Here is a 133,364-nt window from a genome sequence, read left to right as displayed (position 1 = left end):
GATCTTTGGCAGTGGCCAACTGATCATGATATTCCTAGGAATTTCATAGGTGGGCAGTCTACTTTAATACTTTTGGATCTATATGGTAAGAAATACTTTAGGTCGGGTAGCCAAAAGTCTGAATCAAGCCTCAGCTTCTCACTCCATTTGTAGACCTAAGACAACTCACTTGCTCAGATATTGTGACAATAGCCACACCCACAAAATGCCTGAAATTCATGCAGAATGTCCCTGCTCGGGCCCAACTATGGCCCATGTCCTGAGCAGTGATGGATTCAGGGTCACTCCGTGTGAATTGGGATGGCAACTAAAAGACCACACAAATAGAGAAATACCTTTTTCAGGGGACAGGGCCGGCTCTGAGACCCCTGAGACCACGCTGGGGGGCAAGAGGAGCAAGGGAGGCAAGAGGCAAGAGAGCAAGTGCACCCGAATCTTTGTTTTTATTAGGGGAAAGACATTCTGTAGAAAATTCCACCCAAATAAGGCAAGGGGCTGTGTTACAACAAACAAGGGGGTGCAGCCCAGTCCCAATGTGTGACACCTCATCCCAGAGCTGCACTTCCTTGCCGAGGGAAGGTAAGGCCCTTGCTTCACGTTGCCTGCAATGCCAGCTCCACACCCCATTACTCAAGGATAAGGGGGCATGCTTAGCTCCTGTTCAGGGTGGACAATCAGAGCCCCTTGAACAGAGAAGTCTCTTGAGGTAGAACCCTGTATCATGCCACCAATATACACTGTAAGTCTTTTTAAGTCTTTTCCAAGGCAACTATTTATCAGAAATACTGCATGTGAGAGAAACAAATTACAAGGTTACTAGACATTGACTCTGAGTTGAAAGTAATATTTTGGGGACCCAAAATATCACAGTGGCCCCTAGCCAGAGTGGAGGTTCATGGCAGATGGGTGATAGACTCTTGCCTAGTTCTGATTCACAATGGGCCCTGTGGTCCGTGGACCCACTATGTACTTATCCCCTCAGTTCTTGAATATATATTTGGGATATACATACAGAACAGCTGTGTGTGAATCCCCACTTAGCCTCCTGACTGCAAGGTGAAGATCATTAGGATAGGAATAGTTAAAGAATAACTTCTACCTTCTTTAAGATAGTAAACCAGAAATAATACTACATTCTTGGGAGAACTGCAGAGATGGACATTATCATAAAATACTTGGCGGGAGGAAGGGTGATGATGCTGTCACATCCCCACGTAACTCATTGTTTGGCCTATGCACAAGTCAGGAGAATCTAGAGAATGTGGATTATTACAAACTTAATCAAATAATGACTACAATTTTATCTGTCCCAGATGTACAGCTTTTCCTAATAAAATAAATACAGCCCCTGGTGCTTCTTACACAGTCATTTACCTAGCTAGTACCTTTTTTCCCCATACCTACTGCTACTGTTTGGGCATAATTTGAGTGTCCCAAAAAAGTTCTTATGTAGAGTTTTGGTACCTAGAGTGGTACTGTTGGAAGATGGTGGACTTTGGTAGGTGGGGCCTTTTGTGGGGTCCTTAAGTTACTAGGGAATGGCCCTGAAGGGGACTGTGGTACCCTCTCTCTCTGTTCCTGTTCCAGACGAGACTGTTCATTCTGATATGTGCACTTGCCACTGCCAATTGCCTGTGTTCCTCATCAGAACTGCATTGATATGGTGCCATGCCTTTCAGCCTCCAAAACTGTGAGCTAAATAGCGCTTTTCTCTTTATAAAGTTAGTTGCCACCACAGCAACATAAAGTTTACTAATACACCTACATATCCGGACTAGCAGTATCAGTTTGCTTTTACCTCTCAGGGTGTATAATACATGTTCATACTCTTAGAGTCAATTCTGAGCTCTGCCCTATTAGAATCCACTAAGATCTCAATCATCTTAAAATTTGACAAAACATCATAGCCTTCCACTGCATTGATAATATTACAATTATCAGATCTGATGAATAGGAACTAGCAGTTTCTTTAGATTCCTAATTATGATGCATAAAATTTTCATGACTGCACATGGACATGAGCAGTGGTTGTCAAATTCATTTGTCCAATGTACCCATTTCTATAACAAATAGATCTTAATACCCTTTACGCACACACAGAGAGAGTTTTCAAAATCATGATGTTCTAGCAGAAAAAAATAAAAGGGAAGTAATTTATAATGAAAGAGTATTCATTTCAACAAGAAAATGCCTGGGCAGGCCTATACTCAAGACAAATAAACAGTGAGCCTATATATAGAATCATCATGAGTGTGATACGCTACAACAAAGACCAATACAGATGTACTATACCAAAGTTGTAGGTACTAGAAAGAGTGTTGTTATTGGGGATGTCATTTTAAAAATGCTGCCAAAGTCCTAGCTACTCTCATTTCACATACCGATTGCATTTCTGGAAAATCCTTAAATATTAAACTGAGCAAACAGGACTTTATGTTTTGTTTGCAGTTCAATTGTATGCTCAAATAATTATACACAGGTTTATCACCTAAAGGATGTCTGGGATATAGGATAACTCTTCTTTCTCACATCCTACTTATTGAGAATATTAGAATTTCTGACCCCTGACCACCAAATGTCTATGGTGTGCCCCCATCATTGTACTGAACTACTCCCCTTCATGAGGACCAGAAAATGGACATCCTGTGTGTGATGCCCCATCCATTTTTGGAATGGCCATGCTGTATTTTGAATAATTTTCCTAAAATTCATGTGTTAGGAATGTAATCCTCAATGCAACAGTATTGGGAGGAGGTATTAGATATGGAATTGAAAAAACTTCAAGATAGTGGGCCTGGGGAAAGGGAGTGAAAAAGAAAGCCATATATTGGTAGCTTTCATCTCTTTCAAGATAAATCCTTTCAAGATGCTGGCCACCAACCCCAACCCAAAAACCCAAATTCCTGAGTGCCCAAACTAACTTGCTCTCGATATCACCTCTCAGTATAACCTATATAAGCCCAAACTCCTCCTTGGCCAAGGGCTCGTTTTCCACCAGGAAAGTAGGTCCATAGGTAGTGTAATCCTGTTCCTGAATAAAAGGCTGAGATGATCTGTGAAGTTTGTGTCCAGCCCAGTCTTTTTGTGCTAACGGGTGGGACCTTTAATAGTGATTAGGTCATGAGGGCTCTTCTCCATGCATGGATCAATGTCATTATTGTGGAAGTGGGTTCATTATAGCAAGAGTGGGCTTATTTTATAAGTGAATTTGACTCTCTTTCTCTCTATTCCTCCCTTGGCCCCTCCCCCTGCTCTTTTTTCTTTCTGTCTTCCACCATGGAATAATGCAGAAGGTCCTTGCTAGATGCTTGCCTCATTCTGAACTTTCCAGCCTCCAGAACTGTAATGAATTTCTGTTTATTAAAAATTACCATATGGTATTCTGTTACAGCAGCACAAAACAAACTAAGACCAGCCAGAAAACTGGAATCATTCTTGCAGAATTAGTTACTAAGACACAACAAAATGGGGATCCCACCAATTCTTACAAATTGCTCCCAGAAGGAGGAGTGCTCTGTGGTCTCATTTCTGCTGCCCTTACGTTTTTGCTAAAACACATCACTTGATGTGTGACACTTTCATTATTTACTGCTCTGAGGCTCGGAGAGCAAAGCGGCCAGGCTGGTCTCTGCTCACTCATTCATTAGTTTTAATTAAACCCTCTAATTTTATTTATGCTGCCACAAACTGATTAACAATTTGCCAGCATAGAGCAGGAAGTCTCAAAAAGTACCTCAAGGAATCTGTGGGTCTCAAAACACAGACCTTATAGAAAATGTGGTGGGTTGTGGGGAAGGGTTTCTGCCAGGTTGGAAAATTTGTGACAGCCGATGGGTTTGAGATCTGGGGTTCCTCAGGGGCTCGGGCATTAGGAGACTGTCTCTCTGTGCAATGCTTATGTTCATGCGGCTGTGGGAGAGGGAACATGCCTGGGCATGGTATCCTGTGTCCCTGGAGGGATAGGTTGTGTGAGCAGAGATCCTGTTCTCTGATCATGGGAGAAATGGACTTTGATCCAAGTAGTTAGTTACAAGAGTTTGGTGAATACTAAAAGGGAGTTGTGAACAGACAAAAAAAAAAAAGACTCCAGTCAGCCTGAAAGTGGTATTGGGAAAGTTTTCTAAAAAGGCTGGAATTTGAGTTAACCTATAAACACCAGATTTACACTCTGAAAGAAAGAACATGAGCAAAGAATCTGACATTTATTCCTCCACTCTTCAAGGGCCAGGCACATTGCTTGTTCCAAATACTTGGGAGATAAAAATGAATGAGTGAATGTTAACCCGGTGGATTTTAATCCAGCAATGTGCAAATGTGATTCCTTCTCCCAATAACCACTCTATCCATTTTACTTTTTCAGATTCCTTTTCTGTTCCTTAAAGTGGGAAGAAAAAAAACCTCAGTCTCTTCTATATCATATCCAGATCATATTTGATAACTTTGGTCAGTATTCTGACATGAGAGTAAAACCTCTGCATCCTTTCAGGCAAATATTCAGCTTACTTGGCTGTTAAGTTCCCCTGTCCAGGGCTGGGAATGTAGCTCAGCTGCAGAGCACTTGCCAAGCATGTAGGAGGCCCTGAGTTCAATCCCCAGGGGTGGGGATCCCTTGCCTAGGTCTTCAGAAGCAGTGACCTGCTGGTAGAGACATGTGGCCTAACTTCCTTCCCAGATCCTCCTTCTTCTTTATTCTTCTCTGTTCCCTGCCCTGGGTGCCTGAGCTCCAAGTGTGGCCAATACAGGGGAGATGTGAGGAAGGTCTTATTTAGGGACTACTGGCTCTTGATATAAAGGGTGTCCATTTACCAGCATTTTTTTTTTTTTTTTTTTGGTACCAGGGATTGAACCCAGGGACGCTCAACACTGAGCCACATCCCCGACCCTTTCTCAAATTTATTTTGAGACAGGATCTTGCTAAGTTGCTTAGAGTCTCACTAAGTTGCTGAGGCTGGCTTTGAACTCATGATCCTCCTGCCTCAGCCTCCCAAGATGCCAGCTCATTCTTGCATCTCCTTTCAATGCTATCTATCTGTGCACTCTTCAAGGTCCCTGGTGGTTTCCTTTGTGTGATAGCAGGTCTTCTCTGGCACTCTGAGCCCTCATAAGGCAGCCATCTGGTTGTTTTCCATCCACATCTTTGTGCTGAGTGCTATGGCAGCATTCTGGGTCATCTTCCATGTCAGTTAGCTTTTGCTGTACAACAAGTCATTCTAAAACAGTGATAAATACAATTGAAATTCCTTAGTTCTAACAATTCTGTGGGTCAGCTAAGAATTTATCTGGCCTTCGTCATTGTTACTGATCTCTGAGGTTAGCTAAAGGCTTGATTAGGGGTGGATAATCTAGGTTGGTCTCACACATCTTGAGTTGACCTGACATCACTGGGATGATGGAGACGACCTGAACTCATTCACATGGCAGTTGTCATCAGAGTCCCTAGAGAAAACTTTAAAAATTTTGCATGAAGTACAATAGATCTAATTTTTTTTCTTTTGTTGCTCATGCTTTTGGTCTTATATCTAAGAATCCACTACCGAATCCAAGGTTATTAAGATTTACCCTAAGTTTTCTTGCAAGAGTTTTATGATTTTAGGATGTACATTTAGGTCTTCAATCCATTTTAAATTGTTTTATATGTGGTGTAAGGTAGGGTTTCAACTTCATTCTGTTGCATGTGGTATTCACCTATCCCAGAACAGTTTGTTGAAGAGATTATTCTTTTCCTACCTTGGCACCCTTGTTGACTATCAATTGAGCATAGATATATGAATTTTTTTTCTTGACTATTCTATCCCAAAAATCTATATGAACATCCATATGCCAGAATAATCTTTTAAAAATGCAAATCCGATCATATCACTTATTTCTTTAAAAACTCCAGTGGGTTTTTTTTAAGAATAAAATCTAAATTTCATGCATAGCTTACAAAACTCTAGATATCTGACCCCTTCTTATCTTGGTTTCAGTCACAGAGCCCGATTTCTAGTCTTTTTTTTTTTTTTTTTTTCAGGATTTGAAGGTTTTTTGTTTTTTTTTGTTTTTTTTGTTTTTTTTGGAATGGAACCATTGTACACTGTACAAACCATATCTACTGATGGAATAAATAAGTGAAAAGTTATACTGCTGTATAACACAACATCAACAACAAAAAGAAAATCATTTAAGAGGCAGAAAAATCAGGTAATGGTAAAAAAAAGGACTTCATATCTCTAACTAGGTCCTTGACCATAATGAACTTCCAATCATGACATGATGATGGGAAGTCACCACTCCATCCACATGAATCCATCATCAGCCTTCCAGGTTATGGGTGTAAGTGTCAGTACTTTGTGGAATGTATAACCACAGCTTCCCCACCTTCAAGTTTTGAGGGGGAAGGCGGGTGTGGGGGGAGAAGATTAAGTTTGTCCTTGGAGCCTTTTAGGCCATGGGACCTGAAACCCACCAAAAGCTTTCGCTTAGGATCCTCCACCCCTGCCTCAGACGCTGAAAGGTTTGGAGGGGATGAGGGCCAGGGGTGCAGGGCGGGTGGGGAGTAGTGCCTCATAGTAGCAGACTGCATGGAGGAGGGAAGCACATTCTATTTCTGCAGTCTAACCACTCAGCATGGAACGCTGTCCAGGGCAGCCAGCATGGAGTGCAGGGCTGCTGGTGCTGCTGGTGTATGGCCTCCGCGGGGCCCAGCTGGTCCCAACCGCTGGCCCATTCCTACCTTCAGGCACTTCAGAGAAAACTAATGACAGCCTCAGTACTATGGGTGTCTTCATCCTTCACCACCAGGCCAGTTCCCCTCGCCTGTCCAGAGAAGCCAAGAGCAGAGGAGGCCCGGGCTGCCTTCCTGTCTCCATGGATGTGTGTGTTGGAGTCTCCTTCAGCTGTCTGGGTTGTAACCTCTCATTTTCCAAAAGAGAAATAAATTCCAGATTCATCTTTCATAAAAATAGAGTTTTGCTGAAAAGAAAAACAATTCCCTAAATCTACAGGATCTGAAGGTAAAGCAGCCTTGAGATACCCTGAGACATGGTGCCTCTGGTCACTTCCATGCCAAGGCAGAGCACAGTTACCAGCAGAACTGACTGCTTGAGGGGCAAAACTGATAAGTACAAGGATTTTTTTTTTTTTTATAAAGACAGAACCTTTCAGCATTGCTAACTTCAAAATTAAGATTTTCAAAGTTCTTTTTTTTCTTCCCTTACTTCAGGAGACATTTTACATGAGGCATTTGAAATTCAGGAACATTCTGATTCTTCTTGAAGTGCAGAAAATAGATAGGCTCCCTTAAAAAAAAAATAGGAGCTTCATTTTTAGAAACTCTTTGAAAATGGAAGCTGGCAGACACTTCCCATGGTGGTCGGGAGAAAGATCCGCATGTCAAAGTTGTACCTGAATATGCACCAATTAGCCAAAATAAAAACAAAAATTCCCAACAAAACCCAAAGCCTCCCTCTCACCCCCTAGTAATACACAGCTCAAAGGGAGTTAGAACTCCAAGGCAATAAAGAAAGCTTAGGAAAAGACTTAAGTTCTGAGAATCTGTATATTAATTAAGAGCAAACCAGGCATCAAAAGTCAATAGGTAGGCAGTGTGTCCAAGGGGGCATCTCCACTTAGAAAGGACTATCCCAATGCAGGCTGGGCACGGGGTAGGGGAAATTCAGTGGCTCATTTGTGGAGGATGGGCAAACCTTTCCAATTCGTTGGTGCCTTGTTTCTGGCCTTTAAGGCCCAACCATCAAGGCCTGATCCCTGGAGGAGACAACAGCTTGTCCTCGGAATGAGATTCAATCCAAGTGTTGGCTCTGAGAGTCAGAACATTATGCAGAAATGGGTGGGTTTCTTCTGCTTGCAATCTTGCCTCTGGGGGTTGAGAGAGGTGGGAGGGGGGAGAGTGGTGTCAGAGGGCAGCAGGTTTCTGTGGATTTGAAATCCAAGCAATATCCTAAGAGAAAGTTCAGCACCAGCTGTTCCTGCTGCCTGCTCTCACGTCCAGGCCCTGCTATCATCTTAAGGAGAAAAATGTTCAGTCAGCCAGAGAAGTCACTTCGACTTTGGAGATCCAGGAGAAAGCAGTGATGGAGGTGGTCCTGATAGTGGGGGCAAGAGGGTGGAAGTGCCAGAAAAAATCTAAGAACTTTATATGTCCAACTGGGCTGCTGGGAGCTTGGAAACACCCGGCCCTGGCCGGGAGGAGGGTGGGGCATGGGCTGGACACTAGGAGGCCAGCCCTTGGAGACTGGGCCCTGACACCTGTGACTCCAGGGGTTCTGGAGGCTGGTGCTAACCCCATCCAGGGCTCAGGGTGTGCCCAAGTCCCCCCCTTTCGACACTGGGCCAGCTAAGGAGGGTCAAACTTCCCGCAGCTCCACCCTGCCTGCTCCACAGCCATTCTGGGCAGGGAAGAGAGAGGTGAGGGAGGTGGTGGCTGCTGCCTCAGGGGACTGAGAGGGCACTTTGTAAAGGGAGATGCAAAACAACTAAGAAACTCCCAGAGGTCACCTCAAGGCCATGAGGCACTAAAAAAAGAAAAAAAGAAAATAGAAAAAAAAAAAGAAAGAAAAATGAAAAAGAAAAAACAAAGCAGAAGGAATTTGTAGAAGAGTGAAAAGCCCCCCAACCCCACCCCCCGACAAAAAGTGAATTCCTGATGGGTATCACTCTCAAATAGCTTATATGGTTAAATGGAGAAGTGGGTAAGACAGCAGAACACAAATGTAATCTTGGCTTGGGACACAGTCTGGACACTTCTGAGCGGTCAACACGCCTCCCAGGAGAGCCTCATCAAGATTCTGGTGTTTTGCTTCACAGCACATTCTTCAATGTCTGAGAAGTTTCCCCGATCTGGGTTTTCTGGGATCTGCACTTGGTAAACTCGAAATGTTAGCTGTTCCATTTGTGCCCAAGAGGAATCACTGTGGCTGACTTTTTCTAGAATAAGCCTGCTGATGTGCCTGCCACGGAACAAGGACCAGAGGATTTCTGTGGAGTTCTCTTCGGAGTTCTGTAGAGAGGGCTCCAGCTCCATCTTTTTAGAGGGTGCAATCTAAATCACAGGAAGTTGACACTCCTTCTAAACAAATCCTGAGAGATCTTGGACATCTCTGCAGCCAGCCCCGACTCTGCAGATGGCTGTGTTCTTCTTTCTCTGAACTGTTCATTGACTTCCATAGCAGATTGTGAATACCATCTTCAGCTTCTTCGGGTGCTCCCTCCCATCAGCCTGCGCTTCATCCACTTTGTCGTCCATGCCCTTGCTGGGTATGGCTGAGTTGGGCACTGGAGCAGGGCTGGAGCTGCTGCTGTTCTGTTTGATGGAGGAGGCGTCTGCTGTGGAGCTCTGGTTGCTGTTAACGTCGCGCATGTCCATCATCCCAGGGAAGGAGTTGTTCTCCAGAGTGCTGACCACGGAGCCACACTTGTGATCTTTGCCTTTTTTCTTATTCTTGTTTTTGTCGTCAACATTGGCTCCATCATAGGGACCCACTTGTAGACTCCATAACCCTCTTGATATCATCTTTGGCCTGGCTCCTGGTCTGGGCTCCTGACTTGGAGGAGCTCGCCCGCTGGGTCCTGCTGGAGCTCCGTGCCCACACACACTCTCACCCACCTATGCACACACAAAGCCTGATGCTGCCGCTGCACGCCCCCGGGCCTAGTGCCCAATTTCTAGTCTTTGTACATGCTAAGTTGTGCTTGCTTTATTCCATTTGCATGAGTGTACCTTGTGAGGAATCCTTCTCTGCCTGAGGCTCTGATAACTATCTTTTTTCCTGTAATTTAGATTGCAACTGAAATGTCTCCTATTCAGATACCACTTCATTCTCACTGCAACGGTCTGAATGTGTCCAAAGGTTGTGTGTTGGAAACTTAATCCCAATGCCATGGTATTAAGAGGTGGAACCTTTAGGACACGATTAGATCACAGGACTTTGCCCTCATGAATGTATGAATGTTGTTATCATGAGATGGAGTTTGTTGAAAAAGCAAGTTCAGCTCTCTTGCTCTCTGTGCCCTCTCGCCCTTCCACTTTCTGTCATGGATGATGATGCGTCATAAAGGCCTTCACCAAATGCAGCCCTCTCAATCTTAGCCTTTTCAATCCTGTAAGAAATAAATCTGTATTTTTAAAATAAATTATCCAGTCTCAGGAATTCTGTTACCGCCACACAAAACTAATACATCCACTAAAAGATAGTCCAGTTACTCTGTTAACCTATTTCAAGTTCCTTAATAGTACTTATCACTTTATAATTTTATTTGCCTAATGCATTTTTTCCTCTCTGTGCTAGAATGCAGGTCCTAAGAGTGCGGGAATCATGTCTGCTTCATTCACCTCTGTGTTCCCCACATTCAACAGAGCACCTGCTTCATTGTAGTCACTTAATAAAATGAATTTGTTGAAATGGAAAATGCCCACACCTACTGCTTGGTGCTCTCATTCCACTGCTGCCTGCTTGTTAAATAGCATCCTCTGAGGGTAGGCTGGTCAGAGGGAGCTGCACGAATTGACAATTACAAAACAAACATGATTTATTTTACTTCTCCAAATTAGATATAACATGCCCATACCCTCAGACTATTTTTTTAACTATTGCTACAGTCTTTTATGTGTAAACTCAGTTTAAATCAGTTCCCATTGATGTACTCAGAATCATCGAAGTTTCATTTTCAAAATCTCCTTAATACCTAATTCATTAGTCACAATAATGGTTACTGATAGTAAAATTATATTGAGATAGCAGAGTATGCTAAAGTCAGGGAACACTGAGACTAACTTTCTACCTTCCAGAGTTTGAATAGAACTCTGCTTGTTTGTATCTGTTCTCTTATTTTTGGATCAGCTTTGGAAATTAAGGTGTTTAGTGGAGATTATTTAAAAGACCCTAAAAGATTGGGGGGAAAAATCAATCCCCCAAATTAATCAGGGAGTAGTGTGAGAAAAAAATCAGGGAAAACAAAAACTTGAACAATATTATGTGCTGTGATTTGGATGCGGCTCATACCCACCAAAACTCATGTTGAGGTTAAATTTCTCAATGTTGCTATATCAAAAGGTGTGGAGGTAGTTAGATCATAAGTGTACCACCCTCAGAATTGCATCCCACAGGAGAGTCTTGTGGTCTTGAGGGATGGGAGCCACATATCCTCACTGGAGGCCATCAGGTGTGGTCACTGAATGTTGAAATTTTACCTTCTAAACTGTGAGCTAAATAAACCTCTTTTCTTTATAAGTTATTCTACATCGGTATTTGTTGTCATAACACAAAACAGACTAAGAATATGAAACAATAAGATGAGGAGCAAGAAAGGAATGTAACACCAATGATAGAAGAGTGACATAGAACTAAGGGGACTGTTCATCACCCCATCCAACCTCAACCAAATGCACACACGCGTATAGCTATATTTTTCTTCTTTTAAAAATATTTTTTTTAGTTGTAGATGGACACAATATCTTTATTTATTCATTTACTTTTATTTAGTGCTGAGGATCAAACCCAGTGCCTAATACTTGTGAAACAAGTGCTCTACCTCTGAGCTACAATACTAGCCCACATTTTTCGATGTAATCATATGGTTTTTATATGCTTTTAAAATTATTTGCTCATTTTTTAAAATTTATTTTATTTGCTCATTTATTGAACATTGGTTTTTCTTATGGTTGCCAACATAATTCTAAATGGGATACTTTTCCTCTCTTTTTAATTATTTTTACAGTTTTTATTGCACTTCTAATATATTCTACTATTTTTTACTACCTTTTTGTCATATATATGGGGGAGATAAAGCAAATTAGTGCATTTTCATTACCCTGAAGATTTAAAAAGTGAAAGTCAACTTAGCCCTTTTACTCTATAGGGGATGGAAGGAGTCTCTTACACAGGACACTAGACATAAAGGCACAAGAATAATTTTGGATAATTTAAATGAGTTAAAACTTTAAAGCACTCAAGAAAATGCACAGCCCAGAGTAAAGTCTTTTTTTAACATTTATTTTTTAGTTGTAGTTGGACACAATACCTTTATTTATTTATTTTTATGTGGCACTGAGGATTGAACCCAGAGCCTCCCTCGTGCTAGGGGAGTGCTCTACCGCTGAGCCCCAGCCCCAGCGCCCCCAGAGTAAAGTCTTTAAGTGATAAATAAAATATATTAAAGTCCAAAGCAATAAATGTAATAATGGAGATGATTTATGGGTATGGGGGAGATGTAAGGGCCTAATTCTGTTTAAAGGGTCAGGAAAAGCTTCAGAAAAGAGAAACTTTGGGCTGACTCTGGAATGGTGGGAGAATTCCAAGCAGAGGGATATGCATGCAAACTCCAGAAACAGGAGAGTAACAAGTGGGAGTGAACATTACAACTGGTCCAAAGTGATGGTTTGTAGAGCCTGTCCATTTCTATGATGTGAATATACTCATAATAGCCAATTTCAAGCTACCAATGTGAGGTTACAAAAGGCAAAGTGCTACTATGAATGGAATTGTGTGCCCCAAATTTCATATGTATTTGTAGACAGGGCTGTTAGAAAGTAATATGGATCATCAGTAGTTGGGATCATCAGGGTAGGATCCTAATCCAACAGGGCAGACACTTTTTAAGAAGAGGAAGAGACCCAAGAGCTTTTTTTCCCTCTCTGCCATGAAAGGGCACATTAGAAGGTAGCTACTTGCAAGCCAGGAAGAAAGCTTTCACCAGGAACCAAATTTGCCTACACATTTGGCTTCTCAGACTCTGGAAATGTGAGAAATAAATGTCTGTTGATTAAGCCAGCCAATCTATGAAGTTTTGTTATGGCATCCTGAGCTAAAACAATTAAGAAGACATATGCAGGGAGCATTAGGTTTGGTAACACCAGGAGCTGACTGCAGCATATCCTGAAAGACACAGTAGTGAGTAGTTCCCTAAATTTTGAGCTTAGAAACCCTGGAAGTGAGGGAAAGAAATGATGCCGAAAAATAGATGGCTCAGAGAAAAAAGGGGCTTGAATGAAATGTTAAATAACTTGAGTTTTATCCTTCAGGGATTGGATTTGAGGTAGAGAAGGGATATACCTGCGGAGAGCTGGCAACTGCATGCAAATAAAAGAGATGCAACAAGACTTGGGGTAGAAGGCTGGTTGCAGTAGCTAAGGCAACCAGAGAAGATGGAAAAGATGGGATAGGTGTGTAAGCTACAGAGGAGGCATAACTGTTGCAACTTGGGGGACTGATTGGATATAGGTAAGAAAAAATAGATGATTAGTTGACATACAGGTTTCTAAGTGTATAAGTGCATATCACAAACTTGACACTAAAAATCCCACCACTTCTTGTATCTTTTTAAAAAATTATTTATTTATTCTAATTTGTTATACACGACAGCAGAATGCATTACAATTCACAGTACACATATAGAGCACCATTTTTCATTTCTCTGGTTGTACACAAAGTAGAATCACACCATTTGTGTCTTCATACATGTACTTAGGGTAATGATGTCCATCTCATTCTACCATCTTTCCTATCCCCATGCCCCCTCCCTTCCCCTTCCACTTCTTTGCCCTATTCAAAGTTCCTCCATTCCTCCCATGCTCCCCCCTCACCCCCATTATGGATCAACATCCATATATGAGAGAAAACATTCAGCCTTTAGTTTTTGGGATTGGTTTATTTCACTTGGCATGATATTCTCCAACTCCATCCATTTACCTGTAAATGCCATGATTTTATTACCTATCTATCTATTTATTTATTTATTTTAATTAGGTATATATGACAACAGAATGCATTTTGGTTCATTGTTGACAACTGTGATTTTATTCTCTTTTAATGCTGAGTAATATTCCATTGTGTATTTATACCACAATTTCCTTATCCATTCATCTATTGAAGGGCATCTAGGTTGGTTTCACAATTAAGCTACTGTGAATTGTGCTGCTATAAATACTGATGTGGCTGTGTCACTGTAGTATGCTGTTTTTAAGTCCTTTGGGTATAAACCAAGGAGTGGTATAGTTGTGTCATATGGTGGTCCCATTCCAAGTTCTCCAAGGAATCTCCATACTGCTTTTCAGACTGGTTGCACCAATTTGCAGTCCCACAACAATGTATGAGTGTGCCTTTTCCCCCACATCCTTGCCAACACTTATTGTTGTTTGTATTCTTAATAGCTGCCATTATGACTGGAGTAAGATGAAATCTTAAGAGTGCCTTTAATTTGTATTTCTCTAATTGCTAGAGATATTGAACATTTTTTTTCATATATTTATTGATCAAGTGTATATCATCTTCTGAGAAGTGTCTGTTCATATCTTTGGCCCATTTATTGATAAGGTTTTTTTTTTTGGTGTTAAGTCTTTTGAGTTCTTTACATATCCTAGAGATTAGTGCTCTCTCTGATGTGCATGTGGTAAAAATTTTCTCCCATTCTGTAGGCTGTCTCTTCAACTCACTGATTGTTTCTTTTGCTGAGAAGAAGCTTTTCAGTTTGAATCCATCCCATTTATTGATTCTTGATTTTATTCTTCCACTTATAGGAATCCTGTTAAGGAAGGCAGGGCCTAATCCGATATGATGAGATTTGGGCCTACTTTTTTTTCTGTTAGGCACAGGGTCTCTGAACTAATTCCTAGGTCCTTGATCCACTTTTGAGTTGAGTTTTGTGCATGGTGAGAGATAGGAGCTTAATTTCATTTTGCTATATTTAGATTTCCAGTTTTCCTTTTGGAGAGACTATCTTTTCTCTGATATATGTTTTTGGTGCCTTTGTCTAGTATTGAGATAACTGTATTTATGTGGGTTTGTCCCTATGTCCTCTGTTATGTACCACTGATCTACAAGTCTATTTTGGTGCCAATACTATGCTGTTTTTGTTATTATTGCTCTGTAGTATAGTTTAAGGTCTGGTTTAGTGATGCCTCCTGCTTCATTCTTCTTGCTAAGAATTGCTTTGGCTATTCTGAGTCTCTTATTTTTCCAGATGAATTTCATGATTGCTTTTTCTGCTTCTATGAGGAATGTCATTGGGATTTAGATTGAATTGCATTGAATCTGTATAGTGCTTTTGGTAGTATGGTCATTTTGACAATATTAATTCTTCCTATTCAAGAACAAGGGAAATCTTTCCATCTTCTAAGGTCTTCTTTAATTTCTTTTTTTGTGTTTTGTGGTTTTCATCATAGAGGTCTTTCACCTCTTTTGTTGATTCCAAAGTATTTTTCGAGGCTGTTGTAAATGGGGTAGTTTTCCTAGTTTCTCTTTCAAGGATTTGAAAGACTAATGTATAGAAATGCCTTTAATTTATGGATATTGATTTTTATATCCTGCTACTTTGCTGAATTCATTTATTAGTTCTAGAAGTTTTATGGTGGAATTTTTTGGATCCTCTAGGGATAGAATCATGTCGTTGGCAAATAGTGATAGTTGAAACTCTGGCTAGAGTTTCAAGAACTATGTTAAATAGGAGTGGTGAAAGAAGGCATCCTTGTCTTGTTATAGTTTTTAAAGGATTGCTTTCAATTTTTCTCCATTTAGAATGATGTTGGCCTTGGGCTTAGCATAAATAGCTTTTACAATGTTGAGGTATGCTCCTATTATATCTTATCTATATTGTTTCAGAGTTGGTGGGGCTGAAGGCAGAATTTCCATATTCATATATCCTATTGGTAGTCTTCAGCTTGAGCTATTTGCAGTTTGGTCTTAAGTACTTATCTCTTTCATGATGACTGTAGTCAGGAGAAAATATGTTCTCCAATGTTGTGGTTTTTGACCGATTTAGCAAAAGAGAGAATTTAGCATCTGGAAGCTGCTGTCAACTGAAAGAATTCTTTGAATATTTCTCTCTTTAAAAGTTTCTGGTGTCTTATTAAAGAGTTGTGGACAAACTGCACATTTTTGGACACTTTTTTATCTGGCTTATCCCATTTTGGTCCTTGGCACACTGTTTCCTTCCCACCTTTAACCATGGGCATCTGGTTCTGAGTCCTGAGCTCTTTTCAGCCATCTCATGGATTCCCAAGGGCGCTGCAGTTCCCTCAACCATCTAGCCAGTTCTTTGCAAGGAAATAAGACACCTGCCTATACAACCAGTTAGCAAAGTCTAAAAATGGAATAAATGATGATACACATAGGTAAGTGCTGCTAACTTCCAAACCATATAAGAATTCCCTACCTGAGGCTCAAAATGAAAATCAGACATGTCTCATGAAATTCTGGGCTCAGCCTCCATGGCTCCACTGGCATGTTACTGGGGGGAGTGCTGAAGCTGGAATAAACTGTGGTGTGTGTGTGTGTGTGTGTGTGTGTGTGTGTGTGTATGAGAGAGAGAGAGAGAGAGAGAGAGAGAGAGAGAGAGAGAGAGAATATGCACATGCCTAGGGCAGAAACTAGGTTGAAGAATGCAATGAGATGGTGTCTGCATGTGCAGTGCTCTCCTTGGGGACAAGATATCCTTATGTATGCTGCTGGAAGTGGATGTGGGGCTACTGTGAGGCTCAGGTGATACTGACAGAGTCTGGGGTCTATTCCCCATCAGCCTGGAGACAGGTTCAATTAAGACCTCAAAGAGTGCCAACAGGGAGTGGTTTTGACAGAGCTTTTGTGGCACCCACACAATGATGCTTCCACTCAGTGGTGGGCATTGGAGGCCAACATCGTTCTCAAGATGTCAGAACAAACAGCAGATAGCAGCAAAGGAGGCCTGATCAGGAATGATCAAGAGACTGGGAGGGTATGAATAAAGAGTTGTCCTTAATATTCAGGTGAGCACAGAAATAATCAAATCTGACTTATCACAGCTCATTGGACCTTATTACTATTATCAGAGGAGGGAGGGCAGGAGAAACTTGGCTTAGACAAAGTATGTTGATCTTTTAATTAACTAAATACTAATTCATTTAAAAAGCTTTATTGAATTAATAGTGAATATTATTCTGCTTCTTCTAAAGTAAGAGGATACAAAAGGATAACTACAACTATGTGAGGAATGATGCATAGTTCCTGTTTACAACTCCAGCTTCACTTTTCATTTTTCTCCACCCTACTCTGTGCCCTGGAGGCTGATCTCTAAAGTCAGGCATCAGCAGGCTCCTTGGCCCTCCAGCTTTCAGTTGGCTTTGACAATGGGAGACAACAGCATTGGAAATAATAGAGGAAATTGAGGTCATTCTGTATTTATTTCAAGAGGTCTTCTCCATTCTGCTATTCACTTCTGTCTGGGTCCTCCCACTTTTCCTCCAGGCCTATTTGCTAGGGCTGCTCTAATAAAATATTAAAGCCTGGCTGGTTTAAACAAGAGAAATTTACTTTCTCCTAATTCTGCAGGCTGCAAGTCTGAGATTAATATGTTGGCAGAGTTGTTTTTTTTTTTTTTTCCCTGAGACCACTAACCTTGGCTTGTCGATGACTATCTTCTCTTTGTATTCTTACAGGCTCTTTCATTAATGCATGCCTCTGCGTTTAAATTTCTTATAATGGCAGCAGTCACAATAGATTAGGACCTACCGTAATGACCTCATTTAACTTAATCTCTTTAATAACCCTATATCCCCAAACAGTCACATTCTAAGGTACTGGGGGTTAGGATTTTAACATGAATTTAGGGAGACACAATTTAGTCCCTAACAGATGGGCAGAGCTCCTGGTTCTTACTAGCCCCAGGGTTATTTACTGTGCCATAGAGTTTTCCTAAACCATGCCCACATTTTTATAAAAGTTATTAATGGTCAACTGCCCCATTTGTGGATACCATTTGTTTCTTCTGATTGATGCATAGGTCTCTAAAAATACTCCGTGTTAAATGGGTAATCTCATTCTCAAAATTGTTGGGAACTGCTGGGTAAGAACTCTGCTTTCACTTTCAAGCACTAAAATTAATATCTACCAACTATACCCATTTTGGGGTGGCTGTGCTGCGGATTGACTCTGAGGCCTCTTGCATGGTAATCACTGCCTCTACCGCTGAGCAATGTACACAGCCCAGCTCAACAATTTACTTAAGAGACCACTAGAATTTTCCTTTTTAAAATACATTCAGTTTCATGTGGGATGACCAGAGTGGATATCTATCACTAACAGAAGTAATATGATGGTATTACAGAGCATTAATAAGTCTCCTTCCCAACTCATTTTTCCATTGTCTGGTTTTTGGCTCAAAATGAGAAAGATACACTCTCTTAATCAGGCTTCAAAGATCCGTTTGATAAACACTTCTGCTCCTAGCGGACTTTTGCTGCGATGCCCTCTTCCAGTGCTGAGCTGAAAAGTTCCAGTTTGGAATTCCCACCATTTCTTTCCTTGGGGGGAGCTCAGCTTCCTTCTTTTGTTCTGAACTAGCCTATGAGTGCATATCCTCTTTCTTTCATTTTGTGGCCTGGAGATTACCCTACATCCCCATCCTCTTTATATTTTGACAGAAGATCTGGCTAAATTTCTCAGGCTGGCCTGGAACTTGCGTCCTCCAGCATTCCATGGTCAACTTTCTCCTCGAATGCTCAAAGCTAAAATTATTATCTGGCTCAAAATCTTCCCTACCACTAAGATCTAAGGACAGATATATAATGATTGACCAAAAGTAATAAGACATTTATGCAGGTTCAGTGTGGGTTGCCTGCACTGCTGATTGCCTTAGGGCATAGGGAAGAACAGCGATAAGACCTTTCCCAATTCTTCAGGAGGTCAGAGGTGCCAGAAGATATGAGAGGTAACAATTCCATTGGTTAAGGCGACTTTACCAGTGAGGCACTCAATTGGAGCTGGCTTGATTCCTCCAGCTTACTTTCTCTTTAGGGTTCATGGTTAAGTAGCAATATTTACATTTAAATGGACAATTGCATATCCCTCTCTCCCTTAGAAACATCTTTTAATTCTTATAACTGCTTTACTAATGAGTTAAAAAAAAAAAAAAACAGGGGTGATACACTGTTCTCTAGCCACCCAATTAGCCAGAGGCCCAGGTGATAGTAACACCACCCTGCCCCAGGTAGTAAGACCAGACAGTCGGCTTCCTTCAGACCACGTGGCCCAAACGGTGCTTCCAAAGCAGGTTGGCAGGCCAGCGCGTGCGCCGTCACCCACGCCGCGATGTTGGGGGCGGGGTTTACGGCGGGCAGAGGACGCATGCGTTACAGCCGATTGGATTGTGTTCCGTGGTGGCACCGGCTTCTCGCTTTACGTGTGTTGCAGTTACGTGGCCCTCGGGTGAGTGGCGACCAGGTTTACTATCGATTGGCGGGTGATTGGTGCCGGCTCGGGCTTTTCCAGCGGCCACGTCTTGCGCCTTTGGCTTCTGGCCGTGGCGATGGAGCCTAAAGGTACGGGCGGCCGCGAACCGGTCCTCTGCCCGGGCGCGCGCTTTCTGGTAGGCTATCCTGCGACCGGAAGTGACGCAGCGGCGCGCGCTCCTCTGGGGTTGCCCGGGTCTGGGGCGTGGAGCTGGTAGCTGGCGTCCTGTTTGCGGGTCTTGGCTCCCGGCGGGGCGGGCTAGCGACCACGCATCTACTTCACCGAATTCTTTTGAGGTCCCGCTCCCTGTTTGTTCTCTATTAAAATACTAGAGTTGTTTGAGAGAGGTTAGTGTGGTCTGGAGTTTTCTGCGTTGCTATACTCAAGTTGGAGTAGGGGGAAGTAGGATTGAGCAGTCCGCTTGTATATGCTATAACCTGGTTTTCTTCACAGCGACCATCTTCACAGCTGTCACCCTGTTCCAAGCTGTGAAGTCGTCATTTTCCCTTCTGAACATCTCCCAGTATCTTCTCATTGCACTTTCTCCAATCTATTATCCCTGCAGTAGCCTAACTGGTTTTTAAATCGGGTCACAGTGTCATCACTGCTTACAACTCTTCGAAGCCATTCCATTGCACTTGGAGTAAACTCCAAGCTCAGCTTTCCCAGACCTTGTGTGACCTGACTCTTCTTGCCCGCCTCTTCACAGAGTTGTGCGTATGTACAAACAACCCTCCACACCAGGATTCTGCTCACCCCTGGCCACAGAATCCCCCAGTGCTGAAAGGAGAGGACACTGAAGGTAATGTTTTCCCAGATAATTAAGGCTTGTAGTGTGTTACGAAATATTCTGTAGAATTTACAAGGTGAATGGAGTTCTGATAATTTCTGTTTAACTCAAAATTGGAGATAAAAAATCCTCAATGTTGCCGTGGCGTACCCCTGTTATCCCAGAAGCTCTAAAGGTTTAGGATCGCGAGTTGAAAGCCAGCCTCAGCACAGGTGGCGAGGTGCTAAAGCAACCCACTGAGACCCTGTCTCTAAATAAAAAATATAAAAATAGGGATGGGGATGTGGCCCAGTGGTTGAGTGCCCCTGAGTTCAATTCCTGGTACCAAAAAAAAAAAAAAAAAAAAAAAAAATTATTGTTTTAGTCTTCTTTCATTTTCCCAAATTCACTAGCTCTTCCCGGCGTTAGCAGCTACACATGTTGTCTCTTTGCAAGATGTTCACTCTACTTTTGGTCTGAGTAAATCCTGTTCATCCTTCAGATACTGACTTTATCAGATAGGCCTCATTGACCTTACTCCTACCTCCACAATGTCAGTTAGGTTTCTCTTATTTTTTTTCCTAAAGAGCTTTGTATTCTATTCTTACGGTAGTTACCATGATTGCATTTGTATATCCCTGTCTCTATATAGACATACTTTTTAAGATGTCTGATCTTTTCCAAGAGACTAAACTCTGTAGGGAAAGGAATTAGTTTGCCTAGCACATTTTTTGGTGTAATTGACTCTCAATTATTTGTTGAACTAATGATTTATTTCACTTCTGAAACTCTTCTTTAGCTTTCTTTTTTTTTGCGGGGGAGGGTTAATCCAGGGGTGCTTTACCACTAAGGTACCTCCCCAGTCCTTTTTATTTCTTTATTTTGAAACGGGGTTTTGCTAATTTGTTGAGGCTGACCTCAATCGATCCTCCTGTTGAAGCTTCCTGAGTCTCTGATATTAGTTGTGTGCCACCAGGCCTGGCTTTTCTTTAACTTTCTGATGAAAGCCTTCTGGTTTCCTACCATGACCAGATGCTAGGTGCATTCTCCACCTCTGTATCCCATTTCCAATCCAATCCCTTTCTGGCTTTTTTTTTTTTTTTTTTTTTTTTTTAAATAAACCTTCCAAGTATGATTCCTAACCTCTTGTTTCACCTGCTTTTCTCAACATCAACTTCAGGAACCTTTTGTTCTACCGCTTCTACTCTGAAAATCCCCAATAGTGAAAATTTCCCCAAGGAACTACTCATTGCTAGAGAAGGAAATTATACAGTGTTAGGAAGTATTGGCAGTCCTTGGTTTTGGGGAGCCAACAGCAGGTACCCTTAGTATTCATTCTGCATTAGCCCTCTTGTGTTTTTAAATAGACATTTGTTCCAGAATTCTATTCTTCTCCATCCCCCATCCCAACTTTGTCCCCTGACCCAGGAAGTGCCCAGATGTCCTATCTGATGGGATATTTTTTCTGTGGTCCACTTCAGCTTCTTTCTGTATCTGTAGATAGGCACATCAGGAGTTATTCTTTTGCCAGAATCAGAGAAATAGGCATCCTTCTTTCTGTTCGTTTACACCCTGGACCTTCTGCTGCTGCACAGCTTTCTGGTTAGGTCATCTCTGTATTTCTTTCAGTCATTACATTTTCTCATTTTTCTTGCCTTCATTTTTCTTTCCCCACGTGCCAATAGATCTCTTATTACTTTATCATTCCATCTACTTCCCTCCCATAGCCAACCTCCTTAATTAAAGGAATAGTCCACTCCCTTATAGGGTGCCTCATCTTCTGCTGACTTCATAAACCACTACAGTCTGGATTTTGTCTCCATTGCTCCATTGAATCTTCTTTTACTAGATAACCCAGTGACCCAGTCATGTCCAAATTCACCAGACCTTTTCTTGATTTCCTTATGTGAATATGCCCTGTCGTTTTCTACTTTTAACCATTCCTCTTACCCTTTTTAAAATTATTTGTTGTTTCCCCAAAATTTCTTTCTTTTAAATCTTGTCTTTGCACTACAATACTATTAATATTTTTGGTTGAATTGACTTTTTTTTTTTTTAACTTAAAAAATAAATCTGGCCTGGGAAGTAGCTCAGGCGTATGGCACTCGCCTAACATGCTTGAGACCCTGGGTTCAATCCCAAGGATTGGGAAACAAACAAAAAGCCCCCCACTCCCCCAAAAAACACACCTCTTGCATGCAGATAAGAAAATGAAAACAGAAGTGTTTTTTATTTAGAGGCTCTTAGAAAAGCTCTGAACAAGAATCCTGCCCCTTCTATTGCAAAGGGAGACCAAGCTGAGCCTTTCTCTAAAAGATAAACAGAAGGCCTCAGAAGGGAGGAAGTTTCTCCCTCTGATGCTGGGAATTGAACCCAGGGGCGCTGAACCACTGAGCTACATTTCCATCCCTTTTCACTTTTCATTTTGAGGCAGAGTCTTGATAAATTGCTGAGGCTGGCTTTGAACTTGTGATCCTCCTGCCTCAGCCTTCCAAGTTGCTGGGATTATAAGTGTGCACCATTGTACCCTGCAACTTTAATCTTTTCAGTGTTAGCCTCTTTTTACCCTCTAAAATGATGACATCTGGCACCCCCCCCCTTTTCCCTTCTGCTTCCTTTCTGATAGTCTTATTTTTTTGTGTGACTGGATTTACTGGTAACTCAGTTACCCAAACCAAACTTTGTACTTTAGATTTATCTGAACCTTACTTCTTTTCAGCAGATATTGAACACCTCCTCTAGGTATTAAACCATGGGCCAGGGGTTCAGGTCTTAGCTCATCCATGATGTTTCTTGAGCCCCAAACACAAAGCATTTTTCCCTCTTGTCAGTTCATGTGGCCAGTAGTTGACCTGCCTTATTGTGTTGTTACCCCACATACTGAATCTCCAGCACAAAGTGAGCCACTTTGGGGCAGATTATCCTAAATTCATGGCAACTTTGTATCTTAGTGCTTGGTCTCTGGGATTGTTTTATTCAATGAGGAATGAGTGGGTGGGTGGGAGGAATTTGTGATCATTTCATAGAAATAAAGTTTCAGAAAACCTTAATTTATTCATGGTTAAAATCAAGTCTGTCTCTTGATTATTATGTTACTTTTTAATATATTTATATGTTACACAAGTAATTAAGTGAATATATTCTCTTTCAGGCAGTTCCTAAGTATATGAATAAAATGTAGATGCTTCCTTTTTTTTTTTTCTGTTCCCTTCACTTCCTCCTCCAACTACTGTATGTTTGGTATGCATCTTTTCAGATCTTTGTGTGCATTCCATACACATAGATGCCCACATGTGTCACGCATGCCTACATGTGTCAAGAACCATAAATGTGTTCATGGTTTTATATCAACACCACAGAAAATATATAAAGGTTACCTTAAACTATTAAAACATGCTTAGTAAGCATCCTTGTACTGATGTATAAGTAGAAATCGTCTCTGACTTAGAACTTAACATTTTTGTAACTTTATAATGGTGTGAAAGTAACTTGCATTCAATTTGAATTTTGCTCATTTCCTGGGCTAGTGATATGCATTATGATCCTTCTCATGATGCTAGGCAGCAGCAGTGAGCTACAGCTCCTAGTCAGCCACATCATGAGAAAGAATAACTAAGGCATTTGGGTGTTCTATATTTCTCTGGAATTAATACCTTGACCTAGAGTTGGCTGGGCAAAGGTCATGTGCAATAAAATTTTGGTAGATATTGCTAATTTGTCCCCCAAAAGGGATGTATTAATTTATATTCCCACCATGAGTGGGTGAAGGTGGGTCCTGCTTCTTGTCTATATTGAATATTACCATGCCTACCAAACTGATGAGTGAGATATTATATTGTATAATGAAATGGAGATATTTTTGATAATATTTTTGTTAATTTCTCTGAGATTCTCATTTGTTCAAAGTTCTAGATAGATGTTTAGCCTCAAAATTTTTAGTGTCAGATTCATACAGAAATTCTCTCCTTATGTCACTGACTCATAAATTATAGTTGATTGTGCTACTCTAATGTAAATCATTTGTATCTTAGCACAGTGAAAATGCTAACAGGAAAGACAGCAGCCAGACTACTTCAGCTGTTGGGAATGTTCATAGTGTCACTCAGGATTGTGTTGCTGGCATTCTCAGCTGGCTGCCCAGATGTCCTTGTTGATGCTACTGCATTTTTTTCTTTTGTTTAATTTTTCTTATTTATTATCAGAAGATTTATAATTTGTGTCCTTTTTAGAAATTATTACTTGGAAATTTCAATTTATGTAATTGGAAGGTTATTACTTGATACTTTAAGAAATCAGTGTATTAATTATACAATGTTGAAGAAACTATGTAATGATCAAATCTCTATGATCAAAATATTTCTATCCTTTTAGATAGTCTGTACAAGATGCCAAATGAAGAAATCTCTCACTCAAGTCAAACTCAGGAGCAAGACTGTTTACAGAGACAACATATTAGTACTAATGAAGAATCATCAACTGAGCAAAAAAATGATGGGGATGCAGAGAAGAAGGAGCACCTGCCTTCTCCTTCCTCCGACTTTGGGCCCTCTACTTCTACTGAGGGCTGTACATCAGCAGCTGCAAGGAGAGGTCCAGCCCTGCTGCACATTGACAGGCATCAGATCCCGGCTGTGGAGCCCAGTGCTCAGGCCCTGGAACTGCAAGGCCTGGGCGTGGATGTTTATGACCAGGCTGTGTTGGAGCAGGGTGTGCTTCAGCAGGTGGATAGTGCAATCCTTGAGGCTAACCGCGTAGCACAGCTCGTTGATGCTGAGAAGGAGTATCGTTCAGTCCTGGATGACCTCATGTGAGTGTGGCCCATGTCTTTTTTGAGAGTTTATTTTTAAACATGGCAGAAAAATCTAGGTAATACTTATAATATTCCAGAAATGTAAGAGATGTATAGAACCTGTTTTTTGGGAGATAGCATCAGTAAGGGCAACTCTCCACTTTGACTTTGGTCCTTGCCCCTTCCCTTAGGAGCAGTGATGCACACAGCCATGTTGCACACAGTGGTTTGGGGCTCAGCTCAGCCCAGCCCACAAAGGCCTATCTTGTGCATAGTGTCCTGAAGAGGTGCTATTTAGGACTCATTGCCATGTGCTGTGTGGTCTTAGGAGAACTATGTCTGAATTTGGGCAGTTTCCTATTTGAAATACCGGAAATATACTGCCCCTTTATCACAACGCTGTAGTTTCTTTTCAGCTTGCTGTCCTCAGATTGAGTGTTCAGTCCCTTGGCAGTTTTTTTTCAGATTTGCATTTCTAGAAATAATAACTCCCTTGCCTTTCCTTTCTTCTGTCCTACTTTTGACTTTCTGTAAGGAAAGATGAAACATGGAGACCTCATTTTCACTGACATGGGCTCTGTTGAGCATAGTGTATTGGTGGAGAAGAGAGGGACTGGGCCAGGCTGTGGGGTGAGGACAGGATTGGGAAGTTGTGGAGAGTTAAGCTTACTCATCATTGTCATAGGGCTGAGTTTAGGACAGGTCAGGCAAGCAAGAAAGAGAAACTGAGCACTAGACTGGCTAGTGCTCAGGCAGTGCGAGGCAGTATTGAGGTAGCTGGGGAGGGAGTGTGTGGAATCTGTGGCTGTCTGGTTGGGGAGTCTATAGTAGTGGTGCTGTTGGTACTTTAAGCATGTATCATCTGCTAACAGAAAATTTGTAATTTGTGCCCTTTTTTAGAAATTATTACTTGGAAATTTCAATTTATGTAATTGGAAGGTTATTACTTGATACTTTAAGAAATCAGTGTGTTAATTATTATAGTGTTTCTGGTGTGTTCTCTTGGCCTCTTTTTTGTTTTAATTTAAATTACCTTTTTTGGGGGGGCCTTTTGAATAGTGGGTGCTCTTGCATAGTTGTTAGTGACCTTGAGTGTTGAGGACCTCAGTTCCTTATAATGACATACCTTTTACATTTGATCTTGAAAATGTGTCCACTTCCTCTGGAGGTTAGAGATAGGAAAATGCTGTGGATTCTCAAGGCAGAGGACACTATGGCTGGAGATGTGGTACTTTAGATGGCCAATAACTTGTATTGTTTATCCTGAAATCCACAAAGGATACAAACAGCAAGTTGTACAAGTGTCCAGAAGATTGAATTTGTGTTTTGAAAATTGGAAGCTATAATTCTATTATTCCTGTTTTAGGAATAATTTTGTTTTTCTTTTCTTTCACATAATGAAAGAAAAATATTGTCACAGATTTACAGTTTATATAAGAAAATGTTTAGGAAATCCTTTCAAGGATTTCCAGATTTTGGGAGGCTTCCATAATGGGCTTTAAAAACCTGTGTATGCATTTCTTCATAAAAAAGGGCAATGTATTACATGTTGTCCTAACAGCGTCTTGAATAAAGTAGACAGTTAAAAAATGGTTGTAGAAGGAATGAATCAGTTTAAAAATGGAAATGAGCTGATTTAAATCAGAAAAACAAAAGAAAACCACTAGTAGTTAAACGACTAGTAGTATGTTAAACTTCTAGTCTATTTGTGACCAATAAGAATGTGCATTCTGTTTTAGTTTCTTTTTAGTTCATAAGAAGTAGAAGAGACATGTTTCTAGCATTTGTCTTATTATTATATGATATAAATGTTACCATAGTGGAAAATAGATAATTTATCTTATTTTTCAGGTCATGTACAACATCTCTAAGGCAAATCAATAAAATTATTGAACAGCTTAGCCCTCAAGCTGCCACCAACAGAGACATCAACAGGAAACTAGATTCTGTAAAACGACAGAAGTATAATAAGGTGATTCCAAATAATGCATAAAGTATTAACACTTTTGAAAAAGTCACCATGTGAGCCCACTTAATAATTTAAAACATATTCTGGGAAGTATTTATAAGATGTAAAGCAAATGTTTTTCCTTGTAGAGAAATTTTGAGTCACTTTTATATGTTTAAATTGTTTCCCTTATACATCCTTAGTTATACAATATTTTTAAAAACCCATACACATAGACACACATATTTATATACTATACATGCCTGTATGCATCCTTGAGTACATAGTTGAGAGTAGTTCCTATTTGACTTTGCATGCTTCCCCACTCTGTTCATTTACATAGTCTTTCTAGTGTGACCATTTCCTTTTGCTCTAGTCTGGTGTATTGGTCTCTCACTTAAATCTCCTTGTTTCCTGTGGGCTTTGTTTTTCTGTTTAGCTCTTGGTAACACTGATTGTCTTCACCCCTGCACAGTGCTTCTGCTGCTTATTCTGAGAGGCTGGTCCTTCGTCCTTACCTTAAGTATTACATTCACTACCCAGATGCATAAGGTCAGAGAACTTAAGAGTTGGGAAGATCTATTATGTAGGATGTTGTTTTTATGGGGTTTGGAACTTTTTTTTTTTTGTTAGGAATTATGTATACCTTTATGAAAATAATTGCAGTAAATAGGAATGACTAGTTTTGTTCATTTCAATTCTGCCTTGACTTATAGTCTTGTGCTTACAGTTGATCATTTGCAGCAGGTGGGGGTCCTTGTATTTTTAAGTTCTACTTGTGGGGGCATATAGTGTCATTTCATGTGGTCCTCCTTTTAATTTCCACCCATCAATTGATTATCTTTACCACCTGTCTCTCTCACTTTTGGAATTGCAGCCCACAAGTCAGAGCTAGTATTTGATTTATACAGAGAGGATCCCCCCAAATCATAAAGGGGGCATCTGGCCTCTTGTGGGAACATGTGAATTGATGTGCAGAGACCTTTGAACTTCTTGGGCTTCTGGGAGACTAGGATTTCAAGGATGGAGAACAAACTTTAGGCCACTTCAGAACCTCGTCTAACTTAATTATATTTTCCTGTCTTTCTTTTTTCTTTTTTTTTTTAATATTTATTTTTGAGTTTTTGGTGGACACAACATCTTTGTATGTGGTGCTGAGGATCGAACCCGAGCCGCACGCATGCCAGGCGAGCTCGCTACCGCTTGAGCCACATCCCCAGCCCAATTTTCCTGTCTTTCTTTATCAGCATCTTGATGTTTAGAGATAAACTATTCAGAAAGAAAGTGTTTTAAGTGGGATTTTGTTGAGAGAAAGACTAAGAAAAAATTATAAGTCATTGTAGTGTAGTGTTTATGTTCAGGTTTCCTACTTGCTCCATACTCTTATTTAGAGTTGAAGCGTTCTTTTTTTCCCAGTGGCGCTAGGGATTGAATGAGGTTCTCATGCATGCTAGACAAGTGCTCTACCACTGGTGAAACTGAAACATTCTTTTTCTTGTAAAAATGATCCAAGTACTCTAGGCCCAGTTAATTGGGAAGCTGTAGGAAGGCCACAGTATGAATTTTGATGATATCAAGAAAGATAAGAAGAGGAATCTAGGGCAGTCAGGGTAAAGAAGCATGGCAAAATGTATTTGCCTTTCAGTTTTATGATTGGATAGAACACTATAAAGGATGTCATAAATCCGGTAGGTTATCTAAGAAGAGTGATTTTTAAAAATATTGAACACTGTTTTTTTATTTCTCATCCCTATGTCCTTTTGCCCTCCATTGGCTGCTCAGGTCAGAAGCACAGAAAAAGTTTAATGATGTATTCCAGTATGGGGAAGTGGGTAGGCAGGGAGGGCAATTACACTCTTCCTCAGTTGGTACATGCGATTTAAGTGTCCAATTTAAGTGCCCAAGAATGGGGAAAGCTCTATGCCACACAGTGAGGAACACCTGTGGGGCAGGCATGTCTGTACAACAGGATTGCTTCAAGATTAACTTGCTGCAAGAAAGTGAGAGTTGTTCAAATAAGGCTGTGTGTAGTAATAGTAATGTAAAGTTTATTTTACTCTTCATTAAAGTTTTTAAATTTCATAGTGCTATTTTATTTAACAATAAACCACCGCATTATCCTGTTCTGTATTTGGTATTTATCTTTCAAGGAACAACAGCTAAAGAAGATCACTGCAAAACAGAAACGTCTGCAGGCCATCCTTGGAGGATTAGAGGTAAGAGTGGAACTGGATCATGCCAGCCTGGAGGAAGAGGATGAAGGTGAGGACACTGGGAACAGTTTCTTTGTGTTCTTGAATTAATGCCTCTTTATATATGCCTGGGCTTTGAGAAAAATGCCTTTCTTTGTCTTAGTGTTAGACTGGATCTAGGAATATTTTACTCTCTACACTTGCAAAACCAAACCTTTTCAGTCAGATCAGGTTTTTAGAGAATTTAAAGAAAAAAAAAATTTGTATATATGTGGGTGTATATGTACACACACACACACACACACACACACACACACTTTTTTTTTTTTTTTAAAGGCAGGGGTGCCTTACCACTGAGCTACATCTCCAGGCCTTTTTTCTAATTTTTTGGCCAGGGTCTTACTAAGTTGCTGAGGGTCTTGCTAACCCTTGAAGCTGGCTTTGAACTTGGGATTCTCCTGCCTCAGCCTCCCAAGTCATGGGGACTACAGGCCCACACCACTGTGCCCAGCTTGAAAGTAAATTTTTAACTCAATTCTCTAGAGGCTGCTGATGGACGTTTCATGTTACATTTAATAAATTGGAAATTCTAAACATGGTTATATAATTAATTTGATAATGACACTAATATCTTGATTGAATTACATTTTGAAAGCCCAGCATCATCAATCAGCATCTGTAGAATTGCTCTCACGTTTCTTTAAGGATCATATTTGGCAGGCTTTCCAAGCATCTATTCTGTTATATAAGAAAAGACATTCAGGTTTTATCATAGCCATAATTTCATTAAATTACTGCTTTGGATTATTGTCTTTTGGAAAGCCTTTTTGGAAAATGCATAAGCTCTGGAACTAAATATCTTTGCAGTTGTGTGTGTGTGTGTGTGTGTGTGTGTGTGTGTGTGTGTAGAAATTGTTAGTTGCTGCTCATTTTACTGCCTGAAATTTAAATTAAGCTTTCTTAGTATAAGCGCTTCAAGCAAATATTTCCTACTAGCTCTAGTATTCGCTAAGACAAGAGTATTGTTCTGAGATGTGACTTTTTAAAGTTCAGTCTCACACTATGCATTATCTTAGGACCAGTGCTTTCTGCAGCTGTGGTACCATACTTCTCATTGGTAAAGGATATTTGTTCTTGTCTAGCTGTCTAAAATCTGCTTTTACTTCCTATTGCTACTTTGGTAAAACTTTGCCCTGGGTTAAATGATACCTCCTCAGACCTTGCCTCCCTCAGTCTTTTGACAGCGTTTGATACTTCTGTGCCATCTGGGATCCTTATCTTTTTCCTGGTTTTCCTTTCTGCCCTGTGCCTAAGTCTGTTGCGTTGTTTTGGTCAGCTTTTCTGGTATTATCACAAATGCTGATTCCTCAGAATTTTTTTGTTGAGCCCCTTTCTCATTCGATTTCCTCTCCCCAAATATCATCTAGTCACATGGCTTTGCAGCCACTTACTATCTTACAGATATGTTGCCGTCAGTTTTTGAGTTCCTGATTCCTATGATAGCCCTCCATCTGGACACCAGCCATCACCTGGGACTCTGATCTCTTTTACCATCCTATCTCCTCCACTCTATCTGCTGAGGCAGTAGAGCAGAGGGCCTGAGAGCACAGTTTTGGCTCTGCATTGCCAGGTGGAACTTGGCTGTGTTCTTTACCTAAGTCTCTCTGAACCTGCACAGTATGTGTAGGTGTAGCAGCCCTCCCTCATACTTCCCTGAGGCTTCCTTTCCCCAGCTCTCCACATAGTGATCCATTTCATAAGGTGATTGTGAGAATTACCTGATAGTAATTTCTTAGAAGTGGATGAGAACAGATTATAAACAAAAGGAAACTTTGACTTTGCCACTGTGATCTGGAGGGTGACAAGAGTGTATACCCACACCTTTCCTATTTATTTCTCTGGACAATATAGGAACTGAAGAAAGGGAATACAAAGTGTAAGGATGACAAAAAAGAAATAAAACCATCATTAATCATAGAATTTTTGATTGTTTATGTAGAAAATTCAGAAATTGATGTGCTTAGCGATATCATTGAATATAGGATCAACATAAAAAACTTGTCATTTTTATATGCCAAGAAAAACAAAATATAAAATTTAATAAAGATGCCAGTTACATTGAAAATCAAATACTTAGAAAGAAGTTTAGCAAAAAAAAATGTGTTTTTTCTCAAAGGCCAAATGCTCTCTCTGATATGCAGATGTTAACTCACATTAAATGGGTGGGGTAGGGAAAAATAAAAGTATATTGGATTAGACAAAGGGGAATGAAGGGAAGTGAGGGAGAATGGGAATAGGAAAGATAGTAAAATGAATTGAACATTACTTTTCTATGTTCATATATGAATACATTACCATTGTAATTCCACATTATGTACAACCAGAAAAATGAGAAGTTGTACTCCATGTATGTATAATGTGTCAAAATACGTTCTACTGTCGTGTATAACTAAAAAGAGCAAATTAAAAAACAAAAAGAAAATAATGAGGTTTTCTGCAGTGTTTCCTACATACAAAACTAAAAAAGGCCACTGAAAAATCAAAGACAAGTAAATGGAGATACACTGTGGTTGTGAATTGAAAATACAATGTTGTAGAGATGTCATTTATCCTAACCAGCTATAGTTCCAGCGCAGTCCCAATATACATCTCAGGTTTTTGTTTTGTTTTAAGGCAAAGGACATGAGGGAGGAAATCTAAAGTTGAGGTTAGAAGTCATTAACAATCCAGTTCTAAAATTTGTATAAAGGTGTGTTGGGCCAAGAATAGCCAAAGCAATCCTGAAGAACAAATATCAAGAACTGTCATATAGCTGATGTAATTAAGACAGTATAGTATTGACACAAGGATATACAGACAGACCCCTGGTATAGAAAAGAGGGCCCAATAAATAGGCCCGTGCACATAGTATCACTTGATTTATGGCAAAGCTGGCAGGCAATGCTGTTGAGAAGAATGGTCTTTTTAATCAGTGGTGCTGGGTTAATCCACATAAAAATAAAAGAAATCTTGACCTGTTTCACTGTGCACAAAGATAAATTCTGAGCAGATGATATATCTGAATGTTGATGGTAAGACAAAGCATTTAGAATATCATATAGGGCAAACATTTTCATGATTGTGGTGTAAGCAAAGACTTAAACAGGACACAGAAATGCTCTTTGTAAGGGAAAAGATTTATTAAATGGACAGTATAAAAACTAAGAACTGGGCTGGGGTTGTAACTCAATGGTTGAGCACTTTCCTTGAATGTGTGAGGAACTGGGTTTGATCCTCAGCACCACATAAAATAAATAGATGGTATTGTGTCCATCTACAGCTAAAAAAATATTTTAAAAAAACCCTAAGAACTTCTGTTTGTCAAAAGATAGAATTTAGAGAGTGCAAATGTAAGCTACAGAGTGAGATAAGATATTTGTAGAATATGAATGAATCATAGGACTTGAATCTAGAATATATAAAGAACTAGAAATCTTTATTTTGTGAAATGTAGATGGATTAAGAGAAAAATGGGTAGAAGACTGAAACATTTTATACACAAAAGAGGCTGTCCAAAGGATCAGTAAATCTATGAAAGGTGCCTTGTTTCATTAGTCATCAGGAAAATTCCAAGTTATAGCCACAATGTGGTATCACTACATACCTATTAAAATAGCCAAAAAGGAATGGCAAGAATATAGACCAGTTGGAACTTTCAAACTTTGCAAATCTGTTTGGCAGTGTCTACTAAATCTGAATATACTCAATTATATATGTTTATTGTTAAAGGATGTGTATGAGAATATTCATAGCAACATTATACTTAGCAGCCCAAATCTAGAAACCACCCAAGTACATTAACAGTGGAATGGAAAAATTATAGAATACCAGCAATAGTAGGAGCTAACAAATGGCAGCTTCATTCAACAAGTTAGTGTGGCTTTCACAAGTGCAATTCTGACTAAAGGCAGGCACATAGAGGAGCACAAACTTTCCATTGATATGAGGTACACAGCCAGGCATCACTCATCCATAGAGTCAGGCCTGTCATTATCCCTGGGTCGGCTGGAGGTGGCACCAGCTGCACCTAGGGGGATGCTAGAAATTTCTGTTATTTAATCTGAATGCTGGTGCATAAATATTTTTTCTGAATATTCATTGAGTTTATAATTTGTGTACATTCTTGTATATTTTATTTCAGGAGAGCAAATTTAAGGAAAAACTGGCTTGTATAAGAATTATAGATTTTAGAATATGGATTCCTTCCTGTTAAATCTTAAGTTTTTTGGTTTTCAGATTATGTGGTAAAGTAATTTTTTTGTTGGAGATTAATTTCAACTAGTGAGAGGGATTTCTACATGACTTTATACTTATAGGGGAAGATTCTGCATGTTGAGGGGAAAGTTCTCTGTATTGTTAGGATGGTAACCATTATTCACATATAACTGTAGGACTCAGTTAATTTAATTTTTAAATAGCTACAGTTGACTGGTAAATACTTACTGAGCAGTACAGAGATAACACTTTGAATTTTTCCTGTTTAGATACATGGTGATGCCTGAGATGTCTGTTTTAATTTTACTGTCTTGAATTTAGGTCCATCTGAATGTAAATACTAGCAAAAATATGGAAACTTGGATATTATTTTTTTCTTGTGGGCTACTCTTCTGTTGATAATTTTTATAGTTCTAGGCCTGTCTTTAGTTATACAAAGTATATTTATAATGTGATATTTAAAACTTTAAATTCAAGTGTATTTTTTTAACTGAAAAAAATTTATACATGTTTTTAGGGTGCTATGTGATATTTCAATAAATGTGTATATTGTATAAGGTATAATTCAGGTTGAACATATCTGTGTCTTCAAACAGTTATCATTTTTCTATGGTGAAAACGTTCAAGCTACCTTTTCTTGCTTTTTGAAATATACAGCATGCTATTGTTATGAAGAGTTACCTGCTGTGCACACCAGAACTTCCTAACTATAACTCAGTACCTTGAGTAAGACCATTCTTCCTTCCCCCTGCTCTCCCCAGCCATTGCCACCATTCTGATCTCCACTTTTATGAGCACAGCATTTTTAGATTCTGAATATGAATGCAGTCATATAGTACTTATTTTTCTGTGAGAAGCCTATTTCACTTAGCACGATGATCTTCATTTCCATTCATGCTGTCCCAAATGAGAGAACTTCATTTTTTTTAATGGCTGAATAGTATTCCATGTTGTATATGTACCACATTTATATGGTATGATATTTTGAAGAAAAGTTACTGAGAAGTCATCTTTTTGAACAGGACTATATTAAGTGCTATAATATTTATACTTTATTACATTCATGTTTTTATGTGAATTATTGGTAGGTGCCTACTTGAACAAGTGAATATTTCCAATGTACTCTTGGGAAGTTTTATGCTAGTCACATTATTGTTGCTCTTTCAGAGCCGGGGCCGTCCTGTCTTGGCAGTATGCTCATGCCTGCCCAGGAGACTGCCTGGGAAGAGCTCATTCGCACGGGTCAGATGACACCATTTGGTACCCAGATCCCTCAGAAACAAGAGAAAAAGCCTAGAAAAATAATGCTCAATGAGGCATCAGGCTTCGAAAAGTATTTGGCAGATCAAGCAAAACTGTCTTTTGAAAGGAAGAAGCAAGCTGCTAATAAAAGAGCAGCCAGAAAAGCCCCAGCCTTGGTCATGTCTAAGGCTGGCCCAGGACCACATGAAAACAAAACAAATCAGAAAAGCAAAGTTCTCTCAAAAACAGACAAGTGCTTGAAAAAGCACATCAGGAAGCTCCAGAAGAGGGCACTGCAGTTCCAGGGGAAGGTGGGGTTGCCAAGAGGGAAGAAGCCCCTTGAGTCAGAGGCCAGGCCAAAGTCAGAGGGAGATTCTGAGAGTGGGGAGTCTTGGTCCTGTCTCACAGAGCAGGAAGAGGAAGCAGAGGCTGGCCTGTGTGGAGATGCCACTGACTATGAACTGAGGCCTGTGCTCAAGGGCAGGAAACGCCAGAAGAAAGCCTCAGTGCAGGAGGTTGATGACGATTTTTTCCCAAGTTCTGGGGAAGAAGCTGAAGCCAACGGAGGAGGAAAAGAAAGTCGAAAAGTAGTGAGATGCCAAGATGATGGAGATGAAGATTATTATAAACAGCGATTAAGGTGGGTCTGCAGGGATTGTGAGTACATTGTACTGCTTGCTTGATGTTAGGCAGCAGCTTTATTAATGACACGTAAACATTCTAGGTCCAGCTTACTTTTCTAGACTCCCATGTACAAAAGGTTGGGCTTCCTGCAGCTCTAACCTGCAAGAAATAGGAGCCAAGGTCTCAGTGGACCTCAGACCCCAAATCCTTGTAATTCCAGGTCTTGAGCCACACTTGGAGGCAAGTCTAAGGTGAAGAGCTTAAGAGAAAGTCTAGGGAAAGTGCATAGAGAATACTGATGTGAGAGTTGTGTGGCTTCTACTCAGAGTGGTCACACTGTAGTAAGTGTAACAAAAGGAAAAGATTGTGTTGTGTATACTGTTTTTTTTAATTATTTATTTTGAAGCAGAATAGTAATTTTAGAAGTCTTTTAAGCTTACTTTCTTAAATCCCTCCTTCCTTGTCTTGAGAAAATAGTCATCTAAAGAATTATAAACCTCTGTTGTGTCAGAAATGTACTTTGTGTGTACAATGTACCTTCCTTTTCACTGTGATTTTTTTATGCCAGAGACTGACTTTGTCTTTTGCCTCTGTGACTTTATTGGTATATGATACAGGTGAGAGGAAAAGGAAGTGAACAGGTGTAACATGAAGTCAAAATTGCCATCACCACATGGTTTTTTTCGAGCCTGGCAATCTGTATACCGCAGGCCTCTCTGCAATATCTCACCGAGTGCTCTAGATCTCTGAGGAAGTCAGAGGGAAAAATGAATGGCAGTACTTCTTGATTATTTAATATTGGGGGGCTTTTTCCTGCTTCTCAAGAGTTTTTCCTAAATTCTCAACATGGGAAGATCTGGTTTATTGTATTTCTCATACAATAAATAGCCTTTTTATTTATTTTTATTATTCATTTTGAAGCAGAATAGTAATTTTAGAAGTCTTAAGCTTTCTTAAATTCCTCCTTCCTTGTCTTGAGAAAATAGTCATCTACAGAATTATAGACCAGTTTCTTAAATCCCTTTAAATGATGCTAACCTACTATTTTTCTTCTGTTTGGAACCACTAATAGCAGGGACTGGAGGTACACGTCTATAACTCCAGCTCCTTGAGAGGCTGAGGTAGGAAGATCGCAAGTTCAAGGGAACGGAAACTTAGTGATACCCTGTCAAAAAATAAAAATGGCTGGGGATGTAGCTCGGCAGTAGAGTGCCCCTGTGTTTAATCTTTGGTATTGCCAAAACAATAACAATAACAAAAAATTCTTGTGACCCAAATGGACACTGCTTTTCAGAGTGGATGCAGCACAGTGATTTTAGTAATATGAAGCCCTGTGACTTAAATCCAGTTTTTGAGAGCTGTTATTCAGGTTCCAATAGTACCTCACATAATACTCATAACTGAGGAATGATTTTTGTCATTTCTCACTGCAACTTTAGTGTGCATACTTAATATCTGTAACATTGTTTGAGGAATATTGCTCAATACTCTTGAACAGTGAGCAATGTCAGTCTTCTTAATTACTGTAGAAAATTAATAAAAGTGTTAATCTCAACATATTGATTATAAGTGGAGCAATATATATTCTCATTAAACTGGGTCAATATTAAATATATTTTAAGTATATCAGTATTTTGATCAAGAGCAATTTATTTTGATTGAATTTTAAATGTGGGTGCAGTTTAATTTCATGGCAGTAAGTTTTTCTTAATAATGTTAAGATTGTAAAACAATTTATTATTTCCAGAGCCATATCATAAGCCAAATTTTTTTTTGCTAAAGTTACAGTAAAATCTCAAATGAATTTCAGAAATATCAATAACTGTAATTGCCACCAAAATACGATAGCTCTTAAAATTTTATAGCTAGTTATTAAGGCTGTTAAGCTGCAGATATCCACATTGAAAGGTTTGTATTACATCTCCTTTGGTGCTCTTTGGATTGGGGGAAGTTAAAAGAAAATAAAATGCTCAGGATTGAAAAGCATATTAAGAACATTTGAGAACTGCCAGTCACTCTATATTTTGTTGCTTGTTGCTAATGTTTGTAGATAGATTGAAATAATAATGATATTTCTTTGAGTGAAGAAGAAAAAGGATTATGTATTTTAGCAATGATTTAATGATGGATAATCCCCCCAAAAGTCACATAGTTTAAAATTTGGAAACTGAATTTTTCTTAGTGGTTAGGATTTAGGAATATGAACTCAGGCTGAGAACCTTGTACAGAACTTCACAGATTCACATTGGTTGTAGCCTGCTAATTGTAATACACTTTCAAACTCTTGGAAGTGAGAGTGGGTGCCTCCTAGACATCTCATCCCCTTTGTCCTCTCAGCTTGAGAGTCCATAGGCCTTTCATTAGCTATAATGAATAGTTTGTCTTGACTAGGCATCTTTGTTTTGCCTGATGTTCAGCAGGCATTTCCTGTTGGGCCTTTTGAATAGCATGATCTTTTCTGGAACTAGGCAATAGGAGTAATGATCCTGCTTCCTCTGAACTGGCCTAGGACCTCAGCTCAGTCTTGGCAGTTCTAACCATTTTTCAACTACCTGTGCATTTTCTCCTCCCACATGTTTTTCTTTCCTTCTGTGTATCCAAGTGCATATGAAGGTTGACTCCTCAGGGGTCTTCCCCCTGGTGTGTGTTTCTCTGCTAACATTCAATGGTGGGGGGTGGTGAGTCATTGCTTAGAAGTAAATATTTTGTTGATTCTTATTCACGTCAGTGTTCTGAGGTTCTATCATTTTCTGTTAGGATATGGCACTTAAAACACACCACTGTTTTAGAAATCTCAACACCAAACCCTTTGGTGCAGGGCATTAAATTCCATTGGTACCTGTGCCCAGACTTGCTGCCTCAGTTTTGACTTATTTCCCAGTCGAGATGTGAAGTCAGTTCCCATTGCTTCATCTCTGCTTATACTATGTGAATGCACGTCTTCATTCTAGGACTGACTTTTAGGGTTCCTGGCAAAGAATCTTCAGGCTGTTAGTGACATGAACACAGATAGGACCTAATGAGATGTGAAGGGCATAAATGAATTTAGACTGAGGTGTCAGATGGGGGGAGACTTTGTGAAGGAGGTACATTCCAGTGCAGAACCCTGTCAGAATATTGACAGAGACCTCATGATACAGGTTAAAAACTTTGCATTTTTCCCAAAACTTTAGGTGTATCACTGAGAAGAAAAGGACTTGCTTTGCTCTGAGATCCTTAGAGATCTCATTTGGATTACCTTAAGAGATTAGAATGGTGGCATGATCTGCAGAGAGGCCCAGCTTCTGAACTGTCCACATCAGGACGGATTCACATGTACTTCATTCGGCCTACTGTCTTCTATCTCAGGGGAATGGACATCTGTTCAGTGGGAGGTTGAGGCCCTGATTGGGTTCACTGGGAGAGTGCCACAGTTCCTTAATGATCTCTATCCTGGGTCAATGGGTGAAGAAACCAGCAGCATTCATACCAGCTATTTGCTACCTTTAAGATAGTCAAACAAATGCCACTGATTATTCTGGCATTTTTCCCAGCAGTAGTCAGAACTGCTATGGGTACAGACCAGGCCCACTTTCAAAGACTATTCTGTCTCCTCACTGAACCAGACCTAGCACTTATCACTTGAGTTTAACCTTAACCAAGCTCACTCTTCTGTTTTCACCTGCCAGTTGTTATTTAAGTTGCTGAGTTAACTGCAGGTACTTCCTTAGCAAGAAACCATGCTTCCTGGCCCACAAACCGATTTTGTGGCCCCTGGGAGCCCCAATGCTGGAGGTGCAGACTCAGAAGGTCTAGTGTGGGGCCACTGGGCAGGTCTTTGAAACAGCTTGCCCATGTCATTCTGGTGCACTGCGTTGGGAACTACTGGATGTATATAAATTGATTTTATATACTGTTTTCCTTTCTGAAGCTGTAGTTGTTAGCCAACTTGGTTTATATCAGTTTTTCTAAAATCTTCCCTTTTGTGCTCTGCACAGTTGTATTTACATAGACAAAGGCCTGGAAGGGGACTCAGGGTTAGTTCATTCAGCTAAATTAGCTGCACTAAGCTCAGCTAAAAGCAACAGATGTTCTGGTTGTTATGGGTTGTGCACATAAGAATCACCTGAGCATGTCTTCAACAGGCAGGAGCTTGACTCAGCTGCTGAGTCAGGGGCAGCAGGTCTGGGTGTGGAGGAACTGGGTGCGCACTTGTGCTTTGACTGAGCTTCACTGATTCTGATGTGAGGTCTGTGGCATTCTTCATTATCATAGGCTTTGGTTTAGAAAGAAATGTGCTCCCATTTAGGGGACCTTTGAAGTGGTTGGAAAGAATCGTAAGGATTTTGGGGGTTTGAGATGTAATGCTTTTATTTTCCCTCTCATCCCAAAGTCACCATAGTATTGCTTCTGTGATAAATCTCCAAACCAGCCCCACCGCCAGTCAGTAAAACACAAGAGTTCAGAAACAGACTGTTCTCTAGGTGCCTGAGTCTCTTCAAATTATCTGGTACATTGAGCTAAGCTGCTGAGATCACAGCCTGAAACTTATTGGAGTTGGTACCTTTTCATGGTTTTAGGGCTTTCTACTCTTTCCCCACCTTTCTGCACTTGTAATGATGTCTTCTGTTTTAATTTATTTTTTAATATTTATTTTTTAGTTTTTTAGGTGGACAAAATATCTTTATTTATTTTTATGTGGTGCTGAGAATCGAACCCAGTGTCTCACGCATGCTAGGTGAGCGCACTACCACTTGAGCCACATCCCCAGCCCTGTCTCGTGTTTTTAAATTGTGAAAATATAACAATATTAAGCTGGGCTGTGGTGGTGCATGCCTATAATCCTAGCTACTGGGGAGGCTGAGCAGGAGGATGGCAAGTTCAAGGCCAGCCTGGGCAACTTAGTCATACCCTATCTCAGAATTAAAAATAAAAAGGGCTGGGGGAAGAGGAAAAACCCCTTAGCTGTAGAGCACCCCTTGGTTCAATCCCCAGTACCATAGAAAATATGAACAACAACAAAAAACAATTATTAAGATGAGAAAACTACCTGTATCTGTGTTTTTTGTTTTTATTTTCTACATTATTCCAGCTTTTGATTCTAGACATATATATCTTTACGTTGCTGTAATTATAGTGGGCTATACAAACACTGTATCATAGTCCTTGTAAGTTAATCATTTTGCATATGGTCTCACTGTTAATAAAAGACAGAGCTGAGGTTTGAAGTGTCAATGCCATGTAAATGTATTTCCTTCCATTTTGAGATTGGGTGGAAGGTGCAATATCCAGGTGTGACCACATGGTGGTGCCAAGAACCAGCACACAGCTGTTCCCATCTCCATGGCCTAGAAACCAAACCTGAAAGCTGGGATATGGGAGTTGGGTTGGAGGAGGGTATGAAGAGATGGCTAGGGAGTCTAGAAGACCTGAAAAGTATGGTGTAGATCGTGTTGGGATTTGCCTCATGATCTGGTGTAAACTGAATCTGTATGATACCTGTTGCTAGAAAGTGTTTTCAGTAAATTTTGATCCTAAAGGTTTTTCTTTTTTTGTTGACTCATTGAATATTGAGTTAAAAAGGACTGATGGGGACTCCATTCATTGTGTAAATCTTATAGAATGTCTTCTAACTGACTAGTAGGCTTAGTCATCTCGGAAAATAATGTTCCTTGTTGTCTTCATTCTTAAGCAGTGTTGCTTCTATGGCCAGGGTAGGTTGGATCCTGGTTTGTAGGGTTTGCTTGTACACATGCACAGTTTTGAGAAGGGGCAGGCCGTCATCATTTTTAGAGACTGAGAGGATTGAGCAGTCACTAGACAGGGGTCCAAGGAGGTACCTCCAAGGTCATTGCGACCTGAACTAGACCCTGGTAGGTTCTTGACTCAATATGGCTGAAAAAAATTCTAAGATGCATCAAAAACGAGGCACAAGTATAGATTATTAAAGGATAGCAAAGGTATACACCCCCAAAGGCAGGGTGCAGATGCCTCTCACCTCTCAGAGAGGAGCAGACCATTAAGACACCATGGTTGAACTGTCTGGCTACATATAGGATTTTCTGGGAAAGAAAGTACAGGTCCCCAGGCAAGCTTTTGTGAAAATGAAATTCCATGTTAATCATTTGATATTTGGGCTTCAGAATATTTCTTGTTTAAACAGTCTACTCATAAATCAGTTGTGGGCATGTTGTAAAAATCTTTGAATCTGGTGATGTTGAAATTAATTATGTTTGTCCTAGTTGATCTGTTATAAGCAAACACTATGGTTTTTTTCTTCTAACTAAAGAGACAGGCAGGACTGGTCATGCTCAAAGATTTGGTTCTCCATCTAGTAAGGGTCTTTTTGTCTTACCTTAAGAGCCCACCTATCTGAAAGCCAACCAGAATAAATATTTAAAAATGTCTTAAGGATTTGCCTGAGCAAGAGTGACATCAGGTATGGGTGTGTGGGGGAGAGCGTATAAGAACACAGAGTTAAGTGTTTGGATGTTTACCACTTGGTGATGTTTCACATCATGTGTGGGCTATTCGGTTTAGTCCTCACAGGCCCTAGGAGATAGGAACCTGATCCCTGAGGGTGATGTCATTTAGCCAAGGTAAGATTAGTGGAGGATACTTGGGAAGGAGCGTGAAGGTGGAAGTGATCCAGCATCTGGTCTGCTGCAGTGGACTCAGATGAGCATTGCTGCAGGGACTGGTTTCTCTCCTAACTTGGTGGGACCAGCTCTCAACTGTCCAGAGACCTTGCTGAAGGCCATGTTTGCAGAACCTCTGCTCCATCTCCATTTTGTTGTCTCTATGTAGCCTCTTTCTCTTCCTTTTGCCAAGAGCCCATTTTTACTGGGAGTGTTCCCTGTCTGCCTTTTGGTTGGATCCTTGATTGCACTGGGTAAGCATTCAGCAATTTTATGCCCCACCTAAGCAAAAACCAAATTGATTTGCTTGTATGTTTTGTTTTAAAGCCCAAATTACTTGATCTCTGAAAAATCTGAGTTTAGTGAAAGTTTAATCTAGATTTGATCCAGAAGCCTAAATACAGTGACTTAAAGATTGTTTTTTATCTATTTCCAGGAGTTTGTTTCTTTTTAAAAAATAAGCCAGTGTTCTTTTTTATTTTCTTCTTCTAGGAATCTGTATTTTAAAGAGAAAAGAAAAAGTTACTCCCTTAAGGATGTTTTCTTAGAGAGCACTTCGACTTCTTTTAAATGACAAAGCTGAGACACAAATGAAGACTAATTCTGCTTCCTGCTCTGTGCACACCTTTCATTCTCAGCTCCGGGCATAATTGTCTGCATCAGTCTTAATTTACTCTGTGAGATCTGGACTCCTAACTGAGGGTATTTCATCTGCTCGGATGTGCCAATTAAGTCCACCCAGATAGACCATAAAAAGGCAGATAAGAAAAGTAAAACACTGAGTATCTCAATTTAGCAAATTAGACTAATCTGTAAGGAATTCTTAGCTGTCTGAAGTAGAAAACCTATTGCACTACAAAAATGCAAACTATATTAAATACCCAGCTTGGTGCCTGAATATATTTTTAAAAATCAAATTGTACTCATTGTGCTGCTGTTGTAGAATTTCTTTCATGGAGATTACAATAAGTGGAGAATGATTCTGAGGTTGGAATTTCACTCCATATTAAGAATAGTTTAACTCTGTGGTGTGTAGTTTTTTCTTTCCCATCAGTATAGATTTAAACTGCTCTAGGCTCAGTGACCTTTGTAACAAAAACAATATAAAGGCAGAGCAGTAAGGACAATTTTGAATTTTAAGCACCTCAGTGTGTGCTTAAATTTTATTGAAGTTTTGGAGGAGGCATGTTCATTTACTAATAAGTGATCCAAGGCTGCTCATATTTGACAATCCCCATCAATAGGTGTACCTTGTCCCTTTTTTATAGGTTGGTATAGGCAGTGTAGATGTCGATTTGTCTGGTATTAATGCGTCTCATGTGATGGTTCAGTCGAGATTGTCTGTGATCAAAAGAACTGCTATGCTGCCATTGCTTTTACTTGAAAAAGTTTGCTGGTGTCCAGTGAAGAGTGAATTTTGACTTAAACTTGCTCAGTGCTGAGGCAGGAAGGGATCATGTTATTGTACAAAGATGAAGGCAGTGTTTTTGCCCCTAGTGCTCATTTTTTAAAGATAAAATTTGAATCAGAGTTTTAAAATTTGGTTTGCCCTTGTATAATTGTTTTCCTTATGTAAGAAAAGGGAAGTTTTATGGAGTGGTTTTTTTTTTTTGTTTGTTTGTTTTGGTACTGGGGATTGAACCTGGGGCACTTAACCACTGAGCCATATCCCCAGTTCTTTTGTATTTTGAGACAGGGGCTCATGAAATTGCTTAGGGTGCTAGCTTTGAATTTGCCATACACCTGCTTCAGCTTCCTGAGTAGCTCCAGTTATAGGTGTTCACCACCACACCAGCTTCTGTGGAGTTTTTTGAGACTATATTATGTCATAGAGAGGACAGATTCTAGGGTCTGATTATCTGGGCTGGAGGCTTCATCACTGTCTTATTGGTAATCTTTGGCAGTTACCTTCATGTTTCCTAGTCTGCCTTTCTTTAGCTGTAAAATAAAAAAGAATAACAATAGTAATAATAGAGTATCTGCCCCACTGGATTGTAAGGACTAAATGAATTAATAAATGTGAAAAACTTAAATCAGTGCTTATCATATGGTGAAATCACTGTCAGCCATTATCACCTATATTTGTTTTTTGACTCTGAATTTACAAATATATACACGTGTACAATCTCAGAACAAAATTTGTCCAGAACTAGCCAACTTTACTTGAGGTGACAGTATATTCGTATGGGTTGGAACTCACGGGCTGTGGGATCATAAAATGGCAACGGTGATAATACCAAGGGTGGTAGAACTACAAAGATAATGCTCACTAACTCTTTTTTTTTTTTTTTTTTTAAGAGAGAGGTGGGAGAGAGAGAGAGAGAGAATTTTTTTTTTTTTGATATTTATTTTTCAGTTCTTGGCAGACACAACATCTTTGTATGTGGTGCTGAGGATCGAACCCGGGCCGCACGCACGCCAGCTGAGCACGCCACCACTTGAGCCACATCCCCAGCCCCGCTCACTAACTCTTAACTATTCGTATTTTCACATGCCACTAGCGGAAACAGGTCAAAGATTCCACAAGCCAGTAAGATGCTTGAAAAGAGTTTGTGTGAGCCACAAAGAAGTGCTCATAAACGTTGAGGTATATGAAAAGGAGATCTCTTTTCCAAGTAAAAGACAGTTTACAATTGGTACTATCTAGTGTGTATAACCAAATTATTAGCTGTTACACAGTTAATTTTATTGGTGTTATGCTTTTTGTACCTTTCACACATTTTTGTTAATGTGATTAAGGCTTACTTTTACAAATAGAGTATCAATAGTTGTCTTATTTCTCCTTTGAACACACTAGGGGGCACTAGACTTCTTTCCAGGGGACACTGAAACTTAACTGTCTCTTTACTTTTGAGGGCAGCATAAGTAAAGATGGCACTGTGGGTCCTCACAGTTATGTTCTATGGCAGATGTGCCAGAGCCTTCCCTTGGGAGTTTTCTTGTTTCTTCTCCTGGGACTCAATTTCCAGACTTCTTGTAATTCTAGATGTATAGGATGGCATGACCACAATGTTCTGTTCACTTTGACTGGCCTGTGTGGGGTTGGGTAGCTTAGGGGCTGAACTTAAATCCTGCCTGCCCAAAGTTACAGTAGGTGTTTTGACATTGGTTACTTTTAATTCACATTAATGAGCAATTAATTAAAATTTTTTGATTTCACTTTTTTTGTGAATGTTATGTAATCTGCCAAATATTTCAAGATAGCTTCTGATATTTGTGTAGCTTCCCAAATGTATTGTACATATACCATCTCACTTAGTCCTTAGAAGACCCTGTATTTGGCTCATTTTGTGATCAAGAAGACAAATGCAGCAGTGGTGAGTAACATTTTCTAAAGTTTGGATCTCCCTTTCTCAGGTGAAGCCCTGTAATACAGCTGTCTGCCTACATCTTGTTTTCATTTTTTTGTAGTTAGCACAAATCTGTGTTTATTATTGGGTTCTGCTCTAGTGGCCACCATTGGAATCTGATGGGGGCCTTAGGAGGTAGAACATCCTGTGGAAATGATACACTCGCTTTGTTTTCTTTGTGTCTGTGACTGATAACAAGTCTTTAGTAAAGACAGATGAATATGGGAACAACAAAAGCATTATTTCCTTCTTAGGAATGTACACACAATTTAGGACTAGTTAAATCCTTTTCCTATCGTAAGAAGAATTCTTTGGTAAGCAGTTGAATCTTTTGACCAGCCTTTTTTACTTGTCCTGAGGAAGCTTGGACCAAACTTGGAGTTTTTGATTTCTTCCCATTGGCTTGGGTACAGAAACCAGTCAGTCTTGTTACAAAGTGGACCCACTGGTGGACCCAAAAAGTGGAGCTCAGGTTTGAAAATATGTTAAACAATTTTCATTTCACTTATTTTATTTTTAATTATTTTAAAAAATGAGTTTTCCCTCTTTTTTAAATATTTATTTTTTAGATGTAGATGGACACAACACAATGCCTTTATTTTTATGTGGTGCTGAGGATCGAATCCGGGTCCCACCCATGCTAGGCGAGTGTTCTACTGCTGAGCCACAATCGCAGCCCAAGAGTTTTCCCTCTTTTCCTTTTTCTTTCTATCTGTTTCTTTTTCTTGTTTGTTTGTTTTTGGTTACAAGATTCTAAATTAAGAATTTCTTTCTCTTTGCAGTCACTCTCTTCCAGGGGTCATTCTTTATCATAGATTGTAACCATGTTTATTCAGTAGATAGAGTTAGGTGTAGGACATCAGAAGTCACACATATAGAAGAAGCAGAAGATGAGCAGGAGGTAGTCTCTAAATAAGATGAAACAGGAAGTTTCTAGAACCATTTCTGATGACTGACTTTGACAGTTTTCAAGCCATGCCCCTCTGTCTGCTTGTCTTTTATCTGTAGCTCAATTCTGAACTTAATAATTTGGCATTTATTGAGTGTTTGCCATGAGGAGAGCATTGTGCTAGTCTCTCAGAATTTAAAAATGCCAAAGTCAGTCTCTGTCTTAAGACTAATGGGAGACCAGATGCGGATTTCACAATATGCTAATACTTGGTGGGAGTTATAAAGGGGACTTGGAAGAGAGGATGTTAATTCTGCCTGGTCAGGGAACATTTACTTGGATCAGAGGTGCTGCTCTGGGTAGGGATTTGAAGGTTCAAAAGATGGGTGGATATGCATGTTGATTATGGTACTAGATATGCGGGTGGACAGAGTTGAGGAAGCCACATACAATACATGGCATAATGGTGGCTAGCCATGTTTTTCTACTTATGTGAACATTCTTGAATGCTGGAAATTCTAAAATAAATTAACTTTAGATGGTGGCAACTTGCTCTTGGGTATATTCTTAGGGTTCCATTGATGAGAGACCCATCATTTTACACTGGTTCTGATGCAGTTGAACTAGTTTTAGGCTGAGGTGCATCTACAGGTCATTGTTGCAGGATTAGCCCTAGACCCTGCAACCTGGACCAGGGTCTCATTCCTGCACAAATGTGGACAAGCCAGGGAGTGTTTTCTGGGCCTGCATCTGATTGGAATTGTAAGTTTATGTTTATTACTGGCTTCTTTTCTAAGTGGCTGCCAGTGGAGTTGATAGCGGGTTGAACGTGGCAGCCATGCGAGGAGTTAGAAACCTTGCCAGGGAACACCAGGCCCACTTCGTTTTATGTGGCTGCAGCTGTGACTATTACATGTGCGGATTTTTTTAAATGAGAGGATAGAGAACTTGAAAAAGTTATTTCTTTTCTAAAAAGGTAAGTATTGGATAATTTACTGCCCCCTTCTGCTTTCTCTCAGTTAGCTGGTGTATTTATTGAAGTAACAGAATTTAGACATTTTGGAGCCATTCCTAATGGTCTGGATTCCAGCTCACTTAGGCATAGATCTTGACTTTGACCTGCCCCTAGCCATTTCAAGTTACTCTGTGTCTGCATCTGCCTTTGTTACAGCATATAGTAACCTACCATACTTCATGACAGCAAATTGTTTACAAATTTATGGAAATTTTTAAAAATTTATTTTTGGAGCTGGGGATTGAACCCAGGTTCTTGTGCATGTAGAGCTAAGCATGTACTCAACCACTGAGCCACATCGTCAGCCCATGGCAAGATTTTTTAAGTACCATAGTCTTCTGAAGGGCAAATATCTACGTATATATAGTGATCACATTCATAATAATTTACTGAACATCCCATTTGATGTTATCCTAGTTTTAATTCAAATATGCATGTTCTATTAAACATTTGTGGTGCATTGCGTTGTCGTGTGCATATTTTGTTGCATTGTCTATTGCCTGTTTCTTTCTCTATGTGAATGTGGTAATAGTGCCAGCTGCAGGGTTATAGTGAGGATTTTAGCAAGTTTAAGTAAGTGAACGTAGTACCATTTTAATTGATTAAGCTCTTCTTATATTTTAGGCTTTGAGTCTTTGCATGTGACACCTAGTTTAACCCTCCCCAAACTCAGTGAAGTAGGTAGTGGTGGTCTCCCCATCACAGGATGGAGGAAGCGTAGGTGCTAACAAGATTGGTCGACTTGGTGAGGGTTAACGAGCTAATAGCAGCAGAATTTGATTCTAGCCAATGTGCACCCAGACTTTTGTGGGCCTGTGCTTTTGCATGTCTAGCCTATAATGCATATTCATAGCACTGCTTCCTCTTATGGTCAGATAGCTTGCTGAGCTCAAGGCTTCAGGACAACCTGGTTAATAAGCTGAAGAGGGCATCTTTAAGATACTTGATAGCACCGAGGGTGGGGAAAACTTCTCTATGTCTGTATTCAGGTGATATGAGCTCCACCTCTCCCTGGTATACCACATTCTGTATAGCCCTCTTTTTGGCCAGCATCTTGCTGCATCACTTCTGTGGGCATGCCTTAGATGGTCAGCTCTAAGCCACACGAGGAAGCAAGGAAGCGTTGCTGTAGCTAACAGAATCTTTTGCCTGAGCTACATATGCCTGAGATTCTATCAACCTGGTATTTTGTCTGTAACGTGTATGTGATTCTGCTGGGACAATTTGTCTTCACAATACTACAGGTACTTATAGGTCATAATGATTTTTCCCCACCACCTTTACTCATCCTTTGGCCAAACTTAATAAATGTTCAGTGCTTTTTGTCTTTGTGAAGCGGAAGGCACCGGGTTGCAATCACTTCTGTGGTGGCTTATGTGGTTTCCTAGGTACTGAGTTCTGTGGTGACATGATGCCTATATATTTTAGGAGGGTGAGAGAGAGGAAGGAGTAGAAGGTGAAACCTTGTCAGTGCAGAATGATGTGGTGGGAAATTTAACAGCCACAAAGATTTACTGGTTAAGTCCAAGGAAATAGCTGTCATCTGTCAGTGAAGTTTAATACATGATACTCTGGTGTGGAAATTTGAATGCTGTTATTGTGTCAAACTTCTCTAAATCCAGTATCTTCTGTGTTTTCATTTCTCTTCCTGTAAAGTCATCTTTGAGAAATTGCAAAATGAAGTCTTTTTAAGTGGCTTTGATAGTTTTTGCGATTTTTTCAATTTCACATCATCCACAAATTTTCTAAATACAAGTATTTTTTGTTATGCAGATATTTGGTACTGAATTGATAGTAAGGTTGGGTACTGAGGAATTATCTCATTATCTGAAACTGTTTGATTGCTAAATTTCAGAGAATGAGTAGCAAGAATTTTGATATGTGCACCAGGAAAAAAATACGTGTGTCTTTTTAGTTTCTAAGTTCTGATATTAAGGGTTTCATAGCCTCGGCATTATTGGCATGTGAGACCAGATAACTTTTAATTGGCAAAGGTGAGGAGCCTGAGAGTTGTAGGATGTTTATCTGGACACCACCTGCAGGATGTCCCCCTAGTCATCTCACACTTACAATAACCAAGTGTATCAGATTATCTCTGAGGGTAAAAGGGCAGATTTGCCCCCTTGAAAACCATTGTACTTAACTAATTTATAAATAACATGAAACTCAAAAGAATTGCAAAGACTGTCATAACCACTTAGAGATACTTCAGTTTGTCAATTGCATGGAAATAATTTTTTTTTTTTTTTTTGTACTGGGGATTGAACCCAGGAGCACTTAACCATTGAGCCACATCTTTAACCCTTTTTATATTTTACTAGAGACAGGCTCTCACTGAGTTGCTTAGGGCCTTGCTAATTTGCTGAGGCTGGCTTTCGACTCAAGATCATCCTTCCTCAACCTCCTGAGCTGCTGGGATTACAGGCAGGCGCCACCGTGCCTGGCCAGAAATAATTTTTAAGGAAAAAAAATACTAATAAAAGAAAGGGAGAGATTACCTTTAAAAGTTAAGTACATTAAGTTTTTTATATAAAAAGAACATCATTTATTAAACCTTATGATTGTATGATAACTATTTCCCTAGACTTGGTCATATCCTGCCTCTTCCATTTGCTGTTCTCAAAATTAACAATAGTGCTTCATTGATCTTATTTCTAAGTTCTCTTACTACCCTGTAGTGCAGTTTCAGATAACCAACTAGTGCTTTCTTATTGATGACAAGTAAATTTCAGCTAGCCCTCCTTTGTGTTATTTTAAAGAGTTGAAATTTTCAACCAGGGAAGAATTTATCAAAGGATGGATGTGCTTTGAGGTCTACCAGCAGCTCTCTGGATGGGAATGCCAATCTCTCTGGCAGTTGGCCTCCATGCTGGGTTTATAATGTGTCCTGGAAAACATTCCCTACCTCTCACTGGGCAGTATATAATCCTTTCAGTTCTCTCTTCCTTCCCTCAGACAGTCTCTATTTTTATTGCATAGTCAGTGGCAGATAAATGCCTTCTTTGTATGTTACTGTTCTCATCCCTTTCTGTGAGATTTTTTAGTTTGAAGGCATGTATTTGTATTGCTTTATTCCATTCCAACCATTTTCCAACATTCCAACAGAATGTCAGTTGCATGTATGCTGAAAAAATTAATTTATTTTAATGTGAATAGAATCTGAGGCTATTTACTGTGGGTTTTTTTTTAAAACAATGTTAGAGTCCATTTTAGTTATATGAATGCAAATAATTTGTAATTTAGATTTTATTCAATGAACACATTTTTTTTTCTGAGTGGTATAATTATCAGTCCGTTTTGTTGATGCTTCCACAAACTTCAGTTAAGTGAATTATTAGAGTATCTGATAAAGCAGTTATGACTAAAAAGTTGCTGTATGTCCAAGATACTGTGTTGTTTTATGCTAATGACTATCATTTTTAGTACAGAAATAGTAATTATAAATAAATAAAATGTTGTTATACTGTATTGCTGTTTTGGAGATAATTTGTTATACTGAAATTTTTCTGAATTTTTTCTAGATCTAAGTTTACATATTTTTAGAAATTTTCCCTTAGTGTATGCCAGAGAGGAGTGAGTAGTTTTGATAATGAAATGAGACCTTACAGGAATATTTCTAGGGCAGCTATAATACTTCAAATAAGAATCAAATTGAGAAGGCAGAAAAAGAGAATTATTTTCCATCTTTGACTATCAATAAAATAAGAGTAATGATGGCAGCAGAAACCGGAAATACTGTTCTAATTTGCCGTTTTTTTTTCCAGCGTGTGATCTAGAACTACCTATTTTTATATAACCAAAGTAATGGAAATGTAATTTTTATTTTCATAATAGGAGGTGGAATAAACTAAGACTGCAAGACAAAGAGAAACGTCTGAAACTTGAAGACGATTCTGAGGAAAGTGATGCCGAATTTGATGAAGGTTTCAAAGTGCCAGGCTTTCTGTTCAAAAAGCTCTTTAAGTATGTGCCATGTGTTTTGTCCTTTAAGTTTGTCATTGAGCCATTGGGTACAAATTAATATTTTAGGAATTACACATTAGTTACCTGTAGGCCCTTAAGGTACTTGGCAGCAATTTATTGCAAATACAAACACTGTCAAATGAAATTTTAGCCACATGCTGTTCATTAAAATTAGATGATAATAAATTGACTAAAGTGTGCGTTGGGTATGTTTGTAAACTGATGAATCTATATAGACCTATCTCAGCAGACTAAAAGCAACATATTTAAAAACCTCTCCATTGAATTATTTTTTTGTTTTTAGTAATTTTAAGGAACCAAACCGCTAATTCTTACTTCAGACTAATTTTAAAAAGAGTTGTATACTAAAATCAATATCAAGAGTTGTATGTTAAAAATCAAACCCCTGGAAGGGTCCCCCCCCCCTTTAACTTCTGTGTAGAAATAAAAAAATGTTCACATGATTTTCTGAGTGTCCTATATCATACCTAAGGGTATAATACGTTTGAGTTGACCAAATGTGCTTCTAAATATTTTATGTAGATGTCATTCTAATGTCAGAAGAGAAGACTTAGGCAACACCTCAAGGATTAAGTTGCTATTTGAGGCTGACTTGTTTCTTATGTAAAAGGGCTGAGTGTTAGGGATGAACAACTGCTGCCTGATAAGATGTACGCTTTGAGTCTATAGGCTGGGCATCTCCCATGATAAATGTAAATAGTAAGGAACATTTTCCATCTCCTCACTCCTAGGATTTACTTAACAAGATGCTTAGGAAGGCTTCTTAGGTGCATATAGGAAATTAAACCATTAAATAGCTTCTTTCTCTCTTTTTCCTATCAATTCATAGTTGGTAGCAGGATGCAAATTTCTTTCTGTGAGATGATTAAGTTTGATGTCCTTTATAGATTCAGGCATCAGCCATGCCCTAAACTTGTGGAAAATGTCTGCTTAAAAATAGCATGCTCTTTGGGCTGGGGTTGTGGTTCAGTGGTAGAGCGCTTACCTAAGCATGTGTGAAGCCCTGGGTTTAATCATCAGCACTACATAAAAATAAACAAACAAATAAGTAAAGGAGTTGTATCCAACTACAACTAAAATATATATATATATATATATATATATATATATATATATATATATATATGTATGTATATAAAATATAGCATGTTCTTTATATTTCCTTTCAAAGAGTCCATGTATATACACATATACATACACACACACACACACAAACCCTCCATATATACATGGGATATGTGTATTGGGCTGGGGATCGAATTCAGGGCTTCAGGCATACCAGGTGAGTCCTCTACCTCTGAGCTACATCCTCAATCCTTTATTATGGTTTTAATTTCTCTATGCAGGGTTGGGGGAGAGGTAAAGAGTAGTTATTTCATCTCACTACACTTAGAGCAAAGAGGAGTCCTTAGAATAGGCGAATTGATGCACTTGGGTGACCATAACTGAATAGAGAAGAATTGCAGGTAAAATTTGAATCTCTAGTAATTTCTGCAGAGAAGTAATTTCATAGCCTGGAGAGGTGGCTGCTTTGTTTATTGCTTCTCCCAAATGAAAACCAACCATGGGAAAGTAAATAAAGGCAACATTTAACGGCCACTCTTTCATTTTCTCTAAACTGATTGCTTATTAAGGAATAATATGAGTGTTGTACTAGCAAAAGGAATACCCACATTATAGATTCGATTGATTTAACAAAAACAGGATGCTTCTGCATGTGTAGTAAGTGATTTGGCAAATAACCTGAGGAGTCGAGTTTGAATATGCATTTTTATATAAATGTCAGGTTTTCTAGCAAAGAAATTTTACAATTAATAGAATCAAACTTATGCTTACTAAGAATGTTTGTACTTACTAAGAGTCAATATTTTGACTATTAACCCTATTGTATTAAATATTGAATGCATGATGTTTGTGTTTTTAATTAGTTTTAAACATACATTCTTAGAAAGTATTTTATTGTTCATCAAAACCAGAATTTTAAATATTTTATAAGTGTTTTAAAACTTCTGTTCCTGTTCTTCTACTGTATAAAAAGATTAATAGGAGTCTCCATTTTTCTTTTAAGATTAAGTTTTACCAGGCCAATTTAATTTTAAACTATAGATATGTTTTTACTGTGCTCTGTGGAATTGAATTAACAGGGTCTATAGTTGTACACCAGGGAGTCAGAAGGTAGAGTTATCCACTTAAGTGCTGTTTTCTTCAAGATAATGTCTAACTTCTAAATTTCTGTTTTGAAAGTTTGCCCAGCAAATGCATTCATCTGTATAATTTAGCAGTCACATGACAGACTTCTATCTTTTGACCTTACTTTTAGCCAAACTAAAATGGCTTGAGTTAATATGGCAGTGCTAATATACACCAATTTTTGTGGTTATTTTGTGATGTTTGGTACCATGGAGATGGCAGAGTACAATATTTTGTTAATACTTTTAAATAGTTTATAAGAATCTTTACCTTTTTAAAGAAAAATTTTCATGCTTTTCAAAGGCTTTGAAACTGGATTCTGTAATCTGTTTTCATCTCAACTGTGTAATTGTTTTATAGTATTTTACACTATTTATTATTTGAAAAGTAGAGCAATAAAACTAGTCAGTACCTTTGCTGGAACCAGAGCCCAGGCCTCCTCACTCCTCACCCAGCATACACCCCTGCTGACCATAGTGCATGTGTGAGTGAATTTCCTTCAACTTCAAGGATCTACCTGTGCTGTGGGTGTAAAGAACGAGCTACTCTGTACCATCTTTGTGCAATAGCCTATTGGAGATTTCCATGTGGAAATGTGACTTACAGATTTTTCCTGAAGTCATTTCTTTAGTGCTACCCATCTTCTTGTAAACACACAATCATGCTGTTTGAGAGCTCTTGGAAATGAGGTTGGGGATGTGATAACAACCAGCACATTGCCTTTCGAGGGTCATGTGGAATCCAGTGTTCTAGCTCCCTCCCAGACTACTTCTGGGATACCATACTGATTACCATTCCTTATCAAAATTTCCCAGTTGCTGTTCTCCAGATTCTTCCCACTTTTATTAGGCCCCAGATAAAGAGAGGTGTTGGCCCTGTGTTGGGTGGAGGTAGTATAGGTAGTATGCCAGAGGGGAGATTCTGATTCCTGCCCTGAGGAGCTGCTCCCATAGTAGCTTAGTTAAGAGGAGGTCAGTTGGCTAAAATTCAGTGATTCTGGAAACTGGTTGAGTGTGACAAGTTACTTAACCACTCTGAGCCTTTGTTTCCTAATTAAAAATGTACTGATAACTGCCTCTATGCAGTTTATTTGTGATTCTGTGTCCAAACCACCAGGCCTAGTGCCTCCCCGGCAATAGACTAATTATTCTTTGTTTACATCCAACATATTTATGGAACATGTTCTTTCTGAATTAAATGATCTTATACACATACTAGACCATTATGTTTTGATTTTTAACCCTCTTCTCCAAAGTGCATATCCAGGGTGTATTTTATAATTAGAAAACTAAAGTAGTAGAGTTCTCAAAAGTTTTCGTTACATTGTAGGTAATGGTAACAGCTAGAGGAACACTTTTAGATTGATCTGCAGAATATGGGGGAAAGTTAATTACTGGAAAGAGGTTAAATAAAATCAGCTCAATAAGAACTGAGGTCTAAGTGAGATTTTAGGTACACATACCAGATACCAAATAGTAAATATTGGGACAGTAAAACAACAAGAGTAATGCCATCTTCTTCTAAGGTGGGTAGCTCATTAGACTTGGTATTGTCTTTGGAAAAAAGTAGTTTTTATTTTAGATTTTTAAACATGTCATAAAATCTTCATATTATTGAGTGATGTTAAGTCTTTCATAAAAATGGTTTTGCATTATTCCTTTAAAAAAAAAAACTTCAGTTTTGGATTTATAGACTGTTCTATTAGTGGAGATAAGAAAATACCAACTCCTATATTTTGTGTGTTTTTTTTTTTTGAGAGGGATAGTGATATATTATTTCTCTTTGACCTGTTTTTCTTATTTAAAATTTTAATAGCTCTAATCTTTTTGTCCTTATGATAAAATCCCTGAATCAATTTCTATTTTAAAATATTAAAAAGAACTTTTGTATTATTGAGTCTTTAAACTTTCTTTTTTGTATCTGCTAGTGGTACAGCAGAGTCATCTGTTATGTACTAATTTTGAGAGCAGCCCTAGTATTCAGACTTGTTTATTGCCTTAAAATTTAATTTTTCCTAAAAAAAGATAATGTGATTATCAAGTTACTTGACAATTGTATAAGTTATAAATTGTGGTGTTATCTGTTTTGCTTTCTTAATGCTATTCAGATTGAAAAAACAAACATATTGCCTCATACAAAAAAGTATGAAACTTTTAGACTAAAAATATTTGGAATTTTTTTTCCTAGAGAGTGAATAAAAGATAATAAGTTTATGCTTGTTTACTAAGCTACTCCTAATGTTGAAAAAGAAATGAAATAGTCCCTAATTACCCTATCTATCAGTTTAATTAGAAATGTGTTAATGTTCTGTAAAGAAAAATTTGTGATTTTATGCCTAGGTGATCAAAAATGTATGACCTTATAAATATAATACTCATGTAAAACACACATCCAGCCTCTTTCTCTGACTGGTACTAGAACCTAGCCAAATGATTAATTCATGAGTACTTTCTGTTATGATCCGTATTATCTACCATTTGCCGTTTTCTCTTTTCTTGTTGGTGTTTTTTGTTGTAGGTACCAGCAGACAGGTGTTAGGTGGCTGTGGGAATTGCACTGCCAGCAGGCAGGAGGAATTCTGGGAGATGAAATGGGATTGGGCAAGACCATCCAGATAATTGCCTTCTTGGCAGGTCTGAGCTACAGCAAGATCAGGACTCGTGGTTCAAATTACAGGCAAGTGCTCCTCTGCAGACTGTCAGTCTGTGGAGCTCAATTAATATTTCATCAGATGTATTGCTGTGGAGGAGGGTCTTGTGAATTATTGATGACATTTCAATTACAATATTCCTTTAATTCTTTTAGTGGGGGACATCAAAGGAAAAATTTTACGAGACAATGGAGCTGTAGGGCAGGAGAAATTAAACATGTAACACTTTTAATGAATTCCAGGCATTGATGCTTCATTTTGCAGATGAGCCCCACTAGATATTTTGGGTCAATACAATGTCTAAGGTTAGCTCCTGCAAATGGATTGTTTACAAACTCAATTATGTTAATATCAATAGTTTACACAATATGGAATTTTAAATTAGGCATAATACCTTTAGTTCCATTTATTAAATTTTACATTAAAATATTTGTTCTGGCAGAAGACCAGGTGAGCATTACAGTAAGCACAAAGTCTATTCATGGGGAAAGTTGGAGCTTTGAAGAAGCCATTCTCCCTAATTTCCTTTATAGTCAGTGCTTGTGATAGCATTTATAGAAAGCACTCTTTTTCTTTTTGAATGAAGTTACTTGTCTACTCACTGTGCTCCCCTTGTGGCTCCCCTCCCAGTCTTTACGATTTCATATACATTCTAAGGCCAAGGCCAAAAAGACTGTGTAGATTTTAATTTTTATTGTCCTTAAAAATGTGAATGAACTTTAGTATTCTAAAATAATGTATTTTATTGTTCAGTATGGTAGGACTGAAATACCTGATCTTGAAGTAAAGGACTTGAGTACATTTCCATATTTAAGTTGTAAATTGGCTTTATGGAAGTCTGTATTAGTAAAAATATTTCAGGTAAGTTATATAGGATGTTTCATCTTGAACCCAGATAATCCAAGAGCTCCTGTGTTTTGGTAGACTTATCTAATGAGTGAGAGATGGTTGTGACCTAGGAATCTCAGGTACTCCCAACATATGATTTGGAAATGCCTTTAAAACAGTGTCTGTGTGCCTGAAATCAGCAATTGCAGAAAGTTACTGTCCTTCACTTCAGTGTGTCAGCAGAGAAATGTTTAATAGAGAGTCAAATACTGACTGTGAGCTATTGAGTAAAAACTGTTATTTTTAGTCTTCAGAGTTTGGCATTTTGCTTTTATTTCTTGTTCTTTCATTCAGTTAGCAGATCAGTATTTCTTTTGAGGAATGTTTGAAGTTTAAAAAAAAATTGGAAGTTCCCATTGTATTTATATGGATGCAAGAGGAGGGAAAACATTTAGAAAGTTTTAAATGCTAAATATTTTGTCAATGTCATTATAAGGAAGTTGTATTGAAGCAGAGGATTTTCTCAAATGTTAGAATTCTGTTATGTTTTGTCTGGAAATATGTAAAAACATTTCAACCCAAGGGAAAAATCAAAGTTGAATATGGGCATATAGGGTTTTCTTATTTATGACTGTGATTAGTTTAGCATTTAAAAAATGATTTTGTTTAAATAAGCCCCCCACATTTTTTTTGGTGGTGCTGGGAATTGAACCCAGGGCCTTGTTCATGTGAGGCAAGCATTCTACCAACTGAGCTATGTCCCCGGCCCACAAATAAGTTCTTTGATTGTCCTCTCTGTTGGTTTTTTTGTTTTGTTTCTGTTGTTTAGGTAACTAGAATGTCCCAAGTTGCCCCAGATGGTTTGTAGGATTGTCTTTCCTTAAATGATTTTTGGGATTTTCTAATTTCCCACCTCTTTCCTTCCCTTCCCTTCCTTTCCTGTTATGAAATTTGTATGGAGTCTAATACTCTGGGCCTAGGAATCCTAAAGTTATCCCTGCAGTGTAGTTTTAATCTAAAAATTAAAACATGTTCTCTTGAGTGGTGACAATCCTACTAGGAGTGGAAGTCAGGACTAATAATGAGCATCATCTGTAATCAATTAACTATCAATGCCCATAACCTCTTCTTCATAATGAAATAGTGCAGCATATTGGACTAGTGCCCAGATCATCTTTATTAAAATAGTATTGGTGGAAGTAGCTTCTGAGAATGTTGTAATATATCAGCCAAACAACTAGGGTCTTTACATATAGAGGTGTACTGAGGAGCTTGGTTCCCCTCCACTTCACATGCCCAGGCAAATTGGTTAACATTTTTAAAACATTTCCTCTCCTGAAACTAGGTGAACTTAAGAGTCCTCCTCTTTGCTTGTGTCCTAAAGAAAAATCATCAGCCCTTTAGGTCAAATGAAGTTATGCATGAGCTGGCATTGCTTCATTGGCTATGTACGTTTTTTTCCTGAATTCTTGCAGCAGAAGATGTTGGGGGCCAAATTTGAGATGGTCTTAGTGTTGCAATTTTAAGGTTCATGAACACTGGAACATGAAAAGTTGTGTGATACCAAGAAACTTCATAGTAAAAGAAATTTGGTTTGTTGTTGGGTGTTTTAAAAATGTGTATTGTATGCCTGTTTGTTTTTAGAAGAGGGAGAAACATATTACATGTGGTTAATAAAAATCTAAACCAGTTGTTTTATTTCTGGTTTATAATGGATATACTGCATTCTTTTCACCTTGCCATTTTTATTATAATGATGGGCCCCTGAATGTTATGATGGAGAGGAAATAAAATTATTTACCTTTCAAACTTAAGTTAGTACTTTAATGTCTTGGTTATCATTTAGTTAATTTCTAATTAAGAATGAACACCCAAAAAAGTTATTAAACTTTTTATTGTACTTTGTAATTCCTGGCTATGACTAGCAGGTTTCCAACCTTATGATTTAAATATTTGACCATGAAGCTGTTGACGTACCAAATTCATTAGGTAATCAATGATGATTAAAGATAAAAGGAACTGGAGTCTGTTTGGTAATTGATGCTAATCACTCTAGTACATTTAGCCATTTCTTAGGCTCATCTCATTGATATTGAGGTTGGAAAGGGTGGTTCAGTTGTTGTGATTGTTAATGGGTTTTATTGCCCATTCTGTGGTCCAGGAACAATCTGCCTCAGCTCTGAGATTTCAACTCAGTGTGAAAATCTCCCTATTTTAATGAGGGAGGTGGGGAGAATGGCAGAAATTAAAGGGTATAATAATGTCAGATAGATGTAAAGCCGAAGAAAATAGTTGCCTTAAATGAAAAAGTGTGAGTCATCAGTGTAGCAGTTTACAGAAGGTGTGTTATAAAGAGAAGAAAAAAAAATGGTTTACAACCTAAAAAGCCATATGTATGAATTCATGCTTATTTGAATGTGAGCTTGTTTTTAAATATTTTAAACAGTCTTTGATTGGTTGTTCCCTAATCCCTGCTAAGTGCATATTGATGATAATTCTCTTTTATGACCCTTGGAGGATATAAAGAAGCTTGTGCTTTTAATCCTTTTAAAAAGGAATGCCGTTTTGGAAGGGGCCAGGGCAGAGTCCCATTCTCCCCAGGGAGCTTGAAGGGCATCTGTCAGGGCCCTGCCATTGGTGAAGATCTCAGCTTGGATAGTCTGAGGACATTCTCTAGGAAGTGTTGAGTCTATTGTGACCTCTGGCTTCTTCTGCTCTGACTCTGAGAGCCAGGGGCAGTAACCATGCATAGCAGGAGGTGGGAGTATTCATAAGCAGACAGAGGCATTTTGTCATGTTGGAGTATAGGGTAAGCCTCCTTAAAGTTAGGGCTTGGCCCCAAATCTCATTTTTCTGTTAGAACCACCAGTTTTCATTTGCGTAGAAGATGATATTGAATATTTTAAGCACCGTGTGGTTTACTCTATTTATAAAAAAAAAAATTTCCATTCAGGAGTCAAAAAATCAATCATGATCCCCCAACTTGGAAGTAATCTCTGAATACTTTGACCATATTTTCTTCCAGTATTTAAAAAGTGTTTTCATGTAATAATGCCAATTTGAGATCATTTGAAGAAGAGGTTATCCATAGTCTCAAGAAGCTCAGGAGGGGTAACACTATTATGAAAGGATCACAGTGGGGTCCTAACTAGCATAGGTGCTCTAAGGAAGGGTCCTCAACATGTCTGGAGAGAACGAGACAGGGAAGTCTCTATGGAGGAAACTGAGGTCTTGAGATGAGTAGAAGGTAGCTGGGAGGAAGTGGAGGATAAAAAGCAAGTGAGAGTTGAAAGGTCAGCAGAATGCACTTTGTAGGAACTGAGGACAGTTCAGGCTGGCAAGGTGCTGGCCATGTGGGCAGGTATTAGGGTGATGACAGTGAGAGAGGTGAGGCTGTAAGGGTGAGCAGAGATGAGATTCTCATGGTCTTACAGGCTAGACCAAGGTGTGTACTCTGTCCCACAAGCAGTGGCAGCTATTGGAGGCTTTGAACTGGGGGTATGAGACATTCAGATTTTGCTCTGAGAAAGGATCATGTTGGAAGGTGCCATAACTCAGATGAAAGATGATGGTGGCTAGAACTGTGACAATATATAGAACTATGACAGTATGGAGTGAGGGACATGAGAACTTGGAGAGAAATTTAGAAGGTGGAAATATTGGGAGTTTGGTTGCTTCTGCTGGAGTACAAAAAGGCTGATTAAGGGATAAGGCCTGGTCTTCAGAATAGGCCCTGGAGAATGGTGGATGTTCTCGGTCCACTGGACAGGGAAACTGGGGTGAAGGGGGCTTTTGATGTATGCTGCAGTGGGGACATCCGCATCAGCAGTTAGATATCTAGTGCAGGATAGTTTAGAATTAAGGAAAGAAATCTGGCTGGAGACCCATTCTTGGCATCCTGGGTGCACAGATAGAATTGAAGCTGTGGGGATTAGGGATATCTCAGAGGAAATTTGTGTACTGTGGAGTAATTCAAGTGCATTTTGCTTCACACAAGCAGAAAGAAGGAGGGGAGGGATAGGGCAGTTTAAGATGTGACTGTTTCAGATGAGAGGGAGTCAGGCCAGGTGGCATCCAGGGCCTGGGGCCTTGATCAGCCTCTTGGAGCTTGAGCTGAGTGTGACCCTGGTGTGCATGAAATTGATGTGGTTGGTTTTAATTTGTACTTCAAGCATTAACTAGTACTTGGCCACCTGCTATTGGGCTGTACATGTAGCAGGATAAACTGAGAGAGAAAAGTCCCCCCCAAGCTGGAGTTTATGTAAGTCCTTCCTCCCTAAATTGGACAGTCATACTAGGCCAGTTCTGTGGACCTGTGAGAGTTGCTGGGATGTGCTGTGCATTGAATGGCTTTAGAGGAACAGAATTCCAACTTCATAGAGAACATGTCTGTGGAAGGTGTGTGTGTGTATGTGGGGGGATTGGCATTTACCCAAATATGTAGTTCTGCTAGGAAGGAGAGAGAAGAGGAGGAAATTGACACAGTGGCCACCACCAGTCTCCTGGCTACCTGTATGTCAAAAAATTGGGGTGATTCCATAAATGATTTTGTTTTATAAGAATTTATTATGAACATTTTCCAGGTTATTAAACATTCTTCAAAAACTATTTTAATTGTTATATGATATTCTGTCTTAACAAACTCTTATAGTTTACTGTTTGACCCTGTTCTAAGCACACTACACATGTTAACTGATTTAATCTTCTTAGTAACCAATGATCAGTACTGTCATTGGTCCCATCTGAAGATAAGTGAGGTTCAGAGAGGTTAATTAATGTGCCCAAGATGACAACTTAGTGCAAGTAGAGCTGAGGTTCAGACCCAGGCAGCGTTCCTAACTACTAACCTGTGCTGTGCAAAAGACATGAGATAGTTCATTCAACACTTTCTTTTTGAACTTTTAGGTTGCCTCTGCTTTTTCTGTAGTATAAATAACACTAAAGTGTGTGTTCTGGTACTAAATGTTTGTATTGGGATTGCTGGGCCCCTGGGTGACTGCTCATAAGGCTCTTGCTTGTCGTGTGCTGCTCAGCTGCTTTCCACACAGTGGTATCAGTGTACAGTCTACCATATAGCCTTTCCTGGGGAGAACAGTCACTGGCTGCTTCTCCAGGTGTTGCCATATGGAGAAGCAGGCAGCATGGTGGACTGAGAGCAGGCCATAGCAAGTAATAGACTCACTTCAAAGCAGTTCTCCGTTTCCTGGTGGTGATGTTGCTCTGGGCACACCAGCCTTCAAGCCACTAGTTCTGTCCTGCTTGTCCCAGGATGGTGAAGATATATTGAAATTCTGTGGGCTAAAAATTTTGGTAGATGTAAAGCTCCAAATTTAAGATGCTATTGTGTTCACTTATATAATTTCACTAATGTGGAATAGAAAGGAAGAGAAAAGTATTTTTGTTATATAATATTATTCAGCTTTCCTTTACTATAGATGTTAACTTTTAATATTATTTGGTGTTTTCTCTTAATTCCTGCATCCACTGATGATTGTTGGACTCAGATTTTACTTACTGAGTTATAACCTCACTGAGTTTTTAATATCAAGAAACTTCCACAGCTTGCATTTTCTTTTTTGTACTGTTAAGGGTTTTTGTCTTCAGCAGTTGATCACTCTATGTGCAGGCTTTCATGGTTGTGTTTTCTTCTTGGACATTTGGGTGCAGGTTCGAGGGGTTGGGTCCCACTATACTTGTCTGTCCAACCACAGTGATGCATCAGTGGGTCAAAGAATTCCACACATGGTGGCCTCCATTCAGAGTGGCAGTTCTACATGAAACTGGCTCCTACTCCCACAAAAAGGTAATGCTATAATACTTCAGTACTTTTTTGTTTTGTTTTAAAGCCCTCCATTACATATTTGGTTTTTCTTTGAACCATGTATTTCTCAAATATATATTCCTGTATCTTTCAAGCATTTAAAATTATTTTATAATTACTGACAATGCAAAACTCGGTGATTATGAATATGTACTTATTGTTCTAACGTCTGTAGTGGTGCCGGGATATGTACATTGTCCAGCAAAACACAAATCAGCACAAACTAGTACCATAAGCCTGATAGTATGTGCAGGATCATAACAGGTGGCTTAAATGATGGCTCACTGGAGAGACTTTGGGCATTATCAGCTTTAAACAGTTTTAGGAAAGTGAATACAGGTTGAACATTCCTAATCCAATATCTGAGATGCTTCAAAATGTGGAGCTTTTGAGCACCAATATAACACCAAAACTGGAAAATTCACACCTGACTTCATGTGACAGGATGCAGTCAAAATGTAGGTGGACTAAAAATATTGTATAAAATTACATCAGAGTATATGTATAAGGTGTATATGAAACAAATTAATTTTGTCTTTAGACTTGGGTCTCAACCCCCAAATATCTCATGTATACGCAGACATTCTCAAATCTGAAAAATTTCTAAATCTGAAATAAGCATTTTGGATAAGGGATATTTGACCTTAATTGGTAAATCCATTTCTTAATGTGTTTTTTTATAATATACTTTTTTTAGTTGTAGTTGGACACAATATCTTTATTTTGTTTATTAATTTTTTGTGGTGCTGAGGATTGAACCCAGAGCCTCACATGTGCCAGGTGAGCTCTCTACCACTGAACCACAACCCCAGCTCCTGTTAATGTGCTTTTAAAACATGTTTTTGATGAATAAAAGCAGCTTGACAATTTGCGATTTTTAAAGTATTCTTTTTTAGTTTGTTACTTTTTGTTTCCTGAATCCTGTATCATCATGTATTAAGAGTTGTATTTCCTCCCTTATTTGTAGTTCTGTTACTAGCTGCATTATCAAAAAGGAGGTTTATCTCTGCTCCTATGGCTAGCATTATAGAAACATTGTGCTATGCTTTTTTCCCCTTCCTTCTCACTATCTAAACTGTGAACTCAATAGATAACACTGTGTCTCATTTTGCATTCCAGTTGCCCTATAAGCATTTGCTGAATAAATAATAATCAGTTTCACTGTTGGTTTTGCCAATTACGTTACTGATAAGAAGTGGGAGGTTTTTGTTTTTTTTTAATGAATTATGCCTTTCCTGAATCTTCTGAACTCTTCTGAAGTGAGCTCTCCTTCATCCTAGGAAAGCAGTGCCAGCTGTAAGGGCCATGGACGTTTGGCTCACTGACTGACGAACTCCACTGGCTCCCTAATTTTTCCCATTTCCCTTTAAATTCTTATATGTTCACAATCATATATGAGCAGAACTTTTGATAGAAATTAATCAAGAATATCTGATTTGGTAACTGAATAAGGTGAGGTAGAATCTTGTTTATACTAGCTGTTACTGTTAAATCAACAGATTTTGACCATAATTTAAAAGATAATGGAAAACAGAGTTAAGATAATTAATGACGGTGAGTAAATGCTGTGTTTTAAAAGAAAGTGAAAATACTAAGTTTAAGTTGTTTGCTAGCCAGACTTTCACTTGTTACAACTATCCTGTTATCACCCATTCAAAACTTTTATGATTCTTGTTTTCATTTCCATTATCTGTTGACATCCTTAATGTTTTGTGCTATAAAATTCTGTAGCAGGATTCATTAGTAAATCTTTGTCTTATAAAGGCAAATTTTTCATATGTTTCTTCTTTATCCTTTTATTTTCTTTTGGGTTAGCAAAGTACATGTACTTCAAACTTTCACCTGGATTGTGCTTACCTACAGTCCCTCTATAATTATAACCTGAAAAACTACCTTCCTGTAAATCACCTACATTGACTCATTAATGGAAAGAGAATTGACATTGAACTTGCTGTTTTGACAGCAAGTTGACATTGAACTTTGCTGGGAAAACTTGATTCCTTAACTCTGATAGAGGGCAAAATCTTAAAGCCTAGATATTTTACTTTGGGTTAGAATAGTTCCACCTTCTGAGGTGGATTTACACCCGAGACAAGTGCATGGTGGTTTCTCTTTTTGTCAGTGCTTTCCAGTTTACAAGGACTTGAGCTTGAAATTTTTTACTTTTGAGGAAATGCAGTATTACAGTTACTGTATCTTTTTACTCTTAATTTTCTACTGTTCCTTTCCTATTATAAAGTACCTAAGATTTCTGAAGATTAAGCTGCTATGCAAAGATTGAAAAGATATACCTTTTATCTTTCAGACTGTATTCTTGACTTAAAAACACAGTTTGTTATTGATTATTAATGTCAATATCAGTGTATTATTTGTGGTAGTGTCACATTGAGAATGTGTTAATTGTTCCTTTGCATAGGCCTGGGTAGGGTCATTTCCAAGATTGTGACTTTGCTTTCTGAATTCCAAGTACTAAACTGATAGTTGATCCTTCTGCTCCTTCCTTTCCTATCTGTGTGTACATATCTTGGTCACTACTTCATGCACACCTGGTAGCTTACAAACATGTGTTAGACTACAATAAAGTCTGTGTCTCTCTTTCACATTTCAAATATTCTGTCAATGCTGGTCTGTCCCCTAAGCCAGCATTTAATGCCTGACTTCCTTTCCTTCCTTATCAGCTGAGATTTCTTTTTCTCATGGTTGAGGGTTCTATACCCACTGGCTCTCCTGTCTGAATTCAGTAGTGACACTTTGGCATAGGGACATGCGATACTGTACTAAAAAGGGGAAAGGAAAGAATTTCTCTTTAGAAATATTTGAAACAGTAATAATGACAGTTGTTTTCCTTATAATTCAAAAGGAGTATCATTATTTTCCTAATACCTATTTGTAGCTGGTATAACATAAAAATATGAAGATTTTTTCTTTTGGAAAACAGATGATTGAACAATTTCTAAATAGTGAACATCTGTCATTCTTCTTCCCTAAATTTTTTTTTAGCTTCTCATTACTCTTACCACTTAATCCTATATTATCTTTGTTAAAAGTCTCTTTGATTGGCAGCATGATTTAGCATTGTCAAGTGCAAAAAAAAAAAAAAAGAATTGTCAAGTGCACACCCAATAACTATATAAAAACATGCATCTATCAGTTTGAACCAAATGGTCATGTCTGATAAGGAAGATTTCAGACTTCTGAGATTCCTTTGATGGTCACTTGAAATCTCATTGAATAGGAGTCTAGGATTTTCCCATCATGATTTGTGATCTCTTTTTTTTCTAGCACAGAAAAAATTTGTGTGAGTTGATTAATATTTATTTGTTGAACAAGTATAAATGCCACATTCCAGGTGTTTTGATATTGTTAGGGCTCTAAAAATGAATATATATGATAACTACCCTTGAAAATCCAATTGTTTTCTTGGGGAAAGAAAAGAGGATATATGAAAAGATAATGAAAGAAGGCAGTCTTGTGAGACTTAGCACATAACTCCCAGTGGGTGGTGGCATCATTAGCACTATGTTGTAAAGCATATTTAATGATTAAGAATTTTTTTAGATTTGTTGGAATATGGATAATGAGAAATTGTTTATATCCTGAAATGATTATCTCTTTATCTTTCCTACCTTTTTCTACTGTGTAGGATCCAGTAATTCTGTGGACTGTTTTAGATTATTCAGAGAGTTTTGCCTTGTTTTGATCAGTTTGTGCTATTTACAGTCATAGGAGTGGGAAAAACAACAATGGCATAGTTTTAATTGCATAGGTTTGGTAGTTACCGAACCTGGGTTTGAATCTTGGATCTGCCATTTTATGCCATTGTGACCTCAGGCAAGTCACTTAGCTTCTCTGAGCCTAGTTTGATGTCCTATAAAATGAGAATTTTTTTTTATAGATTAGTGAGGATTTCTTGGATTAACATGTATGCATTAAAAAGCTCAGTGTGGTCCTTGATATATAAAGTTACTTAAGTATTTGTTGTTCTTGTCAGAAAGCACAGCCCAGGCCTCTTCATTTCATCGGTTGAGGAAAAATTCTGAAAGATGCATTGCTGATTGATATGATAGGTATTCTAGATAAAAAGTTCATTAACTGCTTTATCAGAAAGGTTTATGGTCATTCAGCTTCTAGATCTGTTTTTCTCACATCCAGATACATTTGATCCCAAATAGAGTGTTGAATTTTTGGGAGGGAAGTTCAAAATTGGGAAGTGATTAAAAAGCAAACCTCACAAAAACTTTGCCATCTGATGAAACTGCCATCGTGGATTTTTTAAAAACTCCCCTTTCCTGAGATACTAGAGCAAAAAAAATAATAATAAATTGGCTTTTTAAAAAGCTGAAGGCGGGGGTCAGGAAAAAAATCTTAAGTAAAAATGAAAAGGGAACCACCAGGTCTCTCAAGCATCCTAAATATTTCAGACCCATTCCATGTACACAATTATAACACAAAGTGATATAATTCCTATTAACTTCAGAGTCAGTATATACACCTGATATAAGAAATGATAGATGCTAGGCTTGTTCCATAAGTTTTATTGTAAAATTATGTTGCTGGGGTCCTTTTTTCTTCATTGTCAGCACAAATCCTTGTTTATTAAAGATTTAGCTTGAAGGAAATTTTAATTAATTACAGGTGCAGTAAATCCTGCCTGGGAAGCTGCCGTGCTGTGTTTACCGTGAATGGCCTTCATGTGCCTGTGCTTCACTCGCTCTCCCCGCTGCCTGACAGTGTGATTTATGGCTGTTGTTTTCTACCAGTCCACTGTTTGCCCTCTAGGAGGGATTGGTCTCCTGAGCCTCCATAATAACAGCAGCATTTCCACAGACATCTTTTAATGACAACAGCACTGCATTCAGTAAGTCAGGCTAATTGCAGATGTACCCTATTAATTGCAAAAACTAGGAGAGGTTACATATTTTACAAGCTTTTAATTTGAAACCGCCCGAGATGATTTGTCTTAAGTGTTTGGATAGAGACGTCCATAATATTCAACAATTCACCATTATTGAAACTCCAGTCGAGGCAGTTATAGAATTCTGAGATTGAATCAGGTGAAAACAAATAGTGTGAGCTGTAAGTGGCTAAGTGGAGATTATTTTTGCAATGGAGACATTTTGCACAACTTATTCTTTTTTTATAAAAGCATCTTCTTAATTCTTGTTAATTGTGCATCTCTTTGATTTCAGCATTACAGAATATTCCAAATAAACTTTGATTCTTAAATAAGCAAAAGAAACTACTCATTGCTTCATTAGTGTACATTTGAAGCTTGGCATCCCATTTATTTAACTAGGGTAAAGCTCCCAGCTACACAGAGTGGTGTCCAGAACTCACTCTGGGATTGTATTTCTTTAATGTTAATGGGATGGCCATGGCTGGTCTGTGCATCCAACAAGAGTTCCAGGAGCCATGAGCAAGTAGACCCATATTTTCAGGTTTGGCTATACACAGTGGACATTTTACAAATATGAGTGGTAATTTAACTTCCATTTTCTTTCAAGCCCCAGATAGCCGAAGTTGTTTCCTCTCACTATCTGAGTGCACATGGCTTGTTTCTAGAGTGGACTTGGGCATAGTCCCATGGCTCAGTTTGCTATTGCCTTACCCCACTTGCTGGCATGGCTTCTGGCAGCCCCTGCTTTCCTGGAGGGGAAGATAGTGATAGACTCAGAGGGGAGCTTCCTGCCTACAATCTCAGTAAAAAAATTAGATGTGGAAGAACTATAGAAATCAGCTAGCTGGCTTCTCAAAGTTATGGAACTGGCCAGTTGAGGTACTAGATGTGCAGCCTGTTTCTCTGGTCAACATTTTTCTACACTGGGCATCGACAGCCAAGGCAGTGTCTGTGTAGTCCAGTGAGTGGGATGAAGGTGAGTCCTGGGCAAGCTTGTACATGTTTGCAAGGCTGTTCACCTAAGACATTTACTGCTTCATTTTCCTAAGATAAAAATCAGAAAATGGTTAAAACAGGTGTGGCCTTCATTATAGTACTATACAGAGGTTGAAGTTTGTGAATGGGATGATGGAAAAGAGTGGTTATAATAATACAGTTCTTACTTGTCGAACCTTTTTAAAGGTCCCAGGTATTGTTTTGAATCTCCAAAGCAATTTATTAACTCTTTAAATGTGGAGTGTGTTATGACACATGAGAAGATAATTCTTCTCTGTTTTATTTCTTCAAAATTTGTTGTGCTCTTTGCACTCTTTTATGCTCTGTTGAATTAAAAAGCATTTTAATCCTAGTTCTTGAAGATGATATTAGTAAAATTACCATTTTTTAAAATATTTTGAATTCTATATAGTTTGTATGAAATGGTTTTAATTGCTTGATGATATTAGACTTTCGAGTATTTAGCTATTCTGATATTCCTTATGATAAGCCTTGTTAGGTTAATGTATTGTTGGGCTTTAAAGTAATAAATTTTTGATTTGGAGGTATGGACACATCTGTCAGTTTTGGAGATTGAGTTTTGCTAGCCTTGTAATAAGGATTTGAAATGCATTCTTTTTCTGTATTTGGGAACAGTTCTATAGCTAGTTCTATTCCTGTGTCACTTATAGAAAAACATACATCTTTTTCAAGTTCTTCAGTATTATTCTGCTCAGTTGGTCTAATTTTTCTTGAGTCCATTTTCATTAGGGTAATTTTTTTTGTAACTATTGTCTTATGTCAAAATGTTCAGATTTTTTTGGCATGTGGTATTGGTTAACACTTTTGTATTCTCTACATTGGTTAACTGTTTCTTTAACATTTCTAAAGCTGTACAATGAGAATGAGTCTGTTCTTTTGGCTGAGTTTTCAGAAATTGGTTTGGTCTTTTCAAAGAGTTTTTTTTTTTTTTCTCCTCATCAGTTCTGCCAGGTTTTTTTTCCTATAAGATTCTTTTTTTTCCTTTTTTTATTCTGTCTTTTCTCTTTTTAGTTTATTGGGTTGATTATACATATTGATCTCGGCTTTTAAAATTTTTTTATTTTTTCAGATTTTAACCTTTCTGAGTAGCATATTTGTAAAGAATGGGTATATTTTATTCCTTTTTTTTTTTTTTGGAGGCAAAGAGTAGGAACTATGGAATGAAATTGACCAAATTATGCTATGTGCATGTATGAATATATCACAATGAATCAACTCACTTTTATGTATAATTATAGGGCGCCAGTTAAAAGTAAATAAATAAATAGATGGAAGACCAGTAGAGGAAGGGGGAGGGATGAGTGAAGAGAAAGGGGAAATGTTGAAGGGGAGACCAGGTATTCTTTGTGCATGCTAAGGCTCTGTTGATAGCTATGAAGGGAGCTTCTTGGTGGCACTGAAAGCCTTTGTATACCAATTTTTAAAACTGTATCCTTTAAACATCCTTTTCTCAGAAGCTGTAGTCAGGCCTCAGGACAGGTTGTGGTTCTCAGGGCTTTGCTTTTGTGTTTGTTGCTGTGTTTTTGACAGGTAAAGGTGAATGCTGCTTCTTAGTATTTTACTCCCTTTAAAATTTAAAACATCCCTCTTGTTTCTGTTCACTTGTTTATCTCATGTTCATTTTGCTAAAACTACCCTTTTTTGTTTGCAGTTCTTAGTGTATCTTTGATTAATTCTGTTTCAGCTTTCATTGTGGGCCTGGTTTGGGTCTCCTTTAAACTCAAGGCTAGAGTTTTGCCTTACTCCAGGGAAAGTCTTGCTGTTAATAATCAGCCATCATGGTGACCTCTAATGTATCTTTAATCTGCAACTTACTATCTGTTTATTACATTTTCTGGTTTTTTTTTTGCTATTTTTAATACTTTTCCCCCTATAGTAGTCTAATAGTTTTATATCCTTTATCTTTTCTAGTGTTTATATAGAGTCAGCAACCATTAGTCAGTAATAGGCTTAAATTTTTGACAAGTGTAGTTTAACATATTTTTCTCTCACAGTTAAGACTTAGTACAGTATCTATTCTGTGTTTCATTTTGCCTGTGGATAGGGTGTGGTTTATAATCCACTTTTATTTTACACCAATTTTACTCCAAGTTATATTAAGCTAAGCAGGAATTATAGTATAATTTAAAATATATTTTATATTTTAGATAATTTATTAACAGTTTCATTTATATTTAAAAGTGTTTAATATTTAGACTATTATGTTCTAATAATTTATTTTAAGATACACAAGTATGTATATTACATTTCCCCATTTTAAATTTTAAAAAAATTATTGGTGCATTATTAGTATACATATTAGTGGAATTCTCTATTATGTAGTCATGCGTTTATTTTCCCTTTTAAAGTTTTTCTTTGTAGTATAGTAAGAGGTAGTACAGCCTAATACTTAATAGTTCCAGCTTTGGGATGGACAACCTTCTGCTTTGGAATTCTGACTTTACCACTCCCAACTTTGTGACGTGGTATATTGGTTACTAAACCCAAGCCACAGTTTCTGCATATATAAAGTGGGGTTAGTGGTGGTTGCTCTGTCCTCACTCAGCGGATTGCTAGGAGCATGCTGTCTGTCGAGAACATACAGGGTAGAGAGTGTTGCTTTAGCTCTTCCCAGAGGGCAGCATCTGCCTGTTTGTGCACACCTCTCTGCTTCTGAATTCAGCACACTGTGTATCTAGCCAGCCTCTGGTTGGCCTATATTCTGAATCTTTGCCTATCTGAAGCTGGAATTTAAAAATTTTTTTCATCAAGCATAGCTGCTTATTGGATTGATGCAGAATTCCAGGATCTCCACTTCTCCCCTCCCCTGAGAACTACATAAAGATTTTTTTCTTTGCTTTTTGACATATTTAGGGTTATAGAAAGAAATGCCCAGTGCAGGAGGTCTTTCTTCTCTGAAAGGAATCTTCTCTTTCTCTGTTTTGTTTTGGTCAGAAGCCATGGCATTCTCTTTCTTTTATTTCTCTTTTTAGAATTCCGACATCCAGAAGGATATGCCTTTTCAGTGTTTCTACCTGACATTCTGGGATTTTTTTTTTCTTTAGACTTACATCTCTCCTCAGTGTATTAAGTTTTTTCCTGTTTATATCCTTTTCACTCTAGTCTCCTGGAATTCATGTTATATATTGTTAGAAGTTCTAAATTTGACTTCCTTATCCCCATGAAGTTTCTTTCATTTTCTTTCTTTATTTTAAAACAATTAATCATTTTCCATTCATCTTGTTATTTTGAGTTTAACAAGGGTGGAGACAAAGAATAATGAAAATTGAGGGCTTAACATATTATAACTTACTCTTTCTTTTTGAGAGCTCCCCATTCCCTACCACCAATAGCTTTATTAGTCACTGTTTACTACCTTACAGATTAAACAAATATAAAATACACTTTTACTGCTGAAAAGGTATTATTTAGGATATGTGTATTATGTTTATACATTTTTATAAAGTGTCCTAAATTGTGTCTTGATTGAAAGGGTGTCACTTTAAGTCATGTTCACTGTATTTTACTTCCTTTTTAAAATGGGCCTTCCTATTTTATTATGATTTTAGGAGAAACTAATTCGAGATATTGCTCATTGTCATGGAATTTTGATAACTTCTTACTCCTACATTCGTCTGATGCAAGATGATATTAGCAAGCATGACTGGCACTATGTGATCTTGGATGAAGGACACAAAATTCGAAATCCAAATGCTGCTGTCACACTTGCTTGCAAGCAGGTATGACCTCTCATAACAAGGAGTTTATAGGTTGGCAATAGTATTTAATTTAGAATAGGCTTTCTGCTTTTAATAACACATTAATTAATTCCTTATGCTTAAGAAATTAAAAATATACATTTTACCTAAATGTAGAAAATTCTATATGCTCACCCTTAATTGTTTTTTAAAACTCTGATTGTTCACATTACTTAGTGTCTCTTATAAGGATCAGTTGTTAGAATGTAACCAAATCTTACTCTAACCTGTATTATTCAGTTTGATATAAGAAAAAAATTTCCCCATTTTTCATCTATATGTAATTAAAGAATTATAATTGCATAAAATGTTTTGAGGAGGACGAAAATGATATAAGAATTAAAATGAGTAAAATGTGTTAAATAATGGTATTACACAGGAGTTTTTTGAGGCAGTGATATCCATCATCTGTTAAAAGGCGAATTTATTAAGAAGGTGCTTTATTTCCCAAACTAGTTTCGCACACCTCATCGGATCATCTTGTCTGGCTCACCGATGCAGAATAACCTCCGGGAGCTCTGGTCCCTCTTTGACTTTGTCTTCCCGGGGAAGTTAGGCACATTGCCTGTGTTTATGGAGCAGTTCTCTGTCCCCATCACCATGGGGGGATATTCCAATGCTTCTCCAGTACAGGTAATGTAGTAGACAGGTGACAACTTTGGCATTTTAGTATTAAAATGTTGTTACTAATATTGTATTTTGTATTTTGTAGCCAAGTCATTCAGAATGTAAGGGAAATGGCCAGGCTTATAAATTGGTATCTGATAAAAATCAGATAATTATTTCTGCTTGATATACTTTTCCAGATAAACTTTTTTAAAAATCGTGTAAAATATTTACTTAGAGGAACTACCTAAAATTAAACTTTTCTTTGCAGAACAGAAATGAATATTTTGGGTTGGTTGTTCCTGGGTTTTTTTCTGTCAGATAAATTAAAAAATGATACTATGTGTGATCACAAGAACAGTGAGAAATCATGAAGTGAGAGCAGATCAGTTCAGCATATAATTTAGTGCAAATTGGGTAGTACATCTTATGAAGTAGTGAAAAGCTTTAGAAAGGGGACACCAGGACAGATCGGATTGGATTGTTAGGGGAAATGATATGTCCCTTAACTCAGTTCTGGGTAATAGGCCATGGAGAATGAGTGCCTTCTCGATGAGGCAGCAGGTAGAGTATAGCCACACTTCTTGGCTAGAACAATGAAGAGACTTGCTTGGTTGGACTGGAGATGCTTGTTTGGTGGAAGGTAGTAGGAAGTTGTGGATGCTGGAACTGGGGCCCAGAAAAGGAGGCAGTGGTGCTCAGGGACAACAGGAAGGTGTCTGAGCAGGCTGCTGGAAGATGGTGGTTCTCAGGGATTGCTCAGGCTGCAGTAAGGTCATGAGGAGAGAGGCTGGAACTGAGGGACCTTTGGGGACTTTCGGTAGTAAGGACAGTGAGGACATGAACTTGACTGGTAGTCTGAGAAAGACAATGAGGAATAAAGAGACCCAGGTGGTGCATTTAGGCACTTCAAGCAAAATGTAGAGACTAATAGAATAAAGGAAATGGTGGTGATAGGGACGGGGATTTTCACAGGCAGGAACCTTAGGAGCTAAAGCTAACCTGACGAAAATTTGTGTCCTTTGGGGGCAGGCTCCAGCCTTAAAGAGAGGCAGGGTTTCCGCACAGCCCTTCTCAGGTGGAGGGTACAACTGTGGGGGCATGCCTGGGCCAGGAATAAAGTCTTCCATCAAAAGAGTTGCTCACATGTTTTGAAATATTTAACTAGAAAAAGAATTTTAGACCATTTTAATACCTTTATATCAGTACCTTTATCTTTAATACCTTTACACTTTAAGATCGAATGGTTTTTTACTTAACTTTTGCAAGGGCTCTCTTCTTCCTCTCAACCCCTGCTATCCTTCAGTTAAACCATTTTTTTTCCCTTTTAACTTGCCATTTTAAATCATTTCAAATTGAATGAAATTTGGCAAGAATTGTAAAAACAAACTCGCATGTTCCCTTCATCCAGATTTACTGATTATTGGCTTTTTCTAACATTTTACTGCATTTACTTATCATCTTTCCATCCCCTCAAATAAATATCCACAGATTAATGCTATTTTTTTTTCTGAAACTTCTGAGTAAGTTGCAGTATAATGCCACTTTCTTTCAATCCTTCAGTGTGTTTCCTAAAAACAAGGGCAGTTGCTTACATAATTATAGGAGGCAATTTAGCATTGATACAGTTCTGTTACCTAATCTATTGTCATTCATATTCTGCCAATTGTTCTCAAAGCTTCCATGTCTCTTTAGTCTCTCTCTGTTAATCTGGAAAAGTTTCTCTAATCTTTCTTTTGCCTTTCATGACCTGGACAGTTTTTAAAACTATAGACCTGTTATTTTTCTTTTTTTTTTTTTTTTATTTTTTATTTTTTTATTTTTTTAATATTTATTTTTTAGTTCTCGGCAGACACAACATCTTTGTTGGTATGTGGTGCTGAGGATCGAACCCGGGCCGCACGCATGCCAGGCGAGCGCGCTACCGCTGAGCCACATCTCCAGCCCCAGCACCTTGCTTTTTCTGAGACTGGCTTTGAACTCTTGATCCTCCTGCCTCAGCCTCCCAAGCCGCTGGGATTACAGTTGTGCTCTACTGTGCCTGGCCCTAACTATCTTTTGATCATAAAATCTTTTAGTTTTGATAGATCTCTTTTTTTTTTTTTTTTTTATTGGTCGTTCATAACATTACATAGTTCTTAATACATCATATTACACGGTTTGATTCAAGTGGATTATGAACTCCCGCTTTTACCCCGTATACAAATTGCTGTATCACATCAGTTACCCTTCCATTGATTGACATATTGCCTTTCTAGTGTCTGATGTATTCTGCTGTCTGTCCTATTGTCTACTATCCCCCCTCCCCTCCCCTCCCCTCCCCTCCCCTTTTCTCTCTCTACCCCTTCTACTGTAAATCATGTCTTCCATTTGTATTCTCTTGACTTACCCCTCCTTACCTCTTATATGACATTTTGTATAACCCTGAGGATCGCCTTCCATTTCCATGCAATTTCCCTTCTCACTCCCTTTCCCTCCCACCTCTCATCCCTGTTTACTGTAAATATTCTTCTCAAGCTCTTCGTCCCTACCCTGTCCTTGTTTACACCCCTTATATCAAAGGAGTCATTTGGTATTTGTTTTTTAAAGATTGACTAGCTTCACTTAGCATAATCTGCTCTAATGCCATCCATTTCCCTCCAAATTCTATAATTTTGTCATTTTTTAATGCAGAGTAATACTCCATAGTGTATAAATGCCACATTTTTTTTATCCATTCATCTATTGAAGGGCATCTAGGCTGGTTCCACAGTCTTGCTATCGTGAATTGAGCTGCTATGAACATCGATGTAGCAGTGTCCCTGTAGCATGCTCTTGTTAGGGCTTTAGGGAATAGACCGAGAAGGGGAATAGCTGGGTCAAATGGTGGTTCCATTCCCAGCTTTCCGAGAAATCTCCATACTGCTTTCCAAATTGGCTGCACCAATTTGCAGTCCCACCAGCAATGAACAAGAGTGCCCTTTTCCCCGCATCCTCTCCAGCACTTATTGTTGTTTGACTTCCTAATGGCTGCCAGTCTTACTGGAGTGAGATGGTATCTTAGGGTAGTTTTGATTTGCATTTCTCTGACTGCTAGCGATGGTGAGCATTTTTTCATGTACTTGTTGATTGATTGTATGTCCTCCTCTGAGAAGTGTCTGTTCAGGTCCTTGGCCCATTTATTGATTGGGTTATTTGTTATCTTATTGTCTAATTTTTTGAGTTCTTTGTATATTCTGGTTATTAGGGCTCTATCTGAAGTGTGTGGAGTAAAGATTTGTTCCCAGGATGTAGGCTCCCTATTTATCTCTCTTATTGTTTCTTTTGCTGAGAAAAAACTTTTTAGTTTGAGTAAGTCCCATTTGTTGATTCTATTTGTTAACTCTAGCGCTATGGGTGTCCTATTGAGGAATTTGGAGCCCGATCCCACAGCGTGTAGATCATAACCAACTTTTTCTTCTATCAGATGCCGTGTCTCTGATTTAATATCAAGCTCCTTGATCCATTTTGAGTTAACTTTTGTGCACGGCGAGAGATAGGGATTCAGATTCATTTTGGTGCAAATGGATTTCCAGTTTTCCCAGCACCATTTGTTGAAGATGCTATCCTTCCTCCATTGCATGCTTTTAGCCCCTTTATCAAATATAAGATAGTTGTAGTTTTGTGGATTGGTTACTGTGTCCTCTATTCTGTACCATTGGTCCACCCGCCTGTTTTGGTACCAGTACCATGCTGTTTTAGTTACTATTGCTCTGTAGTATAGTTTGAAGTCTGGTATCGCTATACCGCCTGATTCACACTTCCTGCTTAGTATTGTTTTTGCTATTCTGGGTCTTTTATTATTCCATATGAATTTCATGATTCTTTTATCTATTTCTACAAGATATGCTGTTGGGATTTTGATTGGCATTGCATTGAACTTATAGAGAACTTTTGGTAATATCGCCATTTTGATGATGTTAGTTCTGCCTATCCATGAGCAGGGTATGTTTTTCCATCTTCTAAGGTCTTCTTCTATGTCTTTCTTTAGGGTTCTGTAATTTTCCTTGTATAAATCTTTCACCTCTTTTGTTAGGTTGATTCCCAAGTATTTTATTTTTTGGGGGGATATTGTGAATGGAGTAGTTGTCCTCATTTCCGTTTCAGTGGATTTGTCGCTCATATACAGGAATGCCTTTGATTTATGCGTGTTGATCTTATATCCTGCCACTTTGCTGAATTCATTTATTAGCTCTAATAGCTTCTTTGTAGACCCTTTTGGGTCTGCTAGGTATAGAATCATATCATCTGCAAATAGTGATAATTTAAGTTCTTCTTTTCCTATTTTTATGCCTTTAATTTCTTTTGACTGTCTAATTGCTCTGGCCAGTGTTTCGAGGACTATGTTGAACAGAAGTGGTGAGAGAGGGCATCCCCGTCTTGTACCAGATCTTAGAGGGAATGCCTTCAATTTTTCTCCATTCAGAATGATGCTGGCCTGTGGCTTATCATAGATTGCTTTTACAATGTTGAGGTATGATCCTGTTATCCCTAATTTTTCTAGCGTTTTGAACATAAAGGGATGCTGTACTTTGTCGAATGCTTTTTCTGCATCTATTGAGATGATCATATGGTTCTTATTTTTAAGTCTATTGATGTGGTGAATAACATTTATTGATTTCCGTATATTAAACCAGCCTTGCATCCCAGGGATGAATCCTACTTGATCATGATGTATAATTTTTTTGATATGTATTTGAATCCGATTCGCCAGAATTTTATTGAGGATTTTTGCGTCAAGGTTCATTAGAGATATTGGTCTGTAGTTTTCCTTCTTTGATGTGTCTTTGTCTGGTTTCGGAATCAGGGTGATGTTGGCCTCGTAGAATGAATTTGGAAGTTCTCCCTCTTTTTCTATTTCCTGAAATAGCTTGAAAAGTATTGGTGTTAGTTCCTCTTTAAAGGTTTTGTAAAACTCTGCTGTATACCCATCCGGTCCTGGGCTTTTCTTAGTTGGTAGTCTTTTGATGGTTTCTTCTATTTCCTCTATTGTTATTGGTCTGTTTAGGTTGTCTATATCCTCCTGGCTCAATCTGGGCAGATCATAGGACTCAAGGAATTTATCTATGCCTTCACTATCTTCTATTTTATTGGAGTATAAGGATTCAAAGTAATTTCTGATTATCTTCTGTATTTCTGAAGTGTCTGTTGTGATATTGTCTTTTTCATCCCGTATGCTAGTAATTTGGGTTCTCTCTCTTCTTCTCTTCGTTAGCATGGCTAAGGGTCTGTCAATTTTATTTATTTTTTCAAAGAACCAGCTTTTAGTTTTGTCAATTTTTTCAATTGTTTCTTTTGTTTCAGTTTCATTAATTTCAGCTCTGATTTTAATTATTTCTTGCCTTCTACTTCTTTTGCTGTTGTTTTGCTCTTCTTTTTCTAGGATTTTGAGATGAAGTATGAGATCATTTATTTGTTGGTTTTTTCTTTTTTTGAGGAATGAACTCCAAGCAATGAATTTTCCTCTTAGAACTGCTTTCAATGTGTCCCATAGATTCCGATATGTTGTGTCTGTGTTTTCATTTAACTCTAGGAATTTTTTAATTTCCTCCTTGATGTCTTCTAAAACCCATTGATCACTCAGCAACCTATTGTTCATTCTCCAGGTGATGCTTGCTTTTTCCTTTCTTCTTTTATCATTGATTTTCAGTTTCATTCCATTATGATCAGATAAGATGCATGGTATTATCTCTACCCCTTTGTATTGTCTAAGAGTTGCCCTGTGACATAGTATATGGTCTATTTTTGAGAAGGTTCCATGTGCTGCTGAGAAAAAAGTGTAGCTACTTGATGTTGGGTGGTATAGTCTATATATGTCAATTAAGTCTAGGTTGTTAATTGTGTTATTGAGTTCTATAGTTTCCTTATTTAACTTTTGTTTGGAAGATCTGTCCAGTGGTGAGAGAGGTGTGTTGAAGTCTCCCATGATTATTGTATGTTGGTCTATTAGACTCTTGAACTTGAGAAGAGTTTGCTTGATGAATACAGCTGCACCATTATTTGGGGCATATATATTTATGATTGTTATGTCTTGTTGGTGTATGGTTCCCTTGAGCAGTATGAAGTGTCCTTCTATATCCCTTTTGATTAGCTTTGGCTTGAAATCTATTTTATTAGATATGAGTATGGACACTCCTGCTTGTTTCCGCAGTCCATATGAGTGATATGATTTTTCCCAACCTTTCACCTTCAGTCTATGTATATCTTTTCCTATCAAATGCGTCTCCTGTAGACAGCATATTGTTGGGTCTTGTTTTTTGATCCATTCTACTAGCCTGTGTCTCTTAATTGGTGAGTTTAAGCCATTAACATTTAGGGTTATTATTGAGATATGGTTTGTTCTTCTATCCATATTTGTTTATTGATGTTACTAAACCTGATTTGTTATCCTCTTTGACTACTTTCCCCCCTTTACTGTCCTACCTCCCATTGTTGGTTTTCAATGTTGTTTTCCATTTCCTCTTCCTGTAATGTTTTGCCAAGGATTTTTTGAAGAGATGGTTTTCTAGCTGCGAATTCTTTTAACTTTTGTTTATTGTGGAAGGTTTTAATTTCATCTTCTAACCTGAAGCTTAATTTCGCCGGATACACGATTCTTGGTTGGAGCCCATTGTCTTTCAGTGTTTGAAATATGTTATTCCAGGATCTTCTAGCTTTCAGAGTCTGTGTTGAGAGATCAGCTGTTATCCTGATTGGTTTACCCCTAAATGTAATCTGCTTTCTTTCTCTTGCAGCTTTTAAAATTCTCTCCTTATTCTGTATGTTGGACATCTTCATTATAATGTGTCTAGGTGTGGATCTCTTATGATTTTGCACATTCGGCGTCCTGTAGGCTTCTAGGATTTGGGATTCTGTCTCAATCTTCAATTCTGGGAAGTTTTCTCGTATTATTTCACTGAATAGACTGTTTATTCCTTTGGAATGGAGCTCTGTGCCTTCCTGTATCCCAATGACTCTTAAATTTGGTCTTTTGATATTGTCCCATAATTCTTGGATGTTCTGCTCATGGTTTCTTAGCAGACTTGCTGAGCTGTCTATGTTCTTTTCCAGTTGAAATACTTTGTCTTCATTGTCTGATGTTCTCTCTTCTAAGTGATCTACTCTGCTGGTAGTATTCTCAATTGAGTTTTTAAGTTGGTTTATTGTTTCCTGCATTTCTAGAATTTCAATTTGTTTGTTTTTTATTACCTCTATCTCCCTGTGAAATTGATCTTTTACTTCCTGGATTTGTTTGTCAATGTGATCTTTCATTGTCTGATTTTGCTGTCTCATGTCTTCCTTGAGACTCCAGATCATCTGAAGCATATATATCCTGAACTCTTTATCTGATATTCCATCTGTTGCAGCTATTACCTCTTCTAAAGTTGAGTTGACCTGCATTGCTTGTGGTCCTTTCTTTCCTTGTCTTTTCATACTGCTCGCGTTTCTTTCTGCTTGGTGCAACTGTTGTGTTTTGAAATTTACCCCCTATTTATTTATGTTGCTCTTGTATACTTGAAAAGTCTCCCTTGCAGGTGCGGGCGGCGGCTGTGCCCCTACTCCAATTGGGGTGACGTGTCTACCACGCTGGCGGCTCTCTGGGCCTGTTCCGGGAGTGGAAGGCGGCTCTGCTCTGTCCCTATTCCAATTGGGGTGTCGTGACTACAATGCTGGCAGATCGCTGGGCCTGTTCCGGGCGTGGGCGGTGGGCTTGGCTGGCGGGATTCCACCTAATGGCAGTCCCTAACCTCCCTGCTTGCTAATTAATGGCTTCTCTGAGGCGCCACGCCTTCTGTAGCTGCGGGGCAGGCCGCGCGAATCAGTTGGCCTGGATCTCCGGGGTCCTGCTGCTGGCTGTTTTGATGTTGCAAGCTGTTGGAGAGTGGTGGTGTATTCTTCAGCTTTCCCGGATGGTGGCCACTGACTGCCTGGATGGAGTGTCCGCTGTTTTGATGTTGCACTCTGAAGGAGAGTGGCGGTGTATCCTTCAGCTTTCCCGGATGGTGGCCGCTGACTGCCTCGGTGGAGTGTCCGCTGTGGGGGATGGGACTGTACCGCTTCCTTCCCCTTCTGAGATCCCGTGCTCGGCCCAAGGGTCCGTGTGGGCTTGGCTGGTGGGATTCCACCTAATGGCCTTCCCTAACCTCCCTGCTTGCCAATTAATGGCTTCACTGAGGCGCCACGCCTTCTGTAGCCGCAGGGCAGGCCACTCGAATCAGTTGGCCTGGATCTCCAGGGCCCTGCTGCAGGCTGCTGGGATCCCTGGCACTCTATCACTTTGATTTTTTCTGCTTGCCCCTCCCCCAGCGCTGGCTAGCCAGGTTTCCTTTTGGCTGCTACTGGGAGGAGGGGTTGGAGGTCAGGTGTCTCTGGTTTCCCCCTAGCCTGTATGGAGGCTCAGCTTGATACTCCCTCTCCCGGCAAGCCTAGGAGAGATTTTATGCGAATTCCCGCTGTCTGGGGGGTGAGCTGAATGACACCGACCTGTTTTGATGTCGCACTCTGAAGGAGAGTGGCGGTGTATCCTTCAGCTTTCCCGGATGGTGGCCGCTGACTGCCTCGGCGGAGTGTCCGCTGTGGGGGATGGGACTGTACCGCTTCCTTCCCCTTCTGAGAACCCGTGCTCAGCCCAAGGGTCCGTGTGGGCTTGGCTGGTGGGATTCCACCTAATGGCCTTCCCTAACCTCCCTGCTTGCCAATTAATGGCTTCACTGAGGCGCCACGCCTTCTGTAGCCGCAGGGCAGGCCACGCGAATCAGTTGGCCTGGATCTCCGGGCCCTGCTGCAGGCTGCTCGACCTGTTATTTTTCTAGACTGTACCTAAGTTTGGGTTTCTCTTATGTTCCTTCATATTTGGATCAGATTATACATTTTTGGCAGAAATATTGCAGGAGTGATCTCTCTTTCTCAGTGCATTCTACTTGGCGGCACCAGCTGTTCGTTTGTCCCATCATTGGTGACTGCTTGATAAAGTTTTGGCTTGATTTCTAAACTCTGAAGTTATACTTTTGCTTTGGAATTAGTCTTCTGTGGAGAGACATTTTGAGAACATGTAAATACAATCTTTCTTCCTTGAAGTCTTTGATTTAGGAGTTTGTGTAGTAGTTATCCTCCCCCACCCCTCATCATCTGCAAGGGTTGTGTTCTGAGGCATCTGGTGGATACCTGAAATCAAGAGTATCCAACTCTATGTCCTGTCTTTTGTGATATTCCATTTAATATTTTTGGACTACAGTTAACCTCTGGTTCTGAAACCATGCAAAGTAAAAGTGCAGATAAAAGAGGACTCCTTTTCCCTTTCTAGTGTTTTTAATTTGCTTCTTTTTGTGTTAGAATGGGGTTGCCATGTGCTATTGAGTCCTAAGAATAAAGATTGTTCGTTGGTAATTATTGTGTCAGGCTGTGGCTAACATGACGAGAGGGCTCTGGAAGCCAGAAGCTTCTATGAATAGTATTTCTAGTCCAGTGTGGGGCATACAAAAGGAAAATGGTAAATGAAAATCCCAGAACCGAATAATGAGGACTGTGACCAGGGGAGATACCCATTATCAGAGACTGTAGTGCTCAAGAAAGTCCTCCTGAAGAAGGAATGAGGAAGCCAGAACTAATAGGGCTGAGGAAGGTAAGGGCAGAACACCAGTAGCCAACAGGGTGGACTGCTCCCTTGGTAGGTGCACTCAGCTTTGGTATGGAACTTCAGAACTGCAAAGAACCTCAGGAGATATTTTCCTCATTTTATAGTCCAGGTAACTGAGACTCCTTGTTTTGGTGACTTGTCTAAGAGGCAGAGCTGGGGGATTATAATCACCTCTCCATCTTGTCAGGAAGAAGATTGGTATGTGCAGTGAGGTATCCATTTTCCATAGCACTGGGGGCCTGGGAAAGTTAGAGAAATACAGTTAGATCACCCCCTTATTATTATTATTTTTTTAATAACAGGCAGCCATGGGAGCCAGGTGGGAATTAAATATAAGATCACTGCCTGGGAGTTGGCGTGCAGGAAAGAGCAAAGCTGAGGGACTGGCCCCTCCCAGCCAGCTCTGTTTTAGTTTACTAGTATCTACAACCAGCAGGAGAGAGATGTGGGCAAAGGGAGGATGAGGGAAATCTCCTCAGTGTATTGAAACACTTGCTTCCTCCGTGAGACCATAATGTATTGTTAAATTCTGAAATTTAATCATCTCTGCATCACAAATCATGTACTTTATGATTATCTTAAACGTAATTTTGATCAGCATCCAATGATACACTTGAGGTGCTGGAGATTATTATAAAACTAAAAGTTGTTGATTAGTTGAATTCTTTGTTAGTTTCTGTTATCCCAGGTAACACCTTTTTTTGGGGGTGGGGGTGCACACCCATTCACATGCTTACACACTGTACATGTATGGACATGGGCTTGAGTGAGATGTTCTTATGCTTTTTAAAAATGTTTTCTTTTTTTACAATGTTAATATTTTTAACTTGAACTTTTCTTTGTGTATTATGGTCAAGCTCCTCACTATCAATGATTTTATAGCTAATTTTTTTTGCATTAAAACTTTGGACTTTTTTCTTGTTCTGTGAAATAGTAATTTACTTAGTTCTTAAGCCTGTTTTTTTAATTATTAATAATCTATTGAAGTCTTTGTTTGCTTTTAAGTAAATTGCAGAGGGAGGGGTTTCCTGGGCTGTGGGTCTTTGTTTTTCTATGTACAGTTAATACCCCTCTTGTGTGACTGTGTCCATTACGGAGCCATATGTTCCATTTTAGGCTAGAGTGACCTTTCATTTCTGGGATCATAGGGCTCCTCTTGAACTTAGTCTCCTAAGTCTCTAGTGGGCAGTAATCTCTGTTTATTAGCTGGTGGCTTCCATTGCTGCAGCTTCCCCCACACTTAGCTTTTGATCTTCAGTCTTACAGAGTAGCATTTCCTTTGTAGCTTTTGGAGAATACAAGATTATAAACAGTCTTGTTTGAAAGCGGTTTTTCCCTGGAGAGTGGTTAAGAATCACACAAATCTCTACTTTAAGGTCTAACTATATAATAATAACTAAAGCAAGTATTGAAGAGGAATAAGGCACAAAATTATTGAGTTTTCTTTTGTTGTACATTTTAGTTAATGAGATCAGTTTTGCACCTGGTGATATTATGAAAGCCACCATCACCTAAAGTATACAGAACTTTTATAAATTTTTTCAAGCCATTTTCTGACCATTTCCAACCACTTTTGTACAACCATAGTCATTCTTTTTGTTTTTCAGCAGTGGAATCTGTTGAGAGGTAAGAACAAATGCATTCCTTAGATGTAGTAATTTCTCCTTTTTCTTTTATTACAGGTTAAAACTGCTTATAAGTGTGCGTGTGTCTTACGAGACACCATAAACCCATACCTTCTGCGGAGAATGAAGTCAGATGTCAAGATGAGCCTTTCTTTGCCAGATAAAAATGAACAGGTCTGTAAATATAGAATTTAACCAAATAGTCCTCAAGCACAGGTGTGCCTGCCCCTTCACTCTGATTTTCCTGTGTATAACAGATTAGGGGGGCTGGGGATGTGGCTCCAGCGGTAGCACGCTTGCCTAGCATGCGTGCGGCCAGGGTTCGATCCTCAGCACCACATACAAACAAAGATGTTGTGTCTGCCGAAAACTAAAAAATAGATATTAAAATTCTCTCTCTCTCTCTCAAAAATAATAATAAATAAATAAATAAATAAGGTTCAGAATGAAACAAAGATTTCCTCAGGAGATTGGTACATGTGGATGTGTGGGTAAAGAGGGATTGCTGAATAGACCTGACATTTCCTTAAAAAAAAAAAAAAACAGATTAGGCCAACAGGTGGGTCCTGGTGCTGTAAGGCAGGCTGGTCCTTATTTGCATGTGACAGGTGTACCTCTGTGGCATCTGCCCTCAGTTAGACTCTTCCTCTGACCCATGGACTTTGTTTTCTCTCTCTTAACACATGGATTTCTTTTAACTACTTTTCTTAAAAGCTTCATTTTCCTTAGGCCCCCAGTTCATTCATACTATACATTGTATTAGATGCCAACCATGTTTTCAGCATGATTCAAGTCTCTGGACACATTAGGTAGCAGGGCAAGTTATCATGGTTCTCACATTTATTCTTAATGTAGAGAGACTCACAAATAAGTATAGAAGATGGCAGGTGGTTGAGTATGGAGAAAATTGAATCTGGGCAAGGAGATGGGGAGCGCTAGGGGCAAGGGTTTAGGCTTTTTATGAGATAGTCTGAGAAGATCTCTGATGCAGTGGCATTTGAGCAGAGACCTACAGAAGGTATGCGAGTGAGTTGTATGGGAGTTGCAGAAAGACTATTCCTAGGGGTAGACTGGAGCAGTGCATTGGTACTCTTGAGGACTAGTAGGGAAGCCAGTGTGACCAAAGGAGCAAGGATAAGAACCACAGGGAGGAAGCCAAACTACTGGCTAGAGGCCAGATGTCAAGGGCCTGCTGGTCATGGGGAAGACTATAGATTTTACTTTTTGCAAGGTGGAAAGTCATAGGATTATACTGAGCGAAGGATTGATGTCATTTGACTTGGTGTCAAAAGAATTATTCTTCTAAATTCCATCCTGGTATTCTGTAATCTTAAAAGATGATTGTACCTCTGCTTGGCACCTGTAAATGCGTTATAGATGTTGGATGTTTAAACTGAATAGGACTTTTGAATTCTGTCATCAAGGCTACTTTTCCTTTCATCCTTGCCTCTTCTCTTCCCACCACACTTATCTCTACTTTGAGCCTTTTATCTTCACATTCTCTAAACATTCTCCCCTTGTAGCCAAGTCCCCAAACCAAAGTTGTCTGAACTGGTTAATTCCAAGTCAGCCACTGCTGTAACATTTTATTTGTCCTTTTTCATTCTTCTGTTTCACACCCATGACTTTGGTCATAAACTGGTGCAGTTGATGTCTGACAAGCTTCCCACCCAACAAGACTTCCTGCTCCATGCAGTATTTCCCATTGTTGCTGGATTAATTTTGCCCAAGGTTATTCCTATCAGCATACCTTTACTGTTCCTTCCCCATCACCTGTTTAAGATCACCAAATTGATTTATTCACACCATTTATTTTCACTATGGAATCTCAACTGTGTTTACTATGCTATAGCCAAACGAATCACTTTCTGCTTTTTCAACATGTGTCTCTCTTCTTTGCTTTTAAGTCCCCTCCACCTGAAGATTCTGACACACCCACTCTACCCTCCAGAAAACACACGCAGAGAAGTTTCTTTATTAAGATCCTCCGAAGGGGCTAGAGTTGTGGCTCAGTGGTAGAGCACTTGCCTAGCATGTGTGAGGCACTGAGTTTGATCCTCAGCACTACATAAAAATAAATAAATAAAATAAAGGTATTGTGTCCATCTACAACTAAAAGTATTTAAAAAAAAAAAAAAAAACAAGTGTATGATTGCACGAATGGTGTGACTCCACATCAGGTACAACCAAGAAATGAAAAGTAGCGCTCCATTTGTATAAAAAATAATTAATTAAACAACAACAACAAAAAAGATCCTCTTAGTCTCTCTACTAGACTGGAAACTCCTAGAAATCTGACTCTGTGTAACCATCTAAAAATCCCTTGTAAAAAATATTACAGTGATTCCTAGGTGCTAAGCACCTGGCAAACTAATTGGTTTAGTTTTCTTTGTGTTTTAGAGGAAGGGCTTTTTTTTCTGTTGTCCTTGAAATTAAGACTGAAATACAAATGTAAGAAATTGAGAATTGTAAACTCTGAGGTTAATATTTTAGAAAGACTACTCATGCCACAAATGAAAGTTTTTTGAGGGAAAGAAAATAGAAGCAGAAGGATAAGTTAATGAGATCTTCCAAAATCTTTGGAGAGAAAATGTGGCTTGGACGGGTAGAAAGTTGGGGTTGACAGAAAGTACTTGAAGGGCCCAGTGATGTCCAGATTTCCCTCTTAGGATGCTGGGATATATCAATAGATAGAGGCTTATAGAGGCTTCAGAAGGACATGACTGACAGGTTTAATTTATGATGCATGTGAAGTGCCTGTGCAAACACTCCCTTGCCCAAGAGGCTGTTGCAAATGAGTCTAGAGGTTTGAGGAGGATCTTAGGATGTAACTAACACCTATGAGCTAGGAACGTGTTAAACAGGGATTGGTTTGCCCGTGGAGTAGGTGGAGAATGAGAAAAGACAAGCAGCCCAGAGGAGCACTAACACCTAAGAAAAGGGTAAAAGAAAAGAAGCTGGCTAGGAAGATAGGGAAGCCCAGGCAGACAGGTAAGAGGTGGGTTAGGAGGACTGGAGGCCAGGGTTGCAGAGCAACAGGGTGAATGGACTGAACTGGAAAGAACCTGATGATTTTGGCAACTCTGAAGTCATTAGTGACAGACACATAGGAACAAAATCAGTGGCATCAGTCAGGGTGCCCATCAGACTTGCTATCTGCAGAAACACCTAGGTGAAACAGTGGAATGGAAGTAAGGATTTTCCCCTATTATTTCAGGAAGTTTCCTCCCTTTTTTAGAGTGTCTAATGGTCATGGTTTTCAGATATGGTGCAAAGGTTGAGGAGTTAACATTGATCCTGTATTGGATTCTGTTCCTCTGGAATAAGGGAAACTAAGGTGAGGTAGATGCAGAAGTAGAAACATTTTAGGGAGTGGAAACTAGGGAATTCTGCCTGATTTTGGTGGCTTCAGGTTTGATTTTTATCATTTTGTTTTTATATGGTTGCTTTTAAATAGAAGTTGAGACAATGGTGGCTGAAGTGGAGTAGCTTGGGGAAATGAGTGTTGGCACAACAGTTCTCATGCTGCACTGGGCTTTAGGAAGGTACTGGGCAGGGTGTGTGTGGAGGCGTTCTCTGAAACAAGAAATGGCAAGCTGCCACAGGATGGGAGACGGTGCTAGATATTGACCATAAAAAGTCGAGAAGGCAGGTGGGAGAGTGGATCTGCCTCTGGGAAATTCATATGGCAAGTGCAGTAGGTTGAAAAGGGCCCGTACTGGTGACACAGGGTAGCTGTCTGGCCACACAGGGGTATATGACTGGCCACAGAAGAAAGTCAAGCCATGAGGTGATGGTGATGAACTTAGAGAAAGAGAAAGGTTGAGAGATAGGAAGTCCATGAACCCAATGGCATGGAGTAATTGACCTCAGAGATGAGTCTAATTAACTTATGAACTTCAGGAAAAGAGGAATTCTAGGTGAGGTGAAGGTCCCTGTCAGGTCTGCTGAGCAGAGTGCACATAAGGGGCATGGAAGGTGGAGTAGTCTGGGCACGTTGAGGCCAGGAATGGTCTGTACTTGGATCCTGAACTTGGCCTGTGAACAGGAAGCTAGTCTTTAGGGACTGTTGGGGTAATAGGGCAGGGACCAGGAGATAGGTAGATACAAAAATGGAGAAATGGTCTTTGTTCAACAATGAGAGGTATCATCATTTTTTGTTGTTTTAGTAAGTAGCATTGTTAAAATTGCACATGTTGTATTCTTTTGATTAGAGAACCAAATGCTTATGTTGTAATATTTTAATTACTTTATTCTAATAATTTTTTTTAAATTATACTTTCTTTGTTTTTTCCCCCTGTAGGTCTTATTTTGCCGTCTTACAGATGAGCAGCAGAAAGTCTACCAGAATTTCATTGATTCCAAAGAAGTTTACAGGATTCTAAATGGAGAGATGCAGGTCAGCCTTAGAACAGAAGCTGTATAACTTGTGTATGAGAAGAGATGGGGGAGGAAAGGAAACTGGTGTCTAGAATGTGCCAGGATTTCTATATCATGTCATCTCAGTTGATTTGTTGGTGAGCTGTGGGGAAGTATGAAGTCAGAGCTCTAGCATGAAGATAGTAAAGTGCAAAGGAGGGAGGTCAATAGTGGGAGATTGGTAGCCATGAGCTATGGAGCTGGAACCCAACTGTGGGTGTGACCACGAGGTCGATAGTTCCTGTGGCTCTCAAGGGTCTCACCTAGCAGGTGGATGAGTGTCAGGTACATTGCTGGGTTGTCCTGGGAATGATGGCAGAAATTATATATAATGAGAGGATTATGAGGATTCGTAATTTTCATCAGTTTCTTAAGGGAGCCCTGAACCCTAATAAACATGAATCACTACCAGGTTAGAAAAAAATATAATTCTGGTTTAAATGTCTCTGGTTCTAATTCTCATCATCCCCAGTGTGTGAAAAGAATTTATGGGCTGGGATTGTGGCTCAGCGGTAGAGCGCTTGCCTAGCATGCACGGGGCCCTGGGTTCGATCCTTAGCACCACATAATAATAAAAAAATAAAGATGTTGTGTCCACCGAAAACCAAAAAATAAACATTAAAAAATTTTCTCTCTCTCTCTCTCTCTCAAAAAAATAATAATAATAATAATAATTTATGTCACTCTATTCCTTCCAAAACTCCAAAAACTCCTTCTGTGGTTGTCCAGAATTCAGAAGTAGATAATGTCTTCTTAGAAAAAAATCAAAATAACAACAATGGAAAAACATTATATAACTAAATGAATGTGCTAGAATTTAGCTCTCTGGAACATGTTCCCATGGTGGACTGTCCCTGGGAACTTTAAAAATAAGAATGTGCTGCTGAGATTGTATGCTGGAAGCTAGTATCTAAATGCTATTTAGATGGCATGTGCTTCTGCTTGGTTAGGAATTTTCTGTGACCCTTTGAAAACATTTTGGTGAGAATTTTGACTGAATTTCAAGCCTTGAAGAAGTGAAAGAACACATTAAATTTGTGTATGTTCCATTTCATCTCTACTGCAGTACTGTTGTATTTGAATCCAACCCTGTGGTCTAGTGGAAGAATAGCTAAGTATTGGCATCTGCAATGATGAGGTTTTCAGGGACTGGGGCTCCCATGCAGAATATAGGGAAACAGCCCCAGAGTGCTAGTGTGAGTGGACACATTGAGGAAAAATCATTTTTACACATTTTTTTCTACAATAACATTGTAACTATAGATAGCACTAAGTGCTCATAGTGGTTATATGTATGTTAAATAAGTAGGTACAAAATATAATCATCATTTAGTCTAAAGCTGTAGGGCTTTAGACTAAACTGTATCCCTTCTTTGTGTATACCCTGTGAATTTTGTCTTATTGATTTGATATATAAGATTCCTAAGGCTGAGGATGCTCACTCTGCTTGCTGTCATCCTGAGCAAGAGCCATTTCTGCGAGGTACTTTCAAAACAAGCCTTAGGAATCCAGGTTTAGGAATACAAACCTTTCTGTATCCTTTAATCCATGCTGAGCTTTGAAGTCATGGTCCTTGTCCTGTCCCATTGGACTAGTGATGTGTGTGGATCGAGATGAATGCAGGCAGTGTGGCTGCCTGTGTTCATAGTATCTGAGTGCTTGTGCTTCCAGATTCAGTAGTTTCTTTCATTCTTTTAACTACATCTGTTTCTTACTTCACCAGTCACTGGTATGTATAAAGGCTTCTAAATCATTCACATTTCTTCAGCTCTTAAATCTCCCCTTCACTTCTTCATGTGCCTCCAAGATCAAAATGATAGATAGAGAATGCAAGCCACACCTGTAAGTTTCAATTACATTACAAAGGTAAATAGATAAATAGAAAATTAATGTTGATTGTGTATTTTATTTAACCTAATATATCTAAAATATCATTTTAATGTATAATCAAAGTTTCAGAATGATTAATGAGATATGTTAATCTTCTTTTTTTGTATTAAGTTTCTGAAATTGGGCATGTATTTTGCATTTGCAGCACATCTCAATTCAGACTAGCCACACTTAATGTGCTTCATAGCCTCATGTGGCTAGTGGCTACTCTGTCAGACAGTGCAGGTCAAGAGGAAGAAAAATGAGTTAGAGATGGCTCTTTGGGAGTTTTCACAGTATTTCTGATTTGTTCAGATCTTTTATTATTTGCTTGTGTAACTGTTTGGGGGTTTAAATTGTCATCCCTTTGATTATTCACTTAATTTATTAGCTCTTTTTTTTCTTTTTGGTACTGGGGATTAAACCCAGGAGTTCTTAACCACTAAGCCAATTCCCAGCTCTTTTTATTTTTTATCTTGAGATAGGGTCTCCCTAAGTTGTGTAGGGCCTTGCAAAGTTGCTGAGGCTGGCCTTGAGTTTGTAATCATACTATCTCAGTTTCCCACACTGTTGGGATTACAGGTGTGTGCCATCACACCCAGCTGATATCTCTTTTTCTACTTGAGCTCTCATGCTAATGAATTTTATTTGAGTCACACTCTGTAATCTGTGAGAAGGCCTGTTCTTGTTGTTTTGTTAATGTCCTCAGGCAGGGGCTGAGGCAGGGGTTAGGGAATACTTACCCCAGCCTCTTATACTTTTCTGTTGTATGAACCTTTCTTCATATCCTTCTCATTTGTGCATTTGTCATGCAGATTCATTTTCTTTTTTTAGTTATAGGTGGACACACTATCTTTATTTTATTTGTATGTGGTGCTGAGGATCGAATCCAGTGCCTCATGCATGCTAGGCAAGTGCTCTACCTTTGATCCACAACTCCAGCCCCAGATTCATTTTCTGATGTAGTAATAATATACAGGTAAATGAAACTTCAGCCTCTGACTCACTCACACATTCAATTGCAGAATTTCATTGAGTTGCTTAGGAATGTAATATTTAAATATATCTGATAGTTAACATGACTGATTTCTCTAAATTTAGATTGCTATGATATTTCAGATTTTTATTTTTAAGGAGTCAGTTTTTATATAAAGATTACAATGCAGTTAAACACATACCATTTTTTACTAGTAAAGAAAGTAAATTATCAGCAGTTATGAATATGACCCCTGTAGATATGTTCAGTCCAATAGAATTGTTTTGTTTCCAGAGAATTGCCCTATCAGGGAAAGAAGATGAGCAAAAGTTAATGTCTTCCAGCTCCTAATAATGCTATTAGGGAAGAAAATAAGAAGCTAGTAAAGAATGATTTTTGAATAGCCTCCTTCCCTTCCTTCTTTCCTGAATATTATTTGTACATGGGTAATGTGAGTGCACGTGTGTTCTTTTGTATCACAGATTTTCTCTGGACTTATAGCCCTAAGAAAAATCTGCAACCACCCTGATCTCTTTTCTGGAGGTCCCAAAAATCTCAGAGGTCTTCCAGATGATGAACTAGAAGAAAATCAGTTTGGATACTGGAAACGTTCTGGGAAAATGATTGTTGTTGAGTCTTTGTTGAAAATATGGCAAAAGCAGGGTCAGCGAGTGTTGCTGTTTTCTCAGTCAAGACAGGTGAGTGAAAGAAAGAAGTTCTATCTGTTCTTCATATAAGAAAGAAGTCTGTTCTTCATGCCTTAAAAATAGGATATAATTGCCATGCACAGTTGCACATGCCTATAATCCCAGTGACTTAGGAGGCCGAGATAGTAAGATCATAAGTTTGAGGCCAACCTCAGCAACTTAGGGTCTCACTTATTTGCTGAGGGTTGTGCTATCTCAAAATGAAAAGGGCTGTGGATATAATTCAGTGGTTAAGCAACCCTGGATTTATTCCCCAATACAAAAAAAAGGGGGGGGTGTATAATAAACTAAAATGCTTCTAAAGCAAGTCTGCCACTGTTGTTAAAATGGCAACCTGCAGATCTCTTTAGGAGTTTGAATCTTTCTCTAGAAAAGGCATCTAGAATTGTTTTGTTGTTGTTGTTGCTGCTGCTGCTGCTTTTTGTACTAGGGATTGAACCCATTGGTGCTTAACCACTGAGTCACATCCCCAGTCCTTATTTATTTAGAGACAGGGTCTTCCTAAGTTGCTTAGGGCCTTGCTAAGTTTCTGAGGCTGGCTTTGAACTCATGATCCTCCTACCTCAGCCTCCTGAACCACTGGGATTACAGGTGTGCACCACTGTACCTGACTAGAGTTGGTTTACAAAAAAAAAAAAAAAAAAAAAAGATGTGATTCTGGTATTAAGGTGAGTTTGGGCCTGAGGTAGGGCTACTTAAAAAGTTTTAAGAACTATTCCCAAGGAAATAGGCCCATTGGGGAAGATATGGCTATTTATACAGGTAGAGAAAGACTCACCAGGATGTATACCTTATTTGCATGCTCTTTTCCTCCCATCAAACAGATGTTACACATACTAGAAGTGTTCCTGAGAAGCCAGAAGTATTCCTATCTCAAGATGGATGGAAGCACTACCATAGCATCAAGACAACCATTGATTACAAAATACAATGAGGTAACAAGGAGTCAGACTGTGCTGCTATATGTAGAGGGACAAGAGTGAATACATCCACAGCCACCTGAGCAGTGTTTATGTTTCCTAGGGCTGGGTAGCTGCTGAAGGGAGATGTTGTGCTTCTGTACACTTCAGGATCTTTGGGAAGTGGGATATGCATATACTTAAAAAATGTCCTTCTTGAAAACCCAGTTTTTTTTTTTTTTTTAAGATGGACACAATGTCTTTATTTATTTATTTATTTATTGTATGTGGTGTTGAGGATCAAACCCAGTACCTCACAAGTGCGAGGCAAGCACTCTACTTCTGAGCTATAATGCCAGCCCCGAAAACCCAGTTTTTAAATGTTACTAATATAATTAGTTGAGTAGGAATTATGAGGTGAGCCTGGTTCACCAAAGGTCTCTGGGACATCACCATTCCTCATACTGGGAACAGCCTAGTAATCCACATATAGAATATGTGTGGGCAGAAACAAAAAGCTGTAGCTAGTCTCAGATGTGTCTGCTAAGTGCCATGTGTCTTTCTTGTAGGACACGTCCATCTTCGTGTTTCTTTTGACCACGAGGGTTGGTGGCATAGGAGTCAATCTGACTGGGGCCAACAGAGTCATCATCTACGATCCTGACTGGAACCCAAGCACTGATACACAGGTCTGTCTTTTACTTTAAAACCAAAATGTGTTAGTAGAAATGGAGTTTCTCGGTTAGCACTGTGATCATTCTTTGATGTTCTAATTGATTCACAGTCCAAATTTTGGTAGTTTCCTGTTCTTTTACATGAATGAACACATCCTTTAGGGTTCCATAGGCAGAAGAGTTTTCAGCAGTTTACCACAGCATCCATTTCTAGATATGGAGTAAAAAGAGCACAAGCAAAGTTAGGATATTTTTCAGATCTAGATGTCTTGGTTCAGTTTTTGTCAACTGACTGTTCATGTCCTTTAAAAGGCCTTAGGTGTCTGTGGCCTCATTAGCCAAAATTTTATCTCAGAGAGTGAAAGCACTGACCAGCTATCTTTGTTTCTAATCAGCACTTGCAGGGGAAGGGTCCTCATTAAGATCTCTCTCTCTGCTGCAGGCCCGAGAGCGAGCATGGAGGATAGGACAGAAGAAGCAGGTGACTGTGTATAGGCTTTTGATGGCGGGCACAATTGAAGAGAAGATTTACCATCGGTTGGTATAGATGGCTGCCCAAGTTTTGACTGCACCCAGAGTTTTGAGCAGGGAGTATTTTTTAAGTGTTGATTTAAAAATAAAATAATTGTTATAACTTAAAGGATATAGTTTTTCTTCTATTGTGATTTTTTCTTTGACATAAGCATAGATGGCTTAATGGTGAGTTTTCAAAAATGTCTTCAAATTTGATCATCATTGTACCTTATTTTACTTCAAAGACCACTTATGTGTAAACTTGATAATGTTATCTGAGAGAACTATTTCTACCTGCTATAGTATTCCACTTTTGGATGTGGGGGCTTGTGGGATTAAACTCAGGGGCACTTGACCACTGAGCCACATCCCCAGCCCTATTTTGTATTTTTATTTAGAGACAGGGTCTCACTGAATTGCTTAATGCCTTGCTTTTTCTGAGGCCGGTTTTGAACTTCCAATCCTCCTGTCTCAGCCTTTCAAGACGCTGGAATTAAAGGCGTGTGCCACCGTGCCCTGCAATATTCCACTTTCTTTTAGGAAAATTGTGAAAAGTGGCAGAGTTGAAGTTAACATTGGCGTTTTCACATGCCTTTCAGGTGTGATCAGCATAGTCTTGGGCTCAGATGGCTCTTGGAAAGAGGTTGATGGGACATCTGTTCCTTCCTCTATCTTTCTTTAGAATGCAGGGGTTTTCAGCAGTGATAAATTCAGCAGTAGAGTCCAGACTTTGCCACCCACTGGAGGGTTCATTCTTATATGCTATACCCCAGTTGCTAAGGGGAAGCTACTACTCTCCACTGTGCCCTGGATCATTCCTAGAATGTTCCATGTCCTTAAGTCCTATTGTGGAGGATTGGAGATGAGTTGGATTTTGTGAGAAGAGAGGTTTAACTTGGGGGAACAGTGCTGCTATCTCGAGATGACTGTAAGAGGGACAATGGTATGGGGCTTTGGCACAGAGTGTGGATCAGCAAGTGGGAACTGACAGGGCAGGTCAGAGTCAGGACTTTGCAAAATCCAGGTCAGTTTCCTGAACCCATCATAGGAAGGTCAGAGCAGGGCAGGAGATGGGACCTTTGGTCCATGAATCAGGGAGACTCTTGCAGCTTTGAGAAGCTTTTAGCTGCATGAATGTGTATGAAAAATATTTTTTGAAATGTTTTGAGGTTGTAAAAGCTCATTTTAATAAGGTATTCTTTCAAATCTAAATTCTATGAAACATGGAAGATCAACTGATATATACATCCAGAACTATAATCTTATAAGACCGAAAGTTTTGGGGATATTTAGGCATTTATACAGATGCAGTTATATCTCATGTTGTTTTATAACTGAAGATTTGAAGTGTATCTAACATTATTTCATACTAGCATAATTTTTATCTTTATAGACAAATCTTCAAGCAGTTTTTGACAAACAGAATCCTAAAAGATCCAAAACAAAGGAGGTTCTTCAAATCGAATGATCTTTATGAGCTGTTTACTCTGACTAGTCCTGATGCATCACAGAGCACTGAAACTAGTGCTATTTTTGCAGGTATTACATAAAGTCATTTAATTCAGAATTATCAATTTTATATGAATAATGTAATGTAACATTAGTATTGTTTTCCCTCTTTAAAGGAACTGGTTCAGATGTTCAGACACCCAAATGCCATTTAAAAAAAAAGATTCCATCAGTCTTTGGAACAGATAGTGGAATTCCAAAATGCAGAAAATTTCCTGTTTCTGATACATCTATAAACGATGCCTTCTTGACTGAAGAGAAATCTAAGGCAACAGAAACTGAAGGAAATACAGAAACTTCTACTGAAAGTAATCCTTTAAAAAGTAACCCTCATAGAAATGGGAACGTAACTAGCAGTGATCGGCTTGGAGAAGAGACAAAAGTAGTGTCTGGATGGGAGGAGCCAATAGTGATTAGTGGAAATAGGGACTGTTCAGATTCTGCAAGCATTGGTGGAAAATCCCAGCCATCCGGTGAAGAAAGCACTGATGAAAAGCAAAGTCCTTCTTATAAAGGAGAAAGCTCCCAGGTTCAGTCAGAACGTCTTAGGAAGAATGAACAAATTGAAAGTCATTTTTATAAGCACAAGTCAAAAACAAAACATCATAATGTGTCAGAAGAAGAGGTCTCAGAAAAACATCTTTGGCAGCAGCCAAAGGCCAAAAACTCTAAGCATTGTAAAGATGCCAAGTTTGAAGGAATTCGAGTCCCACACCTGGTGAAGAAAAGGCAGTACCACAAACGAGACACTGAGCCTGCGAGTGAGGCCCAGGAACGGAGCAGTGATGATTATGTTTTGGAAAAGCTTTTCAGAAAATCAGGTAATACTTTAGATGCATTTACCAACTGGTGCTAGGAACGAGAACAAGGAGCCATTTCTAGTGTGGCATCCTTTAACTGATGATACAGAGGGGGGTCATAACCAGAGATGTTTTCCTTCTAAAATTTAGATTTCAATTGTATTGACATTCTGAAAATTTTATTTACCCCCTTTTCTGAAGAACTGGAGAAGTTTGAAACTTTGGGAAACAAATAACCACTCACAGGCAAGATGTAATGCTTTAAATAGACATGTTCTGTCTGAACTTTAATAGGCAATTTCCCAGCCAACTACATAGGGTCCTTTCCATACTCGTGATTCTTCTTTCAGACTGAGCTTCTCAGCAGCTTGACTTCCTTTATCAATCCTAGAATACATAATAGCATTAGGATTCCAAACCTTTACCCCCACAAAAGACAACCATGCTAACTAGAGTTCAATTTTTTTTTATATTTCTTTTTGTCTTTGGTCTGGAGTTTTGACAATATGGTCAAAAGTTTCTTGGTTCCTCTTTTTCCTCTCCTTTCTCTCTGTTGTCACAGTTGATAACACAGGTTAGTTTATTTCTGCTTTTATCCATTTTAGGGTCCCCCATCCTTGTTTATTTTACTTTTTGAATGTATAATACATTAATATAAAGTTATAAAGGTCAAAACTATACAAATAGATATATTCAAAGAATTGTTACCTTCACCTCCATTCCATCACTTCCTCCTCAGTTACATGTGTTTATACCCTTTCTTTCCTGTGTTTCTTTGTGTCAAAATATGTAGCACATATTAGTCTGATACAAAGGGTACATACTATAATATCTTAACCTTTTAAAAACTGTCATACATCCTGACAGTCACTCTGTATTTATTAATAGAAAGCTTCCTACTTTTTTATTGCTGTTATGTGGACATACTATAGTTTATTCACATTTGAGCATTTAGATTATTAATACCTTTTTTTAAATCTCAACTTTGCAGTAATCTTGTGTTCATGTTATGGTTTGCATCTGGAAATGTCCCCCCAGAAGTTTTCATCTTAGGCAACACAGCAGTGTTCAGAGGCAAAAAGATTGGATTATGTAGGTTGTAATCTCATCAATGAATAAATCCATTGATAACTGTACTATTGGGTGGTATTAATAGGCAGATAGAGCATGGCTGGAGGAAGTAGGTCATGGGGTATGTGTCCTTGGACTGTGTCTCTCTGTGGATCTTTACTCTTCTTTTTGCTGCCACAAGCTAAGCAGCTTTCCTCTGCCATGATATTTTTGCCTTGAAGCCAGCTGTGACCTCTGAAACCATGAACCAAAGTAAACTTTTCCTAAGTTATTCTTGTCATATATTTTGGTCACAGTGACAAAAAGCTGGCTAGCATAACCTATATACTTTAGTACTGTGTTAGAGATAAAAGTTTCAGAGAAAATTCCTGAAAGTGAGATTGCTGCATCAAAAGGTAATTATATATATATATATGTGTGTGTATATGTTTTTTTTGATCTTTGGAGATAATGTCCTTTTCCCCTTCATAAGGTTTATATCAAATTGAATCGTCACCAGTAATGTATAAGTGACTGTCCCAGACCCTTGCTAAGAGAGTTTGTTCTATGTTTAACTTTGGCTATCTAAAATTTGAAGAATGATACCTTGTTTTATTTCACTGAGTGAAGCTGAACAACATTTATAGAACCATTTATATCTTATTCCTTTTCTTTTTTTTTTTTTTAATTTCCATGAGAATTGTTTGTTTATGACTTCTGCCTGTTTTCTAAATCAGTATTTTGGCTTTTGTTCCCCTTTAAGTTTTTTTGTTGTTGTTGTTTTAATAAATTGAGGATATTAACTCAAAACATTCCTATTTATTGATTTATTTATCATATATGTTGCATATATTTTCTCAATTTGTCTTGTTTTACTTATAATGATTTTATTCATGAAAATGTTATCTAGAAAAATATATAGGGCTGTGGGTATAAGAGTGGTAGAACACTTGCCTAGCATGTGCAAGGATCTGTGTTTGATCTCCAGCCCCTTGAAAAACAAAACAAAACAAAAAGGTAATTCAAATTTATCAGTCTTACCTGTTATTTATTTTGAGTCATTGATAACAAAAACATTTTCTACACTTAGATAATAATGGAATTCACCACATTTTCTTGAACTTGTATCATGTTTTACCATATTACTTATATGACTTTTTTCCTACATTTAAGTCTGTCTAATCCACTTGGATTAAGTAACTCCTTACCTTTTCCAGCTTCGTTTATTTAAAATCTGTTTTTCTCCAGTGACTTGAGATGCCACCTTTATTATATAGAGCATTTCTATATCCTTTGTAGATTTGGTGACTAATCCCCTGCTTTATTTATTCCTGCCTTGGCAACACACTTGGAATTAAGAGTGTTCTACTGTTTGTCTGCTATCAGTTAAGGCATAGCTTTCTGGTGTTTTCCTAGCTGATTGTGCTTGTTTGTTTTTTCATATGTCAGAATCAGTTTGCTAGCTTCATAAAAGCAGTTCTTGGTTTGTTTGTTTTTTTATTGGATTTACACTAAATGTATAAATTAGCACAGGGAGGAAGGTTATAAAGTCATTCCAGTCAAGAGCAAGGGATGTCTTTCCATTTGTTCAGGCCTAACGTGTCCTCCCAGGCATGTTTTAAAGTTTTCTCGCATGTAATGGCTTTACATGTATCTTGGGTTTATTCCTGTTTTATGTTCTTTGTTATTGTAATATGGAGCTTTTCCCACCATTGTATTCTTTTTTTTAAAAAAATCACCTGGATGCAAGTTGGAAAACTAAACAAAATAGACAATTTCTAAGCAAAACAGACCAGCAACATAGAAGAAATAGAGAAAGTTATCAATGATAAACATAGCACAAAGAATATAGATCAATATCATTTATGAACATCAATAAAAATTACTAAGTACAATACTAGGAAATAAAATTTTAGAAATTCTATTGTTTGTGAATAGAATAGGAAGCTTATAGATTTCCATATATTAATTTTTATGTTTCATTCTTAGAATTCTGAGTTATTGTTAAAGTTTTGTCATTGATATTCTAGGATTGTCTAGATGGGTTGTCATTAAAAACCTCAAAAAGAAGGATCGGGAACATAACTCAGTGGTAGGGCACTTGTCTAGCATGCACGAGGCCCTAGGTTCCATCCCCAGCACTGGAAAAAAAAATAAAGGAAAAAAAAGCTGCAAAAAGAAAATTTTACTTTTTCATTTTATGTCTTTAATTGATTTTGCTTTTTTTTTTAATTGCACTGGCTAGTAACTCAATTAAAATGGAAAGTGAATACTGGAGATAATATACATCTTTCCATTCTCAGTGGAAATAACTTCTATCGTTTACCCATGAAGTAAGATTCTGGTGTTATGACTAAGGTATATGTTTTATTATATTAAGGGAATATCATCACTTCCCAATTTGGGGGGTTTTCTTCTTGCATGGCTGTTGAATTTTGTCAAAGGCATTTGCAGCATCTATAGAAATCTATGGATAATACTGAAACCACCAGCATCATAATATGGATTATTAAATAATGGGATTCTTAATCTTGAACCAACCTTGATTTCTAGAATGACTCTCCACTTGGTCATAGAGTATAATTTTCTGACTGTTATGGGGTTTTATTTCCTAGTATTGTACTTAGTATTTTTTTATTGATGTTCATAAATGATATTGATCTATATTCTTTGTGCTATGTTTATTTCTTCTATGTTACTGGTCTGTTTTCCTTAGAAATTGTCTATTTTGTTTAGTTTTCCAACTTGCATAGAGGTGTTTTTTTTAAATTAACTTTGTTCCATAATAATTTCCCCCTTTTTATTTATAATTCTGTAAATTTATTTTTCCTTTTATTTCCCTTGATTAAGCCATGCTAGTTAGTTGTCTATTTTGTATTATTTTTCAATAAACTAGGATTTTGATTTATTAAACTGGATCTGTGGTTGTTCTCTACCTTATTTTCGCTTTTTTCTTTATTACTTTCTTCCTGGTAAAAGAGGGATAATTAATAACTCTCCCCCTTAGGGTAGTAGTGAGGGTGAATAGAAGTGGTTTTTGTGAAGTTCCTGAGTTCTAACAGCCACTTCGCAAATAGCAGCTAAAGATGTTCTTTTCATCTCCTACAACCCTAGACTATTATAGAGGGAAAATAGTATCCTGTTCAATGAACTGAAATGTGACTCTCGCTGTTTTCTTTGTTCTTATCAGTGGGTGTGCACAGCGTGGTGAAGCACGATGCAATCATAGATGGAGCCAGCCCGGATTATGTCCTGGTAGAGGCAGAAGCCAACCGAGTGGCCCAGGATGCCTTGAAAGCCCTGAGGCTCTCTCGACAAAGGTGTCTTGGGGCAATGTCTGGTATCCCCACCTGGACTGGCCACAGGGGGACTTCAGGTGCACCAGCAGGAATAAAGTAAGAGATTGCTCCCTGCCATGTTTACAAGCAGGACAAACAGTGAAGACTAGCAGAAAAGTCAGGGCAGGTGAACATGCTCACCTGCTTGCTTATCTGCAGTAATAGGAAATCTCTCAGGGAAGCATTGTGTACATCAGAGTGGGTGATTTGGGAAATACAGTGGTCTTACCTTCTTCCTCACTTTCATTCCTTACTTTCTAAAGCTGAATTTCAGGAGAAGTAGTAATCAGTTTTATTTGAAAGATGGTAATGTTAAAAATAGTACAAAAGGGTTGAGGTTGTGGCTCAGTGGTAGAGTGCTCACCTAGCATGTGTGAGGCTCTGGGTTTGATCCTCAGCACCACATAAAAATAAAGTAAAGGTATTGTGTCCATATACAACTAAAAAAATTTTTTAAATACTGTAAGATTTAGAATAATGATTAAACTTTAATAAGATGATTAGCCAACTTACACCAATCAGTAATTACTATGCTGTTCAGTTTGCCATTTTTAGAATAACTTTCCTACCTATAATGTGAATGTGATTGCTTTCATGTGCTGAATGAGGATACTGAGTGGGTCTCATTCCAAGATGCATCAGTTACTTCCCAGTAGAACGAAGTGGAATAATCAAAGCAGACAGCTTGAAAACCAAAAATGACATGCTTTTGAAACTATAACCTTGATGATGATAATTTTCCAGAACAAATTTAGCTATTAAAGAAGTATTTTGATCATCACGTCACAAAAACTAACATTTTATCTACTGTGATTCTTTTTCTTATTTAGGAGTAGATTTGGTCAGAAAAAGAACTCTAACCTCTCTGTGCAGCGTCCTTCAACATCTCCAACAGATAAATGCCAGGTAATAAGATAGCATGTTTGCTGTTAATGTGGGGGAGTTTCTTGATTGAATTGCCAGGAAAATTTCACCAAATTCTGGATATGAAGATGGTTATTGCCCTCAGAAAGTTAATACAGGAAAAAAAGTATTGCTGGGAAGACAGCCTGGAGGGAACGTGCCTAGAGACCACCTTCCTCTAGAATGAAGCTACCAAAAACAACCTTGAGTGTTGGAGTTTATATTGACTATGTGCTTATCTCTCCCTGTTCTGGAGCACACCATATGCCCTAAGCACTTCAGTAAGAGGAAAACTGGGTCAAACTGCACCATTCAGCATTCTTTGTCTTTCTGCGTTAATGAGAAAACTTAAAAATTCCCAGGTTCAGATTCCAATTTTAGATTAGTATAAACACATTTAGGAATAGAGAACCTTTCTGTCTGTTTTGTGCTTTTGAGTAGTAGTTTGAGGCCCCTTCTAAGTTAGTTTTAATTGTTTTAGGGAAATTCTCGTGAGTTATAACATAGTATCAAGGGAGAAGACAGGTCTCCAAAGAATCCAAGGAGTTCCCAAAGAGAACTTGACTCAGGACCTCCAGGGTTCTTGACATATGTGATAGAAAAGAATTTGCAATACATGCCAAAGGCACAAAGGTTTATTTAAGAAAGTAGATAGAAATTCAAGGGAGAATGGGGCAATCTCAAAAGAGATGCCTTTAGGATAAAGCAAGGAATACACATTCAAGAGAAAATGCAGGAAATCTTTAGAGGGAGAGACGGCAATCCCTTGGTGTGGGATGTTAATATTCATAGAGGGCTGGTGCTAGGTACTGGATTAGAGGTGGATCCAGGTTGGAGCTACACAATTTGTAACAATTTTCCCTGCACTTGCACATTGACCTTATGTTACAAGCGCATGGATTCAGGGGCTTGCCAACCAGGAGTTTGCAATTATTCATGGTTTCTGTCTGCATTTCAGTGGTATATGGACTTTTCTTTTGGCACTCAGTGTGTCTCCCTTTATTCCCTAATTCCTATCTCTGTAGGAAAGAGTGAGAAGGCTTAAAAGTGAAGAAAAAGTGTAGCTGTGATATTGCTGCTTATCTCACTGAGTTTCAGACAGGGTGCATGGGAAATTAAGAACAGAATAAGTCTCCTAGCCACAGAAAGTGTCTCCAGGAAGCCTCCTAGGAGCAGTGCCTGAAGGACAGCCCTTCCACCCTGTCTCCCTCTGCTCTTGTATGCAGAGTGGTAACCCATGGAGTGGCCTACTATTTCTTCCTTTTTATTTATTTAGACACACACACAATATATATATATATATATATATATATATATATAAAATTCTAATTAGTTATGCATGACAGTAGAATGCACTTTGACACATCATACGTAAATGGAGTATAATTTCTCATTCTTCTGGTTGTACATGATGTAGAATTACACCAGTCGTGTAGTCAGTCATATATGTACATAGGGTAATAATGCCTGATTCATTCTGTTATCCTTCCTACCCCATACCCTCTCCCATCCCTTCACTCCCCTCTATCTAAAGTAACTCTATTCTTCCCTAGCCCTGCTCTGTATTGTGAATTGGCATCTGCATGTCAGAGATTCATTCGGCCTTTGGTTTTTTGGGATTCGATTATTTGGCTTTGCATGATATTCTCCAGCTCCATCCATTTACTGGCAAATGCTATAATTTCATTCTTCTTTAAGGCTTAGTAATATTCCATTGTGTATATATTTGACATTTTCTTTATCTATTCCTATGCTGACGGACACCTAGGTTGGTTCCATTGTTTTGCTATTGTGAATTGAGCTGCTATAAACATTGATGTGGCTGCAACACTATAGAATCCTGACTTTAAGTCCTTTGGGTATACACCAAGGAGAGGGATAGCTGGGTCAAATAGTGGTTCCATTCCAAGTTTTCTGAAGAATCTCCATACTGCTTTCCATAATGGTTGCACCAATTTGCTGTCCTAGTTTTAGGAAATATTCTTCAACTGTGTATGGACTCAAATGTCTGGCTTACTTCCTTTCCTTTGGTGTTATGTGGAGTTTCATTCTTTCCACCATTACCTCACCACCTGGCACCTGAATTATTTTTCAACCCCTCACAGCCTTTGGGGAACTAAGTAGGGGCATAATCTAGAATTCCACCTATCAATGTAGTGCTCTTTTTCCTGCAGGATGGTGTCATGAAAAAGGAGGGAAAAGATCATGGCCTTGATCACTTCAGTGGAAAAGCAGAAGATTCAGAGTCTTCTTCTGGGGCTCTTGCTTCCTCCTCACTCTTGGCCAGAATGAGAGCGAGAAATCACCTAATTCTCCCAGAGCGGTTAGAGAGTGAAAGTGGACACCTGCCAGAGGCTTCTGCCCCTCAGGCGCTCACCACAGAACATGATGACCTGCTGGTGGAAATGAGGAACTTCATTGCTTTTCAGGCCCACATTGACGGCCAGGCCAGCACTCAGGAGATTCTGCAGGAATTTGAGTCCAAGCTATCAGCGTCACAGTCTTGTGTCTTTCGGGAACTATTGAGAAATCTGTGCACTTTTCATAGAACTCCTCGAGGTGAAGGAATTTGGAAACTCAAGCCAGAGTACTGCTAAACAACACTAAATTTTCAGTCATGTCTTCTACTGGAAGTGTATGATTACCAACTTGTGCTTAATAATCATATGTTTGTCAAGGAAAGTTGGCTGCCCCTATGTGTACTTTAAAATGGCATCTACCTCATAACTAAAACTTTAAAGAAAAAAACTCTTCTCCAAAACAGAAGTTTTAATAATGCTATTAGAAGAAAAATACTTGGATGATTTTTTTTTTTTTCCATTATGAATTGTGTTCTAAAATCAGGGACTTAACAGTTGCTTCTTGGAGCACATTTGTTCCTTTACCCAAAAGATGGTGTCAGGGAGCATATAACTATTCATTTAGAAGTTTACAGAATAGAGCTGCGTGCTGTGGTGCACTCCTAAAATCCCAGTGACTCAGGAGGCTGAGACAAGAGAATCTCAGGTTGAAGGCCACCATCAGCAATTTAGCGAGACCCTTTTTACTTTAAAGTAAAAAGTAAGAAGGGTTGGAGATGTTGCTCAGTAGTAAAGCTCCCTGGGTTGGATTCCCAGTACTCTAAGTAAAAGAAGAAAAAGAAGAAGTTGTAGAAGTCTCAATTCTTTTTACTGGTGCTAAAAACATGTCTTACATTTAGTCAGCCTATTCAGTAAATTAGTTTATCAATATCTGATAACAGTATTTTGATGCATAATTTTTAAATGTTTAAATTTATCATCTGCCATACATGAAAAGATAATATTTCAAATTTACATCATATTAATTGCCTTTAAACAATCCTCCTTTAAAAAATACAATTAAATTTGCAGGTTTTTTCTCCCTTTTTTGGAAGCTGGGGATTTAATCCAGAGCCTCATATGTGCTAAGCATGCACTGTACCTCTGAGCGACATCTCTAGTCGGAGAGCATTTTTATTAGTAAAGCATGAAAGCCTGGTAATAAATAATAAAGCAAATATTTGTCAAAAGTTTTAGTGTACTCATTTTACTCTGGCTTTAAGCAAAACATACATTTTCCTCCCTATTCTCACTATTGGTTTTAGGAAAATAAAATGTGTTATCATTTAAAAAAAAAAAAAAGGAATATCCAAGAAAAACCAAAAGTACATGCATGAAAGAACACATGAGTACTACACTGTGGACCACAGCCAGGCATCCCCTCCTCACCATGAGGTGACCACCGTGCAGTGCTCTCTTTGTCCTCTTGCTGGCTGGTGTCTGAAGATCTGTTGTTTCATTTGTTGAGCTTGCTTTGCTGAGGGCACTGATTGTTGTAGATATGACCACCATTGTCTAAGTCTTAATCTTCTTTCTAGTGGCATTCACCTCTTGTGCTGGCATTCACTGTGATACTCTCCTGTTTTAATGGTTTGGTTTTCAGCTAATTGTGTTCTTAGAGACTGTTAGAGTCTGTTATATTTATGGTTCTGTGATCGTGTAGCCTTAATCCTCAGTTTATTTTCTTAGCTTTGCTTTTCTTGTTTACTTCTCATAGGTTTTTTTTTTTTTTTTTTAAATCATTTCAAGTCTTGTTTTCTCAAGTTCATTGCATTCCTTAAATTTCTTCTAAGCCGTCACAGTGCAGTTTGTTGCTTGGATGTGTTTTCTGCAACTTGTTATTTTTTTCTTTGTCATTTCTTTGTATTTTGCTTGCCTCCCTCCCATGTGGTATTCTTAAATCTTAAACTCATGCTTAAGTGAACAGCTGTGTGTAAACCTGATACTTGCTTTTCCCTGCAATCCAGAGGGGAGGGTTCTGTGCAGGTGGTACCCCTGCCAGGATGCATGTGGCTTTGGTTGGGGGACCCTGGTTTGAGATTCGCTGTTCTTTCTTTAGATAGCTTAGGCCAGGGTTCCCTTCCCTTAGCAGAGTTATATTCCTATCCTATATTTTCTACTTCTTTTCTTGGATTCTGTCTTATTCATTTTGTTTGCTTTTAGTTTGATTCATAAATATTCATATATATTTTCTTCATTTTGTCATTATTATCTAGAGGTCTTAGAAGGGATTTCTAAACCACTCAATAAATCCTAAAAAGAATCAAAACGTGTGACTGTTTATGGGGTACGTTTTTATTTTTATAATCATTAGCATATAAGAAAATTGTATCTCCCCCTCCAGGCTTGTTCTCAGGGTAAAATACTGATCTGGTTCACTAGTGAGGAGCATTTGGACATCATCCTTATAGAGTCTGAATCTAAATTATATTGAGCTAGAGAAGTTGTAACCTTCTCTTTGAGCAAGAAATAAAAGCATGATGCAATAAGTGCAAGATAGTCCTCTTTCCGGTTCTGCTGCTGACAAGCCATGGTCTTGAGTAGGTTGTGTACCTGTGATCTGTAAACATGGTCTTTATGTCTCCGGGGTGAAGGGCATTAAAGAACAGTGCTCTAAATGGAAAAGTTTTAACAATATAGATAGAGTAACTTATTCATTTAGATGAAAGTTAATTTTTGGAACATTAAATTCTTTGTACATTGTGAATAGATTTAATGTATTGAATGTATTATATTAATACAAATAAAGGACTTGAAATTTTTGTCAAATTTTTAAAATTCCTTAGTTACTATGTGAATGTACCGTCACTGTTAAAAAATTTCAAGCAATACGCATGCTATCTATCTTCCCACCCATGCACCAATCTTGCTCGGGTTCCAGAGCTAAATTCTATATTTGGAATGTATATAGTTCCTATACAGATATGTGTGTGTGTTCTTCCAGGCTGTTTTCCACACATTTATGAAGCAAGTGGCAAAAATTTATTGCCATAATGTGTGTATTTCCCCTTTCTTCCTTTAATAAAATTCCTGAACTTTACTTGGACACATGGTTGTTCAGCTAATGACTATACTTCCCAACCTATGTGATAGTTGAGTATGGCCACATGTTGAAGTTTGGGGCTGTGGGATGTAAAACTTCCAGATAGAGTCTTCAGTAAGGAATTAGTGTATACTCTTCTTGACATTCCCTTCTTGCTGGTGGGAACGCCCATGGGAGCTTCGGCATGCCCTGGCATCTCCAAAGAGGTTATGTGTTGAGGATGGAGAAGTTGATCTGCCAGTATTGAACTGTGCTCTTTGCTCTGTTACTTAAGAATAAAATAAACTACCCACTTATTTAAACCATTGTATTTTGGAGTTCCTATTATAGGAGCTAATTTGTTTATTACATGTAATTTACATTAATGGAATTATATCATCCTTATTGCAACTGAAATTAACATTATATACAGACATCTTTTCATTCTTACAGCTATACTTTCATGGAATTGCTAGCTTAAAAATAATAACAGTTTAAAAAGTTTTTTAGTTGTGAATGGACATTTATTTATTTATATGTGGTGCTGAGAATTGAACCCAGTACCTCACACATTCCAGGCAAGCGCTCTACCACCGAGCCACAACCCCAGCCCCCATTTTAATATTTTGCAATGAATGTAGTGAATTTATTTCCTCCAATTCACAATACATTGAAAGGACCAGTTTCTCCACACCCATGGCAGCAGGAGGTAGATAGTCTCAGGCTCAGTAGGTTTTTGTGAAAATCTTGTGGTTGAAAATAACCTTGGTTTAATTTGAATATTCCTGATTACCATAAAACCAAACATTTCTATGTTTATTGATTATTTGTAGATCTCTGCTGTATCATGCCTGTTCATGTCATATTTGCCTGGGTTTTTATGAGTTATTAAATTTTTTAGGGTTGTTCCACACAGAAATAAAAGGCAGTTTTCATAGCTATTAATGAATAGTCTATTATTTTTTCTGCCCAGTTAAAATCCCAAGTTTTAACTCATCATATATTATGTCATTTACTTCTAGAAATGTATCTAGATGTCTATTTTACCACACTCTTCACACTGTCATTTGGTTTTGCGCCATATTTTGCCGCTTGTGGACAAGTCCCACTTCCTTTTTTACTCTCTTTGGTGTCTTGTGCATTTTCAGTTCCAAATTAATTGTACAATCAGCTTATTAAGTTCCACTAAAATTGTGTTATTCTTTTGATTGAGATTGTATTACTTTATTAGTTTAAGGATAATAGACTTTTTCATAAGTAATATAATTTTACCCATTAGTTTCATGATGGGCCTCATTTTAAGTCCTTTATATTCTTGGATAAAATTTTAATAACTGTTCAAAATCTTTTATAGTTCATATTAGGCTTACCACTGGGTATAGATTTTGGGGTTGGAGATCTTTTCTTTTTTACTTTTACATAAGGAGATTAAAACATCCATAGATCTACTTTTTGAGTTTTATTATTCAGGAGTTTTAAAATTTTAAATATAGTGAATTTAGTCTTCCCATGTTTCGTCTCCTTATTTAAGAAGCTGTTCCCTAACCTGGTTTCCTAAAAGTTCATCCTTTTCCTCCTAATATATAAAATCATCTTTACATTATATACCACTTCCATATAATTAATGGGAAAGTTTCTGGATTGTTTATTCTGTTAAATTGATAAAATTGTGTAGATCTTCATCTTTAATGTCACTCTTAGTGTGGTGAAGTACACAGTATAAATTTTCCAACTTCAAAACATCCCTTAGACTTCCATTTCCAAAATGTCAGTGTGATGGGCCCTACAGACCCATGAATCAAACATAATCAGTGAAATTTGTAAAAACATATATGATGTTTTTGGAAATTGTCCTAAAATTATATGTGAATGAAGTAATACTTATTGAAGAAAACCTACTAAACCTTGGTAAGAACAGTGAGTCTATGATGTTTGAGATACAACATTTCCCTCACCTAGAGGCTCCAGGTATGTATTTCAAGAAAACTGAGCTCCCTCTCAGCTCACAGTCAAGGGATAAAGTACCTCACTGGGAGGGGTAGGCTGTCAGCATTTCTCCAACTGCCTTAGCTCCAAGTTGTAGGAGCTAAATTAATGGAGTTTAATACTATTATTAAAAAATGCAGTAGAGAAGTCAACAGTAGATTCGAATTAGCAGGAGAAATATTCCATCACCTTGAAGATTGACAGATTATGCTATCTGAAGAATAGGAAAAAGAAGAAAAATGAACACAGCCTTAGAGAAATGTGAGACGTCACCAAGTACGCCATTAAAACACAGTTAAATGTATATGTAATGGATTTTCAAGAACAAGAGGGAAAGAAGAAAAATTAAAATAATGACTGTAAACTCCCTGAGTTTACTGAAAAACATCCAGGAAGGTCAGTGACCTTGAAGCATAGTAAATGCAAAGGGACCTGCAGACATATCATAGTAAAAATGCTGAACTCAAACAGAAAAATTTGAGCAGTAAACAGAAAGTGGAAAGGCAACTTCAGTAAGAGTGAGAGCTGAAAAAAATGGAGGCCAGAGGCAGGGATGGCATTCAAAGTGCTCTAGAGAGGGGATAAAAGAAAAAGTCAACAAAAAATCCTATCAAGAATGAGGGCTCGGGGGTATAAATCAATGATAAAGCATTTGTCTAGCATGTGCAAGGCCCTGGGTTTGAACCCCAGCACTGCAAAAAACAAAAATAAGAAAAAAACCTACAAGAATTAAAGTTTTTCTCAGATAAAAATAAATAAAAATTGTTGCTAATGGATCTTTTAAACAAGAAATACTCAAATTTGGGTTGGGAATATAGCTCAGTTGGTAGAGTGCTTGCTTATCAGACAAAATCAGCTTTTAAACAAAATGTTACCAGAGAAAGAGAATGATAAAAGGGTCAATCCATCAGGAAGATATAACAATTATATGCACCTAATACCAGCACCAAAACACATGAAGCAAAAACTAATAGAAATGAAGAGAGAAATCAATAACACTAATAGTTGGAGATTTAAAATACCCGATTTCTAATAATTCTATCCAGTAATGGATAGAAAATTAGACAGAAGGTTAACAGTAAAATAGAAGTCTTGACACTGCAGACTAAGTACACCTAACAGATATCTATAGAACATTTCATCCAACAACCAGTCTGTCTTATCAAATTCACAAGAAACTTTATTCAACATAGACCATATGCTAACCCATAAAACTTCAATAAATTTAAATAGAAAAAATACAAAGGATATTCCGTGTTCACAATCATGAAATTAGAAATCAAAATGGCAAAATTTAAGAAGCTTATAAATTTGAGAGAATTAAATAACAACCAATGAGTAAAGAAGAAAACCCAAAGAAAATTAGAATATAGTTTGAGACAAATGAAAACAAAGACACAACATATTAAAACTTAAGGGATGTGCTTGGGAAATTTATAGATGAAATTGCCTACATTATAAAGGAAACAAGGCTTAAAATCAAAAGCCTTACCTTCCATTTAAGTCACGAGGAAAAGTACAGCAAACTAAACCTAAAGCAAGCAGAAAGAAATAATAAGGAGTGGAATGGAAATTAATGAAATAAAGATAGAAAAACAATAAAAATCAAAGTTACAAAAACTTTCTTTGAAAAGATCAACAAAATTGACAAATCTTTAGCTAGTTTGATCAAGAAAAAGAAAGAGAACTCAAATTACTAAGGATCAGTTGTGAAAGATTACTACCAAGCTTACAGGAATAAAAGCAATTATAAAAGAATACTTCAGTTTTATGACAAAAAATAGATAACTTATGGACAAATTGTTAAAATGACATAAACAATTGAAATTGACTCAAGCTGAAATAGGCAATCTGAATAGACCTATAACAAGGAAAAGGTTAAATCAGGTAATGAAAAACTGTCCACAAAGAATTGTCCACAGGTGGCTTCACTGCTGAATTCTACAGAGCAATCAAAGACTTAACATGGATTATTCAAAAAGAAATAGAAGGGGAGGGTGTATTCCCACCTTATTTTATGAAGCCAGTATTGGGATGCTAAAACCATTCAAAGATGTCACAAAGAAATAAAACTACAAACCAATATAGCTTATGAATATGGATGGTAAAATCCTCAATAAAATACTAATGAACCAAATCTAGCAACTTAGAAAAAGAATTGTACACCACCATCAAGTGATATTTATCCCAGGGATATAAGGTTGATTTAACATCTGAAAATCAACTAATATAATACATCATAGCAATAGAAAAAAAAGTCACACAATTATCTCTATAGATACAGAAAAAGCATTTGAATAAATCTGACATTTTATTACAAAAATGGTCAAAAACTAGAAATGGATGATAACTTACTTAACTTAGTAAAGGGTATCTATGAAAAACCGACAGCTAATTTAATTCTTAATGGAAAAATACTGAATGCTTCTCTCCTATGATCATGATTAAGACAAAGGTGGCCACTCTTATCATTTCTCTTCAACATTGACCCATTGCAATTAGACAAGAAAAAGAAAGAAGAGGAATCCAGGTTAGAAAGGAAAAGGTAAAACCATCTGTATTCAGATGACATGATCATGTATACAGAAAATCTTTTTTTTTTTTTTTGTATTTAAACTTTTGGTTTTATCTCTTTACAAATAAAATTAAAACAAAAATGCACAAGAACCGATCTCTTTGTGGTAAAGAATACTTTTTGGAGAATATTTACAACAGTAAAAATTATTGTTAGGAAAGAATTATCTAAGTATTGGTAATAACGAATTGCTGGATGCTCCTTTAGGGTCTACTGGTTGTCCTTTGTCCAGTGGGATTCTTCAGTTCTTTAAAAGTTATACAGAAAATCTTAAGGAATACATTAAAAAGCTATTAGAACAAAACAAATTCAGCAAGATTGGAGGGTACAAGATCAATATTTTGAAAATCAGTTTACTTCTATATATTTGCAATGAATAATCAAAAAATAAGATTAAGGAAGTAATATACTTCACAACAACATTGGAAATAATAAGATTTTAAGAAATAAATTTAATCAAAAGTTCAGAACTTACACTCTGAAAATTACAAAACACTGTTGAAAGTAATTAAAGAAGGTTTAAATAAATGGAAAAACATTCCATGTTCATGTGTCAGAAGACTTAACACTAAAATTGCAATACTCCCCAAACTGATTTATAGAATCCCCATTAGAATCCCAGCTGACTTTTTTTGAAGAAATTGACAAGCTAATGCTAAAATATGGAATTACAAGGGACCCCAAATAGCCAATACTATCTTAGGGGGTAAAAAAGTAAAGTGAACATTAAGAATAGCCCAATCTTCAAGAAGGATCCCCAAAACTAACAGCCTAATAGCTAAGTACACTAGAGAAGAGCTTGGTAACCATTTGCTGATGGGGGGGCGGGTGTCACAAATGTGCCCTGTACTCCTGGAAGAACTGTGGACTAACTGCTGTCCTTTCCCAGGCATGTTCCTGTTTCCAACTAGCAAGATAAACAGATCCCCAAATCTTCATTTTTGCTACCCAGATCTGGCCAATAAGCTTTGATCTGCAGTCAACCACTCGGGACTGAGTACTTCCCACACACTTTCATTTACATATGTAGACTGGAGTGGAAACCTGGGAGCCAAGTTTCTCTATTTAAGCCAGTCCCACTCTTCATTTCTTCAGATCCACTTTCATTTTGTATGCAAGGCTCCATCTCTGGCTTGCAAACTGTCTTCTTTATTTTATTTTATTGGTACCAGGGATTGAACCCAAGGGTGCTTAACCACTGACCCATGTCCCCAGCCCTTTTTAATATTTTTATTTGAAGACAGGGTCTCAGGGTCTCTCCTGGTTTCTTAGGGCTTGCTAAATTGCTGAGGCTGGCTTTGAACTTGCAAATTTTCCTCTCAGCCTCCTGAGCCGCTAGGATTACAGGCATGTGCCACCTTGTCCAGCACAAACTGTTTTCTTTCTTTTTTTTATTATTATTTAAAGGTTCCATGCCTTTCTAAATTTTTTTAAATATTTTTTTTTTAGTTGTTGTAGTTGGACACAAAGCCTTTATTTATTTATATGACCTGCTGAGGATCGAACCCAGGGCCTCCCACGAACTAGGCGAGCCCTCTACCCCTGAGCCACAACCCCAGCCCCACAAACTGTTTTCTTTTAAAATAAATCCTCCACCCTTTCCCCCCGCCCCCCGCTCTTTGCTTCTTGTTTAATGAATTTTGACAATAGAAAGACTCACATTTTCTGATTTCAAATTACTACAAAATAATAGTAATTAACTGTGGTACTGGCACAAGGATAAATATGTAGATCAATGTAAAAAGTTGAGAGTCCAGATATAGACCCATATATCTATGGTCAGCTGATTTTCAGTAAAGGTACCAAGTCCAGTCAATGGAGTATAAAATAATCTTTTCAACAAATGACGCTGGGATAACTGGATAGTCACATGCAAAAGAATAACATCAGACCTTTATCTTGTATCATATAAAAAGTGAACTCAAGACACAAGTGGTGGGACAGACCTGTAATCCAGCACCTTGGAAGTCTGAGGCAGGATGATTGCAAGTTTGAGGCCAGCATGGATAATTTAGTGAGACTCTTCTTAAAATTAACAACAACAACAACAAAATTTAAAAGGGCTGGAAGGCTTGGGGGTTGTAGCTAAGTGGTAGTTTATCCCTGGGTTCAATCCCAGATACAGGAGAAAAAAAACAAACAAAAAAGCTAAAACAGATCAAAGACCTATATGTAAGAGCAAAACTATAGAAAACACGAGAGTAAATAGAAAAAAACATAGGAGTAAATCTTTATGACCTTGGATTTATCAAAGCCTTCTTAGATATAACACCAAAACCTAAGCAATAAAAATTTTAAAAATAGGTAAATTGAACTTCATCAAAATGCGAAATTTATGTGCTTCAAAGCATACCATCGAGAATATGAAAAGATCACCCACAGAACTGGAAAAAAAGACTTGCAAATCACTTGTCCAGAAGAGACTTGTATCTAGAATATATATATTTTTAAACTCTAGTAACTCAATCATTAAAAGACTAGCAATTCCTTTTTAAAAAATGGAAAAGGCTCTGAATAGACATTTCCTCGAATAATGTATAATATTGGCCAATAAGCATATGAGAACATACAGATTGAAACCATAACAAGATACCATTTCATGTCCACCAGGATAACTAAAATTAAAAGTTACAAGTGTTGGCAAGGATATAGAAAAAATGCAACCTACATGCACTGTTGACAGGAATGGAAAATGGCACAAACACTTTCAATTTCTCAAATGACTAAACACTGAGTTGCCCTTTGATCTAGAAATGCCACCTCTAGTTCTATACAAAAGTGAAATTGAAACATGGTTACTCAAAATCTTGTACATGAATGTCTACAGTAGCATTGTTCATAATAGCCAAAAGGTGGAAACAACTGTAATGTCCACTGTAATGTCCAACTGTAATGTCCTATTCATAGGTGAGATGGATAAAAAAGTGGTACATTCATATAAAGGAATACTATTTAGCTCCAACAAGCAGTGAGGGACTTTATATAGTACAGCATCACTGAAATAAAAAAAAATTAAGTGAATAAACTCAATCATCAAAGACTATCTAACACAACATATGACTCTATTCATATGAAGGTCCAGTATAGGGAAATCTACAGGGACAGAAAAAAAAGGTTAATGGTTGCTTAGAAAGGAGTGGTGAGTGAGATGGGGAGGGTAGAAGGACTAGGTAGAAGGTTGAGGGGTTTTTATTTTGTTTTTAGGGGATGAAAATATGTCAAATTGACGTGGGGATGGTTGCATATATCTTTGAATACACTAATAACTATTGAATTGTATTTTTTAAATAGTTGAATTAGATGGTATGTGAATTATATCTCAATATGGTTGTTAATATATAATTAACATTGGGTGCAAGAGGAATTGGGAGCTCAACAGCAAAAGATAAACAATCAAATATAAAATAATGGGTAAAGAATCTGGGTGAGCCAGGTGACTCATGCCTATAATCCCAGTGGTTGGAGAGGCTGAGATGGGAGAATTTTAAGTTCAAGGCCAGCCTTAGCAATTTAGCAGACCCTAAGCAACTCAATGAGACCCTGTCTAAAAATAAAAAGGGCTAAGGATGTAGTTTAGAAGTAAATTGCCCCTGAAAAAAGGAATCTGATTAATTTCATATATATAATGGCCACCAAGCACATGAAAGATACTTGACATCATTAGTCTTTAGGGAAATGCAAATCAAAAGCACAGTGAGATACCATTTGATACTCCTTAGGATGGTTATAATAAAATTTTTAAAAAATCAAAACATAATGATTGTGGGTGAGGATATGGAAAAAATCAGTTTGATGATTCTTAAAAAAATTAAACAGAATTACCATATGACTTAACAGTTTCACTCAGTGAAATGTTCCCCAAACAACTGAAAATTGGTATTCAGAAATAATTTTATATAATACTCACAGAAACACTATTCATAATAGCCCAAATGTGGGAAAAAACTTAAGAGTTCATCAATAAAGGAATGGATTAAAAAAATTAATGTATCTATACAGTGGAGGTTTTACTAAGCCATCAAAAGGAATGAAGTGTTGATGAAGTGTTGACACATTCTACAACATGGATGAAGGTTGAAAACACGCTAGGTGGCAGAAGCCAGACGAAAGATGACATATTGTATGATTCCATTTACATGAAATGTCCAGTACAGGAATTCTGTAAACAGAAAGCAGATTGGTGCTTGCCAGGGGATTAGGTGGGCAATTCTTCCTGCATTTGGAGTTCTTTTTTGTAGTGATGAAAACGTTTGGGATAAATATTTAGACAGACATGGTGATTGTACAACATTTTTAATTGGACTAACGGGCACCTGATTGTACACTTCAAAAATATTTTCAGTCATTCAATATTGCTTTCAGTCAATTTTTGTAAGTTGTATTTTTCCAGAAACTTGTCTATTTTGTCTAAGTCTTCAAAATTGTGTTGTTGTGGATAACATCTCTTTGTCTTTAGTGTTCTGCATTTTCATTCTGCTTTGAGCAGATTTATTTTTATCCTGTATGAAATTCATGCTTCCTGAACTTAAGGGTTCATATCTTTCAACACTTCTAGAAAAGTACAGGCATTATCTTTTTTTAAATATTGTCTCTCTCCATTTTCTCTCATCCTTCTGGAACTACTTCTTTCTAACCCAAGTTACTCATTGAATCTTCAATTTTCTAACTATAATTTATTTCTAAAGCTTCTTTTCTCTCCCTGTGAGGCTTCCCGATTTTGTCTCAATGCTTTTTCTGTTTTTTTAATTGAATTTTTATTTTATGTGAATTTTTATTTAATCTTAAACAACATTGTTTTATAATCTGAATCAGATTATTGTACTGGCTGAAGTTCTGGGCCAGCAATCTGCTTCTGTCGTGTCTCTTGCCCTCACTCATGGTGATTGCTTTCTTGTGTGTTTGCAGTGTTGGGTGTGAGTCATCTCCAGGGGGACTTATCTGTAGCTATAAGCCTTGTCTAATCAGTGTTTTATTTATTTATTTACTGTGTCCCATGAGTATTATCAGCCTGGGATCAATTTTTCTGTTCATGTCTGTCTTATTCACAGTCCAGCTGTGCCAGGAAAGCAGGGCAGGTTGCAGACAGGTCAGAGAAATTGTCCAGAGACAGCATAGGAGATCTTTGGTTTTACTGGGGAAACTTATAAGAGATCAGGGACTGCTTCAAGAAGAGTTCAGTGGTGACAGGCTGATAGTGCACCTCAGTCTCTCAGTGTTGGGCCAGCAGTGCCTCTTCTCCCTCATGGTATTTTGTCTAGTGGTGGCCAACTGAATGAGAGACAAGTATCCTTTCCACAGTGCCCTTGGTTCTGCACCTGTGCCCACTCGGTCCTGGCATTCATGCAAGAAAGTAGCTTTTTATGGCTAATACTAACTTGCCCTAGTTCCCAGTGTGCATAAAAGAAAGGCATTGTCCTTCAAGATAATATGTATCTGGACTTTTTGGCCCAAGCCTGCTCTCATTGTTCCCTTAACTTGGCTAGGTTTTTGGGAACAGAAAGGGACATTCAGGGAAATGGTGTTTTACTGTCCTTTTGCTTTAGGGATGACACAGTGTCTCGACTTGCAGCTTTCTGGATCGTGATGATGTAAATTCAAACCCCCAAACTATATAATCTTCTCATTATGAATTCTCAGCGGTTGAGTGTGGGATGAGGGGTGGGTGCTATAAAGTCCTTCACTAAGAATTCAGATCAGAGAAAGTTCTTTGTACCAGGAAGAAGATTCTATTCCAGCCCACCATTTTCCTGAGGACTGTGGCTGTGTGCAAACCCTCCCCCCCACCACCAGTTCTGACTCTTTTCTGAAGTAGGTCCCTATCCTTATCTCCTTATCCATACCTTGGAGTAGAATTCAGACTTCTGGATTTCAGGAACAGCACTTTACAGTGAGCATGCACAGCTCCATTTTTTAAAAATTATTTTTCACTTGGAACTTTACTAAGGTCTCAGCTTTGTTAAAAGGATTTTTGTTATATAACATTTTTGTTGTTTACAAGTTCTTTGGGACAATCTTATTTGTAACATTTCTGAAACCATTACATTCTCTGTTTGGTCTTACTGAATTAAAGAGCTTAAAATAGTACCTGGCATAAAAGTTAGTACTGGTGGGTTGGCTGCTACCATTTTTGTGGTGAGGTATTCTTATGACTATTTTTTAAAAATATTTTTTAATTGTAGATGGACATAATACCTTTATTTTATTTATTTATTTTTATTGGTGCTGAGGATCAAACCCAGGGCCTCATACTTTCGAGGCAAGTGCTCTGCCACTGAGCCATAATGCCAGCCCCTATGATGACTATTATTATGGAGTTATCTATAGTTCTAATACTGTAGCAGCAGATTCTTGTGCCTACCAGGTATTGCTAAAAGACATCATCCACAAATAATGAAAGGATTGTCTCTTTCTTTTCAACATTTGGAAGTCTTATTCTTTTCTTACCATGCCACCTCCCTCTTCCAGCCCATCATTAGCCAGGCACGGTGCTGGGTACGCCATATGTGCCATGCTCCTTATTTGAATCAGAAAATCTTTGATGCACATTTGCTGTAAGTTTCTGGTTGATACTTTTGAATGAGTTAAGAAACTTTTTTTCCTATAGACAATTTTTATTAAGAATGAATGTTGAAAGCCAGGCATGGTGGCACACTTTTGTAATCCCAGTGGCTCAGGAGGCTGAGGCAGGAGGATCACAAGTTCAGAGCCAGCCTCAGCAAAAGTGAGGTGCTAAGCAACTCAGTGAGACCCTTTCTCTAAATAAATATAAATAGGACAGGGGATATGTCTCAGTGGTTGTGTGCCCTGTGTTCAATCCCTGGTACCCCTGCCAAAAAAAAAAAAAAGAATTTGAGCCAGGTGCAGTGGTGCACACCTGTAATCCCAACCAGTCAGGAGGCAGAAGCAGGAGGATCATGAGTTCAAAGCCAGCCTGAGCAAAAAGTGAGGCACTAAGCAACTCAGTGAGACCCTGTCTCTAAATAAAATACAAAATAGGGCCGAGGATGTGGCTTAGTGGTGGAGTACCCCTGAGTTCAATCCCTAGTACTCCTCAAAAAAATGAAGGTTGAATTTTTCAATTGCATTTTCTGCATTTACTAACAAAATACTTACCTCCTTTGCTGAATTTCTGAATTGGATTAGCACAAATTTTGTTTTTTGTTGTATCAATTATTCAATCATTCCTGGGATGTTCCCAATTCTGGGATGGGATGGAGGAATTCCTGTTTGGTTATGATGTATTTTGCTTTTATGTAACATTGGCTAATATTTTATTAGATTTTCAACCTCTTGGTCATAGGGAATTTTGCTCTATAGTGTGTTTCTTTCTTTCTCTCTTTCTTTTTCTTTTCTTTCTTTTTTTTTTTTTTTTTTGTACCAAGGATTGAGCTTAACCACTGAGCTACAGACATCCCCATCCCTTTTTCCTATTTATTTATTTATTTATTTGGGTACCAGGGATTGAACTCAAGGGCACTCAACCACTGAGCCACATTACCAGCCCTATTTTGTATTCTATTTAGAGACATGGTCTACTGAGTTGCTTACTTAGTGACAGGGTCTCACTGAGTTGTTTAGTGCCTTGCTGTTGCTGAGGCTGGCTTCCTATTATTTAGAGACAGGATCTAGTTGAATTACTTAGGGCCTCACTAAATTGCTGAGGCTGACTTTGAACTTGTGATCCCCCTGCTTCAGGATCCCGAGCTGCTGGGATTACAGGTGTGTGCCACTACACCTAGTTCTTTTTCCTATTTTTTAATAGTCTGTGAGTCAGTGTGTGATGGTTATTTTAGTCTTTGGAAATGAATTGGAAAACTTTCCACTTTTTTAATGTTCTGAAAAGAGTTCATATAACAGGGATTTTATGAACACTTCATAGAACTGGTGTAAAACTGCACTTTGTACCTTTGGGGAGATTGTTTCAGCTTTATCACCATATCAATAAGTTGTTTCTTGAGAGTCAATTATGTTATTCGGTTCATGCCTTACTGTTTCTCTTTTAATTTTACAAAATATTGTTCTTTTCTAAGATTTGTTCTTGGGCATTCTCAGTCTTCTGTTCTGTCATGGATATACTGGGGTCTCTCTGAGAGCATTCATTCTATTTAAGATCCTTTTGCTTCCTCCAGCCACTCATGGTGGGTGACCTCTAGTACTGGCCCCTGGTCGAATGGTAATTCCTTTTGTGGTGTTGGTTTCCTTATATCTTGGGTAATTCTTGGCTGTGTTTGTGAGACAGAACAGGGAGGGCCCTGATTCCCCCCTCCAGGTTTCCCGGAAATGTCAGCTGCTTTCAAAGAATTGTTTTCACCAATGACCGGGTTCTGGAGCTGCAGACTCCTCCCCCAAGCTTCCTTCAACCCTCACAGGCACTAGAAGTCTGATCTTGACCAATATTTGACCTTCTTGGCACAGGTAGTGAGCATTTTTGTCATTCTTTGCAACCTGTTGAGTTAAACACTTATCTGTGCATAGGAAAGATTGCAGTAAGATAAGAACTCTAAATAATTCCATAAGGAGAGGGGAAGCTGGCCACTTCTTTTATCTCCAGTCTTTAGGTGAGAATTTTAACAGACCTTGGTTGTAAAGTAAAGGAATCTACTCATAGGACATCTGAAAAAATCCACCTGCTGCACTCAACATACAAGTGTAGATCATGGATCTTGGTGTGGGGTGCAAACCCCGGTGTGGAAAGCAAAGAACTGACAAAGCACATGCAGAAATCCTGACATCTTGTGCAGTGACTGACTCTGAGCCTGAGCAAGCCTTTTTTTTTTTTTTTCCCCTGTAGATTTTGCTCCTCAGATCTTCAGAGAATAGTTCAGGCACCCTAACCTATGCATTGTTTTCCTTGTGTGCAACCCCAATAAAACATCCTCCAGATGATATTGCTTGCCACTTCATAATTTTTATCTCAAATTGAGTGAAAGAACCCTCTGATGAGCTGATAGAACAGGTAACATCCAAAAGAGCTGTACTTTTGCCTTTTCATGATTTCTACCCCCAATCAAGCAAGAGAACCCCACTGTGACTGATAAACATTTGCATTGATGTATTTGAGGTCCCCTGTTTGCCTGTCCATAATGCTCCTGTTGATCCTAATCTGGGGAGGGTGTCCAGAGCCTTTCAGACTTCCATTTCTCCTGGCTGCTTCCAATTCTTAGGACACCACAAGGCCTCATTGCCCACCTGCTCTTACTAATAGAGGCAGAGAAGTCAGGGCTCTCTGCTTGGCAAGGAGGCAGTTGAAATAGGACCCAATCCCTAGCTGATCCTAATGCAGCCACCCCTCTTGCCCGCAGCACACTTCTCTTGGCTGCTCCTACCTTGACAGCTGCCACCTGCTCCATCTGGGGTGTGTTTTCCTTCTTATCTCACCATGTTGTACTTTCTGATTCACAATTTATATATGTATATACACACACTATATATGTGTTTATCCATAGTATAAATTTTATGCATAATTTACATACATATATGGTTATACATGCATGTGCATATATATGGTTCAAGTGTTTATGAATTTTTGTATGTGAATTTTTAGGTATATTTTTTCCATTCTCTTGAAATTTTGTCTAGAATTAGGCATCAAATATTTATTTATGCTCAGTCTTGATCCCATCTCCATTGAATGATGCTGCTTTAACGTCCTTTAACTTCAAATTATTAGCTTTTGTTTTTTTCATAGACAGATTTATTTAGGGAAGTAGATACACATTCAAGGGAGAATGGAGGCCATCGCAAGTGTGAGAAGGAGCCAATTTATTAGCATTTAATTCGTGCAAGTAATGTTAGAACATTTTTTAAAAATTCTAATCTTTATTACCCAAATGACAAAAGTTTCTTTCAAAAGTTGAATTCACTCACTATCTTCTGCTGTTAGATGTTTGGGGGAAATCATTTATGCCAAGCGGGGAAGGGAAGGTAACCCCCACCAACCAAATCAACACTACAGGTACATTTCATACCCCCATTGTCACAAGTGTCAAAAGGGCATGTAATGAAATAACTCTATTTGGAGATGAAGAATGACACTGATATTTTTAATTTATTGGATATCTATTAATTTGAGGAAATTAATAACTGGGTTACAATTTTGAAATTATTTTAACTGGAGAATGAAAATTATATTTTGTTGAGGAAATGACCTGAAATTAATATGAAAAACATTTTTCATTAAAGATTATTAGCTACTTGGGAGGTTGAGGCAGGAGTATCACTTGCGCCCAGGAATTCAAAGCCAGCCTGAGCAACATAGGGAGACTGTGTTTCAAAAACAAGCAAACAAACAAAAAATAATTATGCAAGAGGGAAATGGGAAAATTTTGTTCATCCTATGAGAAATTCTTCAGAGTCCTTTGAAGTGCCAGCTGTATGACCACCTGCCCCCTAGCATATTCAATGAAGTAAAAGTGCAATGTGTGTATTTTCTCTTATGTGTATCAGGGATTTCAGATTTGAAATAAGACTGGAATTAGCTTGAATTGAAATTATTGTTTTGGGTGGTTTCTGAATCTAAAACAGAAAAACTGTAACTAATGCTTCTCATTTGCATCATTACTCTCAAGAATCTCTAAGTTGTTAGAATTCCTGGTGGCAGCACCTCAAATTTGTATCTTGATTTCAAAATTGTGTGATTTTGAATATTGGCCACTATGATTAGTCTTTTTTTTTTTTTTAAGCAATGAATCTGGTGCCCACTGCCTTGAAAGTATTGCAAAGTAATAAAAATTTACTACACCTGCAAACTTACTTTTTGCTTTTCAGGATAATTATGGTATTACCAGAGCATTGAATTTCCTCCTTGCTTAAGATTTTAGCCCCAGCACAGAGTGCAAAGGAAAAAGAAAGTCGAAGAGGAATGTGGTCCTCATTCTTTAGTACCCTGGACTTTACCTGGGCATAGCTTATTTAGAAGACAGTGATAAAGTCAGGAAAACTAAGCTTTTGTTTGACGGTTCTGCCTGGAAAAGAAGAAAGAAAGGTCAGGGTGGAGAAAAGGAAGGAAGGAAGGAAAGAATGGGCTATTTGCACCTCTGGCTATTCCTTTGGGTATTCTTGGGGAGGGGGTGTGGGCAAACATCTCTGCAGCAGGCTCTTGTTTGGATACAAACACCCTGAGGTGCGACTAAAGCCAGAAAGGAGGTAGTCATGAAAGAAAAGGAGGCAGGTCAGATGTCAGAGGCTCCCAGGAGAGTTTCAGGGCTGCTCTTGCAGAAGTTTTACTTTCAATTTTAAGTACCCTGTCTTTTTCCTTCTTTCATCACTTCTTTCATCATTATCTCCTTTTGGTTTTTAGTTAGTGGTAAGAAGTGATCAAAGAAAACAAAAAGCTGTTTTTATACCTATGAAACCAGGGATTTGTAAAGCGGAGATGACATTCGGGATCCGCAGTCCCACGCTCTCTGGGCGGACTGCCCCCTGGGGGGGGTGTTGGGGTGTTGCACAGAACGGAGTCGGTGACTATGACGTCCCACCAGCTGGGAGCAGCTGCGGAAAAGCTGGCAACCGTGGAACAACATTTTTTATTGTTAGGATATTAGAAAGTGGCATTTTTACACAGTGCAAAATGAGTCCATGACAAAAGAGGCAAAGAAGAGAGCAAAACGTAAATGGTTGTTCTGGTTTTACTAAGAGGGCAAAGTAGGCTGAAGGTCTTCCATAGTGGTGTATTTATAGCAATCCCATTTTAGAATATTGTGATTTGCATTAAAAGGGAGGCAACTCCCTCCTAGCTATTTGATAACCACAGTTTGGAATCTGAAACATGATTCAGACAGGGAGGTGATGGGTTTCTTAGGCTTTCTGGTCCTCCCCCAATCCCCACCCCTATCTCTCACCCAATTGCCCCCATCGTTCCCGCCTCCAGTTTCTTCTCTCACAGATTTCAGTCCCTCCCCATTCCCATTTATGAGTAAGTTCTTATTAAGTTCTCAAATCTGCCTTCATTTTCATGCACCCACACTGAAGTGGAATTAAATGTTGACATTTCAACATGAATCTTTTGCCCAAGTTCAGCAGGTGTCAAGATATTATGCAATATTTACTTCAGATCCTTTTTCCTTAAAGAAATAAATGCAATGAAAAGAATTAACCGCCCCAAATTTCTTTTCATACCCTTCTCTCCAGAGTTACCTCGAGATACCTCTCCCCAGAGGTAACTGATCTTCGAAAGTTGACATATATTAATCTCAGGCATATTTCCATTCATTGACTATGCACACATAAGTATACTAAGTATACTACACTAAGTATTATATTGTTTAATGACTTTTTTAAATGAATCGAGTTTATGGTGCATTTTTTTATTTGCTTTATACCTCACTAGGATACCGCCGGTTATCGGTGACAAGTCCTGCTTCCCCACATGTTGAAGTCTAGACATTGGAGAGCACCCCAAGGCAAGCATAGGCAGCAGGGTTTATTTTAAAAAGGGGTAACACAGACTTCTCCCGTGAGGGAGGGGGGGCTATACCTGGTATCCTGGTATCCCAAGAAGCTAGGTATTCTGCTCTTTTTATATGTCTTAGGATTCCTTTGTTGTCCTGCCTTTTCCCCCTTATCTTTCTCCTTCTTGCCTTCTTGACTAGGCCCAGGAATGCTCTGTGAGAGGGCCAAAAGGTGGGAAACAGGTGGGCGAAGGGGGAATCTTTTGCCCAAGTTCAGCAGGTGTCAAGATATTATGCAATATTTACTTCAGATCTTCTTCCTTAAAGAAGTAAGTGCAGGGTGAAGTAGCCAAGGACACGTTAACAACCTTATAGGGAGGGGAAATTCCTGGGACAGGTTCCCTTGGCAACAGGTTGGAGCAGGGGCTGGTTCTTGATAAAATCCCTCGGGGGACAGTCTCCAACTTCCCAGACTCACTCAAAATTGGCCTCTTAGATCTGACCTGACTCGATGTACCTATCTACACTGGCTGCCTGACTAAATCTGGCTTCAATTATGTGTGTTCTTGAGATTTATTCCATGTCGGTAATGTGTAGCTATTATTTTGTTCATTTTAACTACTCTATAGTATTCCATTGTAACTCAGTTCTCAGCTGCTGGTAGGCAGATGTTTACCCTGGTTTGCTATTACCAGGAAGGATGCATTGACATATCATTGCACCTGTCCCCTCAGGTACTCCATGAGAGCTTCCTGAGACCCAACATCACAGATGTGGGGCAATCTCTGGTTTCTCTGGGAATTTAGAAGTTGCTTTCTACCATCAAGTTCATTTACTTCTGCCGCAGTCCGTCTGGCTGGGCAAAATAGCGGGTGGGGGGGGGTGGGGGTGGGGGGGGTGGGGGTGGGGGGGTGGGGGGGTGGGGGTGGGGTGGTGAGAAGCCGTTTATTGTAGGACAACAGAGCTATTTATACATTTTGCACAGCTTATCTTAATTAGCATAAACTAGATACATCAGTCAACCAATAAGGAATCTCCACACTTAATAGCTCACTTTTGTTACTTTTCAAACCACTCCCTCTGACATTTTGCCGGGCACATTCCAGACTTGTTTGCGAACTCTAACATTCCCCTGGCAAAATACCAGGTGTTATTTTGACTTGTTTACAGACCTTAACATACTTCCCCAGTTTGTAAGAGCTGTTCCTTTAACAACAATTGAGTTACTAGATTTTTAAAATGCACATTAAAAAAACCCAACTTATTTTAAATGGGTGGATAGTGAAATTGTTTCTCTTTGTTTGATTTTCTATTTTTCTAATGATAAATGAGTTTGAACATCTTTTCATTTGCTCAAAAGATCATTCCTGGTTCTTTTCTATGGATTGCCTGTTTATATTAATCACTTTTTTAAACTGACTTTAGAACTCATATACCTATTGAGGTAATATTCTTTGCTTGCATTTGTCCATTCATTGGCTATCTATGCACGTACCCCTACACTAAGTATAATATTGCTTAATGACTTGTAAAAATAAATAAATAGATCAATGGCGGGGATTGAACTCAAGGTTGCTTAACCACTGCGCCACATCCACAGTCCTTTAAAAAAATATATTTTGTTTAGAGACAGGGTCTCATTAAGTTGCTGAAGCTGGCTTTGAACTCTTGATCCTCCTGCCTCCACCTCCCTACCCTGTGGGATCACAGGTGTGCGACACCGTGCCCAGCAAAATGGATTTAAATTAGAGTTGCAAGTAATTTGTAGATTATTTCAATGAGAATTGCTGTATTTATGATATGCATAATCAAACATGCTATACTCCTCATTTAGCTAAGTCTTTTATTGCCTATAAAGTTTTATACTTTTTGCAATAAAAGTTCACACATATTTTTGTTAGATTCATTCAATAAAATTTATATCAATTTTATTGCTATTATGAGTAATCCTTTGAGTATGTGTGGTACTGGGGATTGAACCCAGGCCCTTGAACATGCTCAGAAGTGCTCTACCACTGAGCTACACCCTCCAGCCCTTTCAATTTTTAAATTTTAAGACAGTATCTCATTAAATTACCCAGGCGGCCGTGAACTCACCATCTTCCTGCCTCAGTTTCCCAAGTAGCTGGGATTACAGGTGTAAGCCATTGTATCTGGCTCCTTTTGTTTTTAATGCGGGACAGCGTGAGTTTCCTGATAAGATGTATGGTTTGGATATGAGGTGTTTCCCAAAAGCTCACGTGTGAAATAATACAAGAAGATTCTGAGGAGAAATGATTGAATTGTGAGAGTCTTAACCCAATCAGTGAACTAATCCCTGATGGGATTAACTGAGTGCAGTGGAGAGGCAGGTGGGGTGTGGCTGGAGGAAGTGGTTAATTCGGGGTGTGGCTTGGGGTATATATTTTGTAGCTAGAGCTGGAGTCTGTTTCTCTCTTCTTCTTCTTCTGGGGGATTTGGAGGGTACTGGGAATTGAACTCAGGGGTGCTTAACCACTGAGCCACATCCCCAGCTCTTTTTTACATTGTATTTAGACAGTGTCTCATTGGGTTGCAGTGGCTCACTCAATTGCAGCGGCTGACTTTGAACTCTTGATCCTCCTACCTCAGCCTCGGAAGTTGCTGAAATTATAGGCATGGGCCACGGTGCCCAGCACTCTCCCTCTGTTCTTGATCACCATGATGTGAGCTGCTTTCCTCGGCTACCCTCTTTGGCCATGATGTTCAGCCTCATCTCAAGCCCTGAGGAATGGAGCTGGCCTTCTCTGGAATAAAACCTCTGAAACCGTGAGCCCTCAAATAAACTTTTCATCCTCCACAGTTGTGCTGGTCAGATCCTTTAGTCACAGCAGCGAAAAAGCTGACTAAAACACAAGAGTGTATCTGTCCACGCCACTCTGATGAGCCAGGGAGACCCCACGCCAGGTGACTCCTGCCAGGGGCCAACAAAGGCAGGAAGGTGGAGACACCCAGCTCAAAGAAGCCCTGGTGGGTACCTGGGGCAAATCTCTTTTGCTCTTGGGGCCCCATGTTGCCCTCTGTTAAAAAAAAAAAAAAAAAAAAAAAACATTTTCTGTTATGGGTTTCAGCACTATTTCTCTCTGTTATATTTGCTGGTCTGCAGGAGTTTTGTTTCCCTCCCCACATGGGAGGAGCTGCCTGGTTTTCAGATGTCTCCTCTGGGTATGAAGAGGCAAACTCAGGGATTAGCAATTAAGTGGAATTATGCTTATCTTCAATTATCCATTGATAAACTGAGACTGAGGGAGGGGAAGGGGCAAAATCCCTACTGTTAATACTTAGCCTGGGTGTTAGAGATGACCCAGCAGGGCAGGCAAAATGGGTAAAGACACTTTGAGAAAGAAGGCTAGAGAAAGGGCCTAGCCCTACAGACACTTGAACAGATAGATCACAAGGTAGGATAATAATAGTAATAAAGTGTCATTGGTCCAAGAAAAACACAAATACAGTCAATCATCAATATCTATGTATTGGTCACTTTCTATTACTATAACATAATACCTAAGATAATCAACTTACAAAGAGAAAAGGTTTACTGTGGCTCACAGTTTTGTATGTTTCAGTTCAGAGCCAGTTGTTCCCATTGTTTTTGGGCCTGTGGTGAGGCAGCACATCATGACGGGAACCCAGGGCAGAGGAAGGCTATTCACTTCATGGTGAAGGAAGGGAGAGGAAGAAATGGATGTTCCCATAACTCCCTTTGAAGGCACATTCTAATGACCTAAGACCTCCTGCTAGGTTACAATTCTAAAAGATTCCACCACCTTGCACAAGTATCAAGATTAGGACCAAGACTTTAACACATGGGCTTTTGGGAGACCCTCCAGATGCAAACTATAGCACCTGGACTCCCCATCTGTGGATTCAACCAACCTAGGCCAAAAATATTCCAAGAATGCTGAAAGAAATCAGGAAAACAATCTCATTCACAATCTAAAAATAACTAGGAATAAACCTAATCAAGGAGGTGAGATACCTCTATGATGAAAATTATAGAACGCTGAAGAAAATGAAGAGGACACTGCAAGAAGAAAGAACATATTCATGAATGGACAGGATTAATATTGTTAAAATGGCCATATTACGAAAAGCAATCTTCAGATTCAATGCAATACCCCCCATACCAGTGACTTCCTTTACAAAACTTAAAAAAGAAAAAAAATTCTAAAATTCATATGAAAGCAAAAAATGATTCCAAATAGCCAAGACAATCCTAAGCAAAGAAAGATCAGTGCTGGAGGCATCACAATATCTGATTTCAAAATATACTACAGAGTCATCATAACAAAACCAGCATGGTACTGGCATAAAAAGCAAACACATAGGCCAACAGAATAGAACAGAGGACACAGAAACAAACCCATGTGGCTACTGCCTCTTGATTCTTGACAAAAGTTGCCAGAAACATACATTGGAGAAAACACAACCTCTTTAACAAACTGTGATAGAAAAAACTGGATCTCCTTATGTACAGAAGTTTGAATCTAGATCTCTCTCTCTCATCCTGTACAAAAATCAAGTAAAAATAGATCAAAGAGATGAGGTCTGAAACTTTGAAACTGCAGGGAGAAAACAGGAGGAAATGCTTCAAGAAATAGGCACTGGCAACAATGTCCTGAATAGGATTCTTGTAACTCAGGAATAGTAAAAATTGACAAATGGAATAGTATCAAGTTAAAAAGTTTCTGCACAGCAAAGGAAACAACAGCATGGTGAGACAGCTTATAGAATGGGAGAAAATCTTTGTAAGCAACTCTTTCAACAGAGGATTACTATCCAGAATATATAAAGAGCTAAAAAACTTAACACCCCCAAAATAACCCATGCAATTATTGGGCAAATGAACTGAATGGATTCTTTTCAAAAGAAATATAAATGGCCAATAATTATATGAAAAAATGATCAGCCATAGGGAAATGGAAGTCAAAACTATATTGAGATTCCATTTCATGCCAGTCAGAATGGCTGTCATCAAGAATATAAAAAACAAGGGTTGGGGATTTAGCTCAGTGACAGAGCACTGATCTAGTATGCACAAGGACCTGTGTTCAATTCCCGGTAACACACACACACACACACACACACACACACACACACACACAGAGAGAGAGAGAGAGAGAGAGAGAGAGAGAGAGAGAGAGAGAAACAAAAAAATACAAAACATAATAAATGCTGATGAGGATGAGGGGAAAGGAACTGTTGGTGGGAATGTAAGTTTGTATAATCACTATTGAGATTGGTATGGAAGATGCTCAAAAACTAAAAATAGAACTACCATATGATCCAGCTATACCTCTCCTGGATATATACTTAAAGTAATTAAAGTCGGTATACTACAGACATACACATTTATCATGGCACAATTTACAATAGTCAAGTCATGGGATCAGCTTAGGTTTCCATTTGTGGATGAATAAATAAAGAAAATGTGGGATATATACACAATGGAGAACTCTCAGTACATAAATATGAAACTATGTAATTTGTAGGAGAATGGATAGAACTGGTAAGCTAAATAAGCCAGACTCAGAGAGACACATATGGCAAACTTTCCCTCATATGTTGAAACTAGGGTGTTTTTTTAGTAAGCATTTTCGATGCTGTGACTAAAAGACCCAACCAGAACAATAGTAGGGGAGGAAAAGTTTATTTGGGGACTCATGATTTCAGAGGTCTTGGCCTGTGGACAGCTGGGCTCCATTCACTGGGGCTCCAGGTGAGTCTGAATATCATGGCAGTAGAGTGTGGTGGAGGCAAGCAGCTTAAATGATGATCAGACCTCTGAGAGACTCCACTTACCAGGTATAAAATTCATACCATGCCCCCAGAGGTCCACCTCCTCCAGCCACACCCTACCCATCTTTAGCCATGAGCTAATCCCTAATTCACCGATTGGATTAAGCTGTCATAATCCAATCACTCCTTTAAACCTTGCCTTGTCTCGCACATGAGCTTTCAGGGACATGTCACAACCTAACCCTAATGTAGGGGAACAAAAGATGACATGAAAGTAGCAGGGAGACTATCAAAGTGGGGCAGGAGAAGGTCAGGGAGGGTAATGGGGAGTGGATATGATCAAGGCATGTCATACACATGTACAAATATGCCACAATGAAACCCATTGTTCTGTATAATTAAAAGGCACTAATAAAATTGGAGGAGGGCTCATGTGTATTGAACATGTAAAGACTCTATTTTACTTGTCATTATTCAAAAAACCATACAAAGTATAACAACCATTCATTCAGCATTTATATTGTGTTAGATATTAGATGTTATCTGAAGGTGATTTAAAGGATACAGGAGGATGTACATAGATTATATGCAAATGTTATACCACTTTATATATAAACCTGAGTATCTATAGATTTTTAGTGCCCATGGGGGTTCCTGAAACTAATCCTTCATGGATACCAAGGAATACCATACATCAATGAACCAAAAGGAAATGTAGTAGCAGCCCATGCATTCAATCAATGGGTCCAGAAAGACAAAGCTGCATTATTTAATAAACACTACTAGGACCTAAATATATATCTAAAGCATTGCACATAGTTGTAGATAATCATGAAAAAAATTTCAAATTAAAGCTTTAAATGTAAAAATAAAAGCCTATAAAGGCATTATAAGAAATGATTAATTTGTGTATAAATTTACTATAGAAAAGGTATTCAAAAGTAAAGCACACAAAAGACAGAACCGAAGAAAAATGATGGGTGTACTTGATTCTGACAGGTGTTTAAAATTTCTAAGCCACAACAGACACTCTAAACAAAGATAAAAGACAGGCTGGGAGAACAGATCTGCCACATCTACAACACAGGATGCACATCCAAGACATAGAAAATCATGTAGGAAATGATGAGAAATTTTTTTTTGTGTGTTGTTAATAGAGACAGTTACTTTAATAGAGACCATCACTTCATTTGTTATAGTGAATAACAGATGGGCAGTAATTCAAGAGGACACCAGAAAGCTTTTACATCATAAAATGAAAATGACAGAAGGGCAAACACCTTCACCACTGCAGCCTTTGATTAATTTTTTCTTCTGATCTCTGTTCTCTCATCCACATCAGACTGCTGCTCCCAGAATGGGCTCTGCCTTCAGATTTTATGCTGGTCAGCATACCAGTCTATCAGCTTGCCTTAATAATGTAAAGGGGATCCCTTAACTTAGCTGAGGAATCTGGACAAGTCTTCTTTGATTTCAGCTTCATCCCAAGGCCCATGAATGTTCTCTTTAAAAAGCTGCAGGTGAATGAGGTAGAAAGGGCAGAGACAGGAGATGGAAACCAGCGGAAGAGCGAAGAGTATGGCTCCCACCGCACTCATGGACAGCAGTCCTCCCAAGGCTGAGAAGGCAAAAAGCAGCGCGACCCCCAGATAGCTGCGGGGAGTACAGGCCTTCAGTTTCTTCCGTCACACGGGCCACAGTGCAAAAATCTGGATGGCAAATGTCACCATGATGAAGGCATGCAGGGACCCAGGAAGCCGTGAGGCCAGGCAGACAGAAGCGCAGATGGCCATGTTCAAGGACAGTGTGCTGGATACAATGGCAGCATTGGCCCCAGAGTCAAAGAAGATGAGGTGGCCCAGCAGCATGAAGACTGACGTGGCGTAGATGGTGTCAGTGCTGACGGACTCGGTCTTCGGCACTGGTGAAAACCCGGAGGTGAGAGCCATGAAGACCAGCGCGCCCTTCAGGTCAGCCCACGGGGTCCACCGGCTCGGCTCTTCCTCCGCCCTTCACCACCATCCATGAGATCAAGCAAAACATATCCCATCAATGAAGATGCCAGGCCAGTTCCAAAAAGCCCGTGGGGGGCCAGGAGACCCTCATCCATATACCACCAGATGACCCCAGAGACGCGGACGCTGCACAGCTGTGGACCCCCACACTGGACTCCAATGCCACTGCCCAGGATTGGTATTTCCAGGCACAGGTGTTCTTCCGGAGCTCTTCCAGGAACCGTGGGTCCACGCAGTTATCCGGGAAGGGCTGCCGCTCCTAGAGGACCTTCTGCCACGCGGCCTCCTGGGTGTGGATTACAGGTTGGGCACACGTCCTCTTATCCTGTCCCCTAAACTCAGGCCCCTTCAGACTCCCTGCAAGTCCCTGTGGTTCTCGTTCTTTGTGAAATAAGACTCTTCCGGAAGGCTTCTCCGAAAGGCTGCAGCCCAGGACAGGCTCGCAACAGATGAGTCCCTTTTGCAAGGCTGGGCCACACAGCCACATTCCTGCCCTCCTGTCCCCAGGGGTGTGCGGGCCCCATCGCCCACCGGCTCCCCCTTCGGGTCGCTGCGCAGAGCTGCCGTGGGCACTTCCTGGAGAAAAGGTTTAATGAGGACGGGACCGCTCACCTGGGCAGCAGCACCGACTAATGAACACTCTTGGCAGCAATCGGAGCCACATAATCTATAATGGCCACAAGGGATCTGCCAGTGCTAACCATTCTAGGGGAAAAACCATGAAAAATGAAGGATGTCCCATGTGGTAAAGGGGGACTTTCTGTTAAAGGACCTGTAAGCTGACGCTGCACTTGGGATGGTTAGCTATGTTTACTTAAATTGCAAGTCTAGGTTTCTATTCTTGTCAAGTATTGACAAAGAAGAATATAGGAGATCCCTCCCTTCTTCCCTTCCCTTTACCCTTTTCTCCCTCCTCCCCCTCCCTTCCTTCCTTCTTTCCTCCCCTTTCCCTCTTTCTGAGATGTCAGGAATTGAACCCAGGCCCTCATGACAAGTGTTTACTTTCAAAATGCAGTGGCCTGCCGTGTTTAGGGGTGCAGGTGGTTGGTACAGCACTGAGTGCTGTAGATATTTAAATACTGAGATGCAGTTTAAAAAGAGCATGAAAGACCTTATTTACTGATGCAGAAAAGCACACAAATTGTGTGTGTGTGCATGCACACACACACAAGCACGTGCATGTGAAAGCTTTTTGTGAAACTACATACAATATGATATTTTTTCAGTTTTTAAAAAGCCCTTTTATTAAAAAAATCTGAGCTACATTCTTCAGAAATGTCAATGTCATAAAAAATTCCAAAAGGCTATTCTAGATAAGGGGAAACAAAAGATTCAAGGATTAAAGGCATTGGTAGACAATTCTCATTATAGACAAACTTAACCTTTGAATGTGAACTGTGTATTTTTTTTATTTTCAACTGACACATAATGTACATATTTATGGGACAGGGTGATATTTCCATGTGTGCATACAATGTGCAATAATCAAATCAGGATAATTAGCATTTCCATCGCTGGAACCATTTATCATTTCTTTGGTTGGAAAATTTAAAATCTTTATTTTAAAATATATAATAAATTCTTGTAAACTATACTACACCTCATATTTTATTCTGTAAGTTACTGTGAACTTTCTGACTTTAGCAACTGGACTGCATCCTTGTTCCTAGGTGGTGTACCCTAAAGAATTGAGGGTTAAAGGTAATCCATCAGACCAGCAACTACCTCTCAAATGATTTGAGGTCAAATT

At 38.6% G+C, this 133,364-nt stretch overlaps 1 protein-coding gene and 1 pseudogene across 1 annotated transcript; one reads left to right on the top strand and one right to left on the bottom strand.

The window, feature by feature from the left end:
* The first annotated feature begins 19,200 nt into the window (after positions 1–19,200).
* Ercc6 (ERCC excision repair 6, chromatin remodeling factor) lies at positions 19,201–106,710 on the top strand. Its single transcript, XM_026410857.2, has 22 exons — positions 19,201–19,285; positions 19,906–19,998; positions 24,337–24,772; positions 26,606–26,726; positions 28,853–28,964; positions 34,316–35,030; positions 50,720–50,848; positions 55,577–55,735; positions 62,205–62,340; positions 71,821–71,991; positions 72,466–72,642; positions 83,932–84,048; positions 88,178–88,273; positions 91,621–91,836; positions 92,670–92,780; positions 93,314–93,433; positions 93,861–93,955; positions 95,325–95,470; positions 95,557–96,261; positions 100,481–100,685; positions 101,459–101,534; positions 103,706–106,710. Exons 1-22 carry the CDS (start codon positions 19,273–19,275, stop codon positions 104,126–104,128), a joined length of 4,572 nt encoding a protein of 1,523 aa, XP_026266642.2. The 5' UTR covers positions 19,201–19,272; the 3' UTR covers positions 104,129–106,710.
* Positions 106,711–131,038: 24,328 nt separating this feature from the next.
* On the bottom strand, positions 131,039–132,101 carry LOC113198190 (phosphatidylinositol N-acetylglucosaminyltransferase subunit C-like; annotated as a pseudogene).
* Positions 132,102–133,364: the final 1,263 nt, after the last annotated feature.

This window comes from Urocitellus parryii, chromosome 5 (assembly GCF_045843805.1).
Source record: "Urocitellus parryii isolate mUroPar1 chromosome 5, mUroPar1.hap1, whole genome shotgun sequence".
NCBI classification, from domain to species: Eukaryota; Metazoa; Chordata; class Mammalia; order Rodentia; family Sciuridae; genus Urocitellus; species Urocitellus parryii.
This window is presented reverse-complemented; position numbering and strand designations above follow the sequence as displayed.

Bases quoted from the DNA above. Each gene is read 5' to 3' on its own strand.
- Ercc6 (XM_026410857.2), top strand. The intron at 50,849-55,576 runs GTATGTGCCATG...TTTTTGTTGTAG, and splicing joins CTGTTCAAAAAGCTCTTTAA to GTACCAGCAGACAGGTGTTA. The intron at 92,781-93,313 runs GTAACAAGGAGT...TCTTTCTTGTAG, and splicing joins TGATTACAAAATACAATGAG to GACACGTCCATCTTCGTGTT.